This window comes from Columba livia, chromosome 1 (genome assembly GCF_036013475.1).
Source record: "Columba livia isolate bColLiv1 breed racing homer chromosome 1, bColLiv1.pat.W.v2, whole genome shotgun sequence".
NCBI lineage: Eukaryota > Metazoa > Chordata > Aves > Columbiformes > Columbidae > Columba > Columba livia.
In genome coordinates this window covers 90290123-90410717 of record NC_088602.1, presented here as the reverse complement: position 1 = coordinate 90410717, position 120595 = coordinate 90290123, and the positions used below count along the sequence as shown (strand labels likewise).

General features: G+C 38.5%; 5 protein-coding genes and 1 long non-coding RNA gene across 20 annotated transcripts; 4 read left to right on the top strand and 2 right to left on the bottom strand.

The window, feature by feature from the left end:
- Nucleotides 1-14455: 14455 nt before the first annotated feature.
- On the top strand, nucleotides 14456-25514 carry CCT8 (chaperonin containing TCP1 subunit 8). Of its 3 annotated transcripts, none has more exons than XM_065065927.1 (16): nucleotides 14520-14753; nucleotides 16402-16492; nucleotides 17153-17232; nucleotides 18422-18571; nucleotides 18845-19025; nucleotides 19707-19768; nucleotides 20421-20558; nucleotides 20977-21155; nucleotides 22116-22182; nucleotides 22263-22350; nucleotides 22461-22576; nucleotides 23104-23175; nucleotides 23404-23568; nucleotides 23987-24106; nucleotides 24514-24612; nucleotides 25282-25514. In XM_065065927.1, exons 1-15 carry the CDS (start codon nucleotides 14694-14696, stop codon nucleotides 24604-24606), a joined length of 1662 nt encoding a protein of 553 aa, XP_064921999.1. In that variant the 5' UTR covers nucleotides 14520-14693; the 3' UTR covers nucleotides 24607-24612; nucleotides 25282-25514. The 3 variants fall into 3 exon arrangements, with proteins under 3 accessions (XP_064921989.1, XP_064921999.1, XP_064921982.1); XM_065065910.1 differs by having other exon boundaries at nucleotides 14544-14753; nucleotides 24514-24637; XM_065065917.1 differs by lacking the exon at nucleotides 24514-24612 and having other exon boundaries at nucleotides 14456-14753.
- Nucleotides 25515-27697: 2183 nt separating this feature from the next.
- Nucleotides 27698-49888, bottom strand: USP16 (ubiquitin specific peptidase 16). 6 transcript variants are annotated; one of them, XM_065065860.1, is made up of 18 exons: nucleotides 49748-49888; nucleotides 47653-47751; nucleotides 44375-44556; nucleotides 43629-43732; nucleotides 41088-41191; nucleotides 39095-39276; nucleotides 37981-38073; nucleotides 37162-37292; nucleotides 36708-36795; nucleotides 35815-35893; nucleotides 34858-34949; nucleotides 33998-34054; nucleotides 32830-32997; nucleotides 31519-32248; nucleotides 30800-30894; nucleotides 29462-29548; nucleotides 28128-28284; nucleotides 27698-28017 (listed from the first exon to the last, which is right to left on the bottom strand). In XM_065065860.1, the coding sequence occupies exons 2-18, from the start codon at nucleotides 47711-47713 to the stop codon at nucleotides 27893-27895; spliced, it is 2535 nt and encodes an 844-aa protein (XP_064921932.1). In that variant the 5' UTR covers nucleotides 47714-47751; nucleotides 49748-49888; the 3' UTR covers nucleotides 27698-27892. The 6 variants fall into 6 exon arrangements, with proteins under 6 accessions (XP_064921932.1, XP_005511454.2, XP_064921950.1 ...); XM_005511397.3 differs by having other exon boundaries at nucleotides 31576-32248; XM_065065878.1 differs by having other exon boundaries at nucleotides 39095-39273.
- RWDD2B (RWD domain containing 2B) lies at nucleotides 49498-54054 on the top strand. Of its 6 annotated transcripts, none has more exons than XM_065065943.1 (5): nucleotides 49498-49668; nucleotides 50771-50989; nucleotides 51086-51153; nucleotides 51882-52247; nucleotides 52857-54054. In XM_065065943.1, exons 2-5 carry the CDS (start codon nucleotides 50783-50785, stop codon nucleotides 53092-53094), a joined length of 879 nt encoding a protein of 292 aa, XP_064922015.1. In that variant the 5' UTR covers nucleotides 49498-49668; nucleotides 50771-50782; the 3' UTR covers nucleotides 53095-54054. The 6 variants fall into 6 exon arrangements, with proteins under 6 accessions (XP_064922015.1, XP_064922062.1, XP_021155269.1 ...); XM_065065990.1 differs by having other exon boundaries at nucleotides 49618-49685; XM_021299594.2 differs by lacking the exon at nucleotides 49498-49668 and adding an exon at nucleotides 49779-49915.
- A 430-nt stretch (nucleotides 54055-54484) lies between these two features.
- LTN1 (listerin E3 ubiquitin protein ligase 1) lies at nucleotides 54485-84929 on the top strand. Its single transcript, XM_065065847.1, has 30 exons — nucleotides 54485-54650; nucleotides 56159-56362; nucleotides 56687-56785; nucleotides 57826-58056; nucleotides 58808-58860; nucleotides 59298-59478; nucleotides 60132-60305; nucleotides 61365-61555; nucleotides 62837-62984; nucleotides 63904-64686; nucleotides 65194-65235; nucleotides 66252-66444; nucleotides 66992-67231; nucleotides 68189-68342; nucleotides 68625-68775; nucleotides 69496-69697; nucleotides 70625-70784; nucleotides 70958-71062; nucleotides 71322-71464; nucleotides 73325-73460; nucleotides 74365-74509; nucleotides 76347-76560; nucleotides 76897-77134; nucleotides 78080-78154; nucleotides 79025-79211; nucleotides 79643-79814; nucleotides 81397-81617; nucleotides 82147-82341; nucleotides 82960-83127; nucleotides 83872-84929. Exons 1-30 carry the CDS (start codon nucleotides 54609-54611, stop codon nucleotides 83932-83934), a joined length of 5310 nt encoding a protein of 1769 aa, XP_064921919.1. The 5' UTR covers nucleotides 54485-54608; the 3' UTR covers nucleotides 83935-84929.
- Nucleotides 84930-85357: 428 nt separating this feature from the next.
- On the bottom strand, nucleotides 85358-93112 carry N6AMT1 (N-6 adenine-specific DNA methyltransferase 1). 3 transcript variants are annotated; one of them, XM_065065998.1, is made up of 6 exons: nucleotides 92896-93112; nucleotides 91190-91329; nucleotides 90168-90258; nucleotides 89186-89269; nucleotides 87624-87765; nucleotides 86159-86595 (listed from the first exon to the last, which is right to left on the bottom strand). In XM_065065998.1, exons 1-6 carry the CDS (start codon nucleotides 93082-93084, stop codon nucleotides 86489-86491), a joined length of 753 nt encoding a protein of 250 aa, XP_064922070.1. In that variant the 5' UTR covers nucleotides 93085-93112; the 3' UTR covers nucleotides 86159-86488. The 3 variants fall into 3 exon arrangements, with proteins under 3 accessions (XP_064922092.1, XP_064922070.1, XP_064922081.1); XM_065066009.1 differs by having other exon boundaries at nucleotides 91190-91279; nucleotides 92896-93100; XM_065066020.1 differs by lacking the exon at nucleotides 89186-89269 and having other exon boundaries at nucleotides 85358-86595; nucleotides 91190-91279; nucleotides 92896-93100.
- A 151-nt stretch (nucleotides 93113-93263) lies between these two features.
- LOC135579667 (uncharacterized) lies at nucleotides 93264-101405 on the top strand. Its single transcript, XR_010473257.1, has 4 exons — nucleotides 93264-93663; nucleotides 96807-96869; nucleotides 97982-98648; nucleotides 100534-101405. It is a non-coding gene; the product is annotated as an uncharacterized LOC135579667 (long non-coding RNA).
- Nucleotides 101406-120595: the final 19190 nt, after the last annotated feature.

Genomic DNA, 120595 nt, shown 5'->3' with positions numbered 1-120595 from the left:
ACTGCTATCACAGTCATTAGAACAAATAGAGAAAAAACAAGAACAATTACAGAATGATTATACAGAATATCTTTATTGTTCTGTGCTTGAAAAGGGGGTTATCCTCCTTTTATATTTCAAAAAGGTATATTTTATATTTTTAAATTCTAAATGGAAAATGCTTATCTAACACAAATCTCCTCTATAGGCACATTGCTAGATTCTCTTGGCTCAGCTGAGATACAGAGAGGTTGCAGGACAAATGGAGATGTGAAGGTCTGAAGTCAAACTTTCATCCTTCCTCACCCTCTCCTGGCTCTAGCCCAGGATTGATCTAATCAGTGCAAATCTCAGGAAGCCAGCAGTTGCCCTTGTGGCCTCAAAAGACCTTTTTCATACTTCGAAATGACTAAACTGCAAAGATATTCTACCCATACTGCCTTTCCCCCAGCAATGACCTGCGAGAGTATCAGACAGCTCCACCATTAGGTAGGTATCTGGTGAGCCCATCTTTTTAGCTGCAATGTGATTTCAGAGCAGACTATGAGCTCTAGCCCAAAGAGTTAGCAAAAAGCATGACTACGCTGACCTTTTTCTTTCCTCTTGTTCAGCTTGGAGAAGAGGAGACTGAGGGGAGACCTCATGGCAGCTACAGCTTCCTCACAAGGGGAGGAGGAGGGGCAGGCACTGATCTCTTCTCTCTGGTGACCAGTGACAGAACCCAAGGGAATGTCAGGAAGATGTGCCAGGGGAGGTTTAGGTTGGACATGAGGAAAAGGTTCTTCCCCCAGAGGGTGGTGGAGCACTGGAACAGGCTCCCCAGGGAGGTGTCACGGCCCTAAGCCTGACAGTGTTCAAGAAGAGCCTGGACAACGCCCTCAGACACATGGTGTGAACTGTGGGGTTGTCATATGCAGGGACAGGAGTTGGACTCGATGATCCTCATGAGTCCCTTCCAACTCAGGACATTCTATAAACTATATTTCTCTTGATGTGTTTCTGAAAAGACTGATGATTTCTCCCTCTATGTCTCCTTTGGAAGACGAGAGGAAGATACTTGTCTCTATCACAACCATTATTGCAAATAACATTCTACATCTCAATACCATCAGCAGTTGATGTTGATCTCTAGGGCTAATCACTGTGAAAGTATTTGTTTGAAGATACAGAAAATCCTGGCTCCAGTGAAGTCACTAAAAATATTCTGCAGCAGTTTCCATGGAGCCAGGGTTCCTCCCAAATCATGGGAACCTCTTCTGCTTTGTATGAACAGAGGGTATTTAGATGGTATGAGTACCTTCATTACATGCCATTACAGTAAAGCTTTAAAAAGTCTATCTATGTAAAATCTTAAGATGTACAAAATCTTCTGTAGCCATGATAGCAAGGATCTTGGACAGAAATTACATCTGAATAGCCTAGGGATGGTTTTTCCAGGTGCCTCTGACACTCCACATTTCCAGACTGGCACTTCAGTTGTACTCAGTTTAAATAGTATCTGCATTTGCAAATGGATTTCATAATAATTCTATGTTTTGTATCTATTGCATACATGTTTTTAAATGTCAGTGTTTCTATTTAAATCTGTATTATTACACACATTTTAGAAAAGAAGGTGGAATCACCTGTACTTCACTTAATATGCACATTCCTCTTCTAAGGGGTGTGCTGCTTCTGGAAGATACAATTAATGTGCTAAGATTCCAAAACTGCACAAACCAAAAGGCCCCTGATTTGCATCTAAACATCGGTTCTGTGCTTTACACAAAGATTAGTCACCTGAAACTACTACTTTATGGAAGGCTGCATATTTTTAAAACGTGAGATTATAGCATTCTGTATACAGAAAATTAAATACGAAGCATCAGGATAAATGATGTGACTGTCACTGTTTTATCATCTATTTATGACTGGGGCTATGGTGCTAAGGCTCCCAACAATATGGATTTGATCAGGACATTTTAAAAGGTTCTCTAAAGTGCTTTATAACAAGAAACTAGGGAAGATCTCAATTTTAAACAATGGGGAAACTGAAGTCCAGGGTGCTTCACTTCCATGACTTGCTCAAATTAATAGTCAAAGGCATTGTAAATTTTGGATAGAGATAAATCCCATATCTCTTATTCACTAAGTAGGTGACTGAAATCTTACTTTCTCATTTATTACAACACAAAAAATAGCTCTTTATAGCAGGCTGCCCATACACCTTACAGTCATCTCTGAAAATTACAGAGTGCTGATAACTCCAGGTGTTCTGTGCAGGAGTAGTCTACCTTGTTTTCTTTCCAGCATATTCTTAGTCACCAGATACTTGGTATTCAAGCAAAATTAGTTCAATCCTGTATCACATTATAAAACTGGTGATATGCTAGAAGAGGATATCATGTTTTATTAATCAAAAATACCTTAAAGGAACATACTCAAAAATAGGAACACTGGGACTTACTGATATTCAGTAGTAGAAACATGCAAATTTGTAACAATTTTTAGGATGAAGTATCAGTTATTCCACAGATGTAAAAAGGAGCCAATATCTGCTATCTAATAAAACACCTGTGGCATTCCCTTTTTTAGCTGTGCTACTTTCAATTCATCTCAGTTTCCCAGTATAAGTAGTATTTCAGTTGTGTATGACCTCATTCATGCTAAAATGGTGTTTCACAGATTGCCAGTCACTATTTAAAAATACACTTTAAATATTCTAGCATATGGAAGATGTTCCAAGAAGAAATTTTAGAAAAATAAAAATGTTTTGCCTAAAACCGCACATAGAGTAAAATCTTCATTTTATAGATTCCTTTGAGTACCAAGAGAATCCCATTTTTGACAATTTCTGATGAACTTATTTCTGCAGGAAAATTTGTCAAAATCCCACTGTGGGAAGTATTTGGTCTCCTTTGCTGATGTTGAGGCTGATCAGGGTGAATCTGCTCCATGCAGTAGAGAACTGATTTTGAAAGCATTAACATTGGTGAGGCACGTCCTTTAACTCCATATTCCCTGCAGAATTTCCAACACCTCTTGGATTGCATGGCTCAGAATCTGCCAAATATTAAAAGCCAGATGGTATATTCCATTTGCCTGCATGGTTATTGAATAAGTGCCCTCACACCAGCCACAAAAGTATAATTTCTTTATTGACCTTTCTTACAGGCCATAAGGGTAACCGTTTCAAGTCTGCATGGAACTGGGTAGAGAAGTGGTTTTTGCTACAGCAGCAGTTATCCTGGGTGAGATGAGAACACCCAACATGATGTAGTTAAGTTGCAGTTTTCCCTGCTAGAAATCCAGAAACAGAGAAGAATATTTCTTTCTTGTCTTTCAGATAATGCAAAGGTATAGATCAAATATACATTTTTTAGTCTTGTTGCACCTCACTCACAACCTAGCATCCCAAGTCATGATAACAAGAGCAGCCAACAGAGCACTTCGTTACTGTTCTTAGATACTACCTCTAGTCTCCTGGCCTAGGTAGTATTTTAACACAGGTAAAATAATGTAGTTTAGAATATTTACTGCAAAAAAAATGTATTAGTAAATGCATCTCATAATAGTCCAGGAAGTCCTCACAACTCCTCTAGATATCTATATTTCCTCCCTCCCTGAAGAGAAAATGTATATTATGACAAGCTAGAGCAGAGCAGACAGTTCAGTAGTGCTGTAGATGTATCAGGCACGTGACTATCACACAGTGACAGGATGTGTGTACATGAATTCTGTAGAAAAAAACTACATTAAGCAAGAAATCATTATGGCTATAAAGTCAAAGACTGCCAGACTTATGACTTGCCTCCCTGTTTACAGTTGGTTTGGAAGTGTTGTGCATCTCTGATACGGTCTTTAACGATGGATGCTCATGCCACTTTCCCCCATGAACACAAATTCAGCCAAAATAGATTGTTCCAATTAAAGATATTATATTTTTATAAACCCAAAGATATTATCTCTTTATAAAGGCACACTAGCAAAAGAAAGGAAAAAAAAGAAAATAAAATCATGACTTTGCTCTGGCAGATAAATTATACAAGACAATGTCAAAGGCCATCTTACCTAGGGGCAAATCCTGCCCAGAAAACAAGACTCTACCAGTTTTCTGTTGGGACACTGGCAAAACAAAGCCAGGCAAGGATGGTAAACTGCTTCTTTTTCAGAGGGGGAAAGAGCACTTGAACTTTGTTCTTCCTAAATGATTACCCACGCCCCTGCTGCTGACTGCAAGTGAAGGAGCAAGCACTATCATTTTGTCATTCTTAATGCCACATTCTTCCACTTATAATAGGAGTTTAATAAGGAAGAAGCAGATATTCTTGTGATCTAATGTACAAGACTAAGCCAATGATACAAATTCTTCAGAATATTCCCATATTAAGTCACCCACACTATACTGTTTAAGTACAACACTGACAGGAAAGACTTGACATTATCTAATTAGCATTAGTCAAGACAACATATTGCTTCTAGAAATGACATAATATTGATATTTCTCACAAGAAAGAAATGCAAACAGGCTCTAACCACCACCACCAACAAAAAAACAACCCTAACTTTTTTGTATGATTTTGTGTGCTCCACAAGGGAGAATTCCAATGGCTTTATCACTTAAACTGAAACAAGTCTGCTACAGGAGTTTTGACAGATTGGCAGTAATGACTCCCAAACATATTGGTTACCTTTCAAAACCCGTAATTCCAGACAACAGAGAACAAGCACCGATTTGTTAGTCACTTATTACACCTACTCCATATCACAAACAGAATCAGCCGTTTACAGAGAGACCTGCTCTTCAATGCTGCCCCTTAGAGGACACATCCGAGAAATTCATCCATCTCATGTCAAAAAAGCCTTTGAAGATGATACAAGGAGATCTGGATCAGGGCAGTATAATGCTGCACCATTTGAAAATTGACTGTCTTGATACTGACAGTTCACAGGTATGGCATTTTAATGTAAAAGTCATTAATCACTCTAAGAAACTGCCTTTGCTACAGCAAGTCTTGACAAAAAAACAACCTTGATTCCCCATCCCATATTCATGCAAGCCCCTAATGACATCCTAGTTTCAATTTTATTATTTTCTTCATGTGATCATCCACAATAATCCAACAACAAAATGAAATCCTCAAGTAAAACTGTACTGAATCTTTTCAAATTTTTCTTTTCTTTTCTTTTCTTTTCTTTTTTCTTTTCTTTTCTTTTCTTTTCTTTTCTTTTCTTTTCTTTTCTTTTCTTTTCTTTTCTTTTCTTTTCTTTTCTTTTCTTTTCTTTTCTTTTCTTTTCTTTTCTTTTCTTTTCTTTTCTTTTCTTTCTTTTCTTTTCTTTTTTCTCTCTTCTCTTCTCTTCTCTTTCTCTTTCTCTTTCTCTTTCTCTTTCTCTTTCTCTTTCCCTTCCCTTCCCTTCCCTTCCCTTCCCTTCCCTTCCCTTCCCTTCCCTTCCCTTCCCTTCCCTTCCCTTCCCTTCCCTTCCCTTCCCTTCCCTTCCCTTCCCTTCCCTTCCCTTCCCTTCCCTTCCCTTCCCTTCCCTTCCCTCCCCCTCCCCCTCCCCCTCCCCCTCCCCCTCCCCCTCCCCTCCTCTCCCTCTCCCTCTCCCTCTCCCTCTCCCTCTCCCTCTCCCTCTCCCTCTCCCTCTCCCTCTCCCTCTCCCTCTCCCTCTCCCTCTCCCTCTCCCTCTCCCTCTCTAAAATTGTGCATTCCAGGTTACAGTTTAAATCATCAACTTCTCTGCCACTTGAATATTACAAGTCTTTGAACACAGTGCAAAATTGGAATTTTATGATAGAAATATCAAAAATGAAAATTATTCCTGCTTCATTCACTTAGTTTCTACAGGTTTACAGCCATAAATAAAATGACAGTAGTTTAAAATGAAAAAAATAACTATTAATAAAGCCCACAATTCTTGAAATGTTAAATCCACTTGTGGTGTTGTGTTGTTTAACTAGAAGTGGATAGTTTGTATTACCACAGCTTATGATTGATAACATTTCAATTTGAAAGCATTGCTTTCAAAAGTTACCAAAACCATAGCACATAGACATGACAGACTGCTCTTGAATTTAAAAATAAAAGAAAAAAAAAAAAAGAAAACTGTTTCAAATATTTGTTCTCTTAAAAGATTTTTACAAGCCATAATTTGTCATAATTATTATGAAATAGTGAAAACTGAGAAAACATTTTCTAATTTCACTCGCTGATGAACCTCCTTTTTAAAAGTTCTGAATATACAAATATTACAAGGTTTTTGCTGTTCACCTTCATGCTGCCACTCATGGATTTCACCATAACCTCATTTAAGCCTCCTAACATCAAGAAACAGACATGAAAAGTTAAAGCAGTAGGTCCTTATGGGACTGTAAGATTCTGTTTAGAGGATGCACTCTTTTCTCCAGGATTTCAGGGAGAAATATTGGGAGCACATATCTGGAATACTTTAACGCAGGCAACTAGAGACAGATGCACAACTGTAAACAACCTTTTCTTTAGAGCTGTTGAGAAGTCTACAGCAGGGCTTCTGGGGCATTTGGAACCTTTTGGAACCACATATAATACAAGAGGAAAAACCCCGTAATGCCACTTGTACTAAGTGTTCCCTTATTTTCATGCTGTAGACAGTCATAGGATAATTTATTATAACTACTATGTCTGATCATAGATTAACTGAATAAGCCACACCATTACTAGTAACTTAACCTACATCATCAGTGGGTAAAATCATTAAGTATTTTTTTTTCAGTAAAAACATTGTACATGGCACCCTTGAAAGCACACAATCTGTATTTCACTGCTTCAGCTTGGACTGTGATTCTAGTATGTTAAATCAGTTATTAGCTCTCAAATTCATAATCCTTTATAAGTCGCATCAAAACAGGGCATTTTCTTTTGTGATTCTCCTGCACATGCCAGCAGTAACAGGAATTCAAGATCAAAAACAAATGGCTGGTTAGACTTTATCATAGAGGATTAGAGGCATGGAGGCACAATGAAGTACCCCACTAGGTGTGAGAGTTCAAACTTCAGGGACTCTGCAGGCTTGAAAAGCAGGCATCAAACTGCTGATGAGAGCAAAGGGAATTACACTGGTGATTTCAAAAGCATCGTAAACGGAATCACACACTGCTGAATGACTGCTTTTGGCTTCCCATCCTTCCCAAAGATATCTTTCTGAACCACACTCCACTGTGTTTTTCTGAGTTCAAGCACAAAGCAAGTTTAATTGCTTTGTCAAATGCCTTCTCTTATTAATAAAGCTAATTAAGTTCAAATGAAGCAAAAACATAACAGTATGGTTTGGAATCCTGTACGCTCTGCCTTCCATCCCTCCTTTCTGCAAAGGCGGTGTCTTCTGGGTCAACCTATCCAAAGCCTTTGCAAGTGATCAAACAAGACAATTGTTTTCTCAGAGTTTCTGCAGGTGTTGGGAACATGGATGATTCCCTGCTAAAGCCACGACATGCTGATGTTCGAAGTAAGAGAGTGGTGGTATCGCTTGCTGCCACATATTGTCCCACTTCACACACCAGTTTAGTGTCTTCTGCTCTCTCTTCACCAGCTGGCTGACAACAAAGACATCTGTTAGTGGATCAAAATAACTGGTGTGATGTTGTAGTATATGTTTTGGACCAATTTCATGAAAGAGAGTGATGAGCAGAGAATCTGTCGTGAATCACACACATGGCTTACTGAGGCCCATATTTTAGTCAATAGAACTCAGAACCTATACCATAAAAATGCATAAAAAGCATTCAGACATTCACTTCACTGTACCATGTTAAAAAAATAAAATCATAGAAATGAAGAAGCTCTAATGTATCACAGATAAAATCTATTCTTTGCTAAACAATGAACATCTAGCCTGCAGATTTGGTAAGATAAGCAATACTGACCACGAAAACCAGCTGGGACAATTATCCTTGAAATGCAAAAAAGGCAGAGATTTCTTTACTCTTTTTTCTTCACTCTTTCAAGAATCTTAACCCCAATACAGAATTTAGAATTAAATCTGGTTGATAGCCAACAAGGAAAACTACTGATACTGCTGAATCAGGGATCTGGTGTTGCCACCTTCACCTTGGAACTTCAATATCTGCTAACATCCCGTTGCTTCCTTCAGCCTAGTTCTCTCATTCTCCTTTCACCGATTTATTGTGTAGTATGCAAAGAGTCCGTAGATCAAATACGTATCAAATACATGCAAATCTGAGTGAACAATGTTCTATGCTTATTCCTTTTATGTAAACTGTGTTGCCCGGCTTCAGTGGTACTATGCTATCTGTCCCTAAGTATTTTATTAATTTATACCTGTTGCTTTTTTCTTTACTGTGGAACTTAGATAGAGATGGTATATTCTTCAACTTAACAGTTTTTTTAGGTGATAGGTGATGTGTCTGCAGGTCATACATGAGATTGCACTTCTGGGATTTAGCATGCAATACTGGGAACAAGTCCTGTGCAATAGCCCCAAATTTTGGCATGAATCCATTCTGTGGCCTTTGGCCCTTACTGCATTATGGCATGACTCCTTTATTTGTACAACATGGTACAGTATCTCCTGTTTTGCAGAAGGGCACAGCATTTATTCATTGAACATTTCTTTAAACACTTCAAGAATCATGTAGGAAAGACTATGCATTACTGTGCAAGCTATGATTCTTAGTTATAGCCAGGAAGACCATGCAGTGCAGAAACGAGGGCTGCAAAGGTATCTTTGGAATTATTTTGATTCACAACCAAGCACGGATTCAGGCCAGTTTCTGAGCAGCTGGCAGATAGGGCTGGCAGAGTAGCCAAGAAATACTGGGACACACAGACGTTACCCAGGTCATGCTGGTGGGTCACACTCTATGCTGGCAGCAAGAATGGCCCAATTCAGAGGCACATGAACCAGGAGACTCCACTGACCTGAGTTCTGGAGAATTAATGGACTTCTCCACAGGTATATTCAGACAACACAAGATTAAGAACTCTAAAATTAATCCCCAAATAAGAATGGGGATAGTATGAGAAATAAAGTATTTAAAATGGAAAAAATCTCTGTCTTTTTTCCTAAAGATCTAGTACTGTTTTAGACCATCCTTAAAAAGTTCCAGATTGGGCATCCAATTCATGGCATGACACAGCGAAGAAAGAAGACCACGGGTCTCAGTGGCCCAGGTGCCAACCAACGTAAGTTGTTGTCTTGATCTCTGAATGCTACCTTTTAGCTACACATTTTTCTGTTTAGTCTCTGCAGAACAAAATGAAGAGCAAATCAAGTGTAGCAGTAGCTTGTTTCCAGGAGTCTGCAGACAGTTGTTATTTATTTTACTCCTCATGACTTCATTTGTGTGCTATTTCTGCAGAAGCCTTCATCTATTCAATGCTGACCCCACCATCATCTTCCACTGTTTCCTATCGTGTCTAATTACAACTTAAAATTCCTATTTCCCTCACTCCTCAGATTGATATTCTCCAAGTTTCCACATCCACATAGGTACTGATAAATTCTTCCCAGCCCAACAAGAACAGCCAAACTTTCAATAGCAGTTGGCTTGTATTTCTAGGTATTTCCATGCTCCTGTGCACTTCACTGGAAAAAGGTACCCATATGACCACTTTGAAAACTGAAGTGAGATGTTTCTCTAGCCCGTATCTAATCCTGGATTTGACCTCCTCATGCAAAACAGACCTCACCATCTAGAAGACCTGTAATTTTTGCCCAATGATGCTTGCTTTCTTAAGACATCAAAACCAGAATAACCTCAACAATTTTGCTTTCTCTCATGAAGCAGAGACTCTTGAATTGTATTTTTGTGTATACTGGACCAGTGTCACAGCACGATTTCATACATTCATTGTATCTGGAATAAAAAATCCATACAAACAGCATCAGTTCCTTTTAGAGGCGATCATCTTTTCCAATCTTGTTTGCTTATAGGAACCTCTGAATTCTTAACACTTGTGCAGACAGGATCAAACATACTGGATCCTTAACTCAGCTGGGGACTATAATCACTGTTTTAATATGTCAACATTTTCAAACAATTTAATCTACTGATCCCATGCAAAGGCAACACTCCTCTTAAATCCCCAGACATGCTTTCCAGTGACTCAAGCTAACTGGATTATCTATACCAGAAAGCATATACACTGAGGTAAGAATAAACAAATGATAAGGAAATCTTGCTTTCCTGTCTGGCTCGCAAACCTCTGCACCGGCAAGCAAGATAAGCCCAGGATGAGGGTAGCGTTTAACCCAGGAGCTGTGGACCAATGACCTAAAGAGTACTTAGTTGATTAGAAGTACTCTAGTTGATTAGAGTGCTTCTTCTCATTATGTCACAAGTGAGATAAGCACAGTCTGGGAAAAGCTGATGTGACTGCTGCTGCTGTTACTAAGATAATTATGTTGACCCTGAATCTTCAGCCCTATGTGGTTCACAGTTCTCTGTTTCAGGTATAAGCATGATAAGCAAACTAGGTATGGTCCTCGGGCTTCCCTCAACATGCCACTCACATTTTTTCATTGGCCAGATGTAAGTGTCATTGGAAAATCACAGTCAGACGTTATTATCACAAATTAATCAGATACTTTTCTGTCCCTTGCTTTCCAGTTGCTCAGGTTCCCACTGCTGGATAAGCAAGTAGAAATTAACATTCTGTCCTTTTGATGAACTTCCCAAGATCTTGTTAAAATTTTACCATCCTAAAATTTGACAAACATGTGTCTACAGATAAGCTGGGGATTTCCACATGTACATTAATAGTTTTTGGCTGGTGAAAGGGCAGCCAACTGCCAATAGCCAACCCTCTGACCTTTGGATGGTCTTTTAGCATGGCAATGTCTGTGCAGAATATAAATGGTATAGATGAGTAACTAAAAAAAGATCAAGGCCAAGTCAAAGTCGTGATTAGACAGCAAGTCCCAAACAACTGATTGTAACAGAGAGGTGGTTTTGCGATAGTTTAATACAGGTTAATATATATGTATATTGCATATATTCATAATCACAAATGTACATATATATCTTTATTGGAATTCTGGCTTTAAAAAAAGTAGCTAGCATAACCTTCAATAAAAGCACTGTACCAACAGAGCAGTTCCAGAAATATTTGAAGACAGTATAAGGCAGCACTGCTGCAGAGAGGATCCATCTCTCCTTGTGCCAGCCCAGGGCCTTGCACAGCCATGCAGTGAGCAGGAAAGCTGAAAGCTGGCCAGGAGTCTTTTGGGTTAGTCTTAATGCAGATCAGTTCCCTAATCTGATTCATCAGATGGGTGCACAAATGTTTGGCAAGAGAGGATTTGAGAGAATGGGAAGGAGAATGCAGAGGTGAAACATTCAGACAGAGATGGGACTGCCTTTGTGGCCATTGTCCTTGCTAAAAATGCTAGACCTGGAAAATGGAATCATTGAGCAACACTGACTTTATGAGTCTGCAATATTATGAGTAGAAACAAACATGGGTAAATTTACTTCTTCAGGCAAAAGCAACACTTAGGAAGTAAGCCTAAACTGGAGTGAACTGGACAGCTGAAGTGCTGAATAAGAAGTACTGAGTCTTTCACCTCCAAGTTGCTTATTTTACCTGAGCAGAGTTGACCTAACAAGAAGTGCAACGCACTGCTGCAATAGTTACTGTTGGCTGGCATGAGCTGACTTTGCTTTTTGCTGTATGTCCAACACTGTAGAAGCTACCTTTCCTGTATAGAGTCACTTGAGAGACTAATTAAATAACAGCATTTTAATTACTGAAGACTCAGAAAGGGAATGTCAGTTTCTTAGTAAGATGAATGCTCACAAGGTTAACATGCCACATTTCCAGGCAATAATAACCCTTGATTTAATTTCTGAGCTAACATTTACTAAGGTTCTGACCAAGCGAGTGCTTTGGAGAGGACACCCTGGAAAGTCGGAGAACAGAGTTCAGAAGTTATGAAAAGATAAATATTCAGCCTTTCTTGTTATGGAATGGTTACAATTAATGTAAGCTTGAGAAGTGTTTATAACAGTAAAATCCCATTTTTTTTAGCATCCTACACACTACTGACTTGATTGCTCTGATATTCGTCTTGATGAAAAACAAGGAAAAAGAATAACACCAATGTACACCAATGAGCTCAGAAATATTTTTTAATAAAAAGCAGTAGTGTTTCAGGCATCATAATTTAAGACCAGGTTAGCAATACTCCCAGCAAAGAAGAGGCTGTCTTCCTGGCTGAAGACTGCAAATTTTCCAGGAAGCAATTTCATATTTAACCATTTTACTCCCTATCTGGAAAAAAACACACTCATGTTAAGTCCTGCAACAATGAAGTACCTGATGATGGCACCGAGAATGTAAAATATATGGTAAAAAAGTGCTGAATCACTAGCAACTTGCCTGAGGTCTTGCAGGGTATTAGTCTCAGAGAACTGAAACACATCCTGCAGTTACTAATCAGCAATCTAACCACTTGAACCATCTTTCCTCTCTGCCCTAAAAGGAATATCTATGATAACAATGCTTTCAACTATTGATACAACGCATGTGACTTCATGCTCATGACTATGAAAAGTCTTCTTCATCAGTTTAGGTGTAGGTACCTCCTCTGATCTCCATGGCTAACAAACACAGAATCACAGAATGTTAGGGATTGGAAGGGACCTCAAAAGATCATTTAGTCCAATCCCCCTACTGGAGCAGGAACACCCAGATGAGCCTACACAGGAATGTGTCCTGGCGGGTTTTGAATGTCTCCAGAGAAGGAAACTCCACAACTCCGCTGGGCAGCCTGTTCCAGTGCTCTGTACCCTCACTGAGAAGAAGTTTATTCTCACATTTAAGTGGAACCTCTTGTATTCTAGTTTGAACCCATTACCCCTTGTCCTATCATTGGTTGTCACCAAGAAGAGACCGGCTACATCCTCGTGACGCTCACCCTTTATATATCTATAAACATTCATGAGGTCACCCCTCAGTCTCCTCCAAGCTCCAGAGCCGCAGCTCCCTCAGCCTTTCCTCACACAGGAGATGCTCCACTCCCTTAATCATCTTTGTTGCCCTGTGCTGGACTCTCTCCAGATAGATTACAGAAGTTGTTTATAAACTACAGTTTCTGGTATCTTTGCTGTAGAACAGGACAGACATTTCCTTCTTTCCTGGTTGCACTGTGGTGCAGATACATTGGAAGAGAGTAAAGAGAGATAAATGGGGTTATGCCCCTTTCACAAACCCCAGCACTTCCTTTTGGCAGTGCTCACACTCCGTGGTCATGATAGGCAGGACTGAAGAGCTTACCTCTTCTGCTTCAACTGGTATCTACCTCTAAGTACTTCTAGCAAATCTGCATACAGATTTTTTGAAGTTCACTCATAGGGTGCTTTATGTAGTTTTGTTTTCTACCACCACTCTTTTTTACAGTGTCATGATGTGTTACAGGTTAAAACCAATTGAATTTTAAGGACCATGGGATGGCAAAACTAACTCAAGCATGTCCTCTTCAGGTTGCTTACCCAACACATATTGAGTAATTTAATTAACCTTGCAGGTGGCCTATTTGTGATGCAGAGGTGGAGCAACAGTCTCTGTTGGGTTACAGGCTCAGACACAGCAGTATTATTACTTATGCCTTGAGGCTCTTGTCTTGAAACAGTATGATTGATTCTGTGTGGCACATCAGCAAAGTTAATAAGACTTATCAAACCTAAAGCAGCTCCATATACAAGCAGCTCCACTGCCACCTAACTGGACATCAGCTACTTGTAGACATGTCAGGGTGAGCCTCCAGAGTACTCTTCAGCATGTCTTGTAGCATGCATATGATCTGGGATTACCCTGAATAAGAAGGTTTTGGCTGTATTTAGTTTTCCTATCAATACATTTTGATTCCATTTGAACAAGTCAGGTATGTACTAAGCCAAATACTCAACTGGAGTTTGCAAAGTTTTATGACCAGTTTTTGCCATCGGTGTCAATGAAGGCTCTTAGCTGTTTCTGGGACAAGTATCTCTACCTGTACTCAGAAAAATGCCTGGGAGACAGTATGCTGAACTCCACAGTGAAAGAGAGACTGGAAGAGCCAACATCACCCACCACGATACCATGCATCACTTTAATACATGGACAGTATTTCCTAGGAAAGAACACCACCACTTGGCACTGCTGACAAGAAGAGGTAGCGAGTTACTGACAGCACAATGAATTGAGCAATGCTGCCTTACCTATTTCAGAAAAACATGAGCTGGGCTCTTTTCCTTTCAATAGATGACATAAATGTTACACAAGTACTGGAAAAGTGAGATAAACCATCGACTTAGGTTGGTTTCCTTTACCCAAAGGAAAACACACAGCCACAGGGCAAGCCAGTCATCTCTCGAGTCAGCAGCCTCTACACGCTGCCCGTTCTACCGAGCTCCATTCTCTTTTAGACGCTCAGAAGCCTCCATCCGGCGTTCGGCCGGGCCGAGCCAGTCCTGCCAGGACACACGTCAGGCGGGATGGTGTGGTAGGGAGGCAGCTTTCAGGAAACTTCCGACTGAGGAGCGGGCTCGGCCTGAGCCGAGCGCCACACACCGTCAGCTCTGGGGAGAAGCAGCAACCGCGCCCCCGCCTCCTCACCACTCTCCGCCCCGCCATCGACACTCCCTGGGCGCAACTCGTCCTGCCTGCGAGCAGCCCGGCTGTCCCAGCGCGCCTGCGCGGTCCCTCTCTCCCGTCGTCCCCCGTTGCGCCGCGGTGCCCGGCAGGAGAGGAGCGGAGATGGCGCTGCACGTCCCCAAGGCCCCGGGCTTTGCCCAGATGCTCAAGGAGGGGGCGAAGGTGAGGGCGGCGCCGGGCGAGCCGGCGCTGTTCACTCAGGAGGATGGGGGCGGGGGAGTCTTATCGTGGCGGCGCGGGGAAGGTTCTGGAAGGCCGGTGGGGTCCGGCAGCTCCACGCGTCCCGCGGGGCGGGGACCTGGGGGGGCTCCGAGCTTCCCTCCCGCCTTCCGTCCCCTCGGCGGCCGTTGCGGGGGCGGAGACCCGCCTCGCGCCGCCGCTCGGCGCGCGGGCACGGGGCGGCGGAGGGAGGAGGGCGGCGCCCGGCGCACGCGGCCTTCGAGAAAGCTCTGCCGGGCCCGGCATCCCTGCCCTGCCCCTCCCGGCTCCCGCTTCGGCGTCCCGCCGCCTCGGGGACGCTCGGTGGGTTCCCGCTGCCTGGCGGGGCGGGAGCATGTGTGCCGGCCAGCAGCCCGGGCGGCGGTGAGCTCTGGCGGGCTGCGTGGCCGAGCCGCGCCTCGGCTGTGGCGGCGGCGCCGGGGCGGCCTTGTGTGTCGGGAGCTTTTGTGGGTAGTGGTCGGCGAGCTGGCACCGGGCTCTGTGGAGCTGGCTTTTCAGAAGTGACCCGCTCGTTACGTACATTCATCGACTCTTTTTTTTTTCCTCTTTTTTTTTTTTCTCTCCTGTTACAGTGCCCATAAGAAAAGCACCTTTGTCATTATTATAGAGTAACGGGGTATTTTCCATATATTCCCTTTTCATAAATCCCTTCTCATTGTATTTAACGTTAATATATCAGAGATTTTGGTGGTACTCAAGGACCGTGCCTGATAAAGCAGAAGCTTTCTTTGAATAAGCAGGCAGAAAGCAAGCAGGATTTTCTTTTCATTGTGAGGGAAAATAAAAAGAGAAAGCTTCTATTTGCAGTTGCTTAATGAATAGGAAAGTGAAGTTAGCAACTCAGAAAGCCCTCTATTTTTCATTTCAGAGTCGGCCTTGAAGACAAAGAATGGCATATGTGAAGGGCAGGGGGAGAGCAGGGAAACAAAGTTGCTTAGGTGCTGGTTTCTAATAGAAAAATCAAGGCCAGAATACCAAAAGGTGTCTTTTACAAAACAAGGAGGCAGCTGGTATTCTGAGTTACTTGTTTTATATTTAGAGAGTAAATATTACTAGTACTTCTGTCCCTTCTTGTACAGGCAACACAGTACATTTTACTCTGCTCTTAAGGCCCTTTCTAGGGATCCCCCCTTAAGGTTTCCAAACTGAAGCCAGGCTGATTGGCTTCTCAAACACAAATATTTTGTGAGTCATCCTGCTTCTGAATTTTCCAACCACATGTTTCAATGTAGAACTGAATTAAATTATATTTGTGTTAAATTATTTTCTGTTTCCCTTTGACATGTGACTAACTCTTTTCGAAAGACTTAAGAGATACAAACTGTAGTGAAAACAGAGTCACTGTTCAAATTTTCTGTTCAGAAACTTAGTGTGCATGCTGAGCTGCCTAGTTAGTATACAGTAGTTCTTAAAGTCTGTGGGTAAGGTTTGGTTTCTGATAAACTTTAAGTGAATTACCAATCTAAATTAATCAAGAACTGTCACAAACTCAATAGATCGTTGCTGCTTTGATGAGAAATGACAAGTTCGTACATTTTTTTTTTTTTTCTCCTAGAAAGCTAAATTCTGAACAGACCGTTTTTCTTTTTAGCATTATTCAGGACTAGAAGAAGCTGTCTATAGGAACATCCAAGCATGCAAAGAACTTGCTCAAACCACCCGTACAGCTTATGGACCAAATGGTAAATAAATCTTGTATTGTATTGTAAGTAATATTGTAATATTGTTAATCTTGTATTGTATTATAAATCTTGTAAAGTGTTGTAGTATTTTTGAGCAAAATGTTATGTTTGAAGGCTAAAGCTACCTCAACAGAACAATGATTGTTTGTTTCTTGAGCGAACACATAGGACTTGCTCTAGAAATTGAACTGTAGTCTTTGTGGCTACACAGCTCAGACTTTGCTTGGATAACTCTTAAGCTATGCACAATATACTTGCCTTTGCCAGGTTTTTGTACCAGTTACTATGTCCTCTTTGCTCTCTTACTGCTATGTGGATGACCTACAAAAATTCAAGACAGTGTCTTGGTAGATAGTCTTAATGAACATAACCATACCATGTCCAGTCAGATATACCAAAGCAAAAGGTGTTTTCCGCTGTTGATTAATTAAATGAATGTACTAATATTTCTGAAGAGAAAACTGCCTATTTAGAAACTATTGATTTGTCCTTAATGTAACACACTTCCAAGTGTTATTTCACAAAAATCTTTTAGGTTCTTAAATTATAAGTAGGGCTAATGTTTTAATTTGTAGGATATACCTGAAAGTTATGAAACAGTATCTGTGTAAAGAATTATGTTTGCCTAATGAATAATTTTATTTTTTCTTTCCCTGTTAGGAATGAACAAAATGGTTATCAATCATTTGGAGAAACTTTTTGTTACGAATGATGCTGCTACTATCTTGAGAGAGCTGGAGGTAAGTTTTCTTGCTTCAGAAGATGTCACTCATGAGCTAGTGTTTCTGTTCACGGGCTGCTATAATTCTGAATGTTAATAAGGAAATACATGTCACCCTGCCAGATGGTTTATGTATGTCATTTTGTAAGTCATTTACATTTTTTCCTGGATTTAAGTAAAGTCAATGGGCTATAATCCACAGTGAGGAATAGGACTCTTTTGTAAAGCAGCATTAAGTAGTTGCAGGAGATGCTTAATAATTGCCTACTTTTTTTTCCTCTTAGACCAGTGTAGATTTAGAGGAGGTTATGTCTAGACAATATAGGGTTTGGAAAACTCTGAATGAAATAGCTGTTGTCTTAATCTCCCAGGGCTGGTGGTTGCCATGTTCTCCTGTCTGCTTAGACTATGTTAATTGGATTATAGAAGCTGAGGATACAGCAGCATCCTGCTGTGAATACAGTAAAATTGTGAAAAGACTGACCTGTTCTACCTTTTTCTCTTATTATCAAATCATATTTGTATCACAACATAAAAGATATTTTACTGAATTCTATACTTACTGATAGAAATTGTATAAATATTAAGTATTTCCTTAATGTGTTGTGTTAGTGCTTGTAAGTAGAACAACTGTGGAAGTCTCAGTTCTGTTTTCAAAAAAATAATCGGACTAGTTACTTAGTCTAATGAGTTGTGCATGTTACTTTCCGGGACAAAAGGACAGCCACTGTAATTCTATTAAAGAATATAGTACTTTTATTGCATTTCCTTGAAAGAATGGGAAAGCAGTATGACCTTTAAGCAGGTAAAAACCCTAGAATTAAAATGTAATTTAGACATCTACTTGACGTGTTACATGTATGAATTCAGCTTGAAGATCTAAACTTCAGGCTACTTTCCTGTTGCATACCTTGATTGTGAAGCCACTGCATCCTATAAAAATAGAATAGAACTGATGTCAGGGATGTCTAATTCATGTTCTAGGGGAAATGTTCCATTCTTAGATATTTTCTTCCGTATGTTTGTACTTCTGCTTATCAGGGAAGTCAGCCAATTAAGATAATCTGCACTGTTTTATTTTGCTCTTCCGCACATTTTTAGTATCTTTACGTAGTTTGAATGAGGGAGCTGATGCTGGATCACAGAAAAACCTGGAGCTGTAGTCTAAGTGGGATGTTAATAACTAAGATGTGTAACTTCTTGTAAAGGTCCAGCATCCTGCTGCAAAAATGCTTGTGATGGCTTCCCACATGCAAGAGCAAGAAGTTGGAGATGGAACAAACTTTGTCCTTGTTTTTGCTGGAGTTCTTCTGGAGATGGCAGAAGACCTTCTGAGGATGGGGTTGTCCGTCTCAGAGGCAAGTTATATTGTTATTTAGAATTCACACGGCTTGAAATCAGATTTTTGTTGGTCAGAATTCTTGGATCATAATACTGCGAATCGTCTGCTTCCTTCTGAACGAATTATTTTGATAGAGGTGTATGAAGAATGGTATATGTTTTGCTGCTTGTGATTGCTTCCCTTGTAAGGTTTTGCCTTTGGTAATGTTTATGGCCCTTTGAAAAGAAGATAGAAGCAGTATGAATGCATAGTGAAGTGAAGTAGTGAATATTTATTGTTTGCCACACAGGTGATTGAAGGCTATGAAAAGGCTTGCAAGAAGGCCCTAGAAATTCTGCCAGACTTGGTGTGCTGTTCTGCAAAGAACCTTCGAGATGTTGAAGAAGTGGCATCTTTGTTGCGCACTTCAGTGATGAGCAAACAATATGGCAATGAACAGTTTTTAGCAAAGCTTATTGCTCAGGCCTGTGGTAAGTGGACAAGAGCAGATGTGAGCATACGTCTAAAAAACTTGAGGAAGTTTGCTTATCGTCATTAATAGTGTCTTTGCATAAGATAAAAGCTATGGTTAGTTTATCAGGTTGAATTGGATGGAATACTTTATCCTCTGAAATCAGTACTATCTGCTTTCTTGTGTTGAACTCTGTATTGGCATTGTGCCTCAGAAAAGGTCTGTGTTTTGTACTAAATGTTTATAGAAATAGCTGTCTAGTCTTTTTAAAGCAGAAATCTGTCTTCCTCTTTTTTATCATTAGGAAGATATATTAGACTTCAGACAAGCTGTCACTGTTCTCAGTCACAGAAAAATGGAAGCAAGACTGTAGTTGTTGTTACTTTCTCACTTTAGATGTCCAAGAAGAAACTTTCATGTCTAGTTTAAGTGTTTACTCCACTTTTGAATGTGTGTGTGAAAATGAGTATTTGGACTTAACTGAGCAGCCTAAATAGATGTTACTTTCTGATTACTATGTTGTAAATGCAAAATTTCTGTTTCTTTTGATGATTTCTGTTTCTTTTAATTGCCTTAAACTTAGGCAGGCATCTCAAACCACTGAACTGTAGTACTTCAGAAAAACTCCAGGCATTATTTATGGTTTCATTGTTCTACTTCATTCATTAAGCAACACAAATTCTTTTTGTTTTCCACACAGTTTCTATTCTTCCTGATTCTGGTCATTTCAATGTTGATAACATCAGAGTGTGCAAAATTGTGGTAAGTTGGAAGTAGCTAGCTTTACTGTATTGTGAAGTTAAACAGTTTAATGAAAGTTTTTATATCTTTGAAAGTGCATTTTCTATGCTAATCTCTGTTGTGTTGTGGCATGCATAATAAGTTTTGGAAAAGTAGCAGCTTTCAGAACGAAATTAATTAACGTTGAAAGTTTATACTTAGTCAATTACATTAACTTAATTATACGCAAGGATTTCAATTGCATTTTTATTGTAGAAGTACTCACAAGATTAGGCTAAAATGCAGGCTGGCAGAAACATAGTGATCTAATCTTGTATTCTTTTTGTCAATGGGATTAGGTCTCAGTGTGGTATGTAGGACTGGAGCAAGCTTGTATCTACTATGAATTTCCCTGTGTTTTTTTCCTTGCTAATAAATATGTAATAAGTTGAGCAAGAAAATGAATGTCACAGGCCATAAGCTAGACCACCAACTAATCTTAAAATGGGAACATGTAAGACAATGTTTGATGTTTCTAAATCAGCTTAAGTCTTGTTTCTTTGGGCTGCAATGAAAACTTAGGTTGCTACATTCAGATCAAGGTAAAGACCGCTTTTCATAAAGGGTGGTGCAGCTTTCTGACAATAAATGATCAATAATACAACCTTGCCTCATTCCATTTCTTTCCTTTCAGGGTGCTGGTATCTCTGCTTCCTCAGTACTGCATGGCATGGTTTTTAAAAAAGAAACTGAAGGAGATGTTACTTCTGTCAAAGATGCAAAAATAGCTGTGTATTCCTGCCCTTTTGATGGCATGATAACTGAAACTAAGGTATGTAAAAGCTCAAAACGAGTTAGATATCTATTTATGCTTATGTGCTCTTATTTTTAGACTTAACTATAAATATTCTTGACACTTGGTGATTGAGATATTTTTGTTAATATTGAGTTCATTAGTTTAAAAAAGTTCATAGAAAATGTCTGAACCTAATTTTGCTTTACAAGGTTCTTGGGAGTAGGGAGTTGTTGGTTTTGTTGGGTTATTTAAACCCAACTAGGTGCTGGACTGTTTAAATGTCAAGGTTGTCTAGAAATACTAGAATTGCCCCATTTTTTACTTGTTTTACACCATTGCCTGGAAAAGGTGGCAGCATAGTAAAACATTCTAGGTTGGAAGACAAAGTGGTTTGTCAGAAACTTTTTGGCCTGTAGTTAAAGCTGAATTGATAACAGTGTATATGTTTTACTAGGGTACCGTGCTTATAAAGAATGCTGAAGAACTGATGAATTTCAGTAAGGGAGAAGAAAATTTAATGGATTTGCAAGTCAAAGCTATTGCTGATAGCGGTGCAAATGTAGTAGTAACAGGTGGCAAAGTGGCAGACATGGCACTTCATTATGCCAACAAATACAATCTTATGTTAGTCAGGTAAGTGCTAGAAGAACATAAAAACGTTTGATTTACCAGGTTTATGGAATGTATTTACCATATTGTCTTTTGCCTCTCAAATAAATGAGAAACAAAATATTGCAGGCTATTTGTTTTTCTAATATATCTGAACCTTAGCTGCAATTTGATTGTTTTGTAGCTTATGTTTTTTGATGGTATTTTACTTCTGTATGACAGCTAATTGAGGAGTAACTTGTTTATATGGTACTGTTGTTCTCATTTAAGTGCTTTTATAGCACAACTGAAATCAAGAGTATCAAGTTTTATGGATCTAGTGAAGAGGAATGTGGCCTCAGCGGCATATAAGACTCTACCTTGATGGTCCCTCCTGGTCACAGTCCTCATGTGATACTTTAGTAATGATGAGGTACACCTCCATGCATCACTACTGTGTTAATGGATGGAATAATTAATCCTTAATACTTTTCTGTCATTATTGTGGGCCTTAAATCTTCTTATCTATAACTAAACCACTTTTGTATGTGCATGAAATACATTCTGCACAGCATAAAGCCAAATATTACTAGCAGCGTGTCTCACATCTCACAAGTAAGTGGTCTTTTGTTGAAAGCTGTAACTTTATTGGTGGTGGCCAAATAGTTTGAACTTCTGGAAATGGAACATTATACTGTAATCTTTTGTATAACGAAGAAGGATTTTTACAGAGCTGCTGTAAAGATCAATTTAAGTCTTATGCACTAGAAGATGAAGTTTGATAATTTCGATGTATTTGAACTACTTCCCTTGTTTGTAAATTATTGGAAAATAGTCTTTGCATAGCATCCCTGAAAAAGGTGATTATAACTTGAAAAAAATAGATGAGTGTATTTTTTAAGTTGATGCAGTACATTTTGATAGTTGTCCTTAGTTCACAAAATTCTGCAAAGTTAAGACTTACTTGTGTGTGTTAACATTTGTTCTGGAAACTTGTTTTTAAAGGTTGAACTCAAAGTGGGATCTGAGAAGACTCTGCAAAACTGTTGGTGCAACAGCACTACCCAGACTGGTATGGACTTTTCACATGAAGAGCAAAAGGGGGAGAACTGATGAGCAGATTCACCTCTTAACTCTTGTTTTTGTTTCCAGACTCCCCCTACTCTAGAAGAAATGGGTCACTGCAATAGTGTGTATTTATCGGAGGTTGGGGATACACAAGTTGTTGTGTTTAAGCATGGTATGTATGTTCTGTAGAACTCCTAATGCTACTGTTTTAGAAGTACAGTGTTCATATGTGTTTTACATGTTACAAACTTAATTCAGTAATGCACATGCCTGTCTGAACAGAAAAGGAGGATGGTGCCATTTCTACTATACTCATTCGTGGATCTACAGACAATCTGATGGATGACATTGAGAGAGCAGTGGATGATGGTGTCAATACTTTCAAAGTACTCACAAGGGTAAGTAACCAGAACACTTCAGTTACCAAAATTGAGCTACAGATCGGTTTCAGGCAAGACATTAGAAACCACAACAACAAAAAAACTTCACCCACCAAAACAAAGCCCAAGATCTTGTGATAGGTGTTACCATATTAAACTTTGTGTGCAGTTGGTTGTTTTCCTGCATATTTCCCAACCAGTTAATGGAAAATATGAGAAAATCTAGGGATTCTGTTATTGTTAAGCAGAGAGTTGAAATTACTTTTTTCAAAAACACCAAAAAACCTCAGACACAAATCCCACTGCATTATTATTTTGCTTTTAACAAAGGAAGCTGTTTTTCTTCAAAGATATTTGAAATGAATGAGTAAACTCTGGTAATTTTCTCACGTAATGCACGTTGGTTCTGAAGCAGATTCTTAATAAGTCTGTGTGGGGATAAAGTTCTGTTGTGTTCTTCTTGACAGAATGTATAGATTTTAAAAAGTAGAAATGAATATGATGCTTTAAGCAAAACTTTGCATTTTGGGCTGGTCTGTTCACAGGATAAACGTCTTGTTCCTGGAGGTGGCGCAACAGAGATCGAGTTAGCCAAGCAGATCACATCTTATGGAGAGGTACAGCAAATGGGCTTTCGGACTTTCTGTTTTTATATATACACACACATGTATGTACTTAAACATACATGTGACTTACAAAAATATACACATTTTATAACTATAACTATATATATATATATATATATATATGTATTAATGCTGATAAATCAATTAAAAATATGGACAAAAATACCTCCCTATTGTGTGGTTTTTGAAATGCTGCCATGGTTTTCAATTTCACTTCAGACTTGTCCTGGGCTCGACCAGTATGCCATCAAGAAGTTTGCTGAGGCCTTTGAAGCCATTCCTCGAGCACTGGCAGAAAACTCTGGAGTAAAGGCTAATGAGGTCATCTCCAAACTTTATGCTGTGCATCAGGAAGGGAACAAAAATGTTGGATTTGATATTGAGGTAAATAGTCTTTCATGTTATTTGGTGATCTGCAGTAAGGGTTATATTTAATCATACTTCTATCGTTGTGAAGTATTTATAGAGTAATTTAAACTGTTGAAGCTCTGTGTTGCACAGTCTAGAAGAATAACTTCTTAGAATTGTAATGTTGAAGTGTTTTTTTCATCAGCAAGCAATTACTTTCCATGTAGTATAGTGGCCTTATAAGTGAGATTCTGAACTAAGTGACGGAGAGTAAGTTTTGGTAACTACTTACTTTGTCTTCCTGTTAATGGATTAGGAATGAAAGTTTTCTGAACAGAAAAGAGGAGGTCAGAAAAGTGATAATTTGTTTTAAACCTGTGACTTTAAAGCCCAATAACTTGCTAGGTAGAAGCCTGAGAGAGTTTTGAATAAAGTTTTTCTCCCTGTCTGATAGGCTGAAGCTGCTGCTGTGAAGGATATGTTGGAAGCTGGTGTATTAGACACGTACCTTGGAAAATCCTGGGGAATCAAGCTAGCTACAAATGCAGCAGTAACTGTCCTAAGGGTAGATCAGGTAAGTTTACACTTATAATTTGGGTGCTGAACTGAAACCTTTTAACTCAGTGTGCAGAACATGAACGTAAAATACGTGAATCTTCTGGGAAAGCAAGACATAAAAATATGATACGTGAAAATGTGGTTTGTTTATTTCTGAAAGCCAGGAAGTAGTTTCCTCAAGAGCTTGTAATTGGGGATGTTGCCGCCTCCACAGGAGCACTATGAGCAGTTGATACTTAGATCCAGAAAGTTATCCTAAATTTTGTAGGAACAATATTTAACACAAGAAACCTTCTCATCTATTGTTTTTACATGAAAATCCAACTTTTAGGAAAAATGGAGATTGGAATATTAATGACAAAGTTATTTTTATATTTTTGTGGAACTTTAGCAAAAATATATTTGCATGTAAAATTTCTGTAGATTATTATGGCAAAAACAGCAGGCGGTCCAAAAGCCCCTAAGCAACAAGGACATTGGGATAAGGATGACTGGAAAGATGAGCCTGAAAAATAGTGTGCAGTAAGCTCTGTTCTCTAGCAGAGAGGTACCTGTGTGTGAGTGCATGCATGAGCTAATTATTGACCAGCACATGGCAGACTGTATCTTTCCTTGGGACACGTAACACTGCTGTCTTATGTTTGCTAATTGTTACATTTTGTATTTGTGCCTTTGCAAATGAATTCTGCTCCTAAAACCAAATTTTTGTTGGTGACAAGTGCAGTTTTAGTTTTACCTTACTCCTCACTATAGCAAGTGCAGAAAATGAGACTTTAATGTGATAAGACTAGTGGACTTCATGCTTTTAAAGTGTGATATTTAGACTCAGTAATTCAGAACAATAGCTCTGTGAATTCTTCTGCTTCCTGTAGTGTGCATCCTGTAAGCCAGTCACTCATTAGCATATTTAAGCACTCACTTTCTGTAGACTAATTGAAGCCCTAATTTGCATGCAAAAGTGAGGTAAAAGCCCTTTTTTGTGTATCAGGGCTCACCTTCTGCCATTTTCAAGAACAAAATAATTTGTGAATGTCTTAACTAGATGAGTAATAGTATTCACTGGCTTAGATTCAGAGTAGGGAAACTGCATGAAATTAGTGAATGCTGAAAGCATCATATGGTTTTAAGTAAGAGGTGCAGTAATAGTCTGATTCTAACCTTATCTTTTTCTACTTCCCTATTATCTTCAAGATCATTATGGCAAAACCAGCTGGTGGTCCTAAACCTCCATCAGGAAAGAAAGACTGGGATGAAGACCAAAATGATTGAATAATGTAACTGTACTACTTACATGATACAATTATGTGGGTTTTTTAATATTCCAGTTGGAGCCTGTCACAATGTTCTGTTGCCTTTAAGTTATGAGCAGTGTCCAATGGACTGCGGAACTTCAAACACTTAAATAAATGTACTCACTGTTAAAATGTTAATTGTCATTTTATTCAGACTAAGCATGACGTGGTTGGTCCCGGTATGTGAATGTGCGGGTGGGTGAGTGTGGTGGGGTGACCTTGGCTGGCTGCCCCATCTCCCTCCTCACCAGGACGGAGGCAGAACATAAATTGAAAAAGCTGATGGGTTGAGATAAGGATGGGGAGATCACTTTGCAATTATTGTCGCAGGAAAACCAGACTCGATGTGGGGAAAAAGAAAAAAATTATTACCAATTAAAAATAAGAGTTCAAGGGTGAGAAACAAGAACCAAAACAAGAAACAAAACCCACCTTTCTGGTCACCTCCCCTTCTTCCCAGGCCCAGCTGTACCCTTCACTCCCCACTCTGCCTGTTGCTAGAGGATGGGAATGGGGGTTGTGGTTAGTCCATGACAGCTCCTTGCGGCTGCTCCTCCCTGTGGACACTTTTCCCTTCCTTCTCCCACAGGGTGCAGTCCATGAGCTGCTAGATGTGAGGATCCTCTGCATAGGTTACAGTCCTTCAGGAAGAACTGCTCCTGTGTGGTTCTCTGTGGGCTGCAGTTTTTGGCAGGGAGACCTGTTCCAGTCTGAGTTCCTCGCTGGAGGCTGCAGCTTCCTCCAAGGCACACCTCCATCTGCTCTGGCCTGGGGGCCTCCACAGCTGCAGTGTGAAGGTCTTCTCCATGAGCTGCAGGGGACAAACAACATGCTTTCTCCAGGGGATCGCTGCAGCTACTCCTCTCACCTGGGTGCTTGCAGAGCTGTTGCTCACGCTTTTCCCCTCACTGGTGGGCAGCATTTTGTCCTTTGTCAGGCTTTCCCCAAGGTGCTACGTCTTGTCTGCAGTGCTCAGCCCTAAGGTGTGGGTCCACTGGAACCAGCTCTGTCTAGCAGCACATGCCTGACCACTCCTCACAGAGGGCCCTGCAGCCCACCCCATCATCTTGACACCTACACCCAGTGCAGTGGATGAGGGAGCCTGACTATGCACCCCACTGCAGGGAGCTCGTAACTTCAGGGAGGCATCATTTATAATCGTATTCCTTACACAATATTTGAGTGTAAAAAGTCGAATGAGCAGTGAAATAATTCAAGTATGGCAGCAGGTCTGTGGCCCATGCCTACGCTCATTTTTGTTACGCACACCGATTTTAGCCTTAATCTTAAAAGAGTCTCCACACTCTCAAAATGGCAGCCTGACAGCGACAAACTGCACCTCATTCTAATGGCCTTAAAAATAAATGCTGAGCAGTGAGAGCTCGCATGATGCAGGGTGCTGGCATCTTTCAACTGAAGCCCCCTGTTAAGATTCTTCTTGGAAAGTAAACAGCTTGTGTGTCTCGGAGCAGCTTGAAAGCAGAACTGCACTTGACATTCAAGCCACTTCAATAATTAATCCTTTTATTACTCTTGCCAGTGCTACTCTGTTTCATAGCCAGAAGGGAGTGGAAGGAGGGAGTGGAAGGCTAAATCAAGTCTGGAACTATATCTTATGCCTAAATAAGGCTGCCATACAACAGCTACACTAATGCTAGCTTTATAGTCAGTTGCTGCTGTAGCTGAAAAATAAGCTCAGCAAGTTTTCAGAAGGATTGGCATACCGATATAGTCAGCTGCACAACTGCTGCTGACTGTGAGGATAACAAGAATACGTAAGACTCCCATTTTCTTAGCAAGTTTGTTGTGAAAAATGCACTGAATGTAAGCAGCTGCTGCTCTAGCATGGAGAAGCCAAGATTTTATTTATGTGAAGCCTAGCCTGTGGAGAACTTACACATCACTGTGGGACTTGGTTTTTTTACCTGTACAGGGTCAAAAGTCAAAGCTGGGGTGGCCCACAGCAAACAGGAGAGCAGTCTGAGCTCTCAAGCTTGCCAAACTACTAGCATAAGAATTCCTAGAGAGTTTGCAAACTGAGGGCTCCTCTATTGGACATAAACCAACAGTGGAAAGAGGGCTGATGCTGAATTTGTCTCAGCTCTAAGATGTGTAGGAAGAAACAGTTTCTTATGCTCGGAACCCAGTTCTAAAATACATGTGGAACAGATGATGAGTGAGATAACTATAGTTCAGAATTACAGCTGGTCCAAGTGAAAGATGTGCTGACTAAGATGTATAGCACTTGCAGGAAAGTAAAAGTAGAGATCACTTGTCTGTGCCAACACACAAATTACTCAATAGAACCTCAAAGCTGTAACTCTGAAAATACTTTTATTTAAAAGTAGAGAAAACACTGGAAAAAGTATAAGTTAACCACTTGTCAGTGTGTCTAAGAAGCACAAAGCAAAGTATATTCCCGCAGTTGGATACAGTGGCTCCAACATTTAACAAGGTTCTTTCAGACCACCTGAAGACGGCTGCACACACAAGAAGGCTTCTCAGACAAGTTACAGCAGTCGCTCATAGAAGAGGAGATAGGCTTGCGAGCTCAGCACTTTCGACGCAGACACAGCTTGCACATGGGTATCGCTGATGTGGAACCACTGTCCTTTTACTGGTTCAGTTTCTAAAGCTGTGAAAGGAAGAATTTAGGAGTAAAAGTTATTACAAAGAATTGAAGCAATCAATCATGTTACTGTTCTATGGTAAGAAATAATTTGTAAAATATTTCTAATTATTTACCTTGAGGGCATTGTCCTCGAAGGACAAGATCAGAGAGATGGCTGTTCATACTTCTCATTTTAGCATAAGCAGTGTAGTGCCCAGATCTCATTGTTCCACTATGTTCAACAACTCCATAAAGAGAGTACAGTACTTTTGTATTTCCTTCAGGCACGTTCTATAAAAGCAAAAGTTTAGGTATGACAGTCAGTGTGATGGCCTTGAAGCGCCCACCCCCGCCCCCATCCTTTGCAAAACAAAGGACTCATTAACAGTATGTGTTATGACTTAAACAGCTGGGTTTTGCAACTTCGGACAGGAAAAGATAGGTGGCTGTGAAGACAGACACTCTATTTTCCTCTTGATGTCTTTGACAAACGGAAGCATAAATTTTTTAAGAACGGTGTTGAAGTCTACCAAGGTCTCATAGTTAATTGGAATGACCAAGATGGGTCATTTGGTGGACAATCAACTGCTAGGAAAAATCACAAATCACCAGCTACCCCTAACAGACAAAATAACTCGCTTCTGGTCAGCACTGTGACCATGCCTCTAATTTTTCAACCACTGAGTCATTTCTGGAACAATTTTCTTAATGAGCATGAAGAGCGAGAAGAGGGAAGAGACAAACCAGCCCGCCCCTATCCCACGTGCAAATGGACCGGGTTACGGAACTTCCTCACTTGGGACACTTTTTAGGCTGTGTTTTGTGTGTGTGTATGTGCGCGCGCAGCATTAATGAAGTTGCGCACCCAGCACTAAGACAGCTACAAAGAACAATGGAGTGGTGAGATCTTACCTTTTTTTTCTGATATCTCAACCTATCTCTCTCCTTTTCCCCTCTCTCTTTAACTTTACTCTGGGCACGTAAGAGTAATATCAGTGAGTTTTGTTGTTGAAGTCTTGCTAAGTTTATGACACAGTTACCAACTTTTGCCAAGTCGCTACTTGCTGTAATTTCACTAAGTGTTTTTAGTAAATTTGTGATTGAATTGAACCTCTTGGGTGACTGTCATCACTTTGTGTTACCACACAGTGTATTCAGAGCTAACTCATCCCTAATTTCACCTGGTGGGACAGGACAGTCAGGTACTGAGTTGTAAACAAGGCTAGAATGTAAACTCTTCACTTTGCTTTGATCTGTTTGCTGCTGAAAGGGCAGCTGGTTACAGATTCATGCAAGCACTACCACTATGATCAGTGGAAGTACACAAGTTGCACTTGTAAATTAACATTCATTATCACGCAAAATAACTGAAGCTTGGCAAGTGTTCTACAAAGATTCTGCTAAGCAGCTTAATTGTGAAAGCACATTAGAACATGGGAAAGGAGAATCTGATTGTTTTCCCACTTACTTTACATTTAGTTGTACAGAAAGGAGCCAAGTCTATCACTTCTGGAAACTTGATATGCCTGTTAACTTTCCGTAGATTAAATCCAGCCTTAAACAAAGTAGAGGAAAACGCCATAATGTTAAAGCATAGCACACTAAAAGCACGCTTAGTTACTAAGTGTTTCAGGTTAATGTTTCAATTATACTCAATTGGTTTAACATTACACAAAATTGGGAAAAAGCAACTTCTTTTTCCTTCAATGCTCAAGGTTTCCCAGCATTACCTCCTTGTCCCCACATACTGCACTGGAGCACAAATTAAGACGGCTCTTCAACTCACTCTTATGGTAACTTAATGGTACCAAAAGGAGAAAAATAATCAGCTGTATGTACACATGTAACTATGAAGACATCTCTTGCTTCTCAGATACTGTAGTAGGCCTGAGGATCTAATTTTATATTGTCAAAACTGATGTAACTTCTACTTCCACCTTATTCAAATAATCTTCCAGTATCAAACTGGAAAAAAAAAACAAAAGGAGAAGATGACAAATGTTATTTCCCCAATCATGTTCTAGTCTCTTGGAATAGGCTACACATTTCCATTTTCACTGTGGAATTGCTTTTTTTCATCTACCTAAAGTTACCTCTCTTATTTGTCAAGTATTTTGACCAAAATACCAAACTGCTTTAAATTTAGAAGAGGCAATACCACTTCCCATTCCCATTCCTTTCCTCTTTCTTTCTTGAAAAGCTAAAGCCCAAAACTAAATTTTTTCCTACAACTTGGAGAAAAGGTAAGCCACTTTACTTGGTGTCTATAAATAAGACTTAAGTTGCATTGCCTTCCATTCAGTCTTCTCTTCTTCTTTCCTCAGTAAGGCTCAGAGTCCCATCTTTTCCAATTCTATTGCCCTATTTGTTACATTTTTGTAGTAAGGGATCCTGTCTATCTGTACTGAAATGTAAGAGTCCATAAACTGATGTACTAGCAGGAAACAATTAACGTTAAGATACTACTTAACACAGTGAGCTATAACACATAGTGAGGGAATGTATTGCAAATGGCTCATAAAACAGTGTTTTCCAGATAACTAATGGAATTTTATTACAGGAAAACACACCCCAACTCCTCAAAGACCACAAAAGCCAACCCTGAACACCAATGCCTTCCAAACCTGGGAAAAACAAACCAAAACACAACACAACACAACAAAACTCACCAAAACACAACACGCTCATTGGAAACGAAAATATGCTAACATTACTTCTAAATTAAGCTAGTACTATGTGCACATATACATATTAAACTGATACTATATACACACACATGTTCTTGCAGTGTCAGTCTGCCACTTACCTGCTGAAACCTCTTTAAGTGAAGAGTTAAAATAGGAGGAGCAAGAGAGATTAGCATCTGCTTTTTGGCATTAGTATAAATACACTTCTTTTCACCTGCAGAAAAGAAAAGCCACCAATGATTAACTTTTACATAATTGTTACAACAATAACTTCTTTATTTTCACTACTTAGAACAATTGAGAAACTGAACATCCCCCTTTAACATGATGAACTGTACAACATCTGCCACCTTGCAGATCCCATATCACAGAAGTAACTCCTCACATCATGTCTGAGCAGCATCAGCACAAGCAGGATGAATTCTTGCTTGTTCTCCACTATTCTCATAATCAGAAATTGCATGAAGCTCATCTTGGCCTTTTGAGCAAACACCAACATGATTTCCCTATGACTGTTACAGCAAAATTTCCTCACCCAAGGAAAGAATGGAAAAGTCACCTGCCACCCCCTGCATTCATCCACATAATGAATTTTTAGGTGGAAATGCCCTTTCCTCTTCCCCCCAAACTCAAAGCCACTCCTCTTTGCTCACTCTTCCTTTTCAGTCCTGCAGTATTCTGCACCCAAGCTTGTGAGCCTACTGTTCCACTCAATTACAAACTTACTTGCATTAATCTGTGTGAAAGAGATTCTCATGACCTCCCCACTGAATACTAGTTCAACTGATTCAAATTATACAAATACCATTTTAGGGACATTCCCCCCCACCTTACCCACCCAAGTAGCAGATAGGGACATATTTGAAGTTTTCTTTGAAAATATAATTTGTCATACTTTTTACGTTGTTCTTTGGTCCATTATGTCTTTGTGTACATACATCACAGAGTAGTTTATTGGTCTCAGTAAGTCTTTCATTGCGGGTAAATTGATACAAACAGTGATGGACTGAACCTTCTTCCAGGTTCAGTTCTTCCCTGTTTGCAAGAGTACAAAATGCTGTTTCTGGATCTTCAGACGATACTTCACATGTCTTGACAGGAACAGCTGGAAGTTCATCTAAGGTACTTGTATCAGATTCAGCACTGGCAACCAAGTGTAGTTTTGAAAAGTTGGTAGCAAGGTCTTCTTCATCTTCATTTTCATCCTCCTCATCTTTCAAAGATAGGTTGTCAAGTCCATTGACAATTGTTATAGGAGAATCTAAGCTTTCCACAGGGAGATCCACAAGAGACTCATTTTCTACACACTCTTGTTCTGGCTTTCCTGTATTTTCATGTGCGCTCTGAACTTCTGTACTACTTCCCTGTATACTCAGGTCTTTTTGAATTAAGCAGTTATCTTTGCAATCATTTGATGATTCCTCTTCTTGCTTCATATCAGGAGTTTCAGAGTTAATTTCCATCTCTGATTCTTGGTTATACTCAGTATCTTTTTCTGCCTGTTCAGTTGCACAGATATCTGTCAAGTGAAGCACCTTTCCTTGAAGTTTTTGCTGGCGGCGCTGGCTCTGTGAATTGGAATAAATAGTGTATATGAATAGAAAAAACAAAGCAAGTTTAAATTATATTTAGCATTTCTTACCATTTCTTTTAACAACGTTTTTGTAGCATGCTATAGCTGCAACAGGCAGGAGAGGGGAGAACAATCTGTGATCAGTTCAACCAATACTGAGTTTATCCTCACTCAGATAGAGTTGCCACTGCTCCTTGTTATGGAGTATCTTCAAAATACAAATAATTATTCCCTTTATATCGTCCTGATCCTTTATTATGTTTGTATTCTAACAGCCTGTGAATTAATGACTGGAGAACAGTTGTCTGACACAAATTAATGCTATTTCAGACAGGCAACACAAATTTCACATTCCTCTGGATATTAGCTTATTCCTAGCACAGCAACTCTTAACGGAATATGTAATTTCTTAAAAGCAAAGATCTAGATTCAGTTGACTTCCCAGTTGTGCATTTGAGTGAGGAGAAATTCTAGGCTGTCTCCTTTTCCTCCACCTAAATTGAGGAAGCAAAAAGAATGTCTCACCACAAGTTGCAAGCACTTAATTAATAAAAATGAAATCTTATTAAAACCAACCTTGGCTTGTTTTTTGGCCTGTTTCTTTGCTTTTTTCTGAAGGTGCTTACTTGTACCAGGGGGCTCATCTCTCTGCTTAAGATAACAATCATTGTTTTTATCTTCTTCATCTTCTGATTCCTTTTCTTTGCTTTTTTTAAAGTTTCTCTCATTCGTAATTTTTACTTTCTACAAAAAAAAAAAAAGTCACAAATCAAGAGAAGTAGAGATATTACTGTCCTGAATAACAAAATAGTACACCGAATAAGACTGTAAGGATGAGATGTTTGTTATCTGAGTTTTCAGCTCAAGATACAACATTTTAGTGACTGTAACATACAACTAACTCATTTATGCCACCCTAACATTTACAAGAGAGGTGTCTCACTCCAGAGGGAGACCACATGGAACGACGACTTGCAGAATTAAACACTATGCAAAAGGCTATCAAGGGCCAAATTCTGAACCCGTAAAGGGGCAACTTTACCTTTGGCTCTAACAGATGTAGATCTCATGAAATGCACTGAAGAGTAACATTTTACACAAACGAAGACTTAGAGTTGAACTGTCTGCCACAGAATTTGTTCGCTTCTGCCAGAATGAAATTTGTTCATTGCAGAAGACATGATCCCTTTGGCTGGGCAGTTTCATTTCAATATTTACTAATTAGCTTTTGTGTAAGTAGTGCTACATATCCAATCTGAAATATTACTCATACAGATTATCAACATGAAACACAAAACAAATCAAGTGTTTTGAGTGTCTAAGAGCAACGACATAAATCAAAATTGACCAAATAAGTATTCACATACTATCCTTTGGTTTTACAACACTGAAAATGAACTGGGAAACACTGTTCTTTGTAACTCAGTCTTCTACAAGTGAGACAACACTGGAACATACTACATTATTCTCTAAACTAACCTCTCCATTAGAAATGTTTACTAACAAAGCAGCAAGGTCACCAACAGACTATCAGTGATTTTCCATAGACAGTTCATGAGCCACAATTTTCAGGAACGACTCTCATGAAAATCTTATTCTCTTTCTGGGCAAATTTATAATTTTAACTTTTAAAAGAGACATTTAGAAAGATGTATAAATTCATTTCCTAGTGATTATATAACGAAGTTGATTTCATATAATGAAACAAAAACTAAGCCAAAAAAGCAAATGTACAGTTTCTTACCTGATCCTCTAGTACAGGAAGCGACAAATCAAGGAAAGACTCATGGACTAAGGATACCTATAAATGAACATTTTAGAATCCAATTTAATTTTGTTTGGAAGTGGTTGGCTTGCTCTCAACAGGCTTATTTGTATGTAGCCTTGTTTGCATTCAATGCGTGCTTTCACTTGTGCATATAAATATAAAACACAGCCTATCTACCTTCACAAACAGCTATCCGTGACCACAACCCAGCAGTCATTACCACAGATATAAGCAAGAAATACTTTTACACATTTCAGATTTCTAATGGCCCGAAATGTGAGAACCAAACTCAGGGCGTATGAGATTGATCTCTGCAATCTGTCACGACATTCATCTGCTAGCCCACACACTAATACCCTTAATTACTTCATTCTCAGGATGCATTATCCCAATAGTGCCTTTGTGCTTAACTGTTCTCCTGACAATCCCACAGTCATTCCAGTGTGGGAAAGGGAAAGACCTCACCATCTGATGAAATAGGTCTCCCAGCAGTGTACTGCCGCTAGCAGAACAATTAATCCCCTCTACAATTCGTAGCACTGGAAGGTGTTGATCAGGAACCTGTGCGCAAATTCTTCTGGCAGAGGCAGCTTGCTATTCCTGACCTCTTCTTCTGTAAAGGGACTGAAAGATCAGCTTTATAACATAAGGGAAGAAAGATTTCAGCCAAACCACGTCCCTCTTTGAAAAGCGTCTAGCTCATCAACTCTTAGAATTGTACTAACTGAAGTAAACCTCTCCAATTTCACTTATTTCTACATATAATTACTTAGAGATTCTCTTGCAGATTACATAAAATTATACCCTGGGCTATTTAAAGCAGGCAGTTTACTTACGGTTCTGCAGTCCTCACACATAATCGTACTGGTTAATTCTCCACCGAAGAGTCGATCTACAAAACTTTGTATTCCCTTTTTCTTTTCGTATTCTGAGAATTGACAAAGTATATAGTAAAGTTAATAACACTACATATAACATACTGGCAATCAATTTAGTTATGGCATACCAAACAAAAAACGAAGAGAATACAGTATGTGAGATGTATGATGGAACATGTTGGCCTGTTCTAGTTTCCTCAGGAAGTACAGCAAGATTCTCAAATTAAATTTCTTTACTGTATCAAAGGAATGGGGGTAAAAACACATTTGCAGAAGATAGTTTGACTAAACCAACATCTATACTATTTTCTCAACTCTAACACATTTTCCTCTTTCCTCAGAAGTACTGCATCCCAGTAAGAGTTGCTGTTTTCTCTCAGGACTTAAACAACTGCCTGAACCTAAAAACCAAACACCAACTTTTGTCTTTATAGGTGCCCTAGAAACAAACGCAATTTCCTCAACTCATATTTTCAGTGCAGCACATAGCCTGTCTTTAAACTTGCCTTCATCTCCAAACCTAACTCATGCTGAAAAGTTTAAAAAGTCTTCTGTTCACTTTTTTTTTCTTAAATACCACTCTTAAATAGTAATGGACTATTAGGACTGAATAAGTCTTTACATTCACGTGCTAATATTTTAACTTCTTATATAATATTAGAATGATTAAACACCACCCAAACACATTTTAAGGTATAGTGTCTATAGAATCAACTCTGTCTTACACTGTCAAGAAGGAAACATCAAGTTCGGTAAGAGATTTAAATAAACAGACTAACATTATTGAGCATTATCATCTAGATACACACATATTCAAGAGATGGCATGAAGCTGTACAATTAAACAGGCTGCTTTTTTAGTTGATACTGTTAGTGTTTGATGAAACAGAAGACTTTATTATAACATGTATTTTACCTTTAATTTTCTTTTTAAGTTCTTCTTCACTTTGTTTGTTAGAGTCAGTCAGCGCCTTCAGTATTCCAACACTTATTTGCTGAAATTTTTCAAACAAATACAGACTATAAAATTTCCTACGTTATTTCAATTAACTAGTTCATTTTACAAAATGTTTCAGATGGTGGGAAAAGTTGAATATTTGCCAACTAAGAGAATCAATACAAACACAAATGCCTGCAGAGACACAAAATAATTCCTGCAGATATTAAAAAAATAACCAACCGAGAAACAAGCTTGCAACCATAATGTTGCAAGTAGTATGTAAGAAAACCAGTCTAAACATTAAATACTTTCCCAAATTAAAACTGGGAAATTTCAGAAATTAAGACAAAAAGGACATTCTTTAGGGTCACTACACATACTCCAAGCCCACATTTTCTCTAGTAGTTTTGGACAAGTCAATCTATTTCTAAAGGTCAACAGACATTTATATTAGAAGTGTTGAATTAACCAAGGACCTTTAGAGCAAACAAAATTGAACCTTTCTATTTGATTTCATTAGAAAAGTACAGAGAATCATCAGCACTCTGCTTTCCGAAAAGAAAGGCAATATCATTACCTTAGAAACCTAAATGACATGTGCAATATATGTAAGAGATATAGGCTACAAACTTCTCTTTTTGAATAGTTTTGTTAAATGAAAATAGTAGTACCCGTGGTTGCTCCTTCACAACCCCATTGCTTAGAGGCTGCCCAGTTCTACAGCTGTGTTGCTAGGCTATGGGCAGCATGAACGGCTCCACAGGGGTTGACTTACAGAAAGAACGTTCTTTCTGCCCTCAGCAGGGGGAAAAATCTTGGTCTGGGGTGTGAAGAAGAAACGTATGCACAACTATGAAATTAGCACTCACTTGGATTTCTTCCGCTCTCATTCCGTCGAGTAAGTAACGAAGCAGTTCGTGACTGTCTTGCTGCTGATAGCCTTTAAATCGTATTGCTCTGTTAAATGAAACAATAATTGCAAAGTGTAACTGAACTTAGAGATAGACAAAGTAAAAACAATTCATACCAGACACAAAAGGACCATCTCAAGTGTGTATGTATATAAAAGCAACAACTGCCTACAGATGGTGTTTTCTAAAAATATGAAGTTAGCTAATCAGAATGTCACTGAATAGCTTACATTTTATTTCATTCATATTTTGCTCTTTATCTCCTTTCTAAACTTGTTAACTATTATACAAATTTTATATGCTGTGATATGAGCTCAAGGAAAAAAAAAAAAGGGAGAAAACTGATCTTATTTTTGAACAACTATCAATTTTTTTCACACCCACTATGAGATGCAGTTGTATAGATACTCACTTTTTACAAACCTGAGCAAAAAGTTCCTTAGGAGTAACTACCCCTCTTTTTGTCTCTTGCATTTCTGTCAGGAACTGATACATGGCTAATGTCAAAGGACCTGGCTGATCCAGTTTTATCAGCTGAGGTTCCTGTTTAAAAAAAAAAAAAAAAGCAATAAAATTGTTTTGCCTTAATTTGGTGACTTTGGATTAAGTTTTTCCTTATCTAAACACTGCAGCTCTTGAAAACATTGTTATAAACTAGCACACACAAAATTCCAAAATGTTAGTAAGTTAACCTGACAAAAACAATCAACACATGGTTTCCCATGAGACAATACCAAAATAGTGGGCTAAAAATCATTCATTATTACTTAGTTGCAACTCTGGATTTCTTGCTTTTATTAGGAAAATACCACAATATCTTAAAATGCACAACCCTTCTTTCCTATCAAATTCCTAACTGTAATGATAGGCGCATTATTTAAGTCAGCTCTGTAGATATCCTCTAGTTTCCTATTTTGCATTTAGAAAAGTGATGCTATAGCAAAAGTTACACATTTTCAGCCTTTAAATAACTTACTCATAATGCAAATACTCCTTTGATAACAACTAATACTTTATTAAAATCACTGCTCTTTCACTTTGAATGAAAGACCTCTGCTGACTTCAGAAGTAGCTCTATGTGAGTCAATAGCAAAGTTCCCACTGTTTTTACAACTCAATCTTGTTAGCATTTAGCTGAAACAACTTTAAAATCCAGAGACAAGTACTGCTTGTTTCTTTAACAGACTGGAAGGTGGGGAGAAACACCATGGAGGTCGAAGCATATATATACCATGAATAACTCAGGTGAGTCGATTTTAACTGTTGTGCCAGGCATTTTAGCTTCTTTAAGCAGCTCCATCAGGACTGGGGTTTGTGATAAATTCTGCAGAACATAAAAGAAAGAAAAAGATTGGTAACTGGGGAACAAGACGAAAGGCAGCTGAGTTCTACTAGTCATGGAATTTGTAGCAACCAAATTAGCAGCAATTTATTTTTCCCAAACACAGAACTGGAGTGGTAACTAGCACTCCACAAATTCTAACAGCGTTTAACAGTTAAAAGTATATTCCATATAGATAATGGGACTTCCAAGTGTCCTCTATACATACTACTTCAGATTGCAGAAAGCCTGAATGTACTTTTCTTCTACAGACTGATCTTTTAACAGTCTATTTACCAGTGTCTGTTTCTAAAATCAAAAGGTAAAATGCAGAGAGCATATTCGCTTGTCTTAAAACATTATAAACACAATAAAATCAAATGTTTTAATAAAATCTGCAAGTACAGTGGGAATTTTGTTTGAGTAAAGCTTCAGTATCAAGAGTCGAAGAGCAGAAGATTACATGCTATTTTAAATATACAAGCAAGTTTATTCTATCCAAACACTTGTGAGCTGAACAAGCAACACAAGATGGAAATGCAATACCGTCAACCTGTTAATATTTACTTTTATTTGATTTCCTGTTGCTGAGACATTTTTGTTTCAGTAAACACCCATGGTCTTCGTACACTAATCTTGTACATTCTAAGAAGTCATTGAGGGTGATGTGCCTGACTATTTTTTTTACTAGACTAGGAAGTTGGCGTGCTTAAGCTATATCAGTGAAAGATGCTGGCCCTCAAAGTCAGGGCAGTTTGCTGTATCTTCCCTTAGAGCAAGTCTCAACCTGCAGCTCCATTTCTTCATATTCCTCTGGGCCAAGTCACTATTTTTAGAATGAACTCACCATTCTTGGCAGATAAAAATCACATTCTAAATGTGCCATTGTACAATATTGGGGGTGGGGTTGTTGTGGGTTGTTGTTGTGGGTTTTTGTGTTTTGTTGTTTTGGGGTTTTGTTGTTTTTTTTTTCCTCTTGCCATTAAAAAAAAAAAAAAAATAAGAGTAGCAATAACTACCATACCTGCATCACTGCATTAAAGAAACATGTATTCCCCAAGTTACTAAGTCCTTTCACAGTCACTTCCAAGCTAGCACTTGAACGAGAATTCTCTTCTTTAAGCAAGACTTCTTTTTCTTGCTCATTTTTGCTGTCTTTTTCTACTTTCTTGTTTTCTAACTCTTTGTTCTCTTGTTGTTTATCTACTGAAAGAGTAAAAAAATCATACCACATATTAATCCAGTAGAAGAAAATGGGATAGGAAAAAGTTATAGGCAGCAGCAGTTTACAATGTTTAAAACTTAAACAAATGATAATTAATAATGCAATTGCATAAATGTAACACTACTGGCTTAGGTTCTTAAACTGCCTAAGTAACATAAGTTAAAAAAGAAACAAAACAAAACAAACAAACAAAAAAGATTTTCAAGAAACCCCTGAAATGCCATTTCAGATGAGCATACAATTTAAACACGCCACTTGGCCCACAAGTCATTCAAGCTAACAGTCTCTGCATGCATTATCTGAAATTTCAATCCTGTTGCAAAATCTAGAGCTTTATACAACATTCAACAAGATGGCATCTGAGATAATGTCCCTTTTGACATGGCACTATTGTCTGAGATGAAATGCACAGGACTCCCACTGCCAAAGCATTCTCATGTTCATGTCACAAACCTAAACAGATGAAACTGGGAAGTTTATATTCTTCAAGACACATTTTTCTCAAAAACTACTTTGGTGTATAGCTCAACATTTCGATGACCTGTTTAAAGAAACCATATGGGAATTCCAGGTAATTTTCAGAATAACACCCACACTGGTTCTGCCAGTTTGGCAGTCTACTGTTGATAAAGTTTCTGATAAATAGGGCTGTGAGCCAAGATTAACTTTAAGTAATGCCAGCGCAGAGAAAGGAAGGAAATGAAGCAATAGAATCTTTGCAGAGGGACAAGAAACCATGAATGGACAACAACAGATGGAACACTTGAAACAGGCTGCAACTGCACCCAGGTATTCATCCATTTTGTAGTTCAAACCTGAGAAGAAAACTCTAGCAGCTGATATGAAGTTCAAATATTAGATGTAGAGAAACTACGTATCTGGTAAAGACTGATGAAAACCACCCAAAAATTCTGGTCCTTGTGGGGAAACTTCAACTGCTTCCTGAAGAAATAGTCAGAGACAGCCATTTGGCACTGCTGGACGGTTGTGACCTACTTCCCAAGGCGGCTGTGATTTCACCCAATGATAGGATGGTGTTGGAATTTTTCATAGCTGTGAGTTACAGCATTTATTCTGATAGGCACTTTTTTCCAAGTTTGCTAGTGGAAATGCCTTGTTCAAAAACAGTTTTGTCATTGTGGAAACCGGGGGGTTTTGCTGGGTTTGTTTCCCTTTAAACAACCACATTTTGCAGGCAAGACTGCAGGATGAACACATTATTTTAGAGAGTTCTGAATGCACTGCAGCTACCTATACTAAATGTACAGATCCAGCAGATAAATCCTCTTGTATACTCCTTCCATTAGGAAATATGCTGCAACAGCTGATAAATTCACAAATACCTACAAAAGTACTTTTAAAAAAAGGAAGTAGAATTCTCCTTAAGCAATGACAATTTTCCTTCAGATCTCAAGATGGACTGAGCAGTGCTGATGAATAAACACAGAGCTTCTAAGTACTGAAAGTCAATTTCTTACACAATAATCAAACATCACATTAAAAAAAAAAGTAACATAAAAATGGTATTTTTCTTCTTCTATTCATATATTTCTAGTCTGTAAAATTTTGGGGACACTGAGCAAAATCCTGGTCTGATTAGGTCCATGGGTTAGGATGTTACTTATGCTATCAGAATTCCGACAAAGAAAAAGCTAATTTCCTCCTCTTTGTCTTCCTGATTTACCTTAAGGTGCTTCAAAAGTTAAATCTAATTTAGTGTATGTTCTTGATTTACTGCCTCCTACATTTAAGGGCCTTTTTGATTTACTCTACTTGTACTACAGTTACTTACCTGTATGTGATGAGTCAGCACCAACTTGTTTTCTAACATAATCCACAGTCTGACCCAATCGGGTTGAAGTGTTATAGAAGACTTCATTATCACATATGTAGCACCTGTCTCCGCCCCCCAAAAAGAAAAACAATTAATTCTATTTTTTCTATTGTTTAAAAATCCTAAACTATTTGCTAATTTGATGCAATTCATTACATAAAGTTATAAAATTATGAGATTAACTTTAAGATTCAGAAGTCCTAGAGAAGAGTTCTATGTATTTCTGATCAGGAAAATAAAAAGTTTAAAAATTATCTTTACTAAATTGTTTCAGTGACTGGAGGGGGGAGGGGGCGATTTACAAATTTAAATTGGACCCTTAAAAGATGTGCTTATAAACCTAGTCTGCAAAAAAATAAATGCAGGGAAAATTTTGCTGAAATCTAAAAACTAAGATACCACACCCGAAAGGACATGACTTAGAATGTTATAGCATGGAAAAATATTCCGAATATTCTAGCCAAGCAAGTAATTCATTACATTTAAACTAGATAAGAAACAAATCAGTGTCCTCCATTAGTCCTGCACACTTTTATTTGCTCTTCTGTTACTGGTATCTATCTGTTCGTCTCTTTATAACCAAAGAAGCGTGTGGTTAGGTCACTAATCTCTTTTAAACAAAATTGTGAGAGAAGCTCCAGTGACAAAGCCTAAAGTAAGAGTACGATTCTGCTGGAAGACATACAGCAGGAGAGCTGGAAAATCCGATTTCATAGTTATGCCCAATCACCTCTTCAAAGAGGTCACAAAAGGTACTGAAGAGAATGCAAATACTTGTGCACTTCAAAACACATTCATTGTAGTTCTTAGGCACAAATGCATTTAGCAGATTTCAGGATTACTGTAAATCAGACTATTTTCTGATATTAAAAGGAGCAGAAGTCTGCAACAAAGTGCTTCCCTAAATCTCTAGCATCCCTGGAATTAGCTGCAAGTTTCATGTTTCTTCATGTCTCCTTGAAAAAAATGGCTCAACCTTTGGATCCCTGAGTAGGCATTTATTGTCTGTCTGGTTAATTATAAGAATAGGCATTCTCACTGCTGGAATAATGAAGGACAGTTACTTCCACGGGCAATTTTTATCATCATAACCTTTCACTCATCAAAAAATGTTACAAGAAGCCTTGAAGGAATCAAGGGATTGGAAAGAAGTTTTTTTCAATGATGGGTATTTCACCAGTGGAGGAAAAACATTAACTAGATCCAACTGGTAAGTCATACCAGTACTAAAAAACATGTACAATAGGAATTGTTGTAATGCCAGAAGAGTAGAACTTAATGACTTATTTGAACTCTCCTCCTTCTCTCCACGTTCAACACCTTTTCTTTTAATCATTTACAGGTACTATCCAACTCCAATTTCAACCACATTTGCATGCACACTACAAAGAGATCTATTCATGCATTCATAGCATTAATAAATTCTGATAAAAAAGGCTTCTGCGTTTATGTACCAAGCCCACTGTGAAATACAGTTCTTGATTGTAGGTTTAATTTAAAACAATAACTTATACCCAATAATTTCTGAATAATTTCTGGTGCAAGTTTGTACAACTAAAAAATTTACAGAAGGAAGCAAAATACCTATCTTGGACAATTTCCTCTCATTTTCAAGTACTTTGATTTGAAAACTATTTAAGTTTTACAACTGAGAAAATAAAGCCATTTAAAATAACCATTTTGAAACTTGTTTAAATTCTCAAACATAAGTTCACTAGTTCATTAGTAAAAATGCTATTAAAGTCATTTCCATTCTAGAGCTCAATAAAAATACTGATCGCTGCATATAAGAGTGCTAAATATGATCAACATATAATGTTATATAAAATGAACATAATGACAAGTAATAAGTTTAAAAAAAAAAAAAAGATTACAAAGCAAAATGAAAACTCCTTATGTAAGGCACAGTATTTCTGTATGGCACAGTTTGGCAAATTAAAGTTCCTCCTTATATAGTAACAAGCTATTCCTTTTGAGAATATTCCTTTCAGAAGAATTCCTTTTAAGAGAAGGAAATACTACCAAGGATATGGAATTTGTATTCAGTGGTCCAGTAGCATTTTGTAATTCTACTGCTGTGCTGCTTAACTATATATATAGTAATAACTCTCATTTATTGGGAAAATGAAAGTAATTAATTTTGTCACTAACTGTGCATCAGAAAGTAGCTTCCCCAAGGATGGAAGTTAAGATTTAGAGCTACATAATGACATACATTTCTACATGTCAGTATTCTGAGCAAAAGCAGTAAAATATGAAGTAAACAGCATTTACTAGTTGGTCAATTTCAACTTCAATTATGAACATTTTCTAGTTATATATTTTACAGGTAAAATTTATTCAGCAAATCTCAGCAAAGACTGCTGAGAACTTTGTGTGTGGAAACGCTTATTTATTTCTACAGAAAGTCCTGGAAATCACAAAGAGAAGAAAATCAATTTTATGTCAGTCTCTGTTGCCCTCCAGATATGTCTTATAACTGTTGCCTGACAAACTCACCACACACTCCAGTTGTCCAAACTGAGAACCAAACAATGAGGATCTGATCTCGGTGTTGCATAATGCTTTAAAGCATGGCCTTCTGGAGAATTTCTGCCACAGCCCTATAATGTTGATAACCAGAAGCGTCACAAAATCCAGTTGACTATCAATGAAACATATATAAAGTCAGAGTACAAAAAAAGTATTAAAATAAAAACTGATTAATTATGTTAAACTAATTAAGATGAACAGATGGCTCTCTATTTCAAAACACTTGTTTCTGCAGAAAAAGAAGTAACTTACTGAGTGCAGAATAATGATAAAGTTGCTCAGGGACTGAACACCTAATTTACAAATTCTGGTTTGAACAACTTGGAGAACAATACAGAACAAAACCATAAACCTCTTCAGCATGCAGAGTTCTAAGTTTAATAAAGTAATGTTAGCACAAGATCTTATTATAAAAAAAATCACAAATTAGGAGCATTAATTGAAATTTTCTTAGCAAAATAATTTGGACTTTCTAGGAAAATAAGTCCTCAAGATGGTGACTTAGCCTTAAGTCTGCTAAATGCTTTTGTGCCAAGCTTCTAAGTACTTCATTTGCAATTCAGAGCAGACATTTTTAATCACACTAAAGTATGTCAAATCATTTATATAGCACCACCTTTAAAATAAAGAGTTGAACTAGAACCTTTCTTTTCCCACTGTATTATGAGGCACTGAAAGCTATTAAGACAAGTTAACAACAAAACACGAGATACCCTGTGGCCACATTTTAAACACAACCATATTGAAGGGCTTTCATCAGTCTCCTCCTCAGATTTCTCTTCTGTTTTATTATCTGCCTTGCAGTCCTGACAAACATGCCATTCCACCACATTTAGCAGTGCCTTTTTCAGATGACCTTGTTCCAATCCTTTACGAATATGTTTGCACACAGGTTCTACAAAATAAAAAGCACAAGATGGATGTATCATAACAAGTGCAAATGTCTCTAAACTTCAAAGACAGAGGCAGCAATTCAGAAGCTAGGACAGCCTTTCTGGAGCCAAAGAAACATCGACAATTCAGTATACATATCAGAAAAAAGCCTTTGTTGTCACTGCTCACAGTCTGGGGATATTGTTGATGCATCCTAAACTACTGCATCACTAAAAGAATAAAATAAATTAAAAAAAGTATCACTCAAATCTACATCTAGTCAGAGGAGTTGACAAAACCTTTGGATATAAACCCACCTACTGTGCCAGGCTGTAGGCTTCTATTATTGTGGCATTATGATTCCCAACCTGCCAGGGAGCAGGCACAGCCCAGTGCCATGCTTCCCAGCACCTGGCTGGCCTATGAAAGTGGAAATTATGGAGGTTACGCTTCCAGCTGAGCTGCTTTACTGAAACTATATGGAAGACTATGGTAAAGAAGAACAACACAACCACCCTACCTATAGCCCCCATTTTCCAAATGGGAAAAAAAAGAAAACCTGGGGAACTACAGGCCAGCCAATCTCACCTCTGTGCGCAACAAGATCATGGAGCAGATTCTCCTGTAAACTACGCTGAGGCACATGGAAAATAAGGTGACTGGTGACAGTCAACACGGCTTCCTTAAGGGCAAATCATGCTTGAACAAGTTTGGTGGCCGCCTACAACACGGTTACGGTATTGGTGAACAAGAGAAAAGCAAATCATGTCACCTATCTGTACTTCTGCAAAGCATCTGACACTGTTCCGCATAACACTCTTGTCTCTAAATGGGAGAGACATGGATTTGATGGATAAGGAATTGGCTGGATGGTTGCACTCAGAAGAGTTGTGATCAATGGCTTGATGCGTATCTGCAAACTAGTGACAAGTGGCGTTCCTCAGGGGTCAGTATTGGGACAAGCGCGGTTTAACATCTTTGTCGGCAACATGGACAGGGGGACCGAGTACACCCTCAGCAAGTTTGCTGGTGACACCACGCTGTGTGGTGTGGCCAGCATGCTGGAGGGAAGGGATGCCATCCAGAGAGACCTTGACAGGCTTACAGAGTGGGGACTGTGTAAACCTCATGAAGTTCAACAAGGCCAAGTGCAAGGTCCTGCACATGGGTCAGGGCAATCCCAAGCACAAATTCCGGCTTGGCATAGAACAGATCAACAAACTCAACATGACCTGGCACTGTGTGCTTGCAGCTCAGAAAGCCAACTGTATCCTGGGCTGCATCAGAAGTAGCATAACCAGCAGGTCAAGGGAGGTGATTCTCCCTCTCTGCTCTGCCCTGGTGAGACCTCACGTGCACTACTGTGTCCAGTTCTGGGGCCTCCAAAATAAGAAGGATGTGAACCTGCTGGAGCAAGTCCAGAGGAGGCCACAAAGGTTATCAGAAGGCTTGAGCCTTGAGTCCTTCTATGAGGACAGGCTGAGAGAGTTGGGGTTGTTCAGCCTGGAGAAGAGAAGCCTCCAGGAAGATCACAGAGCAGCCTTCCAGTACCTAAAGGGGGCTTACAAGAAAGCTGGAGAGGGACTTTTTACAAGGGCATGTAGTGCCAGGACAAGGGATAATGGCTATAAACTGCAAAAAGGGTAGATTTAGATTAGATATAAGGAAGAAATTCTTCACCATGAAGGTGGTGAGGCACTGGAACAGGTTGCCCAGAGAAGCTGTGGATGCCCCATCCTTGGAAGTGTTCAAGTCCAGGCTGGATGGGGCTTTGAGCAACCTGGTCTAGTGGAAGGTGTCCCTGCCCATGGCAGGGGGGTTGGAACTAGATGATCTTTACGGTCCCTTTCAACCCAAACTGTCCTGCACTTCTATACCATTATAACTTTGCACTATAATATGACACCCTACTTGGAGCTGTGTCTTCTGGGCCTAGTGTGAATTCTATTTAACCAAACTCTGCTAAGAACAGTTACACTGAGAACAGGCATCTATTGTTAAGAGCTACTAACACACATTTAATTATCTTATTTCTTTTTTGTTTAATTTTTAAAGCTGCTGGTTACACTGTCACTTGAGTGAAGAGAAGCTGCCCGTAAGCTTAAGTCATGTACAGAGAAATTTGTGGTTGACAGACAATGTATATGTGTAAATTGATCCAAGTTCTTCCAAATAAAAAATGAAAAACATTTTAACTTTGACATTGATCCTGACTCCAGGGAAGAAAAAAAAAAACAAAAGGAAGCTAAAAAGCCATAGGACATAGAAGCTACTACAAGACCAGGACAACAGGGTATTGCACTGAGCCTTGTGCCTAAAACTGTAGGTGCTGTCTCTCCCAGCTAAACTAACACGGCTCAACTCATTCCCACAGTCGGGATCAACAAAAAATGTGGGCAAGACATAGTGTGTGACCTGGGAGACAAGGTGGTCGAAGAGAATACTACACAGGGCAAGCAAAAACAAGAGCTAGAATAACCAGGGTAAACAAGACAACAAATAAAATATCAACATGGAGGTGAGATCCAGTACAGCTAGAAGGAGAACATTAACAATTTGGGATTTCCTCTAAAGGAATAGAAGGCAAGGAAGAGAAAGAAGTTTTAACCAAAAAGCACTATGACTAGAAAGCTGAGGAGTCCAGGGCCAGTACCAAGTTAGTCACTAGTGTAAAGACAAATGGTTCCACAGAAATATTTTAACCACAACCTTTTTTGCCGAAACAAGAATCTTCTGAAAAAAATTCTTCATTACGAAAATGTTACTTAAACCTATGACAAGTAGGCAGCTGACTCTAAAAACACTTTATATTCTGAGGAATTTTATACAATTCAATATGATCTGCGTAAGAGTAAAGAACTCTGTGTCTGAGCTTCTTGAAAAGCAGAAAATCCTAGTTTTCAAGATGGGATTATTATTATTTTCTAGTGTACTTAGAAAAGTAGCGACACTAATGTTTCTTGGTAGACTTCCATTTCAATTATACAAACCCACACTTTGTAAACGCAACTTCAGAGACAGTGACTAGTGTAAAGGCACTCTAATATTAATGAGTTTTCGAGCCCTCTATGAGGTTAAAAGAAACATTATGACCACACACTTCTCTGAGGAAACATACCCAGCGTATCCAGAGACTCATCAGACTGTGCAGTTTTGCCTTTGATCCGTTTCTTTCCCATATTTGTAGTCTGTAATTTTTCTTATATGGAACAGTGATCTAGCAAAGAAAAACACTAAATTAGAAAGTAGATTTTTGGTTTACTGGTTCACTGCTGAACAATAAATTATTTCTATGGCCAAGATGCCTCTTGAGATGAATTAACTTGTTTTAATTTTACATTTTCAAAATAAAATTATTTATACTTTAACACAAAACATTTGCATCTGTTGTAGAGGCAAGATCACAGTGTGAATTATAAATACCAAATGATTTAAAACCTTAAATCAAAAAGATTGCACAAAAGAACAAGATGGGAAACTCAAACATCAAAAATCCTATAAACTTCTAGGACTTGGACTTTAACTAACTAATAACACAGAGATTTTACAAAAAAAATATTGGATTTGCCCCAATTAGATCTTCAACTTTTTTGCAGTTAAAATTTTCCACTTTACTGCAAATTCCTTGTATCCTTTTTGAAGTCTGACACATGCAAATACCCTAGCATATTTGAAAATATATAGACGACAGGAGCTCCAATTTTTCAGTTTCTTCACTGGGTGAGATTTATTGTTGCCTTCCCTACATACCAAGCAAATAATTCAGATGGGGTCTGTTATTTGGTATACATGTAGACTGTTCTAGACAAGGGTGATCTGACAGTACAGAGTGCTTGCCTTCAAAAAGTTGGCTACTGCACACATGGCAGGACATTTGTAATTTGTAGTCTGTAGCCCCTGTAAGGCCCTGTGCCTTCTCTCCCAAAATATCATTCAAAAAGATCAGGTAAACTTAAAAATCAACATGTGCTATACCGTGAAAACATGAAAGCTAAAATGGTTCAAAACCAAATCTCTGCAGTCTTTGCAGGCTGGCCTAACCCGGCGGTCCACCCTTCACATAAAGATGTTGAAATAGCACCAAATCTGACTTACAACATCCACCCTTTCAAAAACATTTCTTAGCTCATACTCAGCAACACACCAGCCATAGAGAACAGCTGCCTGCTTGGAGCTGTCAAAGACAGAAAATGAAGCTGGCCCAAGAGAATCAGAGAGAAACTAAGCTGGGAAGAGTTTAGACATGATATCCACTGAGGGCTTTTTGTCTCCAAAACGTTTTCAAAGCATCCCTTTTCGGAAAGATTAACCAATTATTAAATGACAGGTAGGCAGCCAGTTCATTAAGAATAGAATTATCATCTTTTGCAACTTAGCACTTTGTTCAGAAAAAGAAATGACAGTTCATCCAACAAACTCCCTCTACCGCACGTTTTTCCGCAAAGAGCTGCAACATTTGATCTTGCATGAACAACTCCAAACCCTTAAAATCCTTTCCAAATTGACTTTGCTCCTGCCAGGAAGACGGGACAGCACAAACACCTGTAGTTCTTGGTTTAATTCACACTGTCTTCGGGCAGACTTGTCTGACGGGCCCTTCACCAGCCTTTTCCACACAACAGCCTACATGAAGAAACGCGCTACAGAGCCCAATAACTAAAGTGATACAGCGACGGCTTTTTTTGTTAGAAAGAGGGGTCTCGAAACGACCCAAACTGCACCTGCGTCGCACGGAGGACTGGGGAAAATGCACCCAGAGACATGCGCCTGGGAAAGCACTGCGCCGGGCCCCGTCGGCCACCTGTCACCAGCGGGAAGCCGGCACTCCCCGTCCCGAGGGCAGCGGCGGGGAGCAGGTGCGCCCCGGGGACTCGGCACAAACGGGTGGGCGCTCGATTCGTCCCTCCGTCGCCCCCCAGCCGCCCCACTCACCCCGTCCCGTGGGTAGGGCCGGGCCGCCCACGTGTTCGCTGGCGCCGCCGCGGCCCTGCCGCCGCGCACTCCCCGGCGCTGCACCGCCCCGCCTGCTTCTGATTGGCCCGCACCCGCCTCCCGCGCCTTCACTGACAGGGGCCACAACCAATAGGGAAAGCCAGGCGTCCGCCCGGAACGGAGGCTGCGGAGCAGCAGAGGAGTGAGTCACGGGCCGGGGTAAGGAGGGCGGCCGCAGCGGCAGGAGCGCGACAGCCGGGCCGGGGGCTTCCATTCCTCACCTGCGGCTGCCGCGGGGCGAACAGCTTGGCGGCACATGGCTCCGTCTCGGGGCAGCCCGGCAACTTCACCTCATCCCCAGGCAGCTGGGCAACAGTCACCGGCCGCCATGCGCGCTTCCGGCGCGTTGCATTGTGGGGCCGTGAGCACAAGGCTGGGGGAGGGGCACGGTGAGGGGAACGAGGGTACGGACTTGACCGCGCATGCGCCGGTACTTGGTGCCGCCCTGCGTCCTGTGGCGGTGACGGAGCCGGTGGGCACCCGGTGCCGGGAGCTGTCTCCGGCCAGGGCCGGGCTTGCTCGCGGGGGAGCGGGGGCTTCCACCTTCGCGGCCGCCAAAGCGGCAGAGGCTGCTGCGCCCCAGGCGTGCAGCCCTGCGAGAGAAAAGCTTATTCGGTGACAGTACTGTGTGCTGTCCCCTCGCAGATCGATTGAAAACACATGGACTGTCACAAAGTATCTTGATCCTCTGGACTGCCTAACACGTATGAGCCGGTTTTCACTGGCTTGGTTATAAGGCTGGTGAGGGGCCTGGAGCACAAGTCTGATGAGGAGTGGCTGATGGAACTGGGGCTGTTCAGCCTGGAGAAAAGGAGGCTGAGGGGAGACCTTATCGCTGTCTACAACTGCCTGAAAGGAGGTTGCAGCATGGAGGGTTTTGGTGTCTTCTCCCAAGTAGCAAGTGACAGGACAAGAGGAAATGGCTTCAAGTTGTGCCAGGGGATGTTTAGATTGGATATTAGGAAAAACTTCGTAATGGAAAGAGTTGTCAGGCATCCGAACAGGCTGCCCAGGGAAGTGGTGGAGTCACCATTCCTGGAGGTGTTTAAAAGACGTGTAGATGAGTTTCTTAGGGACATGGTTTAGTGCCAGAGTTAGGTTATGGTTGGACTTTATGATCTCAAGGTCCTCTTCCAACCAAAATGATTCTATGATAAGGGTTAATATAATTTACATGGGGTAGTTACCGAACTTTGTCCCATATTCAAACCCTGTTTTTCTTCCCTAATTTCTTCTATGCCTAGGAAACAACAGAAATGACTAACCAAGAAGAAGCTGAGATACAAATTTCGGAATTAGATTTACTCTCGAGCATGTTTCCTTATGAGGATGAGTTCATTGTGACTGACCAGCTGGCAGTGGCAGAACTAAAGCACTATGTTGAAAATGAATCTGCAGAGATGCCATCTTCAAAAGTTCAGTTTATACTGAATGTAAAGCCAGAGATCTCTAATGCCTCTATGGTATTGTAAACACCTTTTTTTTTTTTTTCCCAATTTTTTTTATCCTAAGGGATTTTAGGGCTTACTTGAACTGAACATTTGCTCATTTGTTTTTAGGTGGAATTCTCTATGGCATGTGCCTTACCATTAAAATATCCAACTGTTCTACCAGAAATTACTGTGAGGTATGACATTAAAAGTACCGCTAATAGAAACATCTAGAAGCTATCATGTACTACATAAATATATTTATAATATGAAAAAGCAGTCTTTTTTTGATATTTTACTGTCAAATTAAGCCAGATGGACTAGAGTCTTGAAGGAAAACAAGTCTCCAAGGTTGTGATTTCTAAGGTGTCTTCAGCAAATAAATGAGAAAGATAGGAGAAGTGTGGAGGAGTGCCAACTTCTGAGCAGAGGGGTTACATGTAGATACTGTTCATAGGTCTCATGTTCAAGAAGACAGACTGTTGTCCGTTTTGACAAGGCAAAAGTTAGTCAATGGTCTTATTCTTCCCTTGTAAAAATTCTGTTACTCCCAGGCTTCTCTATTTTTTTTTAATTATTATTTTGTTTTTGTTTGTTTGTTTGTTTGTTTGTTTTAATTCAAATATTTCTGTTTAAAGAAGGGGCCTCGCATATTACAGGAAATTTGTTCAGCTACCATACTTACATTTCAAGTACCTTTTTGTTGATTTTAATATACAGATTGGTAACACTACATATGAACTCAAGAACTAGCACACCAATGAAATACTAATTAAGACCTTTTCGTAACTAATATGACTTTAATTATCAATAGCAAGTGCATACCATCTAAATATGGCCTGATTTTTTTGGCAGCTTGAAGTAAAACTGCTTGAAAAACATTACATTTTAAGCATATTACAACTGCATTTATATTTTTCTTTAGGTCGTCATTATTAAGCCGATCTCAGCAGATTCACCTGAACTCTGATCTGAAAACATATTTGATGCAAAACTGCAGTGGCGAGCCCTGCATGTTGAGTGCAAGGGAATGGGTTAAAGACCATGCAGCTGCTTACATTGACAAAGAACTTTCATCTTCCTCAGTGACGACACCAAATGCCGTGCAGTCAGAAGACATCACGTTCACTCGATTGTGGATCTATAGTCATCACATTTACAACAAGCAAAAAAGAAAGAATATTATTGACTGGGCCAAGGAACTCTCTCTGTCAGGGTTTTGCATGCCAGGGAAACCAGGTGTTGTTTGTGTAGAAGGTCTACAAACTAGTTGTGAAGAATTCTGGTCAAGGTTAGTTTTTCTTAGTACTTAAATGCCATCAGTAGTCAGAATATTACATTTTTTACGTTGTTCATGTAACTAGAAGGTGGGAAATCCAACCACTTTCCAACCTATAGAAGTCTGCAAAGTATTTGTGTTTATTCTAATGTATTTACAAATCTGAATATCCAGTGTGCTGTTGGTTAAAGCTACGGGTACCGCATGGTGCACATTTCTTTCTGTTTCATTTTCCTCTGTATTTCACTTGTATAGCGATGGGCTGCATCACCCCAGTTGTGTTAGATATGTGTGCTGTTATATTGCTTTACATTTGTGTTTTATTCTGCTCCCAGCATTTATGTTTCTGAGCACTGAAATTGAAACCACATCATCATCAATTATTTTGTGAGGCATAGCATTAAGGTTTTTGAGTCCTGGGGAAGTATATACATAAAAAAGCTCCTGCGTATAGGAGTGTTAATGTGTGAGCAGTTTTTCTATGAGCAGCTAGGGAACCATTAGCTCTGTGAACATATATGTACAAAAGGAATTTATTGACTTTTGAGATAATAGCTATGTCATGGTGTTTTTTAAAACAGTCTTTATTTTATACATTCATATTTCTCCAATTGCTTTCAGAGTAAAAAGATTAACGTGGAAAAGAATTCTCATTCGGCACAGAGAAGATGTTTCTTTGGAAGGTGGAGGACATGCTGACATTCAGAAACATAGAAAGTTTTCCACTTTGGAAGAAAAATGTTTTGATGCGCATGGTGCCAGAGGAAATCATATGGATTTGGGGCAGCTATATCATTTTTTAGAAGAAAAAGGATGTGCTGACATTTTTCAAATGTACTTTGGGGTTGAAGGGCATTGAGGACATTGAAGATGACCACAGATCCAAGTGCCTGCATTTGTAAATTAATCCTTGTAACAAATTCCTTAGCTGTTCTGTAACAGTTGATCAGAAAGGGAATTAATAATTTGTGGTTTATGTGATGAATCCTGTTTTCAATGAAAACAAATATCCACTGAAATCTTGAATAATAACAATGACTAAATGAATGCTTTATTACACTTTCTGGTTTTAAGGACATTTAGGGTACATGCATAATTGCAATGAAAGAAAATATGTTTGATAACCTGCTGGGCAGTTACAGAATTATAGATGAATGAATAGATAGAATTATGGTGAATGAATATAGGAATAAGAAGAGACAAAAATGAAGTGTGGGTCTCTGAGGAGAGGAAGTGTGATATTTACATTGTTACTGTTTACATACGCTACATTAAGACTTTTTTGTAACAATCTTCTACTTTTTACCTGAAAGTATATTAAGCCATGAGATCAATGTTTTATTAAGAAAAAAGAGGGAGCAGGTTCACAAAAGCCTTGTTCACGCAAATAGGGTGAACTAGGACGCCTACTCTAAGGCGTAAATTTTTTGCAGGTAACAGTGTGTATGCAGATGAGAGAGATACTGTGGTAGCTCTACGACAGCTGTAGCTGAGGACTCCTGTAGTCTGTTTACTCATCTCTTATAAAAGCAAAAGCTTACCAAGGACTGGGCTCCCTTCCAGTACACTCCAGTACAACGATCCTTACCTTACCCTGCTGAGTTCACAACTTTGCAGTGCACTGATTTAAAGTGCATTATGCTGCAACCTTTGAAGGTCCCTTCCAACCCAAATTATTCTATGATTCTATTATAAGCTTTTTGAGGCTGGTTTCAGCAATTTTGTATAAATGAATGCTAATTTGTTTCTTTGCTCATGGATTCTGTATCTAAATCATGTAATAAAAAGCAGACATTGGTTGCCTCTGATGTTGATAAAATATTTCTCAGTACATCTGGTAAAATTCCTAATGTTCAAATCTCTGGTGTGGACTTGGACACATTTTGTAGTGATACTCCAGGGTGATTTCATCCAACAAGTGCGGATTTGCCTCTTATTTGAAGCTTTGCCAAATCCTAAATCCTTGTAAGTGTAGAATACCGTGGGTTAATAAAGGCCTCAGTATGTGCTGCAAGTCTCCGCACTTTTACACTCTATCGGTGAGTGCAGAGTTTTAAGGATATTTCAGCTACAATTCCACCAACGTCACATTTCACGGCAGCGCGCTGGCGATTACTGAAACCGTCCGCAAGTTCCCCGTGGGCACCGGCTCACCTTTCCCAAAGGCGCCCCGAGGAGCCGGGCCCGTGCGTGCCGCGCCCCCCGGGCACCGGCATCACCCGCGGGCCGGGCAGCGCGGCGGAACCCACCGGCCTCCGTGGGGTTGACGTCGGCGCGGCGCGGCCGGCTCCGCCCTCCGGAAGCGCCACGCTCCCCCGTCCCGGCCGTGCGGCTGTTCGCTCTCGGCCGGTGCTCAGCGCCGACACCACCGCCATGGGGGGCAAGAACAAGCAGCGAACCAAGGGCAACCTGCAGGTGGGCGCGCCCAGCGGGGCTGCCGCGCCCGCGGGTCCCGGGTACCGCGCGGCCTCCGCCGGCGGCTCCGGCGGGGACGGCAGGCGGCTTGGCCGGGAAGGGCGGCGGGGCACGGGCCTGGGCCTCGGGGCGGGGGCTTCCCCACCGATGGGAGGGTTAAGGCTGCCCTCCCCCTCCCGGTGCTTTGGGAAGGGGGCTGTGGGCCGCTTAAGCCCGTTCCCCGCTGGGAGGTGGTGCTGCCTTCGGGCCCGGTTGCGGTAGCTGGGGCTGGGGCAGCCGCCGCGCGTCGGGGGCGACTCCTGGCCTGGGCCCGTGGTTTAGGGGCGTGTGGCCGCAACTGCCTGGGGCGTTGGTGCGCGTTCTCCTGAGAGGGGCAAGGGTACGGGGGTGTAACAGCAAAACCACCGCGGGTGGGTGCGTTTAGTGTATTTTTCTGTGGGGAGCCTTTAGGGCGCACCTGTCTGCAGTTCGTGTCTTGCCACCGTGTCTGAAGTGGGGTAGCATCTGTCATATGTGACACCCACTCAGGATGGGAGAAGCGTGGGTGAATTGTGTAATTGCTATGAATCTTCTCCCTCTTATGCGTCTACAGAAGACGAGGGAACACAAAGAAGTGTGTCCTTATAGCTGAGGTTTCACATACAGAAAAAGTGACTTAATATGTAGATATAGTAGTCAGGTAAAATGTGGCTTATGTACCTCAAGAAAATCAGAAGAGTATGATGAACTTTGGCAAATTGTCATTACTTTAAAAAAGCCCAAACACAAAGCTCACAAAACTGCAACTGTCATTAGGAAATAAAAGGTGTTTGGACTATAATGTATCACAGAGAACATTAAAACATCAGTTGGTTTTGGAATAGTCTTTTTAAAAGAGTGTGCTTGACATAAATACGAGTCACTGTTATGATGAACAAGGTGTTGACTTAACTGGGGCAAGCTAGAAGAGATGCTGAACTCCAGAACACTCACTGTAACACTAGTGGGATAGTATCATACTGTGCTACATATGTACCATGTTGTGCCATTCCTCTAAATCCTTCTTGGCCCCTTTGTTGCCGGTAGCGTCCTTTTCTTGTGTGTGTTATTATTTTTTCCAATGATACAAAGAGTATTCCTTGGGAGCTGTATTGGTCCATATGCAATAACATGAGAAGAACCAGTGAAAACAGAAGTAGTGAAGGAGTATAAATGTTTAAGAATTTATTCACTTACAGAAGGACTTTTCTGTTACACTTTTTTGTGTATGTATAAAAACAATATAACTTTCCACAAGTATTAATGAATTAAAATAATTGTGTGAGAAGGGAATGCTGATTCTAAAGGAAAGAATATTTTTTTAGATCAAACTTCTGTGTTTAAAGCATAGGAGGCCTTTTTTGTGAGACCTCATTTTAAATAGAAGGTTAATTACACAATATAAATACGATCATTGTTTGAAATACATGATGTGTGCAAAATAAAATGACTGAAATAGATAACTGATTTCTGTCCGCATTTTTTGTCAGCCCTCTAGCAGTGGTCAAGCTGCAGAGCTCCTTGCCAAAGAACGTGGAACAGTGCCTGGATTTATTGGCTTTGGAACGTCTCAGAGTGATCTAGGCTATGTTCCTGCAGTTCAAGGAGCAGAGGAAATAGACAGCCTTATGGATGCTGATTTTCGGATGGTGTTGCGAAAACTTTCTAAAAGGGATATCACAACAAAATTAAAAGTAGGTGTATCCTTTTTTCCCTATAATACTCTTTTGTCAGAAACCAGTACATTTTTCATAAGGATGGGAGAGGAATATATCAAGGTAACTGATTTCATGTTGCTAAATTTGCTGGAACTGCAATTCGGAAAGTATCTTGGAGCACTTATTAAAAGGTCCATCATGCAGTGCTGACAGAGCTTTCATAAATTAATTCTATAGACGCTTAATTGCAAGAAGTTAATTGATTTTTGAAAGAGTGTTGCAATGTCTGATAGAAGCCGGTAAATTACAGAACCTATGTATCTGACTTCTTAAATCATGCTCTCGATATCTTGATTTTAGGCTATGCAGGAGTTTGGGACAATGTGCAAGGAAAGAGAAGTGGAAGTTGTTAAAGGTGTTCTTCCTTACTGGCCAAGAATTTATTGTAAAATCTCACTAGTAAGTATTCAAGTATCTAAATTAAAAACTTCTCTGGATAGTTCCTATGAAAACCTCTAAGGCAGTCTTTCTTGATATTTCTAACTGTTGAAATTACTGACTTGTTCTAGGAAAAGCATGAAGTTGAAGGAAAGTAGTGTTCTTTATTGTGGAGATGTTTCAGTATTGGCTGTGGGTGGAATCTTGAATGTTGATGCCTGGGCTCTATTTGCTGGATGGAGATAGGTATTTGTTAGACCTTTGTGTTAAAGAGATGACAAGGTATATCTTCTCATTGGAAGTTCTTTTATGTAAATTCCAGAACAGCTAAAGAGAGTGTACTGTTCACTTAACATCATTATAAATCTCTTTGACCTAGGACTACTATCTGGCCAGACTTAATATTAAAAAACAAAACAAAACAAACCACTCAATAATGCACCAAACATTGAAAGATTCTGCATAGCCAGATAGTTCATAATTTTGTGATACATTCAATATATCTCTGAAATATCTGGACCGTCTACTGTTGGAAACGTGATATAGGACGAAAAGAATAACTTTTCTGATCCACTAGAGCAATTCATAGGTATTTCTTTTGGGAGGCAAGAGCATAGAAAGTCATTATGTTGTCAATTCATACACAAATAATAGATAATGACGCACAGTTTGTGTAGGCTTGTGGTTGTTTTAATCCAAAAAGTGTCTTCAGTGTTTCCTGTTTCTCTTGCCTCTTGTCTTTCTGTTAAATGTTTGTATTACATGGAAATAGAACTGTAGATAGGTGTATCAGGAAAAGGTTACAATTTTAAAGGTACAACACATCAGGCATGCTGCTAAGTTAGGACTCTCCACTTTTCTAGGGATAGAAAGACTTTTTTTTGGTAATTGTTGTGTATTTTCAAATCTGTGTAGCCTGATTTATTGCAAAAATGGCGGAGAGACAGCTTTTTTTTTTTCTCATCACTTCTGCTTTGAAGTACCTGGCACCAAAGGTACATTTCTTAAACCGATAAACCTTTTTCTCTTTTTCTCTTTTTTTTTTTTTTTTCCTTTAACAGGATCATGATCGCCGTGTTCGAGAAGCAACTCAGCAATCTTTTGAACAACTGATTCTTAAAGTAAAGAAACACTTAGCTCCTTACTTAAAAAGTATCATGGGATACTGGCTGATTGCTCAATGTGACATTTACTCCCCTGCTGCTTCTGCTGCAAAAGTAGCTTTTGAAAAAGCTTTTCTTTCAAGCAAACAACCTGAAGCCTTAGCATTCTGTAAAGATGAAATTCTTAATGTGAGTTTATATTTATGTACTTCTTTACGGCTTTGTGTTGAGTATGTGTCAACTTTTATTACAAATTATAAACTCATCCTCCCCCAATCTGTTCTTCTGGTTAGATTTCTTTCTAACCTGAGATTTTGCTCCTGCTAATGCGGAGAGAAGATTGAGGCAAAGACACATCCTCTTTTTTTTTTTTTTTTAACTTGGGGTTAGAATGACTGGAACCAGAGAAATGAATATGAAGTGAATTTTCTTGTACACATTTCTATGTAATGATGCTCAGTCATCACATAATGTTGTTGGCAGGTGGAAGAATGATGCTGGATTTAACACTGCTGAGCAGTGTTTCAGAGATACTCTGCAACTTTATTTCTGACCGAGGTTAATGCTCTTCTGCCTGTCATAGACAAAACTGAATTGACTGGATTTAAAAAAGTGAAAGTTTGCATTGGTGGCCCATCAGATGCAAACTTAACCATTTTGTTTTGTCTCAGTTTAGCTTCTTTTTACCAGAAGCCTGTTATATGACTGCAATTTACAAAATATTATGCAGTCTTGATTCAAACAGTGCTACAGCTGCTACATTCAGCGGCATTCAGTTAAATTATATTTGTGTTCACTAGTGTTTCTAAAATGTGTTTAAAAGACTTGACTCAGAGGTTGTGAGTTTAATTGTAGAGCTGTTTCTGAATAATGTATTGACTGTATTATTCACATATAAATATTAGATTTCATGTGTATGTATGTGTTTTTTTCCCCTTAGGTACTTCAAGATCACCTTCTGAAAGAAACACCTGATACACTCAGTGACCCCCAGTATGTCAGTCTACTTTAATGTATATGGTTTAAGTCGTTGTCTGTACTGGGTTCTCTATCCCTGCAGGTAGTGGATTTAACTTTGTTTCGAGAGGCAGAATAGCTATTTGAGTCCAGATCCCAACAACTTGCTTTAGAACTAAAGTATGTATGCTTTTGAAAGTGTTATTGGTTGTCTAATTCTTGTTTCAGCTCTTTTAGGAGTAGCATTTTTGAACAGTTGGGAGATGACTTGATACTCTCTCTATTTTAACACCTTTTACTATAACTTGGTAGTGTTAGAACTTATGGAAAGTTTACATATTTACATTGCTGGCATCTGAAATCAAAAGAACACAGAAAAACTGAAAACATACATTTAGACAGTTTAGAAGAGCTTGATAAACCCACTGATTTATTTATGATTCACTTTAATTTGTTTTGTTTTGTTTTCTGAGAACTGTACCAGAGGAAGAAAGGGAAGCCAAATTTTTCCGGATTCTGACCTCTTCCTTGTTAGCTTTAAAAAAGTTGCTTAGCATGTTGCCAAAGAAGGAGATGCATTCATTGGAGGAAAAGTTAATGTCACTTCTGTCCCAAAACAAATTTTGGAAATACAGCAAACACAGCATGCCACAGGTAACTTTCTTATTTCTTCTTTATTTTGGTTGGTTTTAGTTAAAGATAATACACTGAACCTAAAAAGTATTAATTACTTGTATTCTACAAGAATGAACACTGTACTTCACTGAAATGCGTTTGTAACAGCCTTCAAATTTCTAAGCCTTCAATAGATAATATTGCTCTAAAATTTGCCCAATAAACTAAATTGTTGTTTCCGTGTCACCATCACCTGCTTCTTGGCAATCTACCGTTTTTATTAAAAGGGACAAACTTTGACAAAGTTCTTAGTGCTTCTTGGATTTTCTTTTTTTTAAACTATTTTATTGGTCTTTGATCTGCTAAGACAAATAGTGCATAGAGGGATGAATTGATTCTGGTGTTATTTTCTTAAACTTTTAAGGCGCTTTTGGGGAAATGTGTCTTTTGAGCAGTATATAAAAATATTTTTTTATAAGCATTTTGCACCAAATAAGTTACTTTAAAATATTAAACAGGCTTATCAAATAATTTATTTTTTGTTATTTTTAATAATATTTAAACCTTTGCTGATGTAATAAAATACTGCATGTTGGAAGTTACAGTGACTTTAAAAGGAATGTTATAAACTACAAGTAGTGACACAGTGTTGTCATTAGACTGCAATTTTGTTTTTCTGTGGCCTTTGTCAGGTTCGCTCAGCTTTCTTTGAGGTGGCTTCTGCCTTTTGCCAGTACTTGCCTGAGCTGGTGAAAAATGAAGCACCAAGAGTTTGTCCTGCTGTTCTTCTCAGCATTGACGACGGTGATGCAGTGGTGTGTCCTGCTCTTTGGGAAGCTGTACTTTATACTATTGCCACTATTGAGGTAATGTGGAAAATCTAAGGGGCAGATGTTTTACTCGAATTTAAGTTTTCACAAGTGCCATTGTTCTCTTTGTAGAATTAGGAAGAACACTTTGACTGGGTTTTCTCTATGATTCATAATACGAACTCTTCAATGCTACCTGCTACTTCCTCAGTGTAACTTTCAAATATATTACGTCTCGCGTGTCTGAATATCAGAGTTGTTTTATAAGTTTAATTAAGTTAACCTGAATCCCTTCGATTAAAAGTCGTTACTAATAAGTAAAGTAATACTTACAACCTTTTTCTTGGTTAAAGACAGTTACAGAATTTACCTGCAGTGCGTTTTTGGTTTGCTTTCTTAATTTAATGCTTTAGTTTTGTTTTGGTGTTTGTGTTTATTTGTTTGGTTTTTAAAGTTAAGTTGAAATACTGGCTTTGAATTTCTTAGTAGGATGAGTGGTATTGCCATAGACTGGGATGCTTTGAGGGTTTAATGATGCAGATGTATTTTGTAACTCCTGGTATAAAGTGTAAAAATTTATGGGGGGAAAAAAAAACATTTGTTCAGCTTGCTATAAGTATTAGTTATCTGGAACTATGATAAATGAGATCAGACGACAGAAAACTTTGGGGTGTGGGGTGAAAATGCCAAGGTATTTTGTAACCATCAGAAAATTTTTGAGGGGAGTTTTGAAGTTAGTGATGTGTCTGAAGTTAGAATTTTGGAATCATTGCTTATTCTTGATAATAAGAACTCAGAATTAAATACAAGACCACTCACAAAAATGAGGCATCCTTAAAGCATTATTAAAGAGAAGCCTCCAATTGCAGTTTGCTAACAAGGAAAGTCCATGGATTTTAAACAATACATCAACAGTTTTGTCATGTTACCTTCTTAAATTCACAAGCTGAAATAAGAAGAAAGTGATTTTTAAAAATAGTGGCAAGTGAATTTAAATTTTACAATAACTTTTTTCAGATACAACATAGGGAGGTAAATTAAATGTCTAGCTTGGGAGTTCTCCCAAGTCAACATATATATTCATTTAATTTACAGTAAATGTATATTTTTCTGTAGGACTGTTGGAGTCATGTAAATGCCAAAAAGGGAGTTCTACCCAAGCTATGGACAGTGCTTCGAGAAGGTGGACGGGGACTAGCTGCCGTGATATACCCAAATCTCTTGCCATTCATTAGCAAGGTACCTCCTGGCATTGCAGGACCAAAGCTGGAATATTTCAGAACTTTTTTCAGCTCTGTAATTCAAGGGTATGAACCACCTTTTGTTTGTTTGTTTTTAAATCAGTCTCTTTTACGTTTGGAAATAAGAGAAGTAATTTTCTTGAAGTATTTAAAGATAACACATTTGGCTTGAAGACATTTAAATACACATTTGTTATTTATTTCAGCAAAGACTGTTTTCACTATGTTATTTGAAAATAATATTTTAAAAATACTTTTAAATATCCAAAAGTAGAGTCAGTCCTTTGTGGCTGTCCCTGTCTTCTTAAACCTTTGGCCTTATTTTTGTTTTATTACATCTTCTTTACCTAAAGCATTCTTATCTTTCTTTGCCAAAGTTTTGTGTTTATTCCATAAGTTTCAGAATGGGAAATTAATTTAAAATTAAGAGTGGCTTTGAAGATATCGGGCTCTTCTCATCAGTCTTTAATTATTACAGAGGTTATTGTGGATTAGCATTAAAATTGTGAAATTTCTTATATGCAGGAACTTTAATTCTTGGAATACTGATTTTTGAATGATTGAAACTGCTATAGTTTTTTGCCTTTTAAATGCTTCAAACCCAACTTTCTACCAAATCTGATTTAAATAGATGCATGTGCATTGTGTCCTCAAACGCATATATAAGTTATTTTACAAGAGACTAAAATATAACTATTTAAACAAAAATAAGTTATCAATTGACATTGACATGGCCTTTAGCAGAGCTCTTGGAGAAGAGAGTTTTGTATGGATTGGTTTTGAAAAGTGTATAGAATTCGTTTACAAGTAGTAAAATAGTTGCAGTATTTGTATGGTCTAATTGTCATTAAAAAGCAAACAAACTGGAGTTGCTTAGACTCAAACTGTCTGTGATGAAACTGTCCTTTGGTGGCTTTTTGGTTTAGTTTTTTCTTTTATCTGTAGTGACAGAAAGTGACTTCTCTAAACCTCTGTGGTCTGTGTAGAAAATTGCGAAGGAGCTTTTACAAGGAGTGGAAACACTAGACAGTATGGTTCACTGGATATGTTTCCTGTACCTATGTAGATTTTTTTTTAATGAATGCTAAAACTAGATGAAAAAGTTATTTCAATATAAGTTATATTAAATGCCTAAATTTAATATTTTGACTCTTTAAATATGTCCTATTGAATATGTTTTGATCTGACTTCTATGAATGATTCTGTGATTCTATATTCTCATATTGGTGTTGTCTGGATAAGAACAACATAACCGCATAACCAAGGTGACATTTGTCATGTACATAATGGGTTTCTCAGAAGCATGGATTGACTGAGCGTGCCCCCTCTGATGTTGCCATTCAATAGGTTGTCTAGTGAGCGAGCAATAACCAGCCCTTCAGAAAGTTCTGCAATTATAACTGCATTTATGGAATGTCTACGCTTTGCCATGCTACAGAAAATAGATGAAGATGATGATCAAATACAAATTCATCAAATGCTTATATATGACCAGGTATTTATTAGAAATACTTAATAAAGTTGTGGGTATATTTAACAATTCAGAGTTTAAGAAAAACGAAGTTCTGTGAGAATGTACTTCTCTGTTGAAAGTTTTACTAGATTTTATGGAAAAAATAATCTTACTGAAGTTAGTCAATGTCATGAGTTAACACCAGCCAGCAACTAGTAACATGCAGCCATTGAGGTACCCTTCCCCCTTACCAAGTGGGATGAGGGAGAGAATCAAACGTGGGAGGGAGAAAACAAAAACCAGTGGCTTGTGATAAGGGCAGTTTAATAGGATAGCAAAGGAAGAAATAATTATAATAATAGAATGTACAAAACCAGTGATGTACAGTGCAAGTCATGTACAGTGCAGTTGCTTACCACCCACACCACTAATACCACATCCGTTCCCGAGCGGCAGCATTTGCTCCCCCGGCCAACTCCAGTTTATATACTGAGCATGATGTCATGTGATGAGGAATATCCCTTTGGCCATTTGGGGTCGGCTGTCCTGGCTTTGCTCCTTCCCAGCTTCCTGTGCACCTGGCAGAGCGTGGGAAGCTGAAAAGTCCTTGACTACCCGCAACAACCAGAACTTCAGTGTATTTCCAGCTTTCTTCCATACTAAATCCAAACCACAGCATTATACCAGCTACTAGAAAGAAAATTAACTCCATCCCAGCTGAAACCAGAACATTCTGTTTTTCCTTCCTATAAAATCATGGCTTTTACTATGCAATTCAAATTGTATAAAAAAAAAGCACCTCACCTTATATATTTTTATTAAATGTTCAAGCATGGGTAATTCTGTTTTTGAAATTGCTTCCAGAACATTCTTCAAAATTATAGAGTTTCCTGGTATTATAAAGAATAAAACAATCATCTAGTTAGATCACTGTTCTTTAATAATCTTTTTGTCTTTATAGCTAATTCCTCTTACTGATGCTGTACTTAAGGAGCCCAGGTTACAGAATGGACCGTTATTTTATCAAATAGCAGAAACGCTGAGCTCCTGGGAAGCTAAAGCAGAAATCTCCAACGATGATGGCACAGATGAAGTTTTCCAGAAACTGTTGTCAGATTTTTGGGACCGTCTTTTAAAAATGTGTGTACTTCATGTTGATACATTGGATGCTGATGAGAAATCATTGTTTGCTCTATCTGGAATGCTAGAAATTCTTCAGAATCCAAAGAGTGCTACAAAACCAAACAACAGAAAAGCTCTAAAAATCAGATTTACAGATGAGGATGAATCTGAAAGGGACACAGAGAATGGAAAGCTCACAGAAGTGAGAAAGAGTGACTCTGAAATACAGGCTGATTTGCAACATAGTTCACTTCTAAGGAAAGAACCTTTAGAAAACTTAGTCTGCAGCCTTGCTGAACTGAGTATTGTGTATGTCAATGAACAGAAGTCAGAACTGCATTTGAAATTTCTCTCTGCCCTGCTTAACTCATTTTCTTCAAACAGAGTTTTTCAAGTACTTTTAGAGCAGGGAAACGATACAAGCTCTGCTCAAGCCAAATCCCAAAACGAATCTGAAGCTTGTGAAAGTCCATCTGTACAATTTCTGCATATGAATTTAATAACTTGGTTGAAAGAAGACTGGAGGAAAGACACCCATTTTCTGGTTGATATTTTGTACAGTGTGCTTAATTGTTGCAACAGTAATGATGAAAGGAAAATCATTCTTGATGATTTAACAAAGGTATGACTCTTGTACATTTTGTTACTAGTTTTTATCAGAGTGAGTACTCTTCTTGTGGGCTGTGATTGGTTAATCATTTTATTTTGGGGTTGTGGAATGGAAGATATTCTATGTGAATTTGAATGTTCAGTGTAAGGAAGGTAGATTTAGGAAAGGTTGACATGTCAGTGTTGGGGTGAAAGGTTATGACATATGGCCATTTGTATATGGTATAAGTCATTAAAAAAAAGGTACATAAGAATTTCCCTGTTCTTTTTTATACATTGCTTTCATACTAGTCATCAGTGGCCTTTCTTATAAATATGGTCCCTTATTGATCTGTGTGGTAAATGGTAAAGACTTGGAAGCCAAAAATTGTATAATCAGTAACTTTATTTTCTGCAGAGGTTAAGCAGAAGTTGCTGTTTCAGTAACAAAGTTGTAAACCAAACACTTAAATTTATATTAAATACTTCCTATTCAGCAAAGAATTTGTTAAATATTGTGGAATTTTGTTTTTCTTTTCAGATGGATCTGCAATGGATTATTTTTCTCCAGTTAATTCAAAAGGTGCTTCTTAAGACTTCTCTGTTCTTGTTTTGCATAGCTTTGGATGTTTTGTTAGCTTTGAGAGTTACATGTGTCTGAATGACTTTTTAAAAATTTCGGTAGTAATGATTTCCATTGTTTGAAAATCTTGTAATAATAGTTTCAGAGTCTTGTTTGTTTTAACTGCATTTCAATCTGGAGACAGTCTTAGAAATGAAGTAATGATACCAGACAAAGGCATCTTTGTCCGTTCAATTATTGGTCAGATTTCCCTTTGAGATAGGAGGATTTCTGATTTGTTTCTGGTCATCCTTTCTAAGCTGGAGGGAATGGAACTGGGTAATATAATTTAAATGATTATTTCTATCACTGCCCTTACATCATGCTTACAAAGAAAAGACGCCATGCCATTTTTTCATGTGGGATGTTGAGAGACTGACATTTAAGTGATTGCCTGGGATGAAATATAAAGTTTATTACAAATTTTTGGACAAGAACTCCCAGCACTTGATTTACGATCCAGTGCGTTGACCATAATATCTTTCCTCACATATACTGTATATTTTAGGAATCCTCCATTTTTATGATTTCATAACTTACGATGGTGTATCACCAAAATAATGTTTTTCTGATTTGTGACCTTGCATTTCTTTTTAGGGAAATTCAGATTCTGTAAATAGATTTTATGTTGTAAATAGATTTTCTTTCAGTCAAGCTGGTCATCCAGAAGTTGTCTTTGTAACTCCAGTGTAGGCATTCCCTGGGCTCTATAGTTGGAGAAAAGGAAAAAGAGCTTTCAGAATGCGACTTCTTTCACTCTAAAGTAGAGGTCTGACCTAGCCATAAGTTGCTGTCCCTGACCAAAAAGAAAGTTGACGGAATTGTTGCAGATGTAAACACTTAGAGACTTCTTGTTTATGACAGATTCTATGGTTCCTACTCTGTGAGTGCAAGTTTGATGTATTAATATTATGTTTAGTTAGTAATAAAAGTTAAAACCCTCAGAAGTTTATTAGAATTATTTTCTTGTGCTTCAGGCATGCTCAAGCACAACAAAACTTTCTTTAGTCTCTGACTGGCTGAAAGGAGATGTGCTTGGAGAAAAACTTGTAATGCTGGCAGATGATCTCTGTCACCTGGGTTTAAAATCTATAGCCCCTTCGTCGGAATCATCCTCTTCAGAAAGGTGGACCCTCCTGAGTTTGGTGTTGTCACAACACATAAAAAATGGTAAGCATATTTATTCTTTGGAGTTCTTGAAGTATAAATACCTTACTTATGCTTTGTAGAAGGCTGAAAGGAATTTGAGATCTTCCAGAATACTTAATTTGTGACACGTAGGCTTTCTTATGTTTTTGGGTTTGTGTTGTGTGGTTGGCTTTTTTTTCTTTTATTTTTTCTTTCCTGAGCCAATTAACAATATTCAGTTTAACTTTGTAAATACTGACTTGCAGCAGTGACATTGCAATTTGTTCGGTCTGCTTTGCTAAACAAAATTCAGTGTTTGAAGAACAGATTCAGATTTGTGAGTCTGGAAAACTTCAGGAAAATTTAAGTAAGTTTGATTTGTTAGCTGGTATGCTGTAAAATATCTGAAATTTACCTTAAAAACTTCTCGTTCTTATTCTACAGAGTTTAGGTATACATTACGCTGAAACTGCTTTGCACTCTATTATAATTAATAAATAAGAACCAAATCAGTACATATGAATATGATGTATTTGAATGATGTTTATAATCTAATCAAAGCATGCTGTCTTTTTCCTCTCCCCAATAGAATCTTTGATTGGTGAAACTTTTGTTGAAAGGATTATTGATAAACTTCAAGCAGCTCTGTCGAAAGCTAAGGATCTTTCTGAAGCTGGAAATACTGAACCATCAGTATCTTTCATCTGCGATGTAGCTTCAAGCTTTTTCAGCTCAGTTAAAGGGTGTTTACTGATGCCATCCTCTGAAGACTTGCTGCTTACCATCTTCCAATTGTGTGCTCAGAGGCAGGATGCTACGCACTTAACAGGTAATTTTGAAAAACAGCTTCAACCAAACTTTTTTGTAGTTGACTATTAAATCTATATTCTTCTTTTTCATGAAACAGATTGAAGTATATAGTAGAATATTGAGTTCACAGTGAGCACTTGCAGCTGTAACTGACATCAAATTTTGTACTTTAATTTATAATGCTGGTAGTTACTACTACACATCAAGTCCTGTACATCTTTACAAGGATTTTCAACTTTTTTGATGTTAGTATCCCTGTGCTCCAGATATCTTTAAGGCTGTGATATTCCACACTTTCTAGAGTGTTACAAAAATTATTTAAGGTCTGTGAACTACAAATGAGCAATTTTTTTCTCATTCTACAGTGTGTGGTTCCTATGAACAAATGTGTGCGATCACTTCATTAAAGATACAAATATTTATTCTGAAACCATTTATACTGGTCAAGTTGCTCTGACAAATTATGATCCATTTCTGTCTCCACCAGCATCTCATTTTCAGACTGAGATCCTGATTTATGTTCTTTGAGTGCAGAATTTGAGTGTGTTAAATTGGTATATGCATTTACTGACATAGATACAAAGGAAATGTTGCAGTAATGTCATAGAAGTGGACAAGACTAACCTGAAATCCCTTGCTGCTTTGCAAATGAGTATTGATGGTGTGAATGTTCAGTATTTCAGTATTAGAGAGATCTGGGGTTTTGAAGACCATATGAACATGTTGTAGTAGATAACAGGAACATCACTTTTACCCTCAAAATATTACCTGTGAGTCGGCATTAATTTAAAATTGCTCTACAATAAGAAATGTGTATATTTGCTCTTAGTAGTTCTTGCATGTAACCACATGGAAAAGAGAATTCTTTTCGTGCTCTAGGACCTTTACACGTGTTTGTTACTGTAGGTTGCAATTTTAGTTTACCTGTTTGTGGTGTTTTTGCTTGTCTTTTTTTTTTTTTTTTCCTCTACAATAGATTTACTTGTATGTAAATTAAAACACACTTGGATGTCTGGTGTAAGTTCACTTGTGCGTCAACTTCGGAGTATGCAGAAACAGAGTACCTTTTTGCATAAATCTGCACTGTGGGTCAAGAATCAAATTCAGTCTTCCTCTTTGGATGTTAAAAGGTAATGATAATGTGTATGTCCCTTTTGTAATACATTGTTCTCCAAAACAAGCTAAGATCAGTGCTATACTTTTCTTGATTTAATTGGCATCTGTCTTACTGAGAGTTTTTTCAGCCTGCCAGAGGTGAGGACTGTAGCATAGAGCATCATTTCAAATGCCATTGGTATAGCATGTATGTAGCATTGGTACAAGGTATATAGCATTGGCACTGTCCAGTAAAAGCAAACTGCTTTATTTTACATTGTTACAAACTTGTTTCCAGTGTTTTGTCATTTTTTAAGCCTTCAGGTTTTGATCTCTGCAGTTAGTGATTTGTTGTCTAAGCTTATGGAAGAGGATGGACAGTCTGGATATCTTGTGGGAGCTTATGTTGAGCACGTCACGCCAAACAAAACTGAGTGGGGGAAATTGCACGAGTCTCTCTCCACCGAGGTATGAAAATGATAATGGAATTGCACGTGGTAGTCAACCTTACCTCATGTCTGTCCTTCAGGATGATAAACATTCTTTATTTTGACATGGCACTGCAGTTATGAATACATGTATGTCTGCGTAAAGGTTCTTTTCAGCCTCTGTCCATGGCAGAGGACAAAATCTGTATGTTTATGGCCCCATCCAGTACTATTAGAGAAAACAAAAATCTATGAAATTACCCTTTTCTGCATGGAACACTAAGAACTTACTTTACAATTGAGGAATTTTGTTTGACAGAGTACGCATCATGAAGGTGTTTTTAAGTTAGTTCTTCTGTAAGATTAATTTTGTGAAAGGCGCAAATATCTGCAGAGAAACATGGTGTACTGACTATCAGCAAAAGCTGATATACATAGAGTGGAAATAGGGAAGGACATAAATTTCCTGTCCAACCACCAACCTTCAGTAACCCTAGTATTTCTTGTAAAATATATAGAGTTCTATAGATACATATTTATTTCTGAGGCGGCAATGCAGCTTCAAGTTACTGCTGTGTATTTATTTTTTTTTAATATGCTGGAGTGTGTCATCCTAACCCTTATGCTTTTGGTGTTAATTCATATCTTTCATAGTTATTTTTTAATAATTCTGAATTTTCAAGGTTAAACAGATCATAGCTCTTCTATGCACCATTAAAATGTCAATTATTTGTTCATACTCTTTGTGCACATATTACAGTGGATATGCAAACCTCTTTTGGAAGGACGGCTTAGTATGAATTGTGAACCTTTGGGATCATGTGTCAAGCTGTGTGGCACAACTAAACTTCCAGGCCATCTGTGTACTTCTGCCTTATTAAGTAAAATGGTGCTACTTGTATTGGAAAATGGCGTAGTCCACGGAAATGATGATACAGAGAGAAAGAAAATTGACAATATAAGTAAGTTACAATGGTAAAACTTAAAGGAATTTGATTTTATAGTAGTTGTAACCTGAATTGATAATGAATTAGGAAATGAGTAGTTAAGGTTTGGTATGTAGGAATGAGAAATCATTCTTTTATCTTTTTTTGGTTTCCTTTTCTTCTCTTGAGTTCACCTTTAAAAGTATAAGTGTGCATAAGCATAGTGTTTATATTTCTAGGACCTTTTGTGATTATATACGTGATATCTCAACAGAACTTTGAATTTGGAGAAGTTTGAATTTACAGTGGCCTTCGAAGTTGTTCATTGCCAAAACACATGATGGTTTGTCATGAGTGGGCAATAGGAACTGTATCCATGCCATCAAATAAATACCCTGGGTGTTTAGCCATGGTGTAAAGATATTTTGAGGCAGCAATTTTTGTTAATTCCATCAGGGGGAATCTTGTTTAGTTAATTTATAGAATGTTCAAATGAGAGCCAGCATTATTGAATTAACAATTCTATCTCTGAAGGTCTCACCATGATGAGAAGTGTGATTGTTCAGGGTGGATCTTTGTAAGCTAATGAGGAAACCATATGCTAACTTTTAGCATCGATTTATTATTTTTTTTTTCTTTCTGGACTTAGATCTTGATTGCCTTGTATTTAAAAAAAAAAAAAAAAATAGAGAGGTATTAGTTTTTGTCATCCTTAATTTGCTTTAAAATTTCCTCAACATCTAGAGTAGATTATTGCTGCCTTTTCTTTTCTTGTATTTTATGATGCAATAGCAAATACCTAGTTCATGCTTTGAAGCACCTGGGGTTACATGTAAATGGCATCTTTTAAATGTGTTAAAAACATACTTTAAAAACAGCCAAATAACCTTGACCTGAAACTTCTTGCTAATGCACTGAATATATTCAGCAGCTGTTTGTAAACAATGACTTTTGTTTAATTAGTTGCAGAGCTGTTGTACTCATTACAATGGATTGAAGAATTGGAGAATCCTCCTTATCTGCTTCTGGAATATCTTCAGATGTTAGAAGAAATGCACATCACATATGAGAAGTTCAGTACGCTTAGTAATACAACCAGCCTTCAGCAAACCATATTAGATAGGTATGTAAGAACAAGTAAAACAACCCTTAACTCTATCTTCATATTTTACATTACAAAGAGTATTAAGGGCCACCATATTTCCCTATGTATATTGATTCAAACTTCGTCCAAATGCTTTTGTTGTGAACTGTGCATCTATATGTATTAACCAGGGTCTGTCTTCTTCTTTGAAGATCAGAGGAACATGGAAGACTCTGGTCATTAACCATGGCTAAAGTGATTCGCGTGGAAAACTTCGGATCCTCTGAGTTGAAGAAACCTTTTGAGACAACAGAAAGGTATCTTAACACCACTGCCTATAACCTTTTAGTTTATGTTGCAAATGTTAATAATGTTACATGATACTGATTCTGATGAGTGACATCTGAAGGCTGAAAATTTGGTAGGAGATGGATGGGGTGTGTAAAAGTGGAGCTTAGTTCAGTGTGGGGGATTACATCATAGGATACTAGATCATTATGAACCAATTGACATTTTGTTTAGTAGGTAAAGTTTTGGGTTTGTCTCATTCTTGGTTTTTTTTGCTTGTACGAATAGGTTTCCGCCGTTAACAGAGGGCAGATTGCATACACTTCAGTGTCTATCGCCTCTTTTGACTGTAGAAGAAAACAAAACACTTGTCTTACACTGTGTGAGCAAACTTTTGACGTGCCCACAGACAGAGCTTTCCAGTACTGATGGTACGTTCTTACCTCAGTCCAATTCATTAGAATTAAATAACATTATTTTGCAATAATTTTGCTTTAAGATAAAATGTTTAAACTATAATGATATAATTTTCCCTAGAAAGAAATGTCTTCTCAGTTTGCATATTCCTTGTAGACTGTTTGGCATAGTAGTTTTCTGCCTTAAGGAAGTTTAAGCTATACTGCCTGGTTCAAAATTAGCACTAAAGGACTCAGGCTGATATTGTTAAAAGAATTTTTATATTACTCTACTTCTTGTTTGGTCTATCTGATTTAAACATGTCTGTAAATATTGAAGCTTTGAATTAGTCATTTAGGCTTTATAAAGCATGCAGAGTATTACTGTTGTCAACTGGTAGTGCCATGATTGTCTCAAGATGTTTTAGCAAGAACTCTTTCACAGTTTGTGTATAATTTTTGAGTAGTTCTTCCAGTGTATGGGATATAGCGTGCTGAGTCAGAAATACTGTACGTACACTTCTAGCAGTTTTTGAAACATTACTTAGATGTGATTGTTTTGAACATTCAAAACAATGAATGTTTTGAACGTTCATTATTGTTTTGAACATTCCTTAGCAGACCTTTTGGTTTTCAGAGACTTGTTACTTTTCTTGAAAACTTTTTGGAAGTACTTACACACAGTCCTTCTAGATGTTTGAGTTAGACATCACTTAAAGAGCTTTTTCTCTTTTGTGCTTTCTTGTGCATATTTGTATTGATTGGTCTATATTAAAGCTTGAAAGTTGATTTTTCTAGTTTTTAAAAGAACTGTGCGTACTTATCTTGAAAAAAATATCTTGGATTTTAAACTGTGAAGTTATGTACCTTGGCAGTGTCCAGGTTTTCAGATGAGTTCTTCAAATGGATGTCCTCAAAGTGTGAAAATTTGCGTTGTTCATGTTGTGCAGCGATTGAGAGGAATCCTGACTCTTTCCACTGTGGTAGTTTCCCTAACTCTTTACTCTTCAGACTTAGGCCTTCCTGGCTTTCTGAGCAAACTGGTGAGCTATCTGAACGTGTCTGTGAAACTTTAAACAGAAAATGTGAAAAAGAATGCTCACCCCTCTTCTGCTGTGGAGTACTCTCGTTTGTAACACTTGTCTGCATTTTCCTTTCTGCTGCTTCTCATTTTCCTAGGTATTCCTGAACAGACAATATATACCCAGATTTTCCCACTAAGTGTGGTGTAGGTTGTGGTCTTACCATTCAGGTTTTAATTTTTTTTCAGCTCAACGAAATGCTGATAAAGTTCTTGTAAATCATTGTGCTACTGCTTAAGTGAAGTGAGTTTTTTGTTTGGTTGGTTTTGCTGTGCATAAATGGTGCTTTAGCTCAGTTCTTTGTTATCATGCTTGGAAGAAGTGTTTTCCAAGGAATGCAGATTTCCTTAAAGATGGAAAACAGTACTAATGCAATGGTAATACTTCACTCTGAAAATAAAAATGAACAGTCTTGTACCGATGCTGGAATTCACAACTCACAAGTACTTAATCATCTGTCCAAATTATTGCTTACCATACATTCTAGTAGCATGAATAGATTTAAATCTGAGCAGGTATTTTCCTTTTCTTTTTGTTAATTGTATAAGCCAACAATCTTACAGGGGTTTCTAATTGGTTCAAAGGTTTTTGTTTTGTTTTTGTTTTTTTGAAGTTTGTGTTGGGTATGGTATTTTTGAATTAGCAATAGCATCTCTGGATTAAGTGCTCAAACAAAAAAGCTAAGGTATTGTCCAAACTATCTTATGATCTTAATGTTCAGATAAAACTGTCCAGTCAGTTGACACACATTCTAATGTTTGTTTTATCTTGATAATTAAGCTGTATTGAGGATGATATTATTGTTATGTTACAGGGCCATTTGGGTGTCTTTCCATTTTGAACTCCTGCTTGAATGACAGAACTATTGTTGCTGATGATGTACTACCTGGAATTCTAAATATCATAATGTCTTGGAAAAATGATAACGAGGACAGCTTTCTCTTTAGCTGGTAGGTGCATTTTTGGGATAATTTGACTTAAAATTTCTAGACCAACAGTTTAAAAAATACAAAGTGGTGGTTAATTCAAAATCAATTTGTAAGTTATAACCACCATCCACTGTTCTAATGGTACTTTTATAAGCCTTTGTAGAACTGCATCTCTTGGTTTAATATACTTGTCTTTAAATATCCAGTAACTCATACTGAAGAAAATTATCCAGGTGGTTGGAATCTGGGAAACCACGAGTTTTAATAGTGTACCTGGATGCCAACTGTTTTCAAAAGCATTCAGAACTGACCAACTGTTGTAGGTGTTGCTGGATATTGAGTTCCAAATTTTGATTGCTTGTTTAGGTAGCAGAATGAAAACTTGGATCCCAGACTTAGGTGTCTGGTTTTTAGAATTCTGGATCTGAAAAAGTAACTTGGAAAGCTTCCAGCAAGGAGTGGAAATATACTGAGGTTCATTTGTCTTGAGTATAGTGAGAAAATCCAGGCAACAAAGTCTTGAGTAATGTACACTATTCGGACACTTGAGGGCTTATGTTTTAAGTTACCAGTTTTAAAAAGAACTGATTATTTTTCTTGCATAGAATTAATTAAAATTGCTAAATTTCATAATTTATGTACGTGTATTACTTGAGTGAATATGTAAATTGTCCGATTTTAGGAATTTGTTTAAGTTGCAAATGAGCAAGTAGCTCTGATAGTCTGTTTTGTACCTGTTGATTGACTTATTTAGACTTGGCAGCTAATGTACTATTCTAACTGTGAAAGACAAGAGTATCAAAAGCACACGGGGCAGAGCCTGGTGCACGACTAATTTGTCCTAAGAGGAGGAGTGAAACAAGAATAGAAATACTTGTGTCTACACCATGAAGATATGTAAGCTGTAGTTGTATTTTTATTGCAGCAACCTGAAAGAAACGAGTGCTCAGTTGCTTGCTTTCAACATCGAGGTGATGCGTTTCCTTCCCTTGCTGCTGAAGTATCACACGACTCCGTTGGCCGATAATGAATGGGACTTTATCCTGTGCTCTATGCTGGCTTGGTTAGAGGTAATACGGGAGAGACTGTTGCTAATCATGGCATCGCAGCTTCCAACAGGATCCTCCTGAACCTACTGGACTGATGCAGGGGACGGGGAGCAGCTAAAAAAAATAGGCTACAGAATAACTACATTTTTATAATATTACTGATGGACATTTCATCCTAAATCTTTGAAAGCTCTACGTTAGAAGTTCACACATCTGTTTACAAAGTGGAAGAGTTGAGTATCAGGATGGTAGAGTAAAATCTTGTAGAAGCTGTGCCACGCAGCAATTAAATTTGGACAAAGATGTATGAGGATTGCCAAGAGGAATGGAAATCAGAGTGCTCCTAGCCGTTCCTACTTAGACTTTAGAACACAATGGTCTTGACAAATATGACTTTGTTTCATCTAATATGTGTGTTAACTTTCTAGTACTTTAGAGTAATTATGAATATTAATTGCTGGGTACTCAGCATTGCAAAGATAACTTATTTTAAAAAGCATTTCTATCAAATGTTGAAGTAAAAAAAAATAAATGAACTTCACCTACTGCATGAGTGCTGATGTTGCATCTCCACTTTTGATGTACTTACCTTTTATATTACTCGCTGGATATGCAGGGACATAGTTCTCTCAGCTTAGCAAACATTTGACACAATGTTAAAAAGAATTGCACAAAATCCTTTTTCATTGAAGTTTGACATAGGTCATGTGTGGCTTAAAAGCACAAGTAATACTGTGTCTCTGGTTTCTTTTTGTGTATGGATATGAAGTTACCTCCCCCTTTAAGTAATATGATGTTACAATGTTTAGTGATGTCATTAGTTAATTGGAGAATAATTATGAAATGTGTCTGCTATAGGTCTCTATGTTGAAAAATAATATCCCTTTAAGACCAAAGTCTTATATGACATAGAAAAAATTAACTGAATGAAAAGCAGTATCTGTATTTCAATATCTAAATAATCACATGAAACATCAAAATTATGTTCTAACAAATCAGTGCAAACAGCTGACTGCTTTATTAATCAAATAAAGATAGAATCTCTCAACCACTAGCTTATTTTTTTTTTTAATAATTATAGTGCCCTTTGTCACTGCACTGTTTCAAGGGCAGGCTGGGAACTTCCATGTGGCCTTTTTTGGTCTCAGGATTAATCTTACCTATACTGTATGTCCCTCAAAACTGTATTTTTTTAAAATAAAAACAAACAAACAAAACCAATCCAAAACAAGAACAAGAGAAAAGCCACAAATCGACAAAGTTGTGTGAAAAACTTGTTACACAGATTAAGTGCTTGGGAATATTTTTTAATATTTACTGATATTTCTTTTGGGGGGAAACTCATAAGAATAAAATGAAGGAGCTATGTTGGGGAAGAGTAAATATTCTTCTGATTGCCACTTCAATGATTTCCAGTTGACAATAGTGTGTCACCAATTTCCTTTTGCAGTTTGGAAATACAAGCATGATATTGGTACGGCTTCTGTATTTGGGAGAGAAAAGTGAGAGCACTTCGAATGTCAGTTTTGGCTGGCTTGGCTGCACAAGTGCTCCAGATAAGCTACATTTCAGTTTGAGTCCACTTGGTGGCAGTTTATTTCTGTCATTATAAAGGTCATATAAGGGAAGGAATCCAGAATTCTAAATGCTGATTAGACTTGGAAATTATTTTCAGCAAGTTTTACTAAAATACAGGTTATATTCTTAAACTTCTTTCATTTTTCTGCCAAATCAGTTAAAAATGGTTTGTGAAATTGATTTGTCTTTGAAATTAGGCTTTCTGGTGTAGGCAGTGAATGTGATACTTTAAAACAAACCTATAGTTAAGAAATCTCCCTCTTCTTTTTTTTCTTCCTAGACAACAAGTGAAAACCGTTCGCTTTATCATGTCCCGCTTGTGCAGATTTTTGCTTGTGTCAGTTGTGACTTGGCATCTGCCCTTAGCGCTTTCTTTGAAGCAGCAGCTCCTGACACTACTGCAAACCTTCCTGAGAACTTGATCGGTGAATGGAAGGAATTCTTTTCCGAGGGAATTCACAATTTGCTCTTACCTTTGTTGGTGAAAGTCACAGGCAAGTATATGGCAAGGAGGGTAATAGCTGTCAAGCTATTCTGAAACAGAACTTGATGGGCCATATTTTGAATTTATAGCAATATATGTCTTATATATGGCTCATAGGAATATTATGGCTTATAAACATATATATAAATATAGGAATATTATGGCTTATAAAACCTCACTTTTTTTGGACACTTATAGGCTAATTAGTAAAATAATTGCACTTAACATTGTGATTTAAGATTAGATGGATTCTGATAAGAGGAGTCTGAGTTGTTTCTAGTAATGCATGTTTATGACACCACCCATACATTCTATGTCACAACTTGTCTTTCTCCCTTTTAAATAGGAGAAACCAAAAATGCATCTGAAGGCTCCTTTCAGAACTCTGTGTTAACGTCTTTGGGTGAAGCTCTAACGTACATCTCAAAGGACCAGTTGTTAAACCATAAATTGCCAGCAAAGTTTGTTGCAGGCCAGAAAACAAATCTTCCAGATGAACTCCAGACTCTACTAAATACGTTATGTCCAGTGTTGCTTTTCCCAGCTAGACCTGTACAGATTTCTGTCTACCATATGTTGTATAAGTAAGAATCAACAAATTTTCCACTTCCCTCACCTCCCCTGCAACCCTCTATTATTATTATTATTATTATTGTTGTTGTTGTTGTTGTTGTTGTTGTTATTATTATTATTATTATTATGCTGTAGAACATCCATTCATAGATGTGTTTAGCAAAATCATGTTCTGTTATGAGAGAAAATCCGTAAGTGGGTAATTTCTGTTCTGTATTTGAGAACATTATATAAAGCTATGAATGCTAAATTTAATTGTGAAGGTAGAATAAATATATACTGCATTACTGCATTACATGAAGATACAATTTTATTTTCTGTACCATAGTTACATAGAGATCAGTGCCATAACTACAAAGCATTTTATATTTAGCCTCTACTTAAATGCTCAGAGAATCCTAAAATGTAAACTGAAGTATTTCAGGTTTGATCTGGGTCTCACAGTATCATTAAATAGTATAACCTTTTTAGTTTCACTAATTTAGATAAGAAAATGAAGGAACTGAATAAAAATGTGTAGTGTTCTTGTGAACCTTTTAAATATCTCTAATATCTCTATCTCTCTAAGAGAGAATGCAGAATTTGACAAGTAGTATGTGCATTTGTCTGCTCAAAATGCAGATTGTGAGGCAGATGGCTTAAGCATAAGAAGCTACCCTTTCACTTATACTGAGGCATAATCTTGCAATAGCTTTATTTGGAGATAGAAAAGTTTATTTTATCATGACTTGGGAAGTGTAAAAGGCCTGGAAAAAAATGGAGCAAAGCAACAGTTGTCATTCAGAAACCAACTTCGCAATGGTGACATGTCTCTTAAAGATTCCGTGTTGTTATTAAGGAATAATTACCATTATTTTATTTCCTATCATTAATGTTGACATTGAGCAAAGAAGTATGCATTGCATACATTTAAAACAGTTAAAATTGAATCTGATTTCTTTTCCATGTTTCTATAGATTAATGCCTGAATTGCCTAAATTTGATGATGAAGATCTCAAATCTTATGGTGACGAAGAGGAGGAATTGGCATTGTGTGTATTTTTTCCTCACTTTTTTTTAATGGTTGTTTTTCAGTATTTTTAAAATGTGTTACAAGAGTTGAGATTTGCAGCAGACGAGTTAAAATGAGGTGTTAAAAGAAAAAAATGTGGCCATGACAATAGGGCCATAAATATTGAAAATACTCAATATAATTGGCTAAGTCTGCCTCTGTGCTAAAACTGGAAACAATATTTGCAACTGTTTTCTTGGTACAATTGCTAAACTGTAACATACATGCTCTACATTGTAAAATCTTTACAGACTGATCTATTTAGCATGTGTTCAGCTGCACAGGTAACTTCAGTTTCTTGAACCTCCAGAATTGACCAGGGTGTTTTATAGTTTAAATCTGATAGAGTCAATGTTTTGAAGAGAGACTGTGGTGAATGATTTAACCTTATCCCAATGATTAATACCTTTCCTTGCTATGGAGCTGCAAAAGGCTTTCTAATCCAATGCCAAAGCCTGAACCCAACACATTCAGTGACGAGGCGATCCATTGTTCAATTGCTGCTTTGTTGGTGTGACTCGACACATGAAGCAAGCAAGCAAAGCAAGCAAACAAGCTGAGCTGGTTACATCAGCTCAGCCATAGACAACTTTCAGATTAAGTGATCAGGATTCAGTTTATATTTGTCTTGCAAAAGGTAAAAACACAAACTGTCCATTTCAGGAAAAAAAAAAATTAAATCTAGTACTAATGTGTGGATCTGAAAGTAACTCTTCCTGTAATAAAAGGCCCCTTTTATGTTCTACATTCCTGACTTTACTAACAGGTTTCTGGAAAGCTGTGAATATAAATGCAGTTAATGCTTTGCTCAAGATGTGAGTTTACCATGCCAGATAACATTTTTCCATAGATCACCTCCAGCAGCTCTTATGTCTGTCCTGGCCACTCAAGAACGCTTGCTAGAAGACATCCTGGAATGCATTCCAGTTGGAGAATCTGCAGTAATTCATCCCCTGAGTGATGAGTTCTGCCTTGTTCTAGGATATCTTCTCACTTGGAAGTTAACCTTAACTTTCTTCAAAGCAGCTTCTTCTCAGGTACATGTTCAGAGACTTTTCCTTTTAACTGAATTTCTTAATGTGCTGATTTGATTTGAATCTTGAAGTTTCATCCAGCCTTTGTATTCTTTTAGTTATGTAGCTTCCTACCTCTGATTTTTGTGGAATTAGTGAAATTCTGAAAGCATCAATAGACTTAGGTTTCTGCACTGCAATAGTCAAGGATGGTAATGTTAGAGTACAAAGAATTAGGATTAATACATGATTTTTATTGCATTTTCAAACAAGCTTGCTACATTTTAACACATTATATTCATTAAAAATGGTGCAGAGAACTAAACGATTATTCACGTGTTCTGAATCACATTCTTGCCTTTCCTCCCTACGGAAAGATACTATTTACAGAGTAAGCTATATTTGTTAAGTCTCACCTGTATATTTTTGTTTGTTTTGTTTTTTAACACTATCAGCTGCGAGTTCTCTACTCACAATACTTCAGAAAAACTAAAAGCTTGAATAAACTGCTTTATCACTTGTTCAGGCTTATGCCTGAAAACCCTGTCTTGTCTGGGCCAACTTCAGAAGTTCCAAATAAGGACACAAAAACTTTCTTTACTGAAGAGCAACATTTAGGTGTTAAAGGTTAGTAAAAATTGTATTTGTGTGTTTGAGAGAGTTTTGCTATAGTTGAAGTTTAAATATACTTTTGTGCTTAAAACAGAGATTTAGAAAATCCTCATTTGAAGCTTAACCAAAACTGAAATGTTTGTGAGAAAATCAAGGAGAAAAATCCCAGGAAATGCTTAGATTATTCACTTAGGACAGAAATAATACATTGCTACTATTGGAATCCTGAATGTATATAGAGATTTCAAAATACTAAATATGTGTGATGAACTCTGGGACTTCTCCGTTGCTTCTAGATACTTTTAAAAATTGTAAATGGAATTTCTATTTTTTGTTCTATTTTTATAAATAAATTAAAACAAAAATATTTTTAAGATGTATTTTTTTAATGTTTGAAACATTAAATTGTGTGTTGTTTTTGTCATGCTGTTCAGAAGACCAAGATTTAAGCAGTTGTGATGAGAGAAGATATGTTAGTTTTTTTAGCTGAGAAACATGAAAATGAGAATTAGTTTTGAAAGTTGCTTCACTGAAACTGTTATTTTATGTATCTGTATAGATGTAAGCAAAGGTACTGAGTTTTCATGTATTAATTTTTTGCTTGAACATCACTATGTTGTAGAACAATTTATCTGGATGACAGCAAGAAAGAATGACGAACGTGACATCCCAAGACAAAGATTTCCCTTATCTCTTTATGCATTTCTATGGAATGCTGCAAACCTCAAATAGGTTTGAAACATTGTATTGCTTGTTCACTCTGAAGTGAGCTTTTTGTCATTTCTAGAATATACAATTATTGAGTTCTGGTTGCCCATCTGGAGTTCATCTCTAAATTAGAAGATGAATTCCCAGTTATGGAGTGTTAGCCTGAGCAACACAGAAACCAGACTGATGGAGAAAGGCAGAATCAAGCAGATGCTTACAGTATAGAATGGTAGAATCATTTTGGTTGGAAGAGATGCTTAAGATCATCGAGTCCAACCATAACCTAACTCTAGCACTAAACAATGTCCCTCAGAACGTCATCCACATGTCTTTTAAACACCTCCAAGGATGGTCACTCCACCACTTCTCTGGGCAGCCTGTTCCAATGCCTGACAACCCTTTTTGTGAAGAAATTTTTCCTAATATCCAATCTAAAACTCCCCTGGCTGAACTTGAGGCCACTTCCTCTTGTCCTATCACTTGCTACTTGGGAGAAGAGACCAGCGCTCTCCATGCTGCAACCTCCTTTCAGGCAGTTGTAGAGAGCGATAAGGTCTCCCCTCAGCCTCCTTTTCTCCAGGCTGAACATCCCCAGTTCCCTCAGCTGCTCCTCATCAGACTTGTGCTCCAGACCCCTCAACAGCTTTGTTGCCCTTCTTTGCACTCTCTCCAGCACCTCAGTGTCTTTCTTAGTATGAGGGGCCCAAAATCGAACAACAGGATTCAAGGTGTGGCCTGGCCAATGCTAAGTACAGTAGCAAATATAGAAGGAGCATGTACGTGAAATTCTGGTTACCACAGTCACATTGGTATCAAAATTTCTGTGAATGGTGTGGATGAACCAGCATTTGTGACTGATGTGTTTCAACATCCTTCCTTTCCCCCCCAGGGACAGGAGTCCTGTCATCCCAGATTCCGCACTTGGCCTGCTCCGTGTACCGTACAACACTGAAAGACTTGCCGGCCATGGTCAGGCTCTGGTGGAACAGCTGCGAGAAACGAGTCTTCAACATTGTAGATAAATTCACAAGCAAATATGTCAGCAATGTGCTTTCGGCACAGGAAATATCTGCTGTTCAGACTAGCACGCAGTTATTTAACAGCATGACGGTTAGTAAGACCTTATGTCCTTTTCTTGATTCACTTCAGTGTTTTTGCAAATGTTTCAAGAAATGTTACTTCTCAGAACTAGATTGTACTACAGTGTTTTATATGACTGGGTTTTTGTTGTTCTAAATGACTGATGAAAACATTTAGCTTGGTATTGATACATTAAATTGAAGTTTATTAATGCTCTCTTTGAAAAAAAAACAGAATGGGGTTTACTGTGTTGGAGTAGTTGAGGAGGTCAGTGGAAGATACTGCTATCAATATACTTCTTTTTGGTTTATTAAAAAAACGTATCAATCAATAGATTGAAAAATGGCTGGTAATTTTTTTTTGGTTTGCCAAGATATGAGTGGGTTTTGATTTTCTTTGAGAAAATGTTTCCTGGTCTAAGAAAATTATTTAATGTCTGTGGTAAAGTATTTATGGCTTATTTATATATACATATATACATATATACATATATATATATAAAAAGACTAGAGATGGTATCTCTCTGTGGAGCTTTTTAATATGTGCATTCTTTTCATAGGTAAAAGCTCGGTCTGCCACACGGGAAGTGATTGCTACCTATTCAGTTGATGACATATTTATTGAACTAATAATACAGCTTCCATCAAATTACCCACTGGGATCCATAACAGTGGAGAGTGGAAAGAGGGTTGGTGTGGCTGTACAGCAATGGCGTAATTGGATGCTACAGTTAAGCACGTATCTTACACATCAGGTGAGTTTAGAGAAAGCCTGTAGTTTTGAAAATGTAACAGTGCTGATAATAAAGTATACCTAGTAATGTAATATTATTTAGATCTCAAAGGACTTCATAGGATTGGTGACTCTTACCATCTGCTTTTCTCCAGATGCTGAAACAGAGAGGTAGAATTATCTGTCTAACAAGTCCTGTTAAATCCATAGCCAAAGCTGAAAATTTAGATATCTTAAGACATGGGCCAGTGTTTGCCCCATATGGCAATACCATCTCAACTATAATTTGAAAAAAAACCACAAAGACCAAAAACAACCCAGTATGTTAAATTCTCTAGGATTGGTGGTTGCTGAAATTGCATCATCTGTGGTTAGAACAAAACAAAACAGTGACTGAAAATTTTTAAATCCTCTTTTAAGTGCTTCTGAGTGCATTCTTTTTGTTGTGATGAATGCTTTCATTTCTATAGAGTATTGTCTGCATTTCCTGTGTTGACTTTATAAATTGCTCACTGCATATATTGTGTATTATCTCAGATTATAAAGCCTTCAGGCTTGTTTCCTTCATGTGCTTACAAATTAACAGTAAGAATATTCTGAAGGAATTCTACAGTATTAACAGCTCTTTTCCCTCTGTTAGAATGGAAGTATTATGGAAGGCTTATCTTTGTGGAAAAACAATGTGGATAAACGTTTTGAGGGCGTTGAAGATTGTATGATCTGTTATTCAGTCATTCATAGTTCCAACTATTCTCTTCCCAAAAAAGCTTGCAGAACATGCAAGAAAAAGTTTCATTCAGCTTGCTTGGTAAGTACCTAGATTTTTTTTTTTTTTTTTTTTTAATAGGCAAAATATCCATTTATAGGTAGAACCAGAATTTCTATTGTAATACCATCAATTCTCCATTACGTCATTGGAGTACCTGGGATTAACTGAACTAATAAATTATTTGTATGGATTTTTACTAAGCTGTAAGGGCATGTAATAAGAGAGGGGTTGCTACACTTCACAGATAAGAAGACATAAACCACTGTATGTACATAGGGTATAGCAACAGCATCTTGTTGCTAACAGCTCAGCTATGGGAATATAAAAGTTTAAATTTAGATTTATGCAGCACACTCTTTAGTAAACTATGCTGATCTGGAGAGTTAACATTTAACTACATCCAAGTCATCATGGGCATTGGTTGTATGGTTACAGATTATACTGGAACAGGTTGGCGTCTGTATGGCCAGACAATACAGGAAATATTGCTGCTCTAAAACCATTATCTTTTTATTCTAAAATGAGACTAGACAAGAGTTCATTTGTGTCAGGTTTTTTAGAATAAAACTGCAGTATTATGTGCATGTGTGTGTAATATATGTATATACATATGCATACATATACAAGTGCAAAGGTGTGTTTTTACCTTTTTTTTTTTTAAAGTATAGTTAATATTTCGATACTTGTATTCATTGGCAAATCGTGTTCGTTACTGGTGATAAACCAGCATTCTTTGATATGCAGCTTGCATCCGTATATTAAACAGTTGTATTTCTCTTTCAGTACAAATGGTTCACATCCAGCAACAAATCCACCTGTCCACTCTGTCGAGAGACATTTTTCTGAAATAAAACGGTCTTTCTTCTTCCTGTGGGCTAAGTAATAAATTAAGAGGAGGCAATAAACCGTATGTTGAAAGAAGCTAACTTGGAATAATGTCAGTTACTTTAAATTCTTGGCTAGTAGGATGACGACACATACTTACCTCTGGACTGTTTTTTGTAAGTTTGAAGATTCTTCTTTGATATAAATAAATATAGAAGAATAATTTATTTTCAATTGTATATTTTTAAGGTATTCAGATTTGTTAAAAATTCAGAAATAATGCAGAGTTATGTCAGAAAAGTGGTGTTTAATCCACAGCATGGTTGATGAAAACCTCTTATTTTAGTTATATTCTAACATGGTATTATGCACTTAACCCAGATCCTGCCTCTTGATGTAACAGGTGAATTTAACATAGTGGTGTAAAGTCTCAGGTTTTTTTATGATAGTGCGTTCATAATAGTTCTTCTTATGGGAAAAAATTGTTGTTGCTGTTAGACATTAAGGCATGGAACTAGAGTGATAACCTTATGTTAAGGCATAAAATTTAAACATAGTATACTTGTTTATAAGGTGAGCTTTCACCTTTAACAGTCTTGTTTTCCCAAAAAAACTCAGCCATCCAGCACCCTAAAAACATGAAAACTTAGAAGCCCAAGTAAGTAGAATGAGTACAATCATTCCTGCATGACAAACACTACCTATTTAGTGACCATTGATGTTTAAATTAAGAGAAAGCGTGCACACCGATCAATTCTTGTTTTCATTACTTCAATTAATATCTTAATTGGGTGGCAAATTACCTATCACTGAATGTATGCTGTCCTTCCACTGCCCCATAATAATGACTCTGAACATGACAAATGCATCAGAATATAATACTGTCTTAAACTACATTTTTTCATGCTTTTTTTTAACAGCAGTAGCATACTAATATATTCCAACTTGGGTGGCATTTGTGGCGAAGTCAATATTGAAAAGTCAGTAAAATGAGAGGAATAAATTACTTTGATCAATCTCTGTAGTCTCTGGATTGCTGTCTGTGTGTGATAAACTCTCAGAAATCAATACTATAAATTTCCAGATGCCAAGTTTATAGTGTACTCAATTGGCCATACCTCAATAGCTGGCTTTATTTGGTTTCGTGTGTGTTTGGGTTTGTTTTTTTTTTAGATTCTTTTTTTTTTTCAAAGTTCGTCTCTTTTGAGGTGACAGCTCTAGAAATTATTTTAGGTGTTGATAAGTCTGTATTAACAGATAGGACTGGCCTTCCAGATGAGAAATTTCCCATCATTTTTTGAGAGAGAATGCAAAGAATTTAGAAGTGGTATTGAAAAGGTCCAACTGAAAACACGGATTAAGGAGCAAGGTGTATTGTTTTCCTAATTACCGATACTAAACCTCCAGGAATATCTCCATTGTTGCACTTTGTTTCAGACAAGGCTGGTTGTTCTAAGCGATTTATTTGCAAGTTCAGTAACTGATTTGAAGACTAGTTGTGGTTAACCAGGTATTAATTGTAAGGAGACATCTTAAACTCTTCCACCAGGCACTAACTTGCAAACTGTCTACTTGGAACACAGTTGTGGAGAGCTCATCTTGGTTCTGCTAAAACAAAGAAGTGTGGGCACTTGCGAAGCAGCAGCAAGCATGTCTTTTGACACTGGTACTTGCTGACAGAGCAGTGCCCAGGGGTCTGGGGGAGCAGTTATTCCAAAGGGAAGAATCAACAAAGTCCTGAGTCTTGCCTCACTTTGGTCAAACACATTTTTTTAGACTCAGTAGTTTTAAGTACTAGAATTTCTTGTCTATAGCATCAATGTTGAGTAGCATCCTCAACACTGACTGAGTCTTCCCGCTAAATCCTCCTGCTGCGTGTTTGTGTTCACATTCATGCTTATGTTTATAAAAACAATTTGACAGAAAAGTTACTCAAAGGGATGTATTAGCTGTGTTTGAGTTGTTGAATTGCAGTGTTGCTCTTCAGTAGTCTTCTAAGCTGGGGAATGGTGACTCTTAGGATATGTCAGACTGCACGCTCCCTATTATCCAGTCCTTTTTGTGTCTTCTTCAGAATGGTATAAGGAACAACTTTTATGCCAGAGCACTGTAAGTTGACTTTTGACCTGTATCAGTCAAAAGCAGCTGCTCATTCCATTGTGGTAAAAATACCTCAAATGGTAACACTGCTTCCAAATATTCATTTAAACTCTGTACAGGTATAGACTATCTCTTAAAACAGATGAATTATATCAAGTACCTCATTTTAATAAGCCACAATGAAAAAAAATATACAAATACCTGTTTATAGAAGAAAAAGTCTTCAGTGCTTAAGTGCGAATGCAACAAGGTGTGGCATTTCACAGTTCCCCCTCAACAGTCCTGTGGATAGTCAGAGGACAACAGCACCTCTGACAGCAGGTAACAGCGGGTTAACATCCAGAATAAAAATAAATACAGAGTCTTGATCAGAGGATACACCTTAAGAGGGTGAAAATCCTGGATTAACAATTCATTTGACAACTCTGTGTTCAACTTTCTCCGTGGCTAGTATCTGGAAGGTTAAGAACAGTTATCAAGACTTCTTGAATTTGAGGATAGTAAGCATCTCTTGTCCTGCTTGCCTGGAAAGTACCCGTGTGCCTTCTAAGCCACATTTCTTCATTGTTTCCAGAATTTCATCTGTAATTGAAAGTGCAATGTTACAACTGAGTTTATACAGAAGTCAGCTACAAAAGGCAGTGCTCATGCATCTGGCAAATATAAGTGGTAAAGCAAAGATTATAAACTGTGTCTTCTTATTCTTTCAGACAGCACTTTTAATGCAAAGTAGTCTTCCACCAGGGACAAATAAAGTTTACAATTTACTAACTTAGGTTCTGTGTGTAGTTATTATTAATAGCAATTAACCATTCAGTTATAAAGCTGATTTGTAGGAGAAGATGAAATTTGTAGTGCCTTTTCCCAAAAGCTGCCTAATCAATCACACGTGAAAAAACAATCTTCTTGAAACTACTTGATAATGTATAGCCGTTAAGCATTAGATCAGAAGCAGCAAGTCCCACTCTTTTCTCCATGCATGTCAAAAGCAAAGACATAACACTTCTAACTAAAAGCTTTTGCCCTTCAAGTTTGCACCACCATTCACTTTAATGAGAAAGGGCTGGCCTGGCTTCATTACTTAGTTGAGAAGATTTACAGTCACCTTTCACTCTTGCAAAGCTGCTGGGCTCAGAACCTGCAAATTACCGTTTTCCAAATGAGTGTAGGGTGTTCTTAGTTTTGGTAAATTTGCTTGTATTTTTGGTCTACCTCACCACACACTGGATGCACGAGGCATGAATTCAGAGAAAAAATTCCAAGAAGCATTAGGTTATGTAAAAGTCCCTCTGCAGATTAGACACCCACACAAACTTGAAAGATGAGAAGCAGAAGAGTCCACAGGGATGCCACAGTTTGTATGAAGCCTGCAGATACACCCTGGCCAGCTACAGGATTTCTAAATAATCACCTAGGACACCTACATGAATTTCAGTAAATGCTGTCAGTCTTCAACTGGCTGCTGTCACCACATGTTGGATTCAACTGATGTTATGCGTTACTTCTTTACTGAAGTCTAATAACCTAGAAACACTGCTACAATCAACATTTTGATCAATACCATGTTAAATGTGATTTGGCATATTTAAGGGTCCAAGGAAAATGATCACCTGGATGATTTTCTTTAATTGTGACCAAGTAGAATAATCCTCCTGCTGAAAGTAGGTCTGGTACTAATGGAAAAACTCTATCCATTACTTCTCTGCCCTTTTTACCGCCAGCCCAGGATGCCTCTATACCATGGCTTTCCACCTAGGAAGAATGAAAGCAAAGGTTGTCTTAACACAGAATAGCAGAGGCGTCAGTGGTACTTATAAGAGAAACATCACCATAAGATCTAGTTTTAGGTGTCTGCCATTAGAAATCTGACGACTTTGATTCAGCGGATTTGTTCATGCAGCAGAATTACTTCAAAACTATTTCCCACATGATGAACATCGTACTTCTGTTTCAAGTTCCATTCTTAAACTAAATTAAAAGAACTACATTTTGTCACATGCTTTGTATATATTTTCTTGTAATGTTTTATGCTCCACTCCCTTAATCATCTTTGTTCCTCTGCGCTGGACTCTCTCCAGCAGTTCCCTGTCCTTGAACTGAGGGGCCCAGAACTGGACACAATATTCCAGATGTGGTCTCACCAGGGCAGAGCAGAGGGGCAGGAGAACCTCCCTTGACCTGCTAACCACCCCCCTTCTAATACACCCCAGGATGCCATTGGCCTTCCTGGCCACAAGGGCACAGTGCTGGCTCATGGTTATCCTGCTGTCCACCAGGACCCCCAGGTCCCTTTCCCCTACACTGCTCTCCAACAGGTTGTTCCCCAACTTACACTGGAACCTGGGGTTGTTCCTGCCCAGATGCAGGACTCTACACTTGCCTTTGTTATATTTCATTATTTTTTTCCCCGCCCAACTCTCCAGCCTGTCCAGGTCCCGCTGGATGGCAGCACAGCCTTTTGGCATGTCAGCCACTCTTCCCAGCTTGGTGTCTTCAGCAAACTTGCTGACAGTGCACTCTATTGCTTCATCCAAGTTGTTGATGAATATATTGAATAATACTGGTCCCAGTACTGACCCTTGAGGCACTCCACTAGATACAGGCCTCCAACTAGACTCTGCCCCATTGGCCTCAACTCTCTGGCTTCTTTCCTTCAGCCAGCTCATAGTTCACCTCACTACTCGATCATCTAGACCAAATGTCAAATGCTGTGAGGATGCTGTGGAAGACTGTTTCAAATGCTTTACTGAAATCAAGGCAGACCACATCCATTGCTCTGCCATCATCTACTGACCTCGTTATGTCCTCATAAAAGGCGATGAGGTTAGTCAAGCACAACTTGCCCTTGGTGAGGCCATGCTGACTGCCCCAGAGGGTATTTATTTTGCAGGAAACAAATGCATTTTTCATTGAAAGTCTCCTATAAGAATACCTTAGCATGCCTAACAGAAGCCTTACATGGTTTATACTTGATGGAGAAACTAGGTATCAAGAAACAGCAGCTAGCACTCCTTATTCCCACATAGTCTTTACAAGCTACTCTGGTAAATAATTTTCACTATAACAGTGTTACAACAGTGCTGGTCCTACAAGATCCTTAAAAAAAAAACCCTGACATCTGTTCTCTGACAGAGAAATACCATTTTTATTGTGCATTTAAAATTTTTCCTACCTCTTCAGAAGGTGTTACCACATATGGTGGATTAAATACCAGTAGATCAACCTTCCCATTTAATCTTGGAGACAGACCTTCGACCTATAGATTAAGGTGATGATCCTTTTATAATTTTTCATTTTTTAGACAGAAAGAATGCAAACATTTTGTAAAAATACAGTTACATAGTGCTGGATATTCCAAGCATTTCAGACTGATTCAAGAATACTAAACTTTACATTCTATGTGCAAGAGCAGCATCGAGAAGGCCCTGTGTATAGCAGAACAATTTCAATAATCTGAAGACTGTGTTGGGATGTAGAAGAACAAGAGACACATATGCAGACACAAAGATAGTACTTTATTCTTGCTCAGTTCAGAATTCAGGTTAGATATGAAAGAATTTTGAATTTATTACCAGTTAACATTTGTTACCCAAAATGACCAATTTGTGACAACTGAAGTTTATTTCTCAAGTATGAGCAGTTGTTCACTCATTTTAGATCACATTTATTGTTGCCGATCTTCATCTTTTATAAACACATATAATCATGGTATTTTAAACAAAGATCTTGCTAAAGAGATGAGAAACTTAGCTTTTCTCCCTATCAAATTTTGTAAGAAACAAAAAGTAACAATATACACAGTTCCTAATCAGAAAGAGCTGAGAACCAAGAACTGCAGAGAATTAGAGCAAGGGTTATGATAATGTCAGGTCACTGTAGAGTTCCTTGTGCAGGATTTTCCGAACTATATGTAAATAATTTCTTTTTAAAATTATTCTATGTATTTTTAAAGCTTAAATTTGAGTTTTAGAGCTTAAGTAGTTTGTTTTTCCCTTCTTTCAGAAACACTTTGACATTTTGTTGTTATCTTTTTTTCATCCATGCTTATTAAGACAACATTTGTTCTGGACTGTATGGTTAATTTTCAGTATCTCTAATAAGTATTAAAAATTACAAAAACTATAAAGAAGAGATCATTGAAACATCTACCTTACCAGGTCAGTAATGACTGGCTGAAGGTGAACGTTGTTAAGCAGAGCTGTCTCCAGTGTACAGTAAGCTGCCACCGGGTTGATATCTGTACATCTACAACCAAAATATTACTAAATATAAATTGCTGGCTACTGTATCTACAAGTTTAACCCTGTGAGCTTCAAACTAATTCATGTTCAATGAAAATATCTTTTCCAGCATTCTTTGCTTTGCAAGTAAATTTAAAAAAAAAATAACAAAAGCCAGTAAAATAAACACAATATATTAGCAGCTAAACGACTCAACACTATACTGGAAGTTTTAATGACTGTCTGAAAGGTGAAGTACAGGATCTCCTTTTCAATGCTCTGCATAAATAAATATGCATACAAGTCTAATAAAATTCAGTTACTACCAACATTCAGGTAACTAGCATTATGTCATCAGACCTCAGTAAGACTAGCCGGTGGCTAAAATTTAGGCTTCAACCCAGCAAACAAAAGTGTAAGCTTAGCAATTTGTTTAAGAAGTGGGAAAATGGAAATCTAGTTGCACTGCTAAATTGTTACAGAACCCGAAGGAAATAGTTTAGGCTCTCTTTGCTATGATTTCCATATCTGCAGAACTGAGTCTACAACTACCCGAAAGGAGATTGTAGCATGGAAGGTGTTGGTTTCTTCTCCCAATTAACAAGTGATAGGACAAGAAGAAACAGCCTCAAGTTGCATAAAGGGAGGTTTAGATTGGATATTAGGAAAAAATTATTCATGTTGTCAGGCATTGGAACAGGCTGCCCAGGGAGATGGTGGAGTCCCCATCCCTGGAGGTGTTTAAAAGACGTGTAGATGAGGTCCTCAGGGACATGGTTTAGTGCTAGAGTTAGGTTATGGTTGGACTCCGTGATCTTGAGGGTCTCTTTCAACCGAAATGATTCTATGATTTCTTTGTGAAAAGACTAGCTCTTCTATGTGGAAAAGTATATATGTGAGAACTATGTATTCTTTATTATCGCATGCAAAGTTTAAGGAAGTCCTGTTATACTTACATGTACAGTGCACTGGATCCAATAATGGAAGAAGCTAGAAAAGTTGAAACCACACCAGATCCACATCCTATTTCAAGGCAGATCTCAACTCTAAAGAGAGAAAACTCTGGATGACTTTTATTTGTAACATGTAAGAGCACCTGCAACAGATGCAGAATTAGTCAAGACAGTGTTATGAAACCTTCTGCCCCTCTTCCAAAAATGCTGAAATACTTGCTGATCATACAACCTTCAAAGCCCACATTATGTTGCCTGTTTCATAACAGCTGCCAGGCCTACTTGTGCCCATAGACAGATCCTGGCTATCACAAGCCACTTTGGAAAACACATGTATTTTCCCCCATCTAACATTAAAGTTTCCATTAACTACACAATCTCAACAGTACAGGCTACAGTTCTAAAGCATTTATTACACATTTATTGCAGCAGGACTGAACGCCAACAGAAGTTACAGAAGATCACTGTGAAGCTACACCAACGAAAGCAAGTCTTAAACACAGAGTACCTCAGGGGAGTTTCAGCCAGCCCTGGACAAACAGCAGTGGCAGGCAGTTTCAAAATAATCACTCATAAGATATGACTCCTTTGGTGATTTCTACAGCGTGTTTCAAAAAGATGGACCTTATTTGAAATATATTCTGTTTTTCCATGTTTTTGAAACACCAAGTATACCGGTTACAGTTGTGCGGACATACTTCAGCTGTGGAGATGACTGGCACTGGGCAGCAACCTGAGCAGATCCGCAAATCCTACAGATTCTGCAGCCTTGACACAGTGACATTTTACCACAAATATGTGCAGCTGCCACCAAAATAACTATAACAGAATCACAGAATGTTAAGGATTGGAAGGGACCTCAAAAGATCACCCAGTCCAATCCCCCTGCTGGAGCAGGAACACCTAGATGAGGTCGCACAGGAACATGTCCAGGCGGGTTTTGAATGTCTCCAGAGAAGGAGACTCCACAACCCCCCTGGGCAGCCTGTTCCAGTGCTCTGTCACCCTCACTGAGAAGAAGTTTCTTCTCATATTTAAGTGGAACCTCCTGTGTTCCAATTTGTACCCATTGCCCCTTGTCCTATCATTGGTTGTCACTGAGAAGAGCCTGGCTCCATTCTCGTGACATTCACCCTTTACATATTTATAAACATTAATAAGGTCACCCCTCAGTCTCCTCCAAACTAAAAAGCCCCAGCTCCTTCAGCCTTTCCTCATAAGGGAGATGTTTTTAATCCCTTAATCATCTTTGTTGCCCTGCGCTGGACTCTCTCCAGCAGTTCCCTGACCTTCTTGAACTGAGGGGCCCAGAACTGGACACATTATTGCAGATGCGGTCTCACCAGGGGAAGGAGAACCTCTCTCGACCTACTAACCACCACCATTCTAATACACCCCAGGATGCCCCGTTCTACTCCCCGCTCTGCTCACAGCGGGAAGACACCACCCACCTCCCCGCACGGGCTGAGACCCGATGAGCAGCTGTGAGCAATACACCCCGGGGACAAGCGGCTGCGGGACTCGACGACCCCTTCCCGGCGTTCGAACACGCCGGGCCCGAGTGACGCGGCTCCTCCCGCTCCCCGCCCCGCACGGGAGCCGTTAGCACCGCCCTTCCGCCCCTGGCGGCACGCGCTGGCCCCGCCCCCTCCCCCCAATTGGCCGCCCCCGGGAACTGCTCCCGCCGCTCTCCTCCCCGACGCGCCTACCGAGCCTCCCGCAGCCGATCCGCGTCCTGCTCCAAGGCATCCAGCAGCAGGAAGGTGTCCTCGGCCGGCTCGTACACATCGCCGAAGGGCCCGTCCGGCCCCACGTGATCGTACCGCGGGGTCGGCAGCGCTGGGGCCGCCATCCCGCCTCCGTTTCGCTCCGCGGCGCGCATGCGCAGGCGCGCCCATCCGGCCTGGCCTGACCCAAGGGCGCTGCGCGGCCGGCGCGCTGACGTCGCGAGAGTCAGGCTGGTGCCCGCGCGGGGCTCCCGCGCCACCGACACCGCCAATGGGAGACCGCCAGCTTGGCCCCGCCCCTAGCGCGGATCTAACGGCCGTTGGCTGCTGTCGACGGTAGCGGTGGCGCTTTGGGCTCAGTGTCAGTGGAGCTCCGGCCTTGACTTCCTGTGAAAACTGCCGTTCTCATGGAACTCCAACGTCAGGTTTCACCGTACTGATTGAACTGATCCAACACTAAAAGTCCTCACTGTGTCAGTGTGCGTAGGGATCCCCACAGCAGGTGACCTGGCCATCCATGAAGACTGATGCAAGAGGAGCTTACTACTTTTGCCTACCTTTGCCTTTCCTTCCCAAAATAATTGCTTTAATTATGACATACCAGCTTTGCGCAGCCAGCGAGTTAGCAGGAAGCCAAGCAAAAGAGGTAGTGAGGAAGTTTGTACGTGGAAATGCTACAGCGAAGCACACAGGAAAAAGAGCTACATTGATATTAAATGAAGTTCTTTTTTTCCAGTTATGAAACAATATGTACGTATGATTCTTTGCCAGCAACACTCAACAGCATCCTTAGCTCCAACCCTATAAGCTCCAGAATTCAAAGAAAAATGAGACTCTGCAAAACCAAGAATTGAGTGGAAATTTCAGGGTATAGATCAGATTAATAATTTGCTCCACACAACAAAACACAAATGAGCAAACAAATTTATTTTAAATGTAGGAGAGAGAAATGTCTGTGTTCAATTATTAATGCACTGAACACTCGCTGAGAGTGAGGTGAATGTCTAGGTCAATGAAGGAAAAGGGTGATGCTAATAAACAGGCCTGAATCTTAAAACATTATTTTTGCAATAATTTTGGAGATCATCAGTTTTGGGAAAATATGAAAACAAACTAACAAAAAGAACATGACTAATCCAGTAGATTAAGCTTTATTATCTTAAGTACATTTAAGGGTTTAGGTGGGTTTTGTTTGCTAGGCTCCATTTTTGGCTCTGGAACCAAGGAAAGATATCCGATTTCCATTTTTCACTTGCAACTCTAGGTAACCTCTGTAAAACAGAGGGTGTCCTCCATTCATGCAGAAGAACTTGATTTTCGAGCAGCTCATAGTTCATGAATGCAGCTAACTCATTTTTGACTAGGTTTATTCTGTTTAGTTCCGTAACCACCATGGGCCAACTTTGCATAGGAATATAGGAAAACACAGAAAGTGCTTTATGGGAGGGTCGCATCCTTTACCCTCCATTGCAAAGAACTGTGAAATAGATACTTTGTCCTGAAAGTTCATAGTTCATCTATTCCACGTACCCTTAAGGAAAAAATGATGTCATCAATATACTCAGTCCTTGCAGTAGCAAGAAATTTGTTCAGGTGAATTTTTTCAGAGGAAGGACTATGTCTGCACACTGGAGACCCACACACATAAAAATACATATATATTAAAAAAAAAAATAAATCAGCAAATGCTGAATCTCTGGGATTCTTATAGCAGGGGTCAATTCTATTCTCACGGCAGAGGTGGTGACCGCTGTTATCTGGCCCGAGTGCTGGACACCAGCTCAGCAGTCAGGTATCTGGAAGATTTAGCTGAAAATTCAGTATTAGTGCATCGTGCTTTATATCTGCCCTTACTGTGGCCCTCCTTTGACATTTCCAAGTAAAATCAACATGCTACTCTTTAGCCTCAAAGCCAATGCTTTTTCATGTAAACAACGGAAATTATGGGGAATCATAATTAATATACGAGAAATACATGAAAAGATTTATGATCAGCCAGTAGTAAGCAAGTGTCCTTCTTTATGTCTGGGATTTTGGGGTAAGCCAGTGGAAACAGATATCCAGAAACGAATAATCAGAGATCTAAATATGAGGTATTAACTAAAGGATCATTTTTGTCCCATCACAGGAATGAAACCATCGAGGTTTATCCTTGCTCCACTGTCTAGCTTGTAAAGCAATTCTAGAAACTCATAAGTTCAGAAAACTTCAAATTCCAGAGTGAATTTGTTCTTTGACTTCATCTTGTATTACCTTTTAGTTTTAAATGTGCTCTTCTCTTGATTTATTCCCCCATATGAAGTGTTGTCATATCCTATGTCCACCTCCATTTCGTCAACAAAATTAACTTGTTGCCTCCTAATTTATGTCCTGAACATGCTCTTCCGTGAACCTGTTCTGATAGGAGCTATCCTGTCTTTAAGCATGGTGTTTGCAAACAGACTAAACAAGATCTCACCCTGTGATATGGTACTAATGCCTTCCTTTACTGGAAGTCCCTTGGCTGATGCAGAGTAAGGTTATCACATTTGTGTCGGAATGGCAGATTCTGACAGAGGTTAACATTAATCTGTCTGCTCTTCTTAAATTACCTCGATCATCAGTGGAGCACAATAAGCTGCTTCAGTGGGCAGCAGTGAGCAATAGCCTGTCTGGAGACCGTACCAGTTTTTTAAATGCAAATGGAATCCCAGTAGATACTCCTACATTTTATCTGCCTTCCCGATGATTTGCTGCTGTGCCAGAGGAGCAAGTGCTTGTAAAACATATTAAGCTTGCATAAAATTCCATTACTTTGGCAAAATGAAGTCATGTTAAGAGACAGAATTTTGCACTGTGTCCATATTAGGAGAATTAATTCTTTGGATATATTTTTCTAATCTCTACAGGTGGTCGGGCTTTGGAGTGCAGTAGAAGAAATGACTTCACCATCTTCAGCTGTATTGGTTGTTATTTTTGGCAGTTTCATACTTCGTGAAATCTGCTTAATTATTATTGGGTTTTTTAATACTTATAACTCCTTCTAAGTGAATTTTATAAAACATTTATTTTTATTGCTTATATAACTACCTAAAGTGTTTTTCTTGGTAGACAACTGTATTGTTTTTGCCAAAACAGATTCTATTTCAATTTTGGGAAATTGTTGGAAAGCTAATATTCCCGTTTTCAGTGGTGCCTGTGCCATGTTATTAGAGTAGGCTTTATGGAGATGAAAAATTGTTCTTGACAGGAATCATAACCATTTGTTTACACTGACTAAGCTGTATGGCTCTATCCCATTTGGAATTCAGTACTGTTCCTCTCATATGGTGACACTTAACCCATAATTTCCTGGTTGCCTCTCAGCCCTCAGAGGTCTCCATTGTAAACTTCTCAAACATGTCATGACTGCATCCGATCCCCTGCACCCCGAAAGACATAGGCCTGTGCTGCATGCATGAATACCTCTGTTTTCAGTGCATTTGAGGAAGCTGGACCACTAGGATCACTGCAAAGACAGAACTGCTTAGAGAGGTCTGGAAGAAATCTCTATCTATGTAGTCCAGCAGGCAACAACATCATATAATCTCTTTCTTAAACTGAGGAAGTATCTTCCTGAAAGTAGCTTGGATTCTTGTCATCAATATTTCTAATGAAAAGCAATTTTAACATTTCACTGCTCTAATGATTTAAAACCTTGAAATTCCCAACCTAAATGCAGTGGTGATAGGTTTTATACTAATTAATCTGGCAAGTATGTAAGCTTAAGCGGTTCTTTTCGTAGTTTTTGCGTGATGGATTTGTAGGCAAAGAAAGGATTTTATCAGCCTTTGTTTTGTTTGACTCAATAATATGTGCTCTTAAAAGTTTCCTGTCATAAGACATTATTTTCGTTTCTCTTACCACTCTTTTAGACTTTCTGAATATGGATTCAAGTCTGACTTCACCCTGAATGTGACTTGTACGAAATACTCCAGGTAACGCCTTACTGATGCTTTGCGGTATTTACTGGCTTTGTTATCTCCCCTGGAACGGTTGCATTTTCCTTGTAGAAATGGTTTCTTACCATTTTGTAATCAGTTGTTTTTCCTCAGTTTTTCCTCAATGGTTTCCAAATAACTGACTGTAAAGTGAGAATTCAGTAGTGTTTTATTGTTTTTACTAGTCCACTTTGCATGCCTGTTTCTCATGTTCTGATCATTTTATTCCCCTTGCATCATGTCTCCTGACTTTATGCTGTCATCAGAGTGGTGACAAGTATATTGATAAAAACACTGAATAAAATCAGCCCCAAAACTGATGTTTCAGGAAGTCACCATTAGTGGCTTTTAACCTGATACTATTGTGTTTCAGTATGATGTATGACTATCTAACCTTTATTCGGTTTCTTGTTCACCTCCTGTTCCCTCTGCCAACTCCATTATCTCCAGCTTAGTTCATACTTTTCCATGTAACATCACATCAAAAGCTGCATGGGAGTCTAAGTAGATTCGCTGTGCTTCATTTTTCTTGTTTAAAAATGGAGACATGCTGCAGTAATGTAGCAAGATGTAATGCCTTTGCCATCATGGCCAAAATCATCATCTGTCTGTTGTTTTTAATCATTATCCCACCTTAATGGTACAGAGGTCCTGCTGCTTTCCTTCTTGTCTTTTTGAACATGTGTGCAAACCTTTTTGCTCTATGTTTGATTTTAACAATTCTTATTTTACATTGTATTTTCTAGCTTCTAAGACATGGCTTTTTCACTGATCAGGCTTTTTTTCTATTACTTCTTGACACTCTGCATGTTCATAATGTCTCAGTGAGACAGTTATTTAACCAATTAGGTTTGAACCCTGTTCCCACACACATTCATTTCCACGCTGCCACCTTTAGCTACAATTAAATATTTTCATCCCCTTTTGACCTGAAGCAATTAAGACCTCTTTCACATTCACATCCTGAAATCCCTTCCATAGTTTGATTTATTTCATTCAATTATTATCTTAATTATTAAAGCTTGTAATTTTAGAATAGTGAGTTTTCGTTAGAGATCTACTTTTGTTTATCCTTTGTTTAATTATATTAAATTGTTCTATGGTGTAAGAGTTGGCCTGAAGATGGAACAGTATTTGCCTGAAACATAGTCATCAGGGACTAGGAGAACTGAGGCCCTGACAGAAAGAACAGATGGACAATGACTTGGAGAGAGGCCTGAGGAGAAGAATTGTGTTGCACAGGTCTCTCCAACCCGGCAGTCTACTGGTAACAATGGCGGCTGTATGGACTTACCCTGCTGCCTCAGCCAAACTAGCCCCTGTCTCCTAAAAGGGATTGTTTTACGGGTCTCTCCAACCTGGGGACAATAACTGCCGTCCAGAAGATGGATTCTCACCTACTACCTCAGTCACACCTGCCCCCCACCCTGAAACAAAGGCCAGTGAAGAAGAGCATGCCCAGAAGCTTGCCAAGGGTCCTGAGGTCACCCAATGGACCAGAAAGAGACCCCTGAATGCGAGGCCATGCATGCGTGGATGGGTCCTGGCATGCAGAGTGGGGATTTTTCGGGCCTGTGAGTTAAGCCTGGATTGCAAAACAAAGGCAGAGATTGGCCGCAAACAATGGGAGTGAGGGGGCGTGAAGAAGCATAAAAGATGACTCCCAAATGGACATCGTTAAGATCTTCCCACCAGAGGATCCTGGATCACGACGCAAGACCAGCAGGACTCTACAGGACCAGAGACCAGAGGGATGCCTTTGGAACTCGTCTGGTGGTAATCAAATCCTCATTTCCACCTCTTTATTTTATTTCCCTTTTTCTTTTTCCTTTCCCCTTTTTCTCTACTCTCTCTCTCTCTATTGCGCACCACTTTATGGGCAAAACAATAAAGTAACACTGTTTGATTGAATTATAACCCCTTGGCATTTTGGTTGCCTTAATTTTGTGCTTTGAGATCACGGTAAACGAACCATCATGAGTCCATCACCGAATGGACCATGACATACGGTCAATCATGTAAGGTTATTTTCCTTGACATCTTTAAAGCACCATACTCATTACTTAGCAAAGTCAGAAGTAGTATCATCTTTTTACTGCTTCCCTGACTGTAAGTGAAAAACCATGATCAGCTACTATTGATGTGACGAACACTTGGACCTTACTCATTTCTAGTCTTTGGACAATTAACTTCTGTCACATTTCCCAATTACATTTCCCTTTCTAATAATATGATTGAGTTCCCTAACCATACCAAAAGCCAAACCTTGGAGTTTATACTCCAAGAAAACTTTTCTACTCCCTGTTCTCCATAGATGCTGTCAGATGAGTCAAAGCTGTTTTTTACATGCTGCTCTTTCTTTTGTTATTTCTAAGGTGAATAGCTTCAATCTTTTTTTACTTCCTTGCTTGCCTACTGACTGGTGAAAATTCTTGCACTTACATCACAACATTGCTTCAATACACCGTGGCATGGTAACGTTTAATCACAGCTGTGGAATTTTTAGACCTGCTAAGGAAAAATCCAGGAATGACATATTAGAGAATAAGAATGATGGATAGTTGTTTATAGCCCTTCCTGAAAAGATCCCAGAGTGCATGCTAAACTTTACAAACCAATTACCAACTATTCTGTTGAAGGAATTACATCACTCATCACTGAAATGTAGCTACCTCAGGGAGAAGGCAAGGAACTTTTTAATAGCGTACAAAAGTATTTCAACACTTCAGGAGAGAAAATGAATAATACCGTAATCAACTAAGCAGAAAGAGAGTGTTTAGGTAAGTAGTCATATATAGTTGTTCTAACTGGATGTAGGCCAGAAATACAAGAAAAACCTATTGCTCATGCAAAGAAATTGAATCAGGATTTTTAAGCCACAAATTATCAAGCCCTTTGGTTTACATTTTGCAACACCTCGAGCAGCAGAGTTGTAGCAGAGCTTTCTTATTGTAACTGGATTACCAACATTGCCTTCTCCAGTGAGTAGGAATGATGTCTGATTTACTCAAGAACCTACAACAATGTGCCTGAGGGCAGATTGGCTCCTTCACCTGTTTTCAGGGCATTTCTGCTTTCTTTTGCCATTTTAAACTGTTAGTTTTTAGAGGAAAGTAAGAGAAAAAAATGTTTTATTGCATTGGTTTATGACAAACTAGTAAGAGAAGAGATTCTCTTGCTTCCTGACTGCCCAAATACCGAAGAGAAGTCTCTATCATGACTGCTACTTTTGAGTGTACAGTCTTATTTTGTCTCCAAAGACTTTCAATGAAGAATTCACAGAGAAAGAGGGAAAACAGGAAAATGATGTGCAGTCACAATGCAATATTCCTTCTTGACAGTTATAAGGGATCAGGCATCCTTTTTAAAAAGGTTAAAAATAATGTGGATCACTTTGATCTCCATGTTAGTCTGTCAGCAACTAGTTGCTAAAATGTAGCTGTATTCATTGCACGCTTCAGGTGGAACCTTCACCTACAGGCAGGTATAAGGGGTTAATTTGGAATCACTTAAAAATAACAGAATTGTAGTACAGTCAGGCTCAGTAGGATCACATAAAGGAATTTACTAAAGAAACAGCTGTTTTGAATATATGCATATGTAATACAGAGACTTTTGGTGTTTTTTAATTACATTATTAATGAAATGTATGTGTCTGCAGGGAGCAACGTGACACAGGAGAAAAATATACTGGCTAGAAGGACATCTCTCTCGAGGCTGCATACAATAGAAAAAGAAATCTAGGACACATGTTCAGCAAACACATTCTAAAAAGGACAAAATGTCTCCTGCTTCAGAACTTGGGCTAAACTGACATTTTCATTACATGAACAATGCACAGTTTCTATATGTGTCAGGCCAGTGGCACTGGACTGAAATAGAACTTGCTGAACAGCTAAGCAGAAGTGACTGAATAAATTCAGAAGTTACCCTAAGAGGGCCATTTTTTTTCCTGCATCTCTCTAAGAAAGCTCTTTGGTTGCTAAATCTTTCTCTCTTCGTCTGATACAACACGAGTCTACGAGCCAGCCAGAAATAACACCTTTCTTTTTGGTTTAGAAAAAGTTTAGCAAAGAAATCAAAGAAAATGTGCTGCATTTCCAGGATAAAAACAGGTTGACAAATTGCTCAGATTGTCTGAAATAGTTCTGACATCATTGTACAGGACTTTATAGAGAAGCAGCAACTCTACCGTCAGTCGGTATCTGAATTAGTCAGTTAGAGAAAACTTTAATACCAATCTTATAATAGGAAACCGAGTAGGTGTCAATACAGCAGATTAAATCTTTGCCCATTTTAAATGATTTTAACTTTATTGACTTCAGCAGAGTCACATCTACGCTAGTGTTCATTAATAGAAAAGACAGAAAAACTGGACAGAACAATTATAATTTCCCATATAAATTTCAGAGTAAATTTGTTGTCACTTTTCAGAAAATTGATTACTGTAATGGCAAATCAGTGAACTTCTGTTTAACAAATGCAACAGTAGCATAGGAATAGCTTAGGTCAGAATAGGAGAGAAAATAAAAATAGAAATATTTTAATAAGCATACATATATATATAATGCAATATCAAATGTGTAATATATGTGTAATATATGATACAAGATGATGTATATATATGTTTATGTACATATATAATCGTGTATCAGTTTCGTAAAGAAGCTCATAAATGGATGAGGGAAAGCTGTTGAAGCCAGGGAAAAACTGACTTTCTGGAGAATAGATTAGATGCTAGAGAAGGGAAGAGAAGAATAAAATGTGATTGAAGCTTTTAAAGCAGTAGATGCTGAAAACTATATTGTATGAGCTGAATAAATTGAAACTGAGTTCTCAGGAACTCATAAAACTTAAAGGCAAGAAATATATTTTTTCATAGTTTATAATTAAGTAATAGAACTGATTTTCAAAATATGTAAATGAAGCCAACAGTTTGAAACTATTTAAGGAACAGGCAATAAATTCACGAACCCTTTTGCTTCAAATAAAAAGCAGCTGTTCACAAATGGGAATTTAGAGTAGCATTTCTTAAATGGTAAAATTATTTAAACATTATGCACGTAGGTTTAATTCTGATAGGGTTATGCTACATTAAGAGTGGTTACTGAGAGTCGTTAGTAAAAAAAATGTCATTTTCTGTTGACTTGCTGAAGCAGGTTATACCAGGAGTACCAGGAGAAACTCACTAAGCAAAGTGATTCAGTTGGAATGGAGTCATCTTTATAAGGACTGTTCCCTAAGAACAACCAAACATTGTGAAGAGATTTGAGCTGATTTTTTTTCTGTCTTATTATTTCTATTAAAAGGCCTCTAGCTATAGGATCAAGGACTCACTCAGGCAGGAAGGGGCTTCAGGAGGTCCCTGGTCCAACCCTCTGCCCAAAGCAGGGCCAGCTCTGGGATCCCTGGGGCTTTCTCCAGGCAGGTCTTGGAACATTCCAAAGACAGAGCCTGCACAACCTCCCTGGTTCCACTGCTTGACTGTCCTCAGGGCAAGAATCTTTTTGTTTATACCCAGCCTGAACCCCTCTTCTTTCAACTTGTGCCCATTGGTTCTTGTCCTTCTGCCAGGGCATAGAATCACATAATTCTAGAATATCTCAAATTGGAAGGGACCCATAAAGATCATTGAGTCCAACTCCCTGCTCTTTGCAGAACTACATAAAAACTAAATCGTATGGTGCTCCCTGAACTTTTACAGGCTTCTTGCTGTGGGGAGCCTGTTCTAGTGAGCAACCACCCTCCCAGTGAAGAAAATTTTCCTAATGTCCAATCTGACCTTCTCCTCACGCAGCTTCATACCATTTCCTTGTGTCCTATTACTGGTAACCAGAGAGGAGACCAGCACCTCCCCCTCCACTGCCCACCTTGAGGAAGCTGTAGACTGTGATGAGGTCCGCCCTCAGCCTCCTCCAAGTGGATAAAGCCACATGGCCTCAGATGCTCCTCCTAAGTTTTGCCCTCAAGACCCTTTACTATCTTGGTCACCTTCCTCTGGACACAGTCTATTAATTTGATGTCCTTCTTCTATTGGGAGCCCTAAAACTGGTTGTCATCTGAAAACTTGCTTGGGAGTCCTTTATTATACAACCTGCTTGTAAAAATGTCAGGGAAAACACCCACTCACCCTGGAGAAGATTTTGTGTACCCTGTTCTGGCTGACACTGCCGACACCGATTACACTGACACTGATACTCAGTTAGGCAGGCTGTGGTTCTTGCATTTGTAAATGTTATGTCTCTTTTCCTCTTCTTTGTTTGGATATATTATGGATATTTGCTAGCTTGTTCTTATCCTATTTTCTGGACAATTTTAATGTGTTCGTATAGTCAGACAAGGATAGAGTTACTATTAAGAAACTAAATAAACTCTGTATGTAGTTATGTTTTGGGTGGCAGTTTTCCCTGTGTGTATTTTAGTATGAAAATCTAATAAAGAGATATTAAAAAGGATTTTCATTTCAAAACAACCTTGAAATGTCTTTCAGAATGATATTTGATATACCATTGCAGTCATGCCTCAAAAGCCAGGGGGTTTAGGCAGCTGTCTACTAAAACACTGGACGTTGATGTATTATAGCAAGCTTAGTGGGTACTGGATAGAACATATCATCAGACACCTCAGAGGATTCTCTTGATGGTAATGTAAACAAAGCATCTTGACAGACTTAGGAAAAATACACTAATGCTATGCAAAATGTATGTTGTCTGTAGCTGTAGATACTGCAGATGATTGATAAGTATACGTTGTTCTGGTCATGGATATTCACATAAGGCTATTTTAGTAGAATAATTTCTGAAATCATACATTGTTCAGTCTAAAAAAAAATAGTAAAATTAGGCCCATAATGAAGAACTTTGTCACAGTACAAGACAGTTAAGATAAGACTACCACCAAAATAGTCTACCTTAATGCTATGGACTATGGATGAGAGTCCATATTTGCTATGGCTTTCCATAGCAACGAACATTTGCTGGCACTTAATAAGTAATGAAGCAATCCTGTATTTCATGGGTTATGCAGGTTTTCAAATAAACTTACATCAAGATTTTTCTTTAAATATGTTTCCTAGTGTTTTTAAAGAAAAGTAGAAGGAGAAGATACAAAAAAAGCATGACTGAAAGAAGAAATTAAATCTATTTTGAGAAGGGGACTGAAGATTATCTTATTTCTGGCTGAGTTAGGCTGATTTGCAATTTGCAATCAGAATTTGAGATTTGGGGAACTTTTTTTTTTTTTTTGGCTTGTACGGCTACATAATGTAACATTTTCATTGGACTACACTCAAATTGAGTCATTGTCCAGCAACAACAACCTCCTTAAGCTGTCCATTTTTCACATGCACACCTGTTAATATATTTTAAAGGAAATACTAAAAATATGTTACAAGTAGAGACATAACATGTGTCAGTAAGAATAAATGAGGTGATTTAGAATTGTGTTAAAATCTTCAAGGTGCCTGGTTGGTGAGCCACACTCAATGCATTGCAGATTGACCTCAGCTGGATACAGGATATAGCTGAGCAAGTAAAATTGCTGCAATGGATCCTTGTCACTCCTGCTCTCTTTTTGTGGCACATTATGCTCTCCCTTTGGTCTCTTAGTGTAGAACTAAAGTTTGTCAGAAATGTTGGAAAATATTTTGTGATCTGCGGTGAGTTGGGTCAAACGTAGTCAAAACTCTGTAGATCTGCATCTGTTGCACAGTTGCATGCGAACTTGGAGGACTGAACTCAAAGATCCATTTGATCCATTTGAACAGCAAATCCCCAGCTGGCAGCAAAGAGGGAAAGGAAAGAGTGGAGATTTAAAGCTGCAAAGGCTGAGAAGTTGAGGAGGAGCTCACAGGGGCAAATCTCCTAGCAAGAAGAAACATTATAGAATAAAAGACAGGCTCCACCTTTAAACAAAGAAAATGTTACTTGCTTTAGACCTGAATATTTCTTGTATTGTAAAAGAAAAGTTCCAATTTGTTTTCCTTTTGCCGAGTCTGTACGAGTTTTCAACTGTTACCTGTACCAGTGACAAACTGGAATGTGCCAGAAGAGTTGGGGGACATTTGGTCTTCTGGGGCACCTTTGGTACCTAGACACAAGGGCTGGCAGCACCTATGTTTTTGGGGTCTTCATTCAGGAAAGGTGTGTGTGGGGGGATGAGTGTGCCCCATGAAACTGAGCTGAGGGCTGGATCCTTCTTAATCAAGGAGATTCTAAAGTTGTTCAAGCCCAGCATATGTGTATTGCCATGGAAATAGGATGAATAGCTACGAAAATGATTAATTGACAGTATTGATTTAAATACTAGATGACCATAAGTACAAATGTGAATATCCAAATTGTGATTTTATTTTTCTTCTAAAGAGAGTGTTGCTTTCTAAAGGGAGTAAATGTTCTCCAAATTGTAGATACCCTCTAGTTATCTGTAATACCCTCACTTAACAAAAACAATATTTTGAAACATCACTTTCAAAACTCTAATAACTTGAACAGATGTTCAGTCAAACATATTTAATGAGAGATGTTGGTAAGCCCTAGGAGATAAAATTTGGGATGGAAATCAAAACTTATAAATAGATACCTAAACAAGGCCACTATTTAATAGGTCCACAGCAATTGCACATGGAAGAAAAATGTTATTAATCTTTTATGCCTGTCAAAGTCCAGTTCATATGTTAAAGAAAGCAAAACTAATCAAACACTGAAAGGTGGGCTGGTGGTCTGATGAGCTAATGTAATTCTCCCAAACAAAATTACTTTTTTCTAAAATATATTAGATGCTACAGTTAAGCCTATGAAATAAAAATTAATATGGCCATGTTTTTCTAATTTCCAGCTTAAAATAACAATGCTGACCTTGGCATGAGGCAAATTCTCAAGATTAATGACCAGATTGGGTTAATGATCCTTGGCTGTGCTGCTGACCTTCATCTCCCCCAGCTGGTCATTAATCCTCAGGATATTTACTGCACCTTAATTGTTATTACTTACATAGCCCATGTACAAACCTCAGTATCTGTGGTGAATATGTAAGTGGTACTTCAACGACTCCTGCAACAGAAAACAAAAGAAAAATAGCTTTGAAACTTTAAAAAATCAGGCAAATCATATGACTTTGATGAAAGTATCAGCAACAGCTTTCGTTGTGTGCTCTTTTCTTTGTGTGAGTCTTGGGGCAATTATTGAAGAATATTACAACATATGAAAAATGTTGTAATTGCCTATCTGGTTTAGGCATTTTTAACCAGCTATCAGCTTTGAATTTAAATGCCAAATACAGTATTTTGCCTTGATGTAATTCTTCAAAATACCATTCATTTTCCTTTCACCAGAAATGGTGCAAATCAGAACACTGCTTTTATGAAGGTACGAGTGGGGAGGTTTTTGCTCATCAATTATTTTTCCCTACCCACCTGTCACATAGTTAACTCTTGCAATGAGCTACAGTTTAGAGATGAAGATTACGAGGCAGAGAGAAAATGTAAATTGCCTAAGACTTTACAAATAGCCATGTATGGAGTTACAGGAGATTTTGCTAGTCAATGCTAATGTTCATTCCTGAAGACCATTTTCCTTCTCTGTCTGCACTAGGGATGTGACCTTTATACACCTGATGGCAGTGTATCAAGCAGAGTTGCCTTTCCTAGCACTAAGAACTTCATCAGACTTCCAGATACAGAAACAAATAGGCAAAAAATTAGGGAAGATGATGTTCCTTTCATCAGCTGTTTGAAGTGTCAGTTCTAACAAAAAAAAAACCAAAGAAACAACACAAAACTGATGACTGACATCAGACATAAATACTTCATGGTGTCAAAGGTCTTACTGTTAAATTTGAATCTAATTGAACTTCCTTTTCTTTCCAATAATGAACAAACAAGAAGCCAGGAGTTTGAGTAGAAAGACATCGTAGAATACTTTAGCCGTGCAGGTTAATGTCTCTAGGATTTATTCAAGCAAAACACTTTCCTTTGCAAATTAATGGCTTTAGAGGCAGAGGATAACTATTATAGTGCAGACCACCGTCCTGTAGAACAGAAGCTATGTAACCTAAACAAGGTGTAGAGAACATAGAGTCATACAACCATTTTGGTTGGAAAAGACCTTTAAGATCATCAAGTCCAACCATTAACCTAACACTGCAAGGTGCACCTCTAAACCATGTTGCTAAGAGCCTTGTATATGTGTCTTTTTAACACCTCCAGGGATGGGGACTCAACCAACATCCCAGGGCAGCCTGATGCTAGAATATCCACAAGAAAGGCCACATAATTGCCCCCAAACCAGGAAATAATGAATCTCATTGCAATACTCGAAAGAACAAAGCTTTAAACATTGTAGATTTCAAACTCAGTCACCCGCTAGGCACAGACCAATTCAAAAGACAATTCAACAGTTCTGGAGGTCACAGAACTATTCCTTAATTATTTGAAATATATTTTGAAATCTCCAACTCTTTTGAACTTTCTGTTTTGCAATACTGAAGCGTGAACCTGAACAGCCACCTGCATGAAATTTAAACAAGGAAAAACTACTGCTGTAGCATTTCATCTGTCAGGGGGAGTAGGAAAAAACTAATTTCCCAGCCATCAGCAGGCTGAATAATGTCAGCCTGGCTCTGCATCATGTTGGCAGCAGTCAGAGACCAGGCCTGGCATGGTTTACCTCACTGTGGAGCCCCTGTTCCACCTGGGACAGTGACAGGCTTCCTGCAGGTCTTCTGAAGGTGGCTTCTCTTCACTCAGAGACAATGAACTCAGACACATTAGAACAGGGAAAAGAAATCCCTACCCCAAAAAACTCTGTTGTGTTCTTGACCCTTAGTCATTACTGGCACGTTTGTAGATGATTTTGCTAAGGTGACAAGGTCCTATTTAATTTAAAATTTCATAGCATCCTCCATCATCTTCCATCCTTTGTGACTTTCTCATTTCAGTTTTCTTCCAACCTAGGCCCTGCATTTCCTACCAGCACTGTTCTGGCTGAGGAAAATTGCATGAGAAGCAGTGGAATTGCTATATTTTAACCAACTAGAAAGATAATCAGTGAAAGATGTAAGGCATTTTCTTCTTCCTGCAAACAATTGATCTCAAAGTCTTCCCAGCATTCCCAGGTCTGCCAGTCTGAGAGGCAAAAAAACCCTCCAGAACAGAAATAAAATGGCTACTAAATGCTTTATTTCCAGTGTAATTTCTAGCTTTGTGCAGATGCGGACAGGGCAAGCGAAGGAGTGGTTTTCCCAAGAGAAGCAAAGCATCAAAGTGAAGTTACTTTATAAGGACTGTTGTCATGGCAAAAGTACTTTTTAGCGAGAAGAGTCATCTTTCTTCATACACTATATATAACTTTATAAACCCTCCCCTTGAACTGTTTGCGTGCAACATAAGCTGCATCGAAAAATTCACTAAACTTTTTAAGAAGTTGGCATTTTATTGAAAGTGTCTCTATTATATTTTCATAAGACAAAAGTACAAAAAATTGGACTTTTTTGTAAGTTTAAGAGGATTTTACTGAGATAAAACCAGAAGAAGTAAGAAAGTTACTCAAAAGCCTGTTTTTAGTGCAAACGTAGTATCTTGTAAGGGAGGGGAAGAAGGAAGAAAAAAGGTCAGGAACAAATAGGGAGTTTATCTCATGAAGCCTGATGAGCTAAAGACAAGAAATCTTCAGTCAGCAGCAAGATGTTGAGAATAACAGTTGAATTCAGCTAAGGACTTGTTTTCTGAGGACAGCAGTGGATGCTGGAGGTAGCAGCTGGTTGCCATAACAAGGGACAAGAGGCTGAAGATTTTGGGGGATCAGCCAGTCTGGCTGCTGGGAAGAGTGAGTGGATGAATAATGAAGGAAGGAATAGGCACTCTTCATCTCAAATAGCCAGCAACAGCATTTTAGTGTACCAAGCAGCTTGATGTACGTCTTGGGTTACCAACTAAGATGCAGATTTTTACTTAGTTTTAGGGGGACTGAAAGAACTTAATAAGAAAATGTGGAATAACAGAACTTCATTGTTTTGGGCAATCCATGACATGAACAGAAACGTTTTGGTTTTTTCTCCATGTCTCTTTTGACCTTGTGACATTTCACTAACATGATGTTTAACTAAAAATTGTTTTTTCAAATATTTTTTTTTAATGAGACACTGTTGTTGGAATATGAGTGATTTTTTAGAAAAATCAGCAATGCAGGTAACAAACATTAATGATTTAACTAAAAGTAGAAAATTATACATGGTTTGTCACCCTTTCGGCCCTTTTCCAGCTCTGTCTCAATATCCCGTACCTGAAGCCAACATCCTCAAATATTTGGTTATTGATTTGTAGCAGCTATCTTGAAAAGACTTCTAGAAATGAAGCGCTGTTTAGACAAACAGCCAATTAAGGCTCCTGGCCTTGCTTAAATGCACTATCAGCTCCCTGGATCAAATCCCTATCTCAGGCTGTGGACAAGAGTGGGTGCCTGAGCAAGAACATAAGAACAGGGCAGATATGTAGGGATATTACTAATACACCGCCTTGTCTTCCAGCTCATACAAGGCATTCAAGGAAGTGTTTTATTTTCTGATCAGCAACTCTTACCCAAAACTACCTGCCAAAGGCCTGAGTGGCATCCCTCCAGAATAGGTACCTCAGCCTTCCCCTCCTGATGGTTGGGGTGCAGGTCCATCACCACTGTGGCACAGAGGAGGAGAGCTTTGGGCTCTTTCTGAATGACTGTCTGCAAATTTAAGTGCATGGGAGCCGTGGAGGGTAGAAGCAATAGTGAGGAAGGGCTACACATACTGCTGAGCAGATTCAAACCTATGTGGAGCACTTGACACAGATGGGTCTTGGAAAGGCCTGTAGAGTTAGGGTCCATACAGGGGTCTTCTCTGACCCTTTTTGGGTGTGGAAATAGAAAAGATACTTGAGTCTGCCATTGCACCCACTTCCATCCACATGAGGGGATTATGTATTTCGTCCCCCTGTCCAAGCTGAGATCAACAGCATTATGGTCATTTCTGACAGAGAGCTTCATGGTGTGTCTTTAGAGATATCCATGATGCAAGCTCCATAGTTTTCTAGGCAATCTATTACACTTCTCCGCTTTCCTTAGTTTTAGAAAGGACTTTTTAAAATGCCTATCCTAAATAGCTTCCATTTCAGTTTAAGCTTGTGACTTCTTGTTGTTTCCACCAAAGACAGAAAGAAAAAAGATTTCTCCTTGCAGTGACCTGCTGTGAAAGATTGTTATCACGTCTGTCACGTAGGGTTTCTACCTTTGAGTACTCTGCTCAGCGTGTGTGTGTGTATTTCTAAAGATATTATGTCTTTTGAGGCATAATGACTGAATAAATGTTCCACTCGAGGAGTACGTGTTGAAATCTACAGCAAGGGCTGCACAAAAGTTCCTTCCTGACTAAAACTATTATTTAGCGCTTAATTATTTGCTACCAATTTGAATAGATGCTGCAGTTAAATATGGTCACACCCGGTTCACAGTGTAAGAGCCAGAACAAGAGGAAAACAATTAGTCCTTCTGTTCTATTCACATCACATTTACTGTGGAAAAAAAGTTTCTTTCTTCATGCAGGAAGATTTTTGAAAGGGTTTCTTTTTCTCTCTAGCTGTGCCAACATTCCTTTCACATTAGAAAACCTGAACAGATTTAAGCTCTCATTCAAAGCACAGTTTGTAGTACAAACATGCTACAGTTGTCAACACACAATGCACAAACACACGGGGGCAAAAATAGACCGAGCGGAGTGGCCGTGAGCCCATATTGCTAAACTGCTTTTGGGAGGGGGGAATGAAACTATTTTTATGAACAGCCAGCCAAACTGTTAGAAATCTCAGAAAGTCTATATTTGGATTAATTATATGACTATGTTACATCTTGGCTAATTATGGCAGTCATGTTAAATAACAAAATTATTTAGCTATTTCCCTTTGTGTGGGAAATGGCCCCAGATGGTCACCCTCATCTATTTCATACCAGTGCAGTGGCACTACTTATTAAGAGCATATGGCGAAATACTTTAAGCACAGTGTAACTAGCTTTATACTGCAGTTCATTTTAAAGAAATAAACAAACAGCAGTAATTCCTCAAATTTTTTGTCCCACAAATGTTCTGTAAAACTCTTGTTATATCCGGGCTCTTATAAAATAACTGTAGAAGTTGGCAAATGATATAAGTGTTATAAAAACAAATCACTATTCTGTATGATTCATGATGTAAAAAGTGGTAAAACTAGTGTTGTTTATAGGATTTAAGATACATGCTCAGTAATAAAAAAGTTCAGTCTCTATAAAATACAGTTTACCTCAGCACACTTTTGCTTCATCTGTTTGGATTCCATATGTTATCTTTATAACACAACCAAGGATACAAGAGTTATTATTGAAATTTCACCTGTCCCCAGTGGTATGTACCCCAAAATGGTGCCAAGTCTAGCATGGAAGTCAAAATGAATTCACTCACACAAGAGCAGAATTATCCTAACTGCAAGCATTTGATATTATCCAGACAGTCTTAGAAAAGGGAGAAAAGCTAAACTGAGCTGAATTTTTGTTAGGGAAAATATTATGCAAAAATGAGTTGCTAAGATTTCTGCTGAATATTCATCTGTGAAAATTATTTCATAAGCCTTCTCACTTAGTGCTTAGGTGCGCTGAGACACTGTCATGCAAAGGGATGACAGCAGTATATACACAAAGATATCTTGTTGCTTCCTAATTGAACAGTACAATGAACTCCAAGTGCACATCTTTAGAGAGAATACTCATGGAACAGTTCCTGGAAGCCTTGCCTTCAAAGAAGACAGAATGAAACCCGAATTAGGTACATGTATTGTAGTGCCAGTCCCAGGCTGGTTATCTAAGAGAACAAAAATCTCTTTGCTTGTTTGCAGGTGGCTGTGCATATTAGGTTTTGAGCTCTTTGAGTTTTTGTGTAGGCTGTTTTTTGCATAGCATGTCTGAAATGTGAACTGTTTGGAACAGAGTCCTGGGTTAGACTTTTCAAGATTCCTTAAATTTCTCCTTTAAAAAAAAGTATGTTTTCTACATATAAACTGGCAGAGAGGGTGATCTGAAATTGAGTGGGATTTTTTTAAGAAACATTTGGAATTAAGTGTCTTTAAAAGTATTATTTCCTGTAAGTGGAAGTCTCTCTTCAAGAAGTGACCCATAAATTCTTCTACCAATTCAGGATGTTGGGCCCTTCTTCTAAATGTCGGCATTCTCTTCTTCTTCCTATAGTTGCTGCTCAGTGATGTCAGCTGACAGAAAATAGCCCGGGCTCTGTAGATTTACCAAGTCATCCCCTAAATTTCCTGGGGATTAAATGTCACAATGTGTGGGTGAGGGGACACTGAAGGAACAGATTACAAGGGAAATGCAGGTGCAATTGGGGAAAATTGTTTTGTGTGTGTGAGAGATCTTGCAGAGGAAATGTCAAGAGTAGAGGTGGAAATACATCAGAATGAAATTGAAGTGGGTTGTGAGGTACAGTAGAAAACTTGAATAGATTTTGAAGAGGATACAGCCTCTCTTTTACCTAATGGCAATCATTTAGTAATCAAGGGAGCAGTGAGTGTGTTCACCATTACCACATGTGCCTACAGTATGCTGTTTTTTGTAGCAATGTTCCCTGGTACTAGTGGAGAAATAGGTAACTAACTCATGGAAAGGCTGGAAATAACATGATGTACACAAGTCTTTTGCAAGACACAAAAGATTGTCACCACTGAGTGATTTAATGGACAATTTCTGTAGCCTATTGTTTTGCACTGAATTGCTGAGTCATCCTTTGTAGTGTTCGTGAGGTTTATTAAGGTCAGAGCTTCTTTCTGGTGTCATATTGCAACTGAATTGCTTAATGTAATAGTTAATGTGCAGCCCATGAATGGATATTTTTTCCCCTGAAAGACATATTTAGGTGAGGATACTCAATATTAGCTTGGGAATATTAATCAAGAGGACACAGGGCCAAAAAAAAAAAAAGCACTCCAGCATTCCCTGGTGAGTAAGTATCTGTGACAGCAAAATGTATCTGATGGTTTTAGTAGCATTTTGCTAAATGTTTAGAGTTCCTTTAGTGCACAGTTTGGCAGGACACCTGTTCCTTGAGAAAGTGAAATTCATATGCCTAAATTTTGGAAACATATTGCAGTTAAAACTACTGCTTTATTGCTATGTTGTTTGTGATACCCCACTCCAGCAAAACTGGAAATGGTACTAACAACCGTACTTGATGAACTGAAATGGAACATAGAAATTCGCCCTGCATAAGTCATAAATTTATGACAAAGTGGCAAAAGCATCTGTATGGATCAGAGAGTATGAGCAGGGAAATACATAGGATTTTGAATTGAAGCTCAAAGAATCAATGTACTTTGAAATCTACATAATGTCCTTTGCCACAATGTACATGAGATCATCCTTCAAAAGTTCTTAGGAAGGCACTGATGAGACTGAGGGTTCAGAGAGACCTGTCCTTTAAGATGCAGCATTCCTAACACAATGCCATTACATAGGCAGTAGAAGGTGCTCTTGTAACAGCAAATGATGTTCCTTAATTTGACAAGTTAGAGCTTAAAATCATCCTGCCCCTCATGTAGCTCAGCATCCTGTGTTTCAAAAGCAATGGAGCCAAATGATTGCACAACCTACTTGTTTTTAATCAAGCAAGTCCTGTTTTAGTTACATTGAAGTGTATAGAGAGAGCTATCAGTTGATCTCTTGGGTATCTTCAGATAAAGATTTCCACATTGTATAAATATGTCCTATTGTACCTATTATTGCATGTGGGTTTATGTATGAATAACAGTGTGAGGGATTTGACTGGTAATAAGGAAATGAAGGTTGGTATCATGCATGTACTTCATACGTACAACACATATATACATGCAGTACAAGTGTTGGCATAGCCCCTATGGTTTCAGTAGCCAAGAGGCAAGTTTTGTAGGATTTCTTCACTGTTGCCTGGGATAACCAACTTTTGGGTAATAGTTTTCGATAAACTTATTACAGGTCTTAACCTCACCTTGATCTTTCCATAGGATTAACCACTGGCCCAGCCCTTCTCCTTAATCACTACCCAACGTCCTGATAAGACCTGCTTCTAAAACACGACCATGACTGGCTTTTCCAGCTTGACTTCAACCCTCCTGAAAGTTTAAGCCTCCAATAAATTCTTCAAGACAATACCTCTGTGACATGGGGACTGACCCTGTAGCTTTTGCTCTCTTTCTTGGGTCCTGGGCAGCTGGCTTATCCCATGCCCCTGGAAGTTCTGACAGCTCTGATGGTGCAGAATATTTCTCTCAAATAGAGGAGAAAAGCTGATGTCTACTACGTAAGATTTTTCTATGTATCCCTTAGCATAGATCGGTGTGAAGTAACTTCTACAGTTTCACCGTGTCCACTGCTTGACATCTACATCTGCAGCCTTTAAAAAAAGGAGCAGTGTTTTTTCAGTTAGCAGTGGTGGAGGAAAACTCAACCATTTTTCTCTTGTTTTAACACCCTCTCTGGTAGCTGAGAGCACATTTGTGTCTGAGCATTGCCGGAGTTCTACACGAGAGGTGACACTTTCCAAGCCCTTTCATATCTGTAGGTAAAACGAAGCACACAATTGTAGAGAAGAGCTTGCAACTAAACAGTTGTTGAAGGTTTCTGGTTCCAATGGTTGGGACGTGGATCTCAGCACTTGGAGAATGAGGTTCGTGGAAGAGAAACAGATAAGTAACACATGTTAAGTTAGCTGGAACATTTAAAAAAAAAAAGTTAACATTTTCTTTAGACATTAATGGACAAAATTCAATTCATCTCTCCAAGATCTAAAACAAGTTACAGCTGTTACTTTCTGGAGGAAGATGCCTCCGGTATTTTAATTCTGAATATGCACTGAAAGTGCCTGTATTTTTTCACTCACATCTTAGTATCAGTATACCAACTCTGTCATTATTCTCTAAGTCCCTTTTATGGATTTTTATAGTTCATGGTGCTTGCCTGTGTGAAGAAAGTTCAGTGCTTTCTGTTAGGCTTCAGTTTGTCAGAGGACTTTAGTGTCAGTTTGATACATATGAGATTCAAGCTAAAAGGAAAATTCATCCTCCTAATTACGTAACAATAAGTTAGAAAATACTGGCAAATGCAATTTTATGGGCTTTGTAGGTAGTGAAATGTCCTCGAGTATTAGGACATACAAGGTGTATCAGTTTAGGTGACTACATTTGTAGTCACCTACCTAGAGAAGTGCAGCCTCATTGTCAGGGATGTTTGAGCATCCATAGTGAGGTAGAGCAGCAGGGGCTCTGTATGAGTGAAAATCTGATCATATTATGGTAAGTGCAGATTGCCTATGAAAACTGTCAGCTACATTTAGCTTTTTGGCACAAGGTCCTTATTTGCATGCAGTTATTTAGAAGAAGTTTAGTTAAAATACTATTTATGTAAATTTTTAACTGACACCTGTGTCTACCTGCGGAATGAAGCTTGTCTTTCCTATTAAATGCCTTTTAAAAGGAAGAATAATCTACCTACCATGTTTTAACAGTCTTGAACAAAGTCTCCTAAATTTCTTGTAATGCGGGTAGGTGCAAGTGAGGTTATGTTAACTATGTGATCCTATATTGGTTTGCCATCCTATTCTATTGTAAATTAAGACACTTGAATACGGTAGACTTGAAAACGGGACACCAAAGATAGTCACACAATTAGCAGCACAGATGTATCCAAGCAGTTTGGAAAAAACTTGAATGAGGAGATGGGCAATAGGTAAATTTTATTATGTGTACTGAATTCCCAGACCCCCTGAGCTGGTGGCGACTGCCTGTTGGAGCAGTGTTGTACCAGGGACTTGAATCATGTGTGCTGCAGTACCGAATCTGGGTTCCCAACCCGTGGTAGACCTTCAGTCTCTTACCCAGGCTGTAAGTGCCTGTATTTTCACTTACTTACCTTGCTTGCTTTCATTTTTGTCTCTTAATGAATATGAATGAAGCAATGCAGCTTTATTTTCTTGAAACTTTGAAGCAGTCTTACAGACCTTGCAAAACTGACAGAAGAGTCATTAAAGAAGCAATTCGTGGTCTATTTTTTCCTGAAATGTAAAGCTATGTATTCTTAGAATCATAAAAATTATTTTAGCTTGAGCTAGGCTACACTTTTTAATCTGATACTCTTTCCTATTTGAGTAGCACTGTCACAGAATCTATTTCGAGGTCACTTACTTGATCAGTAATAATCTTGCCTTTATAGCTGCCTTTTACAGCTGAGATCAAAATATATCTAGAATCTTCTACAACTGTGTCTCTTGATTAATAACAATATTAGTAGCAGGACAAATCAATTAGATACATGCTTTAAAAACCCCTGAACATTACAGGTATTAATATGTAAGAACTGGCTAATGATATTCTAGAAACAAAAGAAAAATAGATGTTTTAAAGTCAGGATTTCAAAAAATACTCAGCAATTTTGTAGTGTCGTCATATTATCAACTAGAGGCAGTTTAAATAAAGAATATTTGAAGGCAACATCTAATAAACAATCTTGAAAGTGTCACAGTGTGACGACTCAAAATTAATATAATCTTTAAATCTGATTTTAGTGATGGATCTGTATCTACATATAGTGAAGAAGCATCAATACATTTCTGTAATCTTTTTATTCATGGTTTTCTGAGGGATTTAATTTTAAATAATAAGTGTAACTATTTACAATTACATGAAAAAAATACGGTGTGGCAACAAAAACATCTTTTTGGTATCATAAAAGAACGCTGCAATGCTGGAAAAGGTACAGCTCCATCACTACACCTAAGGAGGAGTCTACTGATATGGCAGTTAAATGCAAGAAAGAGGCTTTCAAAAAACCTGAGAGTTTAATATGCCTTAGGAGAAAAAATTGTTAGGCAAACAGCATGCCCTCTGTGTTTTCTGAGGAGCTGCGCACATCCACTTCTTTTAATATGCATGCTTTCATCTCCATCCAGTGCTGCTGTGTTTATTGCCATCAACACAAAGCCACTTGTAGATGAATCAATGGGAATGGCAGTGGCTTTGGGGTCCAGTTCTACTTTGTGGTTTTGAGGGAGGAAGGAAGAGTGTGTCTGTTTGCATTTATTTTCCAAATGTGATTCTTTATTTACAGCCCACTGCAGTTGTGCTCATTAGCGATGGTATGCATTACCGACTGAAAAGCTGTGCCAACAAGTTTCCATAAATTTTTTTAAATAAAAAGAAGAAAAAAGGAAATTTAGAATTACGTGATCACATGTCTAGTCAGTTATTTCTTAACTGATGCTAAGATTGCTGCATTGCAAGGCACAGAATTCCAGATTCAACAGGTATTTTCTTCAATGAACTACCCTGTTCTTCTGCACAATAAACAAACATTATCCATTTAATGGCTTTGGCTTTTAAGATGGCAGAGTAACCCACACGTCCTCAAACAGTACTAGCAGACATCCTCAGATGCTTTGTTTGGCAGAACATTTGAATAGAGAAAATATGACAGGTTGTCGGGTTTTCACCCCAGCTGGCAGCTAAGCCCCACACAGCTGCCTGCCCACTCCCCCCAGGTGGGATGAGGGAGAGTAAAAGTGAGAAAATTCTTGTGTTGAGATGATGACAGTTTAATAAATAAGCAAAGCCAAACAAGGAATTCATTCACCGCTTCCTATGGGCAGGGAGGTGTTCAGCCATCTCCAGGGCAGGAGGGCTCCAACACACATAATGGTTACTGGGGAAGACAAATGCCATAACTCCAAACATCCCCCCTTCCTTCTTCTTCCTTCAGCTTTGTATGCTGAGCATGACATCATATGGTGTGGAATATCCCTTTGGTCAGTGGGGTCAGCTGTCCCAGCTGTGTCCCCTCCCAGCTTCTTGTGCACCCCCAGCCCACTCGCTGGTGGGTGCTGTGAGAAGCAGAACAGGGCTTGACTCTGTGTGAGCGCTGCTCAGTGATAACTAAAACATCCCTGTGTTATCAACACTGTTTCCAGCACAAATACAAACACGGCCCCATACTAGCTACTGTGAAGGAAATAAACTCTATGCTAGCCAAAAACAGCACACAAGCAAAATGACAAATTCACCTGGAGAACTATTCCTTTCCTCTAATAGTCAACCTCACTCATTACAGGTATAGTCACTGCACTACCATCTTCCAGTGGTTGAAGTTATGCTCATGCTTTAAGTAGCTTTGGTTTATGCAACTCAAAACTGCCTTGGCCATTGCTGCTTTAAACACAGGACCAGCAGGGACCAGTGCATCCCCATACTCAGAGCGCAGCTTCCGTTTGCTTTTTCCAATGCATATTCTTTGCACAATTCACTCCTTAAATGGATCTCACATTCCAGCAGCCATCTCTCTCCCCACAACAGATATCCATCAGAGGACAGATCATCAGGAAGGGAAAACAGCCAGTGTGTGTTTTTTCTTAGATGGATTTTTGGCAAACAGGCAGACAGTTTACAGCATAAATGTTACGAAGTGCAGTTGCCAAGTCACAAGGCATTTTCCTTTTCCTGATCAGCTTGCTCCTCTCAGCCCTGTCTGATACAGAGGTTTTGGTGCAGCTACCTCATGATGTCTGTGTTCTCTAGAGCCACGTCACTTAGACTGTCATCTTTGCCATGTTGCAGCTGATAGGTTTTGCCTGTGCTTCCAGCATCCTCCTCCTATTTTGGAAATTATTTTTCATCCTCCTGGTATCTGGGTGACCAGTGTGGTTCTGGCACTTTGAGTTTGCAGCCTTTTCTAGCACCAGCACAAGGCAGGGGCGACAGCACCAGACAGAGGAATTTAAGGAAGATTCATTAGCCTTTGCAAACCAAGCGCAATGTTTTGTATGAACAGACGTAACTAATAGCACTGGTCAGAGGCAGACAAGGGTCAGGAGAACGCAAGCATTGTGTAAGCTCCACGCACATTTGTGTCACAGTTGGATCCTGATCTCCAACACTCCTTTTGACCTCATATTCAACTTTCTTTTGAATACAACCTGCCAGCCATGTTCCATTGGGCAGTGCTTTTGCAGTGTTCAGGGTGACCTCTGAGGACGTCGATGACATAATTAAGATATCTCAAAAACTGGGTAAGCTTTAAACCTTCACATCTGGTACTGCTAGATGTATGCTTGTATGTCCTCTGGTGTCTTGCAGAAATCCAGGTTCACTGTATCCAGTCTTTATTTTCCAAATCTTGCTTTAAAATGAACAGAGCAGGAGGAAGTTTATTTTGTGCTGAACACAGGTATGAGTGTAGTTCAGGACTTCCTAATTAGTTAGTTTATTTCACAGAATGTGGCATGTGGCATGCAGCGAGTGATTGCAAAATGAGTAATAAATTAACCTGTAAAAAATGTGAAACTTTGGGTCATGACAGATTTCCAAACAAAAGTGTTGGATGTTGGATGTTATTTTGATTTTAAACACCTGCAAGCACATGGAGATTTATTTCTCCACTGTGCTCCTAGCCTGAAGCCACAGATGTATTTTGCTCAGATTGCAAACAGGCTTATCTGGAGTTTAGGGCTTAACTTCTGATTAAGATTTCAGGTGTGAATGCAAAAACAACTATTGATTTAAGATGGGGGGTTGTACCCATTCCATTTATGCTGTACCACTTCAGCAGATTTTTAATTCTCATGTATACATTTATATTGTAGTTCATCTTGTCATTACAAGAAACATTCTTCCTGAATCTCTTGAAATCCCAGCAGTCTTTTCCTACATACATCTTTTACATACATTCTTCTAGTTTCTGAGAGGCTATAAGAGGTTGGTAAATTTACTTCTGACCTTGACGTTAAAGGTTGTGCAAGTGTGCTGTGAGAGACTCTTCCTTATTTTGTATTCCTCTTAACCCTCAAAACGGGCTAAATCAGCTTGCAGAAAGCATCATGTAACTACCACATACAACATCTGAATTTAGGACTCCCATTTTATTGGATAGAGAGTGAATTAGTGAATTGATCTCACTACAATAATAAAGTAGTTTTTGTTTGCATTATATTAAAATGTGCTTTTTATTTTGCTATATTTCTGTTCTCCTCTTGCATTCAAACTATTCCTAGCAATGAGAGAAGAACATTGTAAATTCTCTTCTGATTTATGGAACCTTAAATAATTTTCTTCAGTGGAATTTATCCTGCTCATTGCATGGTCAACACGTGTTAAACACTCACTCTGTAAAAGCCCTGCTAAGCCCTTTAAACTCAAAAGAAAACCCTAAGAGTTAAAATAAGCTGAAGTAATAATCTAAGTTCAAAATAAATTGAGTGGTTTTCTTCGTCTTAAAAATATGATGTTAAAACAGGACAAATAACAACATCTTTCTAGTAGGTTATGTACTGTTTTTTTAAAACCAGAGTTGTATTTATCATAAATGAAAATCTATAATGCATGCACACATTTAACTAAATATGATAAAGCCTACACAATCACAGTATGATGGACGTGCAGACACCAGGGGAGTCAGAAGAGAATTAAGGCATTACAGAATCACAGAATGGTTGGGGTTGGAAGGGACCTCTGGAGATCATCCAGTCCAACCCACTTGCTAAAGCAGGTTCACCCAGAGCAGATCACACAGGAATGTGTCCAGGCAAGTCTTGAATGTCTCCAGAGAAGGAGACTCCACAACCTCTCTGAGCAGCCTGTTCCAGTGCTCTGGCACCCTCAAAGTAAAGAAGTTTCTCCTCGTGTTTAAGTGGAACATCCTGTGCTTCAG

Bases quoted from the DNA above. Each gene is read 5' to 3' on its own strand.
- CCT8 (XM_065065927.1), top strand. From the start codon at position 14,694: ATGGCGCTGCACGTCCCCAAGGCCCCGGGCTTTGCCCAGATGCTCAAG. The intron at 18,572-18,844 runs GCAAGTTATATT...TTTGCCACACAG, and splicing joins TGGGGTTGTCCGTCTCAGAG to GTGATTGAAGGCTATGAAAA. The intron at 22,577-23,103 runs GTAAGTAACCAG...GTCTGTTCACAG, and splicing joins CTTTCAAAGTACTCACAAGG to GATAAACGTCTTGTTCCTGG.
- USP16 (XM_065065860.1), bottom strand. From the start codon at position 47,713: ATGGGAAAGAAACGGATCAAAGGCAAAACTGCACAGTCTGATGAGTCT. The intron at 39,277-41,087 runs GTAAGTAACTGT...TTACTCTTTCAG, and splicing joins TGCTGACTCATCACATACAG to TAGATAAACAACAAGAGAAC. The intron at 35,894-36,707 runs GTGAGTGCTAAT...GAAAAATTTCAG, and splicing joins TGAGAGCGGAAGAAATCCAA to CAAATAAGTGTTGGAATACT.
- RWDD2B (XM_065065943.1), top strand. From the start codon at position 50,783: ATGACTAACCAAGAAGAAGCTGAGATACAAATTTCGGAATTAGATTTA. The intron at 50,990-51,085 runs GTATTGTAAACA...ATTTGTTTTTAG, and splicing joins AGATCTCTAATGCCTCTATG to GTGGAATTCTCTATGGCATG. The intron at 52,248-52,856 runs GTTAGTTTTTCT...AATTGCTTTCAG, and splicing joins TGTGAAGAATTCTGGTCAAG to AGTAAAAAGATTAACGTGGA.
- LTN1 (XM_065065847.1), top strand. From the start codon at position 54,609: ATGGGGGGCAAGAACAAGCAGCGAACCAAGGGCAACCTGCAG. The intron at 56,363-56,686 runs GTAGGTGTATCC...TCTTGATTTTAG, and splicing joins ATATCACAACAAAATTAAAA to GCTATGCAGGAGTTTGGGAC. The intron at 79,815-81,396 runs GTTAGTAAAAAT...TTTCCCCCCCAG, and splicing joins GCAACATTTAGGTGTTAAAG to GGACAGGAGTCCTGTCATCC.
- N6AMT1 (XM_065065998.1), bottom strand. From the start codon at position 93,084: ATGGGCGCGCCTGCGCATGCGCGCCGCGGAGCGAAACGGAGGCGGGAT. The intron at 91,330-92,895 runs GTAGGCGCGTCG...CATCTGTTGCAG, and splicing joins GATCGGCTGCGGGAGGCTCG to GTGCTCTTACATGTTACAAA. The intron at 86,596-87,623 runs GTGATCATTTTC...TTTCAATTACAG, and splicing joins AATTAAAGAAAATCATCCAG to ATGAAATTCTGGAAACAATG.